Source organism: Mesocricetus auratus, unplaced genomic scaffold (assembly GCF_017639785.1).
Source record: "Mesocricetus auratus isolate SY011 unplaced genomic scaffold, BCM_Maur_2.0 Super-Scaffold_100676, whole genome shotgun sequence".
In the NCBI taxonomy this organism is placed as follows: Eukaryota; Metazoa; Chordata; class Mammalia; order Rodentia; family Cricetidae; genus Mesocricetus; species Mesocricetus auratus.
Window position 1 is genome coordinate 150,404,943 of NW_024429266.1, and position 114,432 is coordinate 150,519,374.

General features: G+C 49.3%; 1 protein-coding gene across 3 annotated transcripts; it reads left to right on the top strand.

Annotated features, from left to right (window-relative positions):
- Positions 1-8,736: 8,736 nt before the first annotated feature.
- On the top strand, positions 8,737-109,911 carry Mgll (monoglyceride lipase). Of its 3 annotated transcripts, none has more exons than XM_040739124.1 (9): positions 8,737-8,894; positions 9,977-10,121; positions 43,885-43,991; positions 88,620-88,756; positions 89,967-90,077; positions 94,995-95,078; positions 98,711-98,800; positions 105,115-105,330; positions 107,251-109,911. In XM_040739124.1, the coding sequence occupies exons 2-9, from the start codon at positions 9,997-9,999 to the stop codon at positions 107,374-107,376; spliced, it is 996 nt and encodes a 331-aa protein (XP_040595058.1). In that variant the 5' UTR covers positions 8,737-8,894; positions 9,977-9,996; the 3' UTR covers positions 107,377-109,911. The 3 variants fall into 3 exon arrangements, with proteins under 3 accessions (XP_040595058.1, XP_040595057.1, XP_040595059.1); XM_040739123.1 differs by lacking the exon at positions 8,737-8,894 and adding an exon at positions 8,985-9,493; XM_040739125.1 differs by lacking the exons at positions 8,737-8,894; positions 94,995-95,078 and adding an exon at positions 8,994-9,493.
- Positions 109,912-114,432: the final 4,521 nt, after the last annotated feature.

A 114,432-nucleotide genomic window follows, 5' to 3' on the forward strand; every position in this document is an offset into this window, starting at 1 on the left:
CCAGCATGCACTACCATGCCTGGCTTTTTAGGTAAGTGGCGGGAATCAAACTCAGGGAGTCACACTTCCTAGCAAGCCCTTTAGCAACTGAGTCCTCTCCTCATCCACAGCCTTGTTATATATGGTCTTTTACTCCCCCTGTGTATGTGTAGTGCTGGATATGAAACCGAGGCTTTGTTCATGCTAAGTAAATGCTTTACCACTTAGGCTACATCCCCAGTCAACAATGTATTTTTAACTGGTATATAAAGACATAAAAGTTGTACATATTGCTAATCGTGGTGGCACATGCCTATAATCAGGAGGGGGAGGCAGGAGGTTTAAGGCCAGTCTGAGCTACAGAACATCTCAAAAGGCAAAACAAAAGAAAACAGGAATAACCAAATTTGCATGTATAAGTAGGGTAGAAGGAAATGTTTCAATCTATGTACTCATTGTATAATGTTTAAATCAGGTAAAAAAAAAAACCTATGATAGGCGGGGCAGTGATGGCACAAGCCTTTAATGTCAGCAGTTGGGAGACAGAGGCAGGTGAGTATGAATTCAAGGCTAGCCTGGTCTACAGGACATCCAGGGCTACACAGAGAAACCCTGTCTTGAAAAACTAAACAAACAAACAAGCAAAGAAACAAGCATGCTTATGGTTGCAAATCTTTATCAGTTCTTTATTATGAGGCTTGCAGAACATTCCCAGTGTTCTTAAGACAGGTACCATACGCATTACTTGGAGTCACCCCACTTCACTGTAGATCACCAGTGTACTTCTTGTTTTCTGACTTTAACAGTACCAGCAGGTCAGGCTTTCCCTGGCACTCCACTATGCCTATAAGCCCAAAGAAGTTCTTTTCCACTCTACCTACCATGTACCAGGCCCTGTGTTCCATTTGGTCCCACAAAACAGACAGAAACCATCTTCATTGTATAGGGACAGGAAGTGGGCCATTCACCTTAGGTGTTGTTGTTTTTAACTCTTTGTGGGTCCACAACCCAGACCCCCCAAAAATACATGGAGACTTATTTTTACTTATGAATGTCTAGCATTAGCTTGGCTTGTTTTTAGCCAGATTTTCTTAAATTATCCTGCTTCTCTTTAACTATGTTTTGCCTCTGGGCTTTTACCTTTCTCTATTATATATACTGTTCTTTCCTTCTTACTCATGGCTAGCTGTGTGGCTGGCCCTTGTCATCTTCCTCTCACTCATTCTCCTTTTCTCTATCTTCATTCTTCTCTTTCTTTTCTTTTCTTTTAGTCTCTCTGCCTGGCAGCCCTGCCTATTTCTCTCTTCTGCCTCACTATTGGCTATTCAGCTCCTCATTAGACCAATCAGGTGTTTCAGGCAGGCAGAGTAACACAGCTTCACAGAGTTAAACAAATGCAATGTAAAAGAATGCAACATATCTTGGCATCATTAAACAAATATTCTATAGCATAAACGAATATAACACATCTTAATCTAATATTATACAATATTCACCTGCTTGTGATCATGGAGTTCCAGGCCAGCAGGCCTAGGATCTTAATCCAAATGACCAGACTCTAGGGCCCACTGCCCTGAGCTGCCTCTTTTTCACAGAAGACTTACTTTCCAATCACTTTGTAAATAATGTACATTCATGTCTCTCTGCATTAACCTGTGAACTGGGTTCTCTACAACCTCACAGTGTCACCTACCCCACTGAGTATCTCTCAATTCTTTTTTGCTTGGCTTCTGGGCACTTTCAGGCTCTTTCTGGGAACGTGCAGTGACTTTGGAATGTGAATCATGCTCTTGTGGTTTCTGATTCCTTTGCTTTTTCAAACTCTTTCCCCTTTCCTTCTCCTTCTCCTAAGAAGTACCCCAGGACCATTTGTCTTTCCAGATCACATTCCCTGTGTAAAGCATGTTCATGACATCATCACTCACAAGTGTCAACTCCTAAACCTTCACCTCTTCAACTCTGACCTACTGTAGCCTTCACTAAGCCTTCCGGATTGGCTTCCCCCAGAGAGACCAACACTGTTTTTCAAAAGTCCACACTGAACTTGACCCTGCTTCCCAAGCTTCCTTCCTTCCTCCATGTAGGTAACTCAGGAAAGCACCACCCAGCCAAACCACCCGGAAATCCAAGTTGGCTATTTTGGAGGTGGGCTGGATGAGGGGTGGGAAGTAGGAAGAGGCTCACACTGCTTGAAATGAGTGGTGGGTGGGCAAGATGTGAGGCCTTTATCTTTAGAGGAAACCCAGGCCAGCATTACTGGGTGAGATGTCATGATTGTTAGACATTGGTTAGCAATGCAAATACTGTAAAAGTGTCCTCAGGCCAAGTCCCCTGTGGACTGGCAGGCCACACCTCTGCTGCCATCTTTCAGTCAAGCATGCTGCTCTCCCAGCCCCAGGGACTGCTTCTGGCCTGACTTCAGCCTCAGTCCCCAACCTGAGCTCACTCCAATTCCAGACCCACTAGCCTGCTGCCATTTTAGTACCTGCTGCCTCAGCAGAGAGAGCCACACCCTCTTACTGTTCAGAGCAGAAAGTTCCCTGTCCCCTCAACATAGTATGTCCCACCTGTCCATAGTAAATCTAGATTTGCAACATGTAATCAACAATTTCTAAAATTCACATTAAAAACTTCATATTCAAAAGCTCCTTTTCTTGTGTCAGGTTTGGCACGGCCAGTTTAGTGGAGCTAAGCCACCAGCACCACAGTCATCATCTTAGCTAGGGTATTCCCCGGTCTCAGGTGAGAAGGCAAGCCTTCGAGGCGAAGAAACTTACCAGGAAGTGACCCCGCTAGCCAGCATTGCTGGGTTGTGAGGCCCAAATTACTCAGCTTTATTTTCCCCTGACTTCACATACCAAGTTTTATGTCCCCCTGTTATTTTCTTTAAGTACAATTTCTATTCCCAACCTCCACTTCCTCCTAACACAAGCCACGTATAATGGGTTTACACCAACCAAAACCCCAAAGACTGTGAGAAGTGCAGTCACTTTCTCTGAAGTTTCCATGAGAGAAGAACCTGGTCTTCTTGCTGCCCCCTAATGGGTTCTTTCCCCTTCTTGGCTGGGATTTCCAGCATGGTCACTCTCCTCAAGCCCCAGTGCACCTCAGGGCACGTAAGAGCTCTTGAGAGGGTAGAAAGATGTAATTTTTCCTTGAATTGTCACCAAGCCAGTTCATCACAGTTGCAGAAGAATCTGTCACTGACCTTTTTTTTTTCGGACCTGGTTGTGTCTGGAGCTGTCATGCTCAACAGTTTCTGAGGGCACAAGGTCGCTAAAGACCTGGTAGTGATTTCTCTGCTGCATGCTGCAAAGATTGGGTGGTGGGGAATATCCTTGCCTCATTCTGTCTGTTAAATAAGAATACCTTGGACCCACCGTGTCTGAAAAACTAACATAAAAGAATTCAAAATGGTGGAGAGAAAAGACTCATGAGACCCTTAAACCCAAGGACAGGTGTTAAGTTTATTCAGTTTTGCTTTTGCTTTATAAATCCCTCGGTGTCAAGGAATCCAGTAACCCAAAAATACAAAAGCCATGGAGAAGAACACAAAAGCTGGCCAAAAGTCAAGACTAAGAAAAGGAAAGCCAAGAAATCTGGAGAAGGGTAAAGAAATAATACTGCTCATGTGAAAATGTTCCAGATTGGTCAACACACATAAACCTTGACTTCTTCAGATTAAAAAAGCTGAAAAACGCCACATAAACTAAACCTGAAGGATTCACACCAAGACACGCAATGAAACTTCTGCAAACTAAAGACACAAAAACATCTTGAAAGTAATGAGAAGGAAGCGATGTTGCCTATGAGAACTGAAGGGAATGGAAGTGGGCGCCATCAGTGGGCACGAACTGTCATCATAAAATCCCATCCTCAGCGAAAACACCCTTCAGGAGGGAAGGGAATCCCAGACCTTCTCAGATGTGTGAGATGAAAACAATGTCTGCAGCTGACCAATCCTTTGCTACTGATTCCCTGCACCAAAGACAAACAGGCAAATCAATAAAATTAAAATAAATAAATACAAATGCAACTACATGTTGTCTGCAAGAAACTCAGTTCAAATATAATAATGGTATATGTAGAAACACCCCAAGGAAGCTATAAATAAAATAAAACAAGACCCGAGCCCTCCTACATTATATCTAATAAATAGGTTGAGCAAGTTTACAGATTACAAGCCCAGGAAACAAAAGTCAATTTCATCACCATAGACTAGAAATTAACCTAGGAACACTGAGGGAAGCAACATATGACATTTACAAATATAAGTATAAATTTAGGAGGGCAGTGGTGGCTTATACCTTTAATTCCAGCACTCAGGAGAGGCTGGCAGATCTCTGAGTTGGAGACTAGCCTGGTCTACAGAGGGAGTTCCAGGACAGCCAGGGCTACACAGAGAAATCCTGTCTTGCAAAGGAAAGAAAGAAAGAAAGGAAAAAAGTATAAATCTAAAATATTTGTGTAAGACTTGTATGCTGTTAAAAGTACTGCCTTGTATTGAAAGAAAGAAGTAGATAGACTTACTAATGTTCATGGTTTGTGAAACTTAACCTTGAAAATGTCAATTCTGGGCAAATTGATATCCATGTTCAATATATTTCCTGTCAAAATCTCAGCACGAATTTTAAATAGGTATAGACAAAAATTATGTGAACAGGTGAAGGAACTAGAATAGCTGAACCAATCTTGTGAAATATGAAGTGAGTATCAATATATAGAATTTATAGGCTTATTAGGGAACTTCAACAATCAAGACCATGGTATTGCCAATGGTATTCCCAGAGAAGCTAGCACAAACCAATGGGGTAAAATGGCGAACCAGAGACAGACTCATACAGAAAAACCAACCGAATTTTGAGAAAAGTGTAAAAACAATTCGTGGGAAGAAAAATTGTCTCTCGGCTAAAGGTGCAGGAGCTACTGATATATGTGGACCAAAACAAACAAACAAACAAAATCAAAACAAAAAACCCCTCTGAACTAAACCTTAAACATAAAATATAAAACAATATAACCCTGACTATGAATGAATACTCTCAAACACAGGACTAAGCAAAGACTTCTCTTAACACCAAACACATGATCCATTAAAGCAAACACTGAAAATTTGTTTGTGACCCAAATTTAAGCTTTTGCTTTGCAAATGACCTTCTGAAGAGGCTTCAGAGGCAGACTATACGTCAGGAGAGAACACTTGCCAATCACACATCTGACACAGGACTGCATCTAGAATACATCCAGAGCACTCAGAACTCAACTGTTTAAACACACAATAAATAAGACAATGGTCAAAGGGCACAATGAGGCATTTCACTAGGATGTAGAGAAGACAGGCACATGGAAAGGCACCTGGCAACATGAGCTATCAGATAAATGCAGATAAAAAACATAAGACGCACAGAGACAGGCTTAAAAAAAATCGGGGAGGAGAGGGTGGAGAGATGGTTCAGCAGTTAAGAGCGCTGGCTGCTTTTGCAGAGGCCCCGGGCTTGGTTCCTAGCACCCAGATGGTAGTTCACAACCATCTATCTATACTCCAGTTCCAGGAGGCCTAATGCCCTTTTCTGACCTACTTGGGCTCCTGCATTCAATGTGATGTACATTACATACACCCAGCCACACATACATAAAATTAAAAAAAATAAACATTACTTTCATGGAAACAACAGTGATAATGTAAATAGATACACCCACTTTGGAAAACATTTTATCAGCTGTTTAGAAAACTAAGCAAGCTATTCTTTTCCTTTCTTGTTTATTTGGGACAAGGTCTAGCTATGCAGACCGGGCTGATCTCGAACTGAAAGTACTCCCGTGTTAGCAATTCTGTACGCTGGGAGGGTGACTGTGCCTAGCCAGCATTCACAGTAGCTTTATTCTGGGTTAGCTGCAAACTGGAAACCACACAAATGAACTGCCCTTAATCAGGTGAACGGTGCAGTACTGTGATTTGTGGACCATGAAGCCAGATTATCCAGACTGTGCTAAATGGCAAAAGTACTAAAAGTTGCCTCTCTACCTCATGATTCCATTTACAAAACAACCTGAGATGACAAATACATTTTAGAAATGGAGAACAAAGCCAAGGCTGCCAGAGGTTGTGGGGAAAGAGGAAAGGGAAGGGAAGGGAGTGTTGCTCTAAAGGTGGTATGGGGGTCTCAGTGGATGGAAACGCTCTTTCTTGACTGCATACATTCAATGCTGTGCAGGCACCACGGGACACATCTTTTATTCCAGCACTTGGGAGCAGAGACAGGTGGATAGCTATGAGTTCCAAGCCATCCAGAGCTACAGAGTGGGACACTATCAAAAACAACAACAAAACAAACTAAACAAAACAAAACAAAAAAACCCTCCACTATCACTGTGCTGTTGCTCTGTAGTTTTGTAAGAAGCTACCATCAGGGGCAACTGGCTTTGTTTCTCCCCTCCTCTCGCTGGGTCCTACTGTGATGGCTAAGGAAGATCCCATTTTGTCCTGTGCACCCATTCTACAGTCCTAAAAGATAAGTTCCCAGGAACCCCGACTCCTTGCCCTCTCCCCAGAACTGTAAAAGTGCTGTGAGATGACTAACCGCTTGCTCTGGTTTTTGTGAACACACTTACCGATGTGTACCAGGGAGTGAGGCAGCTCCTTTGTCGATGTGTACTGCGGGGAGAGAGACAGCTCCCCACAGCCAAGGGGAGTGAAAGCAGCTTCTCACTCAGCTTCAGTCACTGTGGCGCCCACCTTTAAATGCCCTTCCTCTAGCCCCTTTTGTGTGGCATGCCTTCGATTTGGTTTTAAGGCTGTCAGCCTGCTGGCGGTAACTGTAAATTGATTTAATTACAATTTGGTTCAAACCTATGGTCTTTCCCTGGTGGATTTGAACTCCATGACACCACCATTGCTCTGGATGGTGTGGAACTCATATCCTCTATGGATGGCCAGTCCCACTCCCTGAATAACCAGACTACAGGTGCACCACACCACACCCAGGCCCTAAATCTCTTAACTCTCAGTCTGTGACTAGTTGGGAGCAACTCTACATTTAGGAGAAATCCTGCTGACAGTTCCAGTGATCTCTCTTCTCAAAACTTTCAAACCATTGAGAGTCACAAAACACTGGTGTTGGGAACATTCAAAACAGTGGTTGCCGGATCTGGCCACCCTTCCTTTCAGTAAACCACAGTTGAAGTAAACACTGGTATGTAACTAACAGGCCCAGTCCAGCTTTGAGACCTGACTCCCAGCCCCTCCCTGAGCCTGCTGCCTCTAATCCTGGCCTACCAGAAAATACAAAAACAGCCCCAAGAAGTCATTTAGCCACTCCTTCTATGCTATGTCCAAGCCCTGGAGATCTGCCTAAGGCAGAGAGTGAGCATGGCCTGCACCCAGACTGTCTCTCAGATGGCCTCTTATTTTTCAGGTTAGATTGCAGGCTCTGCTGCAGCCTCACTTCTGAGGATGCCCCCACTAGGCAACAACAGTGGCACCATTCAGTACTGCTATTTTGCAAAGTGGTTGGTCAAGAACAAAGTGCAGTTGTCAGGTGTCAGGCGTAAGACACAGTGGACAGGCTGTAAATTTAGGGCCGGATTCCAGACACTCCACAGCTACATAGCCAGCTGTGCTGGTGGGACCAGGCTCCTGGGGTACCCAGGGAAAGTGGTTTCATGTAGTGTGTGTGTGTGTGTGTGTGTGTGTGTGTGTGTGTGTGTGTGTGTGTTACCTGTCTGGGTGTGTGTGGTGTGTTGTTCATCTCTGTTGTGAATGAAAACTCTCCGAAAGAAACTGCATCTGGCTGTGAAGGAAAACTAAAAAGAATCTGTGTCTGCAGAGATGAGTGGATCAGTATTTCAGTACTGAAGAGAGGTTGAAATGTTGCACGTCCCGAGGGGAATTACCTTATCTTGGGCTAAATTCTGGTCTTCCAGAACAGTCATTCCTTCCTTAACCCTCTTTGTACGAACTAACATCTCCTGACAATAGATAAAAAACCTTTTAGAATCTATTGACTTAACAGGACAACTAGCTTCTACCAATCCAAAAGCTAAGAATGCCGTCAGAGAGCATCTTGAACCTGTAAGAAAACTTCCCCTGTCTCACTGTACCTACTTCGCTGGTGTACCCACTAATGTATTTTAAACTTGCCTGGATTTATGACTTTCTCTGTTCTGTAAAACTATAAAAACTTCCTGAAACTGCTTCCATATTGCAACACGGAATTTGGGTAACCTAAGTCTGTGTTCCCAGGCTATGGCCACTCAAAATGGCTCCAAAATAATCTTATTTCCTTTAAGATGAGAGCTGTGGTTTTTGTGTCTACACTGTGCATGTGGTGTATTGTTTTTAATCTATGTGCATAGTATGTAGGAAGTGTGAGTCCATGCTGTTGTGTGTCTAAATTAATGTAGTAACTGTGACATTCATGTGTGCCCCTGTGTGCAGCTAGCATTTGGGGGAAGGATTCTGAGGATGTGTTCTTGTGTCTATTTGGGTGTGCCTGCACCTGTGCTATGTGAATGTGGGTCTCTCTCGAGTGCATTCAGTACCTGTGAGCATGTTTCTGCTCTGGGTACCTGTGTGTGGATCAGTGCTCTCGTCTGTGCTCCTGGGCTGGAGGAGCCCCGTGACAGTCCCCATGTGGCTGCCGCGTAGGGCCGGGGAAGAGCGCGTGGCAGGTCGGCGGGCGGTGCCCCGCTCCTCCCCGGGGGCCGGGCACACGTGGGCCCCCGGCGCCGCCTCCCCGCGCGTCCCCACCCAGCGGGCCGCCCCCGCCGCCGCCGAGCGGCTGGGGATAAAGTGGCGGCGCAGACGCCGCGCCCTATCGCCGCAGCCGGCCACGCGCAGTAGTCTGGCTCTAGCCCTCCGCAGACCCGGACCCGCGTGGTGCTCGGGGGACGTGACAGCGGCGCTCGTGGCCCGGGTAACTGCCTCCCGCCCCTGCCTCAGGATAGGAGCCACCGCCAGGGGTCCCCTGCGCGCGTGTGCGTGCGCACGAGTGTGCGCGCGTGTCAGCGTGAGCGCGCCCCTCGCGCCCTCGCACCAACCCCCAAACCGACTTGTGCCGTCAACTGAATCTTCCCAGCCCGGTGTGGGGACACGGGCCAAGTCCTCGCTGTGTGTGGCGTGCCGATGACAGCCGCGGGGCTTCTTTCCCCAAGCAGTCTCGGGCGGGCAGGAGGCAAAGTTTGTCGGAGAATCGGGGTGACTTTGCTCGGGGACCCGCATCTGCGCGAATGCGCGGTGCCGCGGAGCGCGTCTCGCAGCAGCTCCGGGCTGGGAACCGGCTATCCCTCGCTCCCGGAACCCCTTCAGGGGTGTGTTCTAGAAAAGTGGTGACTTGAACTAGAGCTGGAGCGGCAGGAGGGAGCTGCTCGCACCCCTGCAGCCCAGGCGGGGAGGGCGCAGACCCCGCGGTGCTGCCCTGCGGCCGCGATGAGGGAACAGCCCTCGTTTGCCTGGCGCTGATACTCGAGGCTGTGGCGGTAGTGGAATGTGAAAGCCAGGACGGAATGGAAACAGGTTTGTCATGGCATCTTTGGCATTCAGAAGGGAGAAATCGCTCGGGGCTCATCACTTACTTATTATGGCCCCTAGAATCCACTCAGTGGAGATTTTAGGAGAGATGGGTCCCTGCAGCTGGGGCTTTGTACCCACGGAACTGACTGTAATTTCCGCTTGATTACATACAGCTAAAACAGTCTTTAAGATGAAGTTTCCTGAGATGATTTAAAATAAACACAGATGGGAGGGGGCTGTAATGAGGCACTTAAAAAAAAAAGGACTTAAGGACAAGCATGAGTTTACAGACAAGGAGAGGTTTGCAAGAGATATATGTAATTTTAAATATATATGTCAAATTGAGGTGATTTTTTGTTGTTGTTTTGTTTTTTTAACTGCTTAGAAAAAAAAAGTCACTGTCCTGACCCTGAACAAGGCTTACTTTCCTCCGCAGTGGACATGAGTGAGTTTCTGACTTTAGAATATGTCCACCTTTCTTCCAAGGGCCAGAAGATCTCTTAAGGATGCCTGAGGCAAGTTCTCCCAGGCGAACTCCCCAGAATGTTCCCTACCAGGACCTGCCTCACCTGGTCAACGCAGACGGACAGTACCTCTTTTGTAGGTACTGGAAGCCCACTGGCACACCCAAGTAAGTGCTCTCCCTGTGCCGCCTCCTTCGTGGCACCTGCTTCTCTTCCCCCTGGCACAGTGGTGGTAGCGGAGTTGAGAGGTGTACTTAACACAGGATTTCCTTAAGAATGAGGGATCAAGAGCTCTCTTTTCACTACAACTAGGATAGGGTTTTACTGTCTTTTTAGAGACTCACGTGACTTTTTTCTTTTCTTTTTTCTGGTACCAGAATTAATTTCCTGTTGGAATCATTCATTCAAAAGCAAACTTAACTATTAAAGAAAAAAATGGGCTCAGTTCATAAGAAAACTAAAATCATGTGTGTGTATGTACCTTTTAACCTTTCCTGTCTATTCCTGTTTAACCCTGATGCCCCGCTGCTGGGGTGAGAGGGGTCTGGTGTTTTTTTTTTTTTTTTCTTCTGGCTCCTTGCTAGCTCAATCACCCTGTCCCTTCCCCACCTGAATCTAGAATTTGCCTTGCTGTTAGAAATGGGCTGGGGCTGGGGCTGGGCCTATCCAGACAGCTGCTCTCTTACCATTCTGTTCCCTCTGGGTGAAGAGCGTGCTGGGAGCCCTGCTTGTTGGTGTTATTCAGGGAAGAGAGTATTTGTGGCAGCCTTGGCCTGGTGAAGTCACCGTTCCTGTTCCCTGTCTTAGAGGAGGCTAACCTGTCCCATGGGCCTTTGTCTCCCAGGGTCCTGGTGGGTATGGGTTGTGTTTCCCACTGGGGCTCTGGGGTTACCTAGTTGAGTTGACTTTCTCAACCAGGTGTGTGCAATCCAGCAGGCTTTCTGCTAACAACATGGAGGTAGCGGCTGTTTATACCATAGCTTCGGGGCAGCTGCACCGCTCCTGCTGTCTCCAGTGTGTTACCACAGTGGGCAGTGGTGCACAGGCTGGTGATGCTTCGCCAGTTCTTAAAGATGAGCTGTAGAGGAGTGTGTGCAGGTGTGTGGAGTGTGGAGTGTCGATCCCCTCATTAATCATTAATCCTCACTCTGACTTACCCAGGACTAGCACCGGACATTATTTTTACTTTCTAACAAGTCCTTATACAGTGAGCAGTTTAATCACTACAGGAGGGGAAATGGAATGAAAGTCCGTTGTTGATGTCCAGCCTGAGCCTTTGGAGGCTTTGTTGGTGGAGTAGTGACAGTGCCCTAGTTCACAGTAGAACACAGAGGGCCTGCAGTCTCCATCGGGGGAAGGGAGATGGTGGACTGGGCCAGGAATGGCCAAGTTGGCTGCCCTCGCCTTGGCTGTGGGTGGTTTTCACAATCTCCCAGCTCACTTGCTTTTGCTCTAGTTAGAGACAGCAGCCCAACATCTTGGCTTCAACTGAACTGGCTCTTGGAAGTCAGCATCTGCCTTGTGATAGATGCAATGGGCATAGGAATGGAGCTGGACAGCGGCAGCTGCTGGGCTCAAGATTTGGAAGAAATGTGCGCCCAGAAAAAAACCAAGTTAAAGGGCAGGAGGCATGAACTAGAGAAAGTCGCAGAACCAATAGCATTTGTGGCTTGGCCATTTCCTATACTGTTAGCTCTGTGTTGTAAGAGAGGATAGACAGGTCCCGGGTTCTGCCATGGTTTCAAAAATAAACTAGGTAGTTGTCTCTGGATCCCACTGTCTGCCTGGCCTGCCACCACCTCCCAGAGAGAATCCAGTTGGTAAACTACCTTTGGGATTGGGGACTGCCTCTGATGGAGCCAGTCTTGGGAACATTTCATAACCAGCTCAGACAAATTGAGACAACACTGTCCTGGAAGGCTCATTTGGAGAGAGCTATACATCCTTGTAGTTGATGGGCCTTCGAGAGGTCTTAATGGCTCCTTAGAAAGTGTCCTAGCAGCCATCGTGGTGGAATGGCAGTGGGACTTAGGGCAGGGGACTGTGCCAGCTGGTAGCCAGGGGTCTCCAGGTCTCAATCACAGGAGACAAGCTTTTGTCTCTCATATTCTGAGAGATCCCAAAAATGCCATTGCCCACATAGCGTCGTCCATTTGTTGTCAGGGAGAGAGAGTACCTTTCCTGTCCTCATTGCAAGTTGGGCCTCCCCTTGTATAACATGCCTCCACCCAGTCAGAAAGAAAGAGAAAGACAAGGAGGCCGAACCTTCATGCCTGTCCCACTGACCACATGATGTGCAGCCATTTCTTCGTTACTTTGAGCCTCAGATGCCTGCTCACTGGAACCCTGGGGTCTGTCTCTGTGACTTGTCATTTGTTAGGTTGCTTTTTACGGTCAGCTTGTTGTCCTCCTATCCCCTTCCCAGAGCACCTGAGATCTGGAGGATTGGCTCTGCAGGTGCCCAGGCAACAAAGTTACAGGAGTCTGCTGGTGACAAGCTGGCAAACCAGCCCAACCTGCTTCTGGACGCTGGGTAAAACTCCCTGAGGAACAGGAGAGCTAGCTGCTCTTGAGATAGTTGTATAGCGGAAGCGGAAGGGATTATATCTTTACAAATGGTAAACTCCCCAGACCCTAAGGAAGAAGAGAGCATTCCTGGAATAGCTGTTGCAGTATGAACATGCAAACATACTGTTTTCAATATGGTGGTCTAGAGTCTTGGGTTCAGTTAAGAATTACTCCCTTTGGTCACATCAAGGTAGGTCTTACTCATCCAGATGTATTTACAGTCATGAAAATACTGTGTTACTTACTGTGGATCTTATTTTTGTGGAGGACCTACCTAGTACGGTTCAGAGATTGGTCTAGGCCCTGTCCATACCTGATCTCTTCAATGTCCACACCAATCCAAAGGGAAACAGTGTGGTTGCTACTGTGGCTGCTTTCCCAGGAAGGAGCCAAGATAGAGAGTTATAAAGCATTTAGCAGCCTGGGGAAATGATGCAGTCAATAAAGTGCTTGCTGTGCAATCGTGAGTGAAGATCTGGGTTCTGGGAGCGGTGCTGTGACCATGCAGTTGTATCTCTAGTGCCGGGGAGACAGGCAAGTCAGCCTTGACCTGTGCACCGTGCCGCGGGTCCCAGTGAGAGGCCGTGTCTCAAAAACCAAGATGGACAGCTTCCAAGGCTGACCTCTGTCTTCTACACACACACACACACACACACACACACACACACACACACACACACACACACAGTGCTGTGAATGCCCTTTGCTGGGTTGCTCCAGACTCTTCAGATCCTGTGTCAGTTACTCTCCTAGACCACCATCAGTCATGGCCAACGTTGTCCTTCCAGGTAGTGCTGCCTTAATTAATTCTTACAATTGGGGTTAGGATGAAGATCACTTCATAGATGTAAAGTAATCCACCACCACTATTTACATATCAAAAGTGGAGAAAGAGGAGAAAAAAGCGCTCATGCTGTCCCAGGTGACAAGCTGCCTCACAGCGGACTCCATGCTCTTCAACTTCTGGTTCTTTGGCATGCTTCCTCTGATGGGCAGGTTCATAGACACTGGCCTGAGGATGGGGTCAAGAGGCCATGAGTTCTCCTGAACTAGGCATCTGCGGCTGCTCCATGCCCTGGGGTTACCTTTTTGTTCCTTTCACCAAGTGGTCCTCAGTTCCTACAAAGTTCAACTTTGAATCAGGAGTGAGAGTCACATAGCTGTTCTCCAAGAACAGTGATTGCTCTGGGTGGGGATTCAGTTGTTCTGAGAACAATGCTGATTTGGTGATGGAGAAGCCCCTAAAGTGCCCATCTGCTCCATGTGTCTGAGGCTGGAGTGTACTCTGTAATTACAGGATTACCCAGCTCTGCCCCGGCCTGCTGGCTCCAGGCAGGAGTGCCTCTCTTCACCTGCCTGGAGCAGAGGCTAAGTGGACAGGGCTGAGCCAGGCCCCAGCGCTCTCTTCTCCAGCCTGATGGCCTCCTTGTGTACCATGCACTTGGTCTCTGGGTTTTCTGTGGCCACTGTGACTCTAATTAAGGGAGCCTCTGCATGTGACCACTCTAGCCCCAGATGTCCTGAGGCACATGGATCAGTGGGCTGGCCTGCCTGCGTCTGGCTGGGAAGCCAAACCTTGGATTTTGTAAGAGCTGAATCTTTCTATTGCTATCAGTAGTGGTTGCCCGCGCTTCTCAGACTCCAGGACCCAAGCCTCCCAGTTCCAGTGGCCTTGCTAGATGTGCCCTTCCCCCATGGTGCTTCTCTGGCTTCCCAGTGAGGCCAGGCTCAGACTGTGTGCTACCTGCACCATTGTCTAGATTTTTCTATGTTGAGATGGAGTGTAGGGTGGGTCTGTGAGGGGGTGTGCATGGGTGATGGATGACAAGGGTGATGTTTGTTCATGACCTGTGTTTGTGAGCCATGCTTGTTGCTGGCTCTGTGGTAAGCTGGAGCTCAATTGCTTGCTGTTCTTCTCCAGCTCCCTAGGGTGGGGTTCTACTGAGGGACCTCTGTGCCCCCTTTCCTGGACACCCTGGCTCCTCCTTTATCTGCCTTCCCTCTCCATTTGGAATGTTACCGAGTGCCAACCTGAAACGTTTCCTCCCACTTATGCAAATTTATCTGGAGAAGAAGCCACTTGCTAGAAGCTTGTTCAGATGTCACAGTCCTTCCTCCCGCCTGCCCCATAACACCCTCCTCACACTGGTATGTGGCTATCAAGGATGAGGGTCCCTTCCAGCCATCTGGAGATAGATGGGGAGATGAAGAATTGGAATGACTACACTGTCCACCACTTCTGCCTTGTAGAAATTCTGTTCCCAGAGGTCAGTCTTCTCTCCCTTTGCGGTTTCCAAGCAGGATGTAGGCCAGGTCTTCACCCCTTTCTTGTCTCCCTGTTTTCTTGTTGTGTTCAGGGCATCTGCTGGCAGATGTGTTTAATGTCTTCATCTCCTTGCATCCCTTCTGAACTCAGGCCACCTGGGGCTAGGCATCACCACTCCACCCTCTTTCTTAGCTTACATCTACCTGGGGTGTCTTCACACTGCGAGTCTGTGATACTTTCTGGCGACTTCCATAAGAATCAAGATGGCCAGGTTTCCATAGTTCAGCTCTGGCACGTTAGTTCTGTGATGAACATTAGTTGCTCAGGCTTGCACTGGGCCTTCTCTGCTTTTCTTCTCTGCCTACCAGACTCGCACTAACAGGTCACTTTGCATGGTCATTTCCACTCGCCAGGCATATGAGCAGGTGGGGAGAGGGAGGGCAATGGCACTCTTCAAAGGAAGTGTGTGTGTGTGTGTGTGTGTAGACCTACCATGTGGCAAAGGCTAGGGAGGGATCCTGTGAAGCTACATGGCATGGGTGGCTTCCACCCCAAAGGCTGGTGAGCAGAGTGTGGGCTGGATTTCAGCTCTTGTCCTTTCACCCAGTGCCCTCAGCAGTGTCTGTCTTCCAGAAGGGGAGACAGGACAGAGGTGCCAAACAGAGTTTGGAGCCAAAGGTCTGTGTCTTCACTTCTGTCTGGCTGGAGATGTTGCTAGGGAAATGAGTGAGAAGCAAGGAGGGCCATCCCAGAGGGGATGGAGATAAAGAAGACAGTGACTGTCCCTGCCTAATGACCAGGGGCATGAAGGAGGGAAGGTCATCTACCTCCACTTGACAGAAAGAGCCATACCATGCAAGGGCCCAGGGAGCACAAGTGTTGCCTGGCCACTTAGTCTGCAGTCAGGAAGTGCTGGGGCACTCGCTGGAGCAGATCTGGAATGAGTCACCATGGTTCACACTGTCGCCTCACCACAGAAATGAAGACCTTTTAAGCGCCTTTGATTTAACACCTGTTGCTACCCAACAACCCTGAGATTGTGGGCCCTACTGTGCACATTCCAGCAACACTGCTATTTTTAATCCCTCACCTCCATTTAGAAGCACCTCTCTATTCTTTCACCTATTTTAAGAATTTCCACAAGTCTCTTTCCCTCCAGGAAGCTGTTATTTTCCTGCTGGTGTGTTTGGCTGTGCATTAGCAAACCATCTTGCTTTTAAGTAGGCTGTTCCTTCTGGGCTGTTTTTTAAAGACTCTGGGAATGGCAGAGATTTTTCTGGTGGGAAGAGTAGAGGCTGCTGCTGTTCTGGGGTTGGTTTTCCCAAAGGCTTCGTTAAGGGATAAATTCTCCCAGTTGCTGTAAGAATGTTCTGCAGATACAAATCTGGCTTTGTTTGGAGTCTGAGAGGGCAGATAGCAAAATAAGCCCCTTTGTGAATGGAAGCCTTGTCCTCCATCGCCTATCGGCACCTTTAGGTTCAGATTGCAATCCCAGGAGCACTTTGTCTGTGCCTGTGAGCCAGGCTCTTGATGTCTTTGTGTAAAGGGGGGAAATGGTCTTTAGTGGTGCAAGTTTTCACAGCTGAGATTACAAGATGACCCTTGTCCTATATTTTAGAGTCATGCAAGGTTCCTGTTGGGTGGGAGCTCCTTTCACTTCTCAACCCTGTTACTGCGGGGGTGGGGGTGGGACTACGTAGTAATCATGGGTGAAGCTGGGGTGACTGAACTCTGTGTGTTTGAGGGCATCATAAAGAGCCATGTGCCACAGGCCACTCCACCTGCAACTGTCCTAGGCTGGCATCTCCTGCCATATCTGCCAATCCCTTAGTACTGCTGGCCACCTGGCTCTAGTTTCATTCAACAGATCCTTGTGGGTTCAGTGATGAGAGAGCATGCCTCCCCTTCCCCAATAAGAGACACACTGGGTTCTTTATGGTTGGTCTTAGCATTATCAGCATACCGGAAATAAGGAAGGGGAAGAAAGAGGGAGGGAAGAAAGGATAGGAAGGAGAACGGAAGGAAATACAGAAGAAGGAAGGGGAAAGGAAGAAAGGCAAAGGGGACACAAAATCTGGTAAAACAACAGATTAGAGCACTGAATGTCTTTATCGTCACAGGTTTTCCTTAGCCCTGGGGACTTCCAGAGGCTCCTGGGTAGTCATAGAGTGTGCCGGTTAGTTTGTCAACACAAACTGGGCCATCTGTGAAGAGGGAACCTCACTTGAGAAATGCCTTCATAATATTGGCCTATAAGCAAGTCTGAGGAACATTTCCTTAAGTAGTGATTGATGAGGGCCCAGTCCGTTGTGGGTGGTGCTATCCTCTGGGCAGGTGGTCCTGGAACTTATAACAAGCCAGTAAGCAGCACTTCCCCATGGCCTCTGCTTCAATTTCTGCCTCCAGGTTCCCTACTTCCCTCAGTGATGGAGTGGTAAGATAGGATAAACTCTCCTCCCCAAGCTTCAGGTCATGATGTTTATCCCTGCAGTAGAAAGTGAAGCAGGATAGGGGTTGGAGTTTATGGTGAGGAAAGGGGAGGAAATGAGGAAATGCGTTGTTGGCCACCTGTAACTTCTGACTGAAGTCTCCTTGTCAGAGCAGCTCAGGTTGTCCACACACATCGCCGCCTGTAGACATTTATCCCCCATCATCCTCTGCTTCCCTCATGGCACTGGTCACAGACCTAAGGAGACCACAGACAGTAATGATTATTCTCTTGTGGGTCTTTATTAAATTGTATGCATTAACATGGTTTTAAGGTACTGAAGAACCCTAGTACTCACCTTCCCCCAGTTTCTACCTTCTCCCCATACTCTGCCCCCTTCCTTGATTCTAGAGAGCCCATTCTATGATTTTATGAAATAGGTTTCCTAGCTTCCACATGTGAGGGGGAACATTCAGAACTCGTCTGCCTGTGCCTGGCTTATTTCATCTAACACAGTGTCCCGCATCCACATTGCCCCATTCACATTGCCACGAACGACACAATTTTATCCCTTTTCGTGGCTGAATCATGCTCATATTTTCCTTATCCATCTAGTCTATTCAGTAAACTGGAGCTTGCTGTGAGTCTCTCTTTGCTGTACTTACCCCCCCCCTTTCAGGAATATACCTAGGAGTGGTTTATTAATGGGTCATATGGTAGTTCTATTTCTAGTGTTTTGTGGAAGCCCACAGCATTTTCTGTTGGCCATACTAGTATATTGCCACCAAGAGCATGTGACTAGCATTTGTGTTTTGTTAATTTTTATTCATCCTTGCTATTTGTGAGGTACAATGTGATCATTCTTGCCTGGAAGGACAATGGACAGTGCCAGCGGACTGCACCTAGCAGCCAACTCTTAACTTTAATGAGACTGGTTTTCAGTGGTCCCAGTGTTAAGCACTCTCAGTCTACATATGAGTTTCTCTCCATTATTTCTGAAATGCTTGAGATGCGTGGGGTGAGGCTGTCACTACAGCACCACTTACTGGGTCTCAAGTGGGCTGGGTGTCGGGGAGCGTCTCTGCCAGTGTTCTGCTGCTGTGACTCAGTACATGGTTGGGGGTTGTTGGTTTGTGAGGGCTCCACCTGGCAGGTCTCTGTTGCCCTTGGCTGGATCTTTGGGGTCTGTGGTGGCAGCTAGAGTGTGTGTATGGCAAGCTGGGAGGGTACTTGCTGGTCACAGATGGCTTTACTCACAGGCCCAGCAAGGGGGGCTGTAGTAGGGTCACCCCAGTGCTTCTCCACTTAGCTTTATCCTTCAGATTTTGTGCTTGAAATGGCACTACTTCAGGGTCTGTTAGCCATTTCCTGTTGCCGTGTCAAACATCTGAGGCAAGTAAAATTAAGAGAGGAAAAAGTTTATTCTGGCTTACCCTGGTTTGAATGCAGGACTCCTTGGTCTAGCTGCTGTGGGCCTGTGAGAGCAAAGAGCTTCTCCAGGGAAGAATTCATCTCTCATGTTCTGTTCCATCTTCTCCAGTGTTCCCCCCACTTCTGGAACAAAATAAGACACCGAAGTGTTTGTTACAACTCGTGAGTCTGCCTCCCTGTGCTCTCAGTAGGATGACTAGGGAGGGCAATCCCCAGAGCCTGCAGTGGAGTTGTAAGAAAGAGGACATTATTCTCAGAAGGGCTAGACCATGGGTGCCGTTTCAGGAGTGGGAGCATCTGGAAGAGCCCTGCACCAGGTCACGGTGCTTTGACCGACCTCCTATGACGTGCGTGGGAGGCTGCCTGGGAAGATGCAGAGTGTGGGATTGCAGATGGCAGCTGCTTTGCATTTCATCCTTGGAGCCATATGGATGCCAGGACCTGGGGGTGGACTTTGCTTCCCCGTTTCAATACTCCACAAGTAACTTGCAGGACAGCAGGGGAGGGTCCAGAAACACACCGGACCATCTTTCTTTATGGCACAGCTTTCTCCAGGCACCCCACCTGTGTCTGGTTTCTCTGTGGAGACAGACAGGATATGCCATCTCTGCCTTGAAGATGCCCTGCATGTTGGTCAGGGAGGCAGTGCCAGGCCCCTGGGGAGTCTGCTAGGAAGAGCCAGGAATTCAGGCAGGTTTCTTCTGGGTCATAGAGGTAAAAAGGAACATTCTAGTCAATAGAGAACCACTTTTGTACTGGCATGAAGGTGGGAAAAGATATGGGACCCTCTGAAACTGAAAAGGGCTTTGGGAACACTTCCTAGTACACGGCAGATCAGCATGGAGTGGCTGATTTGGGGGCTCAAATTGGAATGGCTGATGTATTTGTGTGCTTGGATCCCTCTATCGAAATGCCACAGACAGTTGACTTTTAAAAAATTGAAATTGATTTCCTGACAGTTTTGGAGCTTGGCAATTCAAAACAAGGTATGGGTGTGGCTGGCTTCTCCAAGGCCACACACACCCCCACCTACCTCCCCCCCTTGGGTCCCCCCCTACAGAAGGCAGCCTTCTTGCTGTGTCCTCACCCTGCACATTTGGTTAATTCTGATTAACTTTAGTAGCCTATTTAACTTGTGCAATGACTTGGGCCTGGTGTGTGGGCCTTGGTGGAAGCTGTTGGAGTCTCGGGGCATTTGAGGTTGCATGTTGTGGATGGTGTTGTACACCCAAAGCAACTGGGTGGATCTTCCCAGCTCCATATGGCTAAGTTCTTAGACTTGGATGAGCAGTCTGCCTTTCCACATCTGTGCTTCTCTGGGGGGACCCTGGGGAAACCCCAGCCTGTGGGGCTGTCCCTCACTGTGCTGTCTCAGTCCAAAACAAGGACAGCAGCAGACAGAATAGAGAACACTCCAAAAGCCAGTCCTGTCTCTAGACAGCAAAGGCCCTGACTTGGCCTTCTGACTTATTTCAGCCCCAGGGGTGAGCGGGACTCAGGGCTGCTCTTAATGAGGCATAGTTCTCTCCTCTCTTTCCGGTGTCATCTGCAGCCAAGGTTGGTTGTCAGGCTCAATGATAGCTGAAAAGACATAGGAGAACCTTCTGGAGGGTTCCCAGACACACAGCCTTCCTTCTCATCTCTGGGTTGGGCCACACTGTAGCACCCACCCATATGACAGTCAGGAGAGAACAAGACTGATGTGCTGTGTAGAGTTGGAAAGGGTTGGGAATCCTCCGCCTCCATGAACAGACTGACCCACATGAGAGAATCAGCTATGCATCTCAGCCACCACCGGGTTCTGATGCTTTAGGCCAGGAATGGCCAAGCGATGGAGGTGTGGGGAGTGTTTGGGCTGCTGGAGTTTTCAGTGTTTCAGAAGGGTCCTACTGCAGCCAGGAGCATGGGCAAGGAGGGGGAAGGGGACACCTGGCACGTGTTAGAGGCTGAGCACAGATAACCAGGTTGATGCCAGACACTGAGGACATCTTTCTCCCACAGCGGTGCATGACATCGGGAGGGTATCTGTTCTCCACTTCCAGCCTGAGGTGCTTCTGGGGGCCTTCACCCAGCCTGCTCAGAGCTTCATCATGTAGCAAAATTAGCCTTTCCTATTTTTCATTTTCCCAGCCATGGTGATTGGATTGGGGATGGGCAGTCTCACACAGGGCAGTCTCCTGTGTGAGGCAGCCATTGGTGAGACAACCCCATGGCTCCCTGGGAGGGAGAGTCTGCCAGCCTGAGCTCTGAGAAGCCACATTGGGACTAGGGAAGGGAAAGCAGGTCAGAGCTATGTTGCACCTGTGACAGGAATGAGCGAAGAGTTGCATGAGCCACTCGGTGTGGAGAGAGTCATTATGAGGCTGTTGGCTCTGGTAGGCTGGTCGATGCCGAGGAATCTGCAGGGCATTGGAGAGCCACCCTAACGGTTCTGTGTTCCTGTGTTTTCCTTCTCTCTCCTTGTCACTTACAGAGTCTCAAGCCAGAGACTCATGGGGCTGAACTTCTATCTTAAAGACACCGGGCAAAGAGCAAGCCAAACCAAAGGTAGAAGAGGGGGAAACAGTAAGATTGGGTCAGAAAATGATAGAACAGAAGAGAAAGATAGAAAATAAATCCACAGTTGGCTATTTGAAGCCATAAACAAAATTGACAAAAGTTAAATTAAATTGATTGAGAGACAGAGACAGAGAAGACTTAAATAATGGAGTCAGGAATGAGAGAGAGGACATTACTACCAGATTTTCAAAAACAAAGATAATTATAAAAAATAGAACAATAAATTGGATAACTTAGGCAAAAATGGAGAAATTTATAGGAAGATGCAAACTACCAAAGCTGACTCAAAAATACACAGGAAATCTCAGGAGACTTATAACAAATAACAAGTATCTACCTCAAAGAAAAGAGCATGCCCAGATGACTTCACTGTTGAAATCAACAGACAAGTGGAGAAGTAATGCCCGCCCTTCATAAACCTTCCTAAAAAGGAATACTAAGCCACCACCAACAAAGACAGGAGAGGGAATTCTCCTAACTCATTCCCAGGAGCTAGTATTGTCACCAAAGACATCACCTGGGATTAACCTTTCCTATGAAGATAGATGAAGTCCATGATGCAAGCTTGATGACTTGAGTTTGATCCCGAGAACCTATGTAAAAGTGCAAGGAGAGAAGTAATTCTGCAGTTAGTCTTTTGACCTCCATACATGTGCCGTGTTAATACATGCACACACAATTATAATAAATAAAAAATAAACTTTAAAAACCAGCAAACTGAATCCAGTAACATTGGAAAACAATAAGCAGACAAAGATCTTTACACCGAACATGGTATTTCCCAGGAATGCAAAGATGGTTTAATATCTGAAAAAGTACAACTAAACCAATTAATTGAGTGAAACAGAAACTACACATACACAATCATCTTGATGTGGGGAGAGGTATTTGACAGGATCTGATAACTTTTCAATATTTAAAACACCAAATATCTGAGAAAGAAGGGACCTTCTGCAAGCTGATAACAGACAGCACAAAACCCCACTGACGTCAGACCCTCACATGCCTTTCCCCTGAGGTGAGGAGCAAGGAAGGATGACTGCCTCTCCCAACTTGTCAGCATTGCGTCAGCAACAAGGATCCTCCACCCGCTGCCCTGGTGGTGCATCTAAGACAGTAGCTGTGCTTTAAATGCAGGTGGGAAGGGCTGGGAATGTAAAGATGGTCAGCTCGGGGGTGTGGAGGTTTGGTTGGTAATTTTCATCCTAATTTTTAGACTTTTCTGTATTTCTAACATTTTTGCCAAAGGACCACTGTAGGGGAAGGTTTTGAAGGGCAGCATAGGAGAGCCAGTTGTGACGGATGGTGGGGTCAGAGTGAAAGAGGATGTGTGCCCCACTGGGCACTGGACAGCATCAAAAGGCCGGGTGGGGGCAGAAGCAAGGGCCGGAGATAGTGGTGGGCTTTGTGTGCCTTGTGTGGTGTTGGGAAGACCTTGGACACTTCCAGTGGAAGTGATGCAGAGAGAAAAGCCGAGATCCCACTGCCGAGACCACAGGAGATCCAACATACAGAGCATGTGCCAGATAAACCAAACCAGGAGGCAGAGAGGAGTACGGCAGGAAAGAATGTCACTAGGAACCAGGGGGCCATCCAAGCATGGTACCCTGTGGGCCAGCAGCTGGCCTGGCAATGTCCTCTTCTCCTTAGCTACAATGCAGGCAGTGTGGGGAAGATGGCTAGAATGGCTGGTCACACTCCTTTGGGTGACTCTTCCTAGATGAGTTAGGGCTTCTCAGAGGAAAGATAGTGTTGGGTGTCAATAGCCTTTTCCCGCACCTGATCCCTGAACAGCGACTCCTGGATGCCCTGCCATCTCTTCCTAGGAAGAGGCACAGGTGGTTGCCAGCGTTGGTCTGCACATGTACCACCCACCCTCAGCCCATCCTGCAGCCCGTTTGTCTGTCTGAGACAGACGAACCTACCTAACCCTCCCCAAGGGTATTTGCTTATGAGTAAAGCATCGTTAAATGCTGTCCAAATTTGTTAAGGCTAATCATTAGCCACTGCGATAAGCATTCCTTTCATATTTGTGTTTTCTTTAAGCGAAGATGTTGGCAGCTGACAGAATTAGACTCCATAATTGATGATTGTTAGACTCGTATCTGATGCCCAGAGGCCTCAGCTGGAACACCGTCAGCAGATAGTGGGGAGCCATTTGTATGGCTGTGGTGTCAGCCGGCCCTCTGCCTTCTCTCTACTTCTGCCATTCTTGATTGCTTTAGCTGTTTCTATCGTTTCTGACCCAACTGCTCTCTGGAACCCTCCAGACACCCTCTCACTACTGTTGCCTCTGCTGCTACAGCTTAGCCCTTTGAGGAAGCGACACAGCGACCACAGCTGCCTAAGCACAACTCTGGCTCTAGAAGGCCTGAGACATTTTCCCCATGGCCAGCCCCAGTGAACTCCAGAAGCCATTTTAATGTAGGCCACAGGTAGGTGGACATATATGTTTGTCACCAACAAATTCACCTGGGTCATATTTCTTGATGATCCACTGTATGGCAAACCTTGTCCTGGGGCTTAGGGATGTAGAAACCTTGCCAGGTGGTGGTGGCGCACACCTTTAATCCCAGCACTTGGGAGGCAGAGGCAGGTGGATCTCTGTGAGTTTGAGGCCAGCCTGGTTTACAAAGCTACACAGAGAAACCCTGTCTCAAAAAAACAAAAGTAAAGAAACCTTAAAGGTCAAAGGCCTGCCTTCCAAGAGCCCTCAGCTAGGAGGAAGGCAGATAGAGAAGCCACTGGTGCCGGTGCCAGGATCTGTCCTGAGAGGCTGGAGAGCATCGCAGAGGAGGGTTCTTGGCAGCCTCTCTCTCATACCCTGTCTGCCTATCTGGTACATAGCTCACCAAAAGCGAGCGTGGCTGAGCTCTCTCCACTGACATAACAACTTTAGAGAGCCTCCCCAGTTCACATTGAATACATGTCTGTCTTAGGCTCCTTCTGTATCGGTTTTTGTTTAAACCTGTGTTAGCCTTGGCAGAGGGACACAAGCTAGGCAGAAGCCAGCATGTGCTGTGCCGCTGGATGTTTCTTGGGTCTTGTGGCTCTGGCTCTTGCACTGCCTGTCTGGTGATTAGCATAATTCTTCTATTTTATTGCTGTAGGAAGTAAGTCTCAGGCACACGCTACCAAGTGGCAGCAATACAACCTGAGCCCATAGCTACCAGCTTTAGAAGACGTGCTCTCTCTCCAACACCAGGCTGTATGTGTGACCCACAGTGGGCCATAGTCTTCTCAAGATGGGAAACGGGCACTACAGTCTCATTTAAGATTCTTATCTTTTTATGTGTGTTAGATGTTTTGCCTGCCTATATATGTGTGTGTACCACTTGTGTGCAATGCCTGCAGAGGCTAGAAGATGGTATCAGATCCCCTGGGACTGGAGTTACAGATGGCCGTGAGCCACCTTGGGAGTGCTGGAAATCAAACCTGGGTCCTCTGGGAGAGCAGAACCTGGGTCCTCTGGGAGAGCAGAACCTGGGTCCTCTGGGAGAGCAGAACCTGGGTCCTCTGGGAGAGCAGAACCTGGGTCCTCTGGGAAAGCAGCCAGTGCTCTTATTTGCTAAGCTATCTCTCTAGTTGTGGTCCTCCAGTCCTATTTGATAGAAGACTGGAGCTTGCAAAGGCTTGGTGGCTGAGATCCCACACTTAGGGATGGCAGGTTTGGACAACCTGTTGTCCACACTGTCCACCCTGCATGAGTGTCCAAATCCAGCATCTGCTCTCTTGAGGCCAGCCTAATACAGCTGCCCATTTAGGCCACAGCTGAGCTTAGAGGCTCCATCACATGTCTAGATGAGGACATTTTCCCCACCTCTCTGCATGCTCCATAAATTCCTAATTGCTCGCTGCCATCCGCTTGGCATTTCACCACCCAGAACTTGGAGCCATCTGCAGCCTTGGGGAGTTCATGCTGTTTTCCTTCCAGGAAGAAAAAAAAGATTACATAAGATAAAGCCCATCGCCTTCTTATAGGATGGCAGGGAGCCTCCTGCTGAAGCTATCAGGCTACCTGCTTTCCTATTATCTTGGTTCTGAGTTGCACTGCTTCTGTGATCTGGGCCCATCTCCCCAGCAGAAGCTTCAGGAAGCATCTGTGTACTGTGGCTGTGTGACACAGACCCACCCTCACCAGTGTTCTTCTGAGCTCTGTGTTGCATGTTTTGTCCTCCCTGGGGGTGGGGATACCCTCCGGGGCCAATATACCCAGGGATTCCAACCTCCTTGAGGATGACTTGGCCCAACTGGTGCCCCATCTCCCTCTTCCAGAGGCCCTTCCTCCACCTGCCATCTTTTCTCTGCTGCTGCCAATGAAACCACCTCTCTATTTTACGAACATTTTCATTACAAACCCTTGATAAATGGGTAGACTTAAAACTGGCTCCAGCAATGATTGCTAACGCCCCACACTCTGAGAAGTTGGGCAGCTATCCTAAAATGAACTAGTTCAATCCATAGCGGGGGAGCGGTGCAATGAGGAAGCCTGGAGACACATACAGGTGACGCTGGCAGGGGAAGGGAATTGTTCCCAGGGGGGTGGCAGTTGGCAAGCGAGAGAGTGGCTTTGAGAATAGAAGTCAGGGAGCAGAGGGAGAGAGGGTCAGCTGGCAACCATGGTAGCCAGGTCAACTTTGAGCAGAAGTGACATTTGAGCTGGCCCTGGCTGGGAACCTGCTGGCCAGAGCTGAGCTAGGCCCTGAGACTTTGCAGGCTTTAAAGTCCATTGGCAATGAGGCTTTCTGGCTCCTCATCCACCGAGGTCACTGAGGCTACTTTGTAGACTTGACTCCCGTCCAGCTACTTAGTGCCATCATTGTGTCACATGGCTCCACGTGGATTTTGCCCTGACCTCAGCATTCACCTGCCTGTTTGTGACTTTCGTAGAAGCTGCTTTGATTCAGTGCTATTCGTCTTTGCTTGCTTTTTATACTTCTGTCTCCCCTCTTTAAATGTACCCTTTAAAGAACTTATGTGGCTGGAGCGCGTCTTAGTGGTGGGAGCACTTGCTGAAGAACAGGGTTCAGTTCCCAGCACTCACACTAGGCGGTACACAACCACCTGTATCTTTAGCTTTGGGGGCTCTCATGTCCTCTGCAGATGCTGTGCTGGCATACGCATAATCCCCACACATACACATAATTTAAATTACTAAAAATAAGTCTTGAAAGTAAACCGTATTCTAATGCAGGATGTGAGAGAGCTGCCATAAATAGGTGACCACAGGAACAAAGGAAACCATGGCGTTGGCTTCCAGCTCTGCATAGGGACTTGTCTTGTGTGAGACTCCCGCAAGCCCAAGGCCTCTCATCCGGAAAGTGGACAGACTGGTGGTTGGCATCACCTGCCGCCACGCCCTCGCACTAAGAGCCTAGGCATTGAATGAGCCTGGCCATAAACAGCATTCCCGTGCTGTGTTGCAATGTCATTAAATGCCACACTGTGGGCATCTTAGAGGCTGAGAGACGGTGTTCCGCACACATGGCTTTATCACATGGGCTGGACAAAATAAAGAGCTCAGGGGCCCTCCAAGTGATTGAGCCTCCAGCGCTCCTCAAATTTCTTTTTGCCCTGCCTCCGTTCAAAAACTGCCCTGTGTGTGAATGCAGTGTTCTCTTCCCATGTAGTTCATACAGGGTTGAAGTGTTTCAGATGCATCACACATCAGCTGTGGTTTGCTGTAAGGTTGGCCAGTGTCTGGGGAAAGTGAGGTACAGCTGGGCCAGAGCTCCCCTTGTTCCTAGCCTGGAGAGGGCCAGCTACCATTAGAAGCAAGAGCTAGGACAGCCCCTTTTCCTCCCGCCAATCAGCAAGGACACTTGGCTTGGGAAGGAGCTGTAAGAGCATTGAAGCCAATCAGGCCCAGCGACACCTGGCCTCTGGCTATCCTTTTTTTTTCCGGGATCCTCGGACAGCTGTGAAGCTCTTCATTAATGCATCACGCGCTTTCCCACAGCCCATTAGTGATTTCCCAGAAGGTCAGTTCCCGATATTGATCTGGACGCCGCTCCGAGGAGCCCTTTGGCATCGGATCCTTTCTGGAGCCAGCCAGGGCCCTGGCGAGCCCTCTGAAGAGATTCCACACGCTAACGAGGGGTCTGGTCTCCCAGCCCCAATCAGTGCAGAGCCACTTTCTCTGAAGACAGATCTCTTCCAGAGGTTGTATCCCCAAAACACACCAAAGGGGTTTGAGGCAGGAGACATCTGATACTGGTAGAGTGATCATCTTCAGAGAAGTTTCTAAGCTGGTTTATGGAAGGCAATTACCCTTCCCCTTCACTGGAACTGACATGTTTTCTGCACCTCTCAGAGATTACGATAGGAAAGAAATGTGGAGAGGATAATTAAGCTTAATGAGGGAACCCGGATGTCAGTTCCTCTCAGTATTGTAGCACTGGGGGCCCCAGCTCTCAGGCAGCTCATTGCCTTTTGCATTTTACTACAGTGACCAGGTAAACTGAAGGGAGAGAAATGCCTGACTAAACTCTTAGAGCTGATGCAGTGGTGCAGTCATGTGCTGCTTAGCAAAGAGAGCCAGCTCTGAGCAGTACCTGTTAGCTGGTTTCATCTTGTAATCGTCATGTGTACTTTCACAAAAGAGAAATGGCTACAATGGCACTGAGTGATGCCATCCTAAGGACACCATCATGTTATGTGATGTGTCTTACACTGACTTCTTGTAAAATGACACATGGCAGGATCTCTTAATTTTTTCTGTTTTTATTTTCTAAATTTTAAAGCACTAAGGAAATTAAAACTATGGTTATTTATGGGATGTCATGTGGTGCAGGGGTGTGTTGTATGGCATTCATTCAAGGTGGGGACATCCTCTCCTAAAACATTTAAAAGTTCTTTGTGAGGAAATGCATTTAGTCCCCGCCCCTTCCCCTTTTGAAGTGGACAACCCTTCACTGCCACAGAACTGACTTCTGTGTCTTGGCACCCACTGTGTCACTTTAAATTTAAACTCTAGTGTCTTTGCTACTCTAGGAAGCAATTCCGTGTCCTGAGGCACAGGACATAATGTCCTTGTATCCTAATACACTCAGCTCGGAAGCTCGCCTCTCACTTGCTGCCATGTCCCACATAGAAAGATCTGTATCTCATTCAAACGTGTTCTCAGAGCCTAAGGTAGTTCCTGATCAGACAAAGTTCTCAGTGGCTCTTTTTCCCCTCGTTCAGTCATAGAGATGGAAGCCAGGCCTCAAGCATGCTAGGCAAAGGCTCTACCACAAGCCACATCCCTAGCCCTTCAGCCCAGGTTTTATTAACAAAGAAATAAAGGACTAACAGCTGGAGGGCTCAGGCTTGTGACATGTATGGGTTCTCCTGTGTCAGACTGCAGTTGTAGCCAGAGCAGCCTTCTGGTCACTTGCCTGAGGTGTTGTTTCCACTAGGAGAAAAAAATATATATATTTATACATAATTGAAAAATGCATTTGCCATATTATAATGTATATTGTACTTAAGACATATTGTGTATGTATATGTTTTTATTTTTTAAGAGGACATAGTTGCTTCAGGAAACCTCATCTGCGCTTGAACCTTACTCTGAAGCATCACCCTTTTTAGTTAACTGCAGTAGTCTGTGGCTATGGCTAATCCTGTAGTACTGCATGCTGCAAACCTTACTAAACAGGACGTTTGTCTTAGCTCATGGCTCCAGTTCAAGGGTCCAGGGCTGCATCTACTGCTGGCTTTGGGTCAGATCCAGGGATCACCCGTGTCTGTGGCCTCTCCTTACAAGGTCTCCAAGCTTCAGGCATCCCACCCCATTGGCCTAGTGACCTAATGGCCCCTTCCTCTAACTGAACACCAGAATTGCGCTGTGTCCACCCTCCCAGTTAGTACCTCACCATGGAGATAAAACTGCCACACTATTGTTCCTGGGGAGACACAGCACATGTCTACTCCCTCCAGATTGGAAGGTCATGACAGACCAAAGTAGGGATCCCATGACAGACCAAAGTATAGATACCACTGAAGTCCAATTTGGTGAACCAGTGAGTTCTGTTGGGCGGAGTTGCTTACAGGAATATAGGTGAGGGGTCACTTATAGCAGCAGCAATGACTCAAAGACAGCTGCATCACCAAAGCCCAACCCAGTATGATGACAGCTCACGAAGCTGGAGAATACTGTACAGCCCGCTGGTGGCTTGGAGAGTGTCGTAGGTTCCTTGGTTGGCCTAAACCTCTTCCAGGCAGCTTAGCTAGTTTCTGCTTCTTCCAGGCAGCTGGCCTGGTCTCAGGTATCTTTGCAGCTTCCGAGAGCCTTCAGTGCAGCTCAGCTTCCTTCTGTCTGAGAGGTACTCTTAGCTTTTATTGCCTGCTCTGACAGGGAGGAGCCTAGTGAATCTGGTCAGTTTCAGGGACTTCCTGAAGCTATTTTGAGTTGTTTACCATCTTACTCAAGGAACTTACTGCAGGGTAGAATTTTACACACAAGATTCAGGGAGACAAAGCTGGTTCCGAGCATAGTACCAGCGTCCCTCCCTGGCCCCTATCTTCCCTCTCCTATGCTCACCTCTCTCCTCTTCATCAACTGAGACCAACTAGGGTCTGATGAGCTCCAGTTTCTTGGGGCTGTCTTATCAGCTACAGTGCTCAGGCCCCTCAGGGTGAAGCCAAGCTCTCGCTGGCTCCCAGACCCATCTGTGGGTAGCCTCCACTTCCACACTTGAGAGTGGTTCCCACTGGAACAGAAAAAGGGATGCTCAGGTCAGTTGTGCAGGAAGACATGCTACTCACCACGTGTGACCAGCACGAGAGCTGTTTCCTCTGGCTCAGGAAGACGAGCAGATGGGGCCAGGGCTTCATCAACAGGGACACAGCGGTTGCCGGCTTCACTGTGTGCCTCCTGTCTTGGAGCTCTCAATGCAGCGTCTGCTGTCATCCTTGTTGAACAAAGAGTTGCTAGGCAAACATCCTTGAAGGACTCCCTTTTGTATGAGGCTGCTCAGTCCACTGTGCAAGCTTGTGGCTCTGGCAGAGTCTTTTGAGATGGTCCTTACCAGGCAAGGTGTTAAGAAGCCCGCTTTCATGACTTCCTACCTTCGCCCTCTCATTTTTAACACATGCAAGCTCCTTCATTCTGATCCTTTCATGTTACGAATGTCCCAGCCTTGCCTCCATCACCAGGATGCACAGAGATGTCTAGATGGGACCTGTAGCACACCCAGCTGGACATGGTCCATGTGTCCCGAGAGGGGAGGATGGATACTGCCTCGTGTTTAAAATGTATACACAGCATCCCAAAGCATGTTAAAAGGAAGCTGGCTTCAACGGCCCTTATGATAAGTCTCTGTATACGGGTGGCCCTGAACATGTTATTATTCACCTATATGCATAGGGGAGACTTTGAAGAAAAGCAGGAAAATGGTTAATTGTCACAGAAGATGGACCCTGGCTGCCCCAGCTGGAGACAAAGAGGCACCTATGTGCATGGGCCTGTATCATTCCCCAGCTGACGTGGAGGGTGGTATTCACTGCACTGCGTCATAGTCATTCAAGCAGGGTAGCTGGACTGTTTGTACTTTTTGATATTCATGGCTGTTTCACATTGAGAAATCACACAAGCCTGCCAGTCTGTGTGGCACTGACCTGTGTGTAGTTGGAGATAAGGCTTGGGAACATGTTGACTCTCCTAGCTATATTAGGAGTTTGGAGTTGGGCCTGGTGGTTACCCGGGAGGCTCAGGCAGGAGGATCATGAGGTCAAGATCTGATTGGGCCATGGAGTGAGTTCAAGGCCAGCCTGGCCAGCTTAGTCTCAAAAAGTAAATAGAGAGCTGGAGAGGTAGCTTAGTGGCAGAGCCTGTACCTGGCGTATGTAAGAGCCTGTGTTTTTCTTCTTGGCTGTCAGGGGGGAAAATAATTTTGATACCCTAACGTTGTTTTTCCTGATTTGAAATGCTCTAGAGTGTTTGTCAAATTTTAGGCATGTAAATAAGGAATTACAGCTTTAAGAAAAGCACTGTGCTTGATCTGCATCTTTTTAAAAAATGCTTTATTTAATGGGTATGAGTGTTTGCCTATATGTATGTGTGTACTACATGTGTGTGGTGCCTGCAGAGGCCAGAAGAAGATTATCAGATCCTCTAGAGCTGGAGTGACAGATGATTGTGAGCCACCAGGTAGGTGCTGGGAACCAAACCTGTGTCCTCTGCAAGAGCAGTCAGTGCTCTTAACCACTGAGCTGTCTCTGCAGCCCCTAAAACTCCATCTTTTTGCCCTAGGATTTTGCCCCTGTCTTAATTCCAAAGATTCAGTGATAGACTCAAATCATCATGACCAAATTAATTAAAGCAAGCTTTCTTATTTGTGTGCAAGGGCTGCCCCCCCTAAGGAGGTGGTGTTTAAGAGGTCAGCATTGCATGTGAGGAAGACAGAGTAGTCATAACAACAAATGGTTATAATAACCTTTGAAGCAAAGGCAGGGTTGCAAGATGGTTATAACAACTTTTGAAACAAAGACGGGGTTGCCGTTTCCTGGAATAGGCAGTACAGAACCATTTGTAGTTAAGGTTACAGCTGCGGCATAGCACAGTCCTTGAGGAACAGATTTAATAATAAACAGGAATGAACCTAGTTTGTCTTCACTATAAGATGGCTTTCAATCAAGCCTAAAATGGAGGCAGGCTAATCCATGACCTACTCGAAACTTTTCAGCTCCGGAAGCACGCTGTGTGCAGAATGATCCTGGGTTGAGCGTGGGACAGTCAAGATAAAATACTACTTGGGAGACACGGTACTCTTGGGCATGTTGGGGATTTCCTTTGCTTGCAGATAGCCAGACTGGAGGCTGTAGCTGGGTCTTCCCCCGGACAGCCAAGTGCAATGGAGTAACCTAGGAGGAGGCTCATCCGGGATCAGGATGATTTTCCCGAGATCCTAGTGGGGAGCCACCCTGAAACTGGTGCTCCACAAGGAAGCAGGGACCAGACCAATGTGGATGGGGAGATGCGATGATGTTGATAGGTCCCACAGCCAAAGGTGGCAGGAATGGCCCAGCATGCCTCCCGTGCCTGGGGACTGTATGGTCTGCTGTGGTCTCTGCTACCTACCCTGCTTGCAGGCATACCAATTGACTGCAGGCCTCCTGGGGCTAGTTTGAAGAGCTGGGGGTGGGAGCACCAGCTTGGCAGAACCTGCAGGCTCAGCAGGCTAGATTGGGCAGGCAAACCATGGTGGGGGAGTGAGCTAAATGTTCATTGAGAGATGCTGGCAGCATGCTAGGTCATGTGGTAAAATGCATGGAGCTGCTGAGCACCCCAGACTGCTGGATGCTGAATTTTCCTTTGCTCGCTCATATGGAAGCACGTCCTTGCAGTGGCTTGTAATTTTCTAGCTGAATGACTTCAGGGTGGGCTCACTTTTGAATGTAATTACCCGAGTGCTGGAAGCTCTACTGAAGTCCATGCTCAGAGGAATGGACAATGCCAGACATGGCGACAGTCACCACAGGGCTCATTACCTGCAGCCTGCAGTTGTTTTGAATGTAATATGATGGCATTCTTATGTCCCAAAGGCCTAGGAATTGGGAGGGACTGGTCCCAAATGAAAGAGTGCCCTGCTGCCAGTCATGCAGGAGGGACGAGTCTTGTCCACTGGATACCACAAGACCCTGACTTCAATGGCCCTAACCCATTGTCCCATGTAGCTTTTTAGTGAAGGTCCAAGCAAAATACAAAAGACCTGACCATGGATTTATTGTGTGCTAGAAGTGGATGATCTAAGCAATGATAACTTAGGGGAGATTGTAAATTGGAGCTGCTTAAAAGTGGCCTTTTCAAAGATGGACCCGCACAGGAGTACAACATGTGGCTGTCTAGAGCACAGGGCTGAAAAAGGCTCCTAGACTGTCTGGAAAGGGAGCTGCGGTTGCCTACTGATATTTGCTCTGGATTTAGGAGCCTGTGAGTGATTAGTGATGTCTGGTCTAAGCTTAGGAGCCTGTGAGTGATTAGTGATGTCTGCTCTGAGTTCAAGAGGCTGTGGTTAGTGATGTCTGCTCTGGTGGCTCAAGTGTTCCATCTCAGTAATCTGGCTGTTTTCTAGGCCTCCCAAGTCCCTAATGCTGGGGCTAGGGGCTTTCTCTGATGTTCTCTCCGTTGTCCCCAGAGGCAGCAACTCTTGAAATGTTCATGGAACGATATGAAGGAATTGAAAGCAGGAGCCAAAAATGAAACACACAATGTAATTACAATTAATTACATGGTGATTTCTACTTACGACTGTGTAATTGAATCATAAAAATATAAACAAATTTAAATATATACATATATATTTATTTATCAAGAAAGAAACTGGAAGAAAGTAGAAAGAAAGTAGATCTTGATGCTCACAGTGGGTAGATTTTCTTTTCTTTATGCTTGTCTCTAATTTTCTGCAGTGACCCACATTCCTTTTTCAAGCATACATAAATTGTGAGTGGGTGTGTGCATTTAAAAAACATATTACGTATTTGGGGGATCTGGTGGCATGCTTTTTTTACTTCATGCATTCATAGGAGACATTAATTACTCCTTCTGACTTAAATTTGGAATAGCTGTTGAGGGCTGCTCCCAACTGCTGCTTTATCTGGGGCTGAGAGATTTGGACAGCAGCCTTTGCCATCGCCTCCTCCAGTTCCAATGCCTTGACCTCAGAGAGTGAGCAAAAGGTGAGAGTTCACTGGCAATCCAAGGCACCTGCTATGTTTTGATAAATGTCCTCCACCTTCCTCGGGCCCCTCTAGGGGAGCTGCTGGGATTGGTGGTGAGAGTTCTTCTGGACTGAGGGCATGTCCTTGAAGGGAGCTACTGAGATTCTGGCTCTCCATTTTCCATGTTTGTACCACGGCCATGAGGTAAATAAATGCCTTTGCTCCATTTTGCCTTCCGCCCATGATGTGTTGTCACTGACTGAAAGCAGCGGGGCCCACAGTCTGTGGACAGAAACTTACAAAATGGTGAGCCAGAATGAACCTTTTTTCCTTGTTACAGTACCAGGAGACTTACTCAACATCAGAACCTCAAAGAGGGCTCTGGGCTGAAGAACTGCAGTGTTTGCTTATGAAATAATCTCATTTGAAGACATTTAGAAACTTCCCAGTAACTTGACAACTCAGAGGGCGTGGCTTTCACGGACTAGGAACACGCTGTCAGGAAGCAGGGAAAGAACACCTGACACCTCAAGGACCCCATGGTCCTTAGTATGTTTCCTGTTGCTGTGGCAGAATACAGAAGACTGGACATTTTGTAGTAGAAGGAGGTTTGTTTCAGCCCGTAGTTGCAGGGATCCAGGAGCACAGTACTGACATGCCCTTGGCACTGTGGCCTCAGAGGAATTGTGGCTCCTCTGGAGTTTTAGACGCTCCAACTTTATTTATTTAAAGTATATTCAAGCAGGCTGGAGAGATGGCTCAGCGGTTAAGGGTATTGACTGTTCTTCCAGAGGACCCTTGTTTAATCCCAGCACCCACATGACAGCTCACAGCTGTCTGTAACTCTAGTTCCTGGGGACCCCGGCACCCATGGCAAAACACCAATGCATATAAAATAAAAATTAATAAAGTATATTCAAGCATATAAGATTCCTAATAGGGAAATGAACTGTGCCCATGGAGGTCCTACCCCAGTAGCTGGTATATGCATAAGCATTTAACACAGTATCATTTTAAAACTGGAATTGTATTTGTTATAACACACACACATATATACACACATCTGGATTTCCAGGGTTTTGTTTTTTGCTTTTTGTTTTTGTTTTTCGAGACAGGGTTTCTCTGTGTAGCTTTGGAGCCTATCCTGGCACTCACTCTGTAGACGAAGCTGGCCTCGAACTCACAGAGATTTGCCTGCCTCTGCCTCCCCAGTACTAGAATTAAAGACATGCACCACCAACGCCCAGCCAGATTTCCAGTGTTTTAATAAGTGTAGTGTAGTAAGAGCCAAGCCTCCTGCATTTTCTAATCACCCCCTTGGTGCCACCATGCCTAGTCTGGTCGCCCTGTGCCTCCCCAGACACTACAGGGTACAGATGGTGGCTTAGGTAGCACTGAGGGCAGCTGGGCATTGAGTCAGGTGGAGGTCACCTGACGCATTAATTGCCTTGTTTCTTATATGGGAGCCACCAGAGCTAGTGTGTTGCAGAGTCCCACCTGGCTCACATCACAGCCCACATAAGGGTCTAAAGCCAGGCTGACAGGTATAGATTTCTAGGAGAGAAAGCTAGATGCATGGATGGGGATTTAGTGAGAGGCTTCCCGGGCCTGATATAGCAAGGATGAGGGATGCGTGCTCTTCTTGGCAAAAGCAGACCAGTTGCAGCATAGAGCATTTCTCCAAAAAGGAAGGAAGGAGACTCTACTAGTCTGGTGAGTTTCAAGTTGACCCAAGTAGGTAAGTGTCCTGGTCTTAAGATGGGTGGTATTATTCATCACACGAGCATCCATCAAGACACCTCACCCATGTGCCAGAGCACCCCTTGCTGCATGTAGAAACAGTCAAGTGGCTCAGGAGCTTCCAGTATCAACACAAAGCCAGCCACCCGAGGCCATGCGGACTCACAGGAGGATGGAGTGTGAACTGCAACTAGCTGGCAGATCATCCTGGAGGCTGTGGCTTCTTCTAGAGTATTGGACAAAGGGGAAAGAGGGCAGAGAAGAGGCAGGCATTCTCTGGCACCCTAGTACCATAGACTCTTCTAGAATGTCGGAAGCTCATGATAATCGGTCCAGCCCAGAAGGCAGTGTGCATGTCAGCCTCCCCTTCTTTCTGGGAGCACTTTGGTGAGACAGTGTGTGCGTATCTCAGGGAGAAGGGGGCTTCACTAGTTGCTGGGCCGTGCACTGCTGACTTGCTGGACACTTTGGGCAGATGGCTGGAGGTACACAGGGACCTCAGCTGCACTCTTCAGTGGACAAGAGACAACCTCACACCGCTGTGGCTGGGAACCCTAAGGTCACTATCAATGCAGATGTAGGTGGAGGGGGGCAGTGTATATGGCCAGCAGGATGCCGCCTGCTAGCACCATTGTCAGGGTGACTGTTCAGTGTCTTCCTTAAAGACCTTTGCTGACTTCCCTGCCTTGGACCCTCCTCAGCCTTCTGTTTCGGTGTCTGGTGACAGTTGAGAGTGCACAACTTGGGTGGACAGGAGGGATATTAGAGGCAGAATCCTCGAGGTCAGGCTGCTGCAGATTTCAAGTGCTCTGTTTTGAAAGTGTATTAAGTGGTGGAATGCTTTCAGAAAACTGGCTGTGGTTTTGCTATCATTGCAATCTTGTTTTCTTCTTGAAAAACCGCCTCTGCCTTTTAGTAAGAAATGAAGGTTGGGTTTCAATCAGATGATTCATGTAATTCCTGTCGTGTTTGCAAAATCTCAGGCCTCCCTGCCAGTCCTTAAGGCCTCTGCCTTTCTTTGTTCCAGCCCCCATCTCTGCACAGCTCCACACTTGCCTTGAATGCCGCAATGCCTGTGGTCCCCGCCTGCTTGCTTTTTCTGTTCAATTTCTCTAAAGATGTGTTTGTCTATGTGGTAAACAGGGTCATCTGTGTGTGACAGGTGGCATTTTGAATAAATGGGTGGAAGGGAATTGGGTGCTTGTTTGCATAGTTGAGTAAATAGCAGTAGGACAGGCCTCCAGGACCCTATGGGTGGTCTGAGAGTTCTAGCCATCCATCCATCCATCCATTCTTATATCCTTATATCATCCATCCATCCATCCATCTGTCCTTATATCCTTATATCATCCATCCATCCATCCTTATATCCTTATATCATCCATCCATCCTTATATCCTTATATCCATCCATCCATCTATTCATCTATATGACCATCATCCGTCCCTCCTTTTATCCATCTGTTCATCAAAATCCATCCATCCATCATCCATCCATCCATCCATCATCCATCCATCCATCATCCATCCATCCATCCATTATCCATCCATCTAGCCATCCTTCTATCCATCTGTTCATCTATATAGCATCATCCATCCATCCTTCCTTCCAACTGTCCTTTTGCTCATATCTGGTCATCCATCCATCTGTTCTCCCATCCATCTATCCATCTACCCACATGGCATTCATGGTTCAGAGGATATGCCCCTGGGCATGGGATACCAAGATGAATCTGTAGTGTGGTCTTTCTCAAGGAACAAAGGATCTACTTATACCAGGTCCTGACAGATACTGGGTGAACCAAATAAAGACAGGGGTTCCAGGACCCCTGAAGAGAGTGGTCAGCTAGTGTGGGAAGCTGCTGAGGATGTCAGTGTTCATAGGGTTGGAGGCCAGCTCATAGCAGGTTGGAGGACACAGAGGTGGTGCACTGAAGAACTGATGTATGTCTTGTGTGGTTGGAGGACAGGGTGGGAAAGGAGAGAGCAGGAACAGGAGGCCAGAGGAGAGGTCAGGCTGGAGTGGGGAGGGGTTTGTAGCCCGACCTGGCCACCCACCGTGACATGACCATGTGTGTGGTATCTTCTTGTGATTCATTTACATTGTGGTCAGAAGGGCAGACTTGCAAGCCTCTTTGGGTTCAAAGCTTATTGGCTGTGTGAGCTCAGGCAAGCTGGTTAGACCTCCAAACCCCACTTCCCTCATCTACAGAATAGAGACCAAAACCTCATGTGGTTTGTTTGCGGGCTCAATGAATAACTTGTAATGATAGTCTTAGATCAGCACCCAGACAGACAGACATCCATCCATGTTTTACTGGCCCATCCCTCAGCTTTAGCCATCATGCTGGGCTTTTCTCCACAACTCCTCCATCAGTGGTCCCACACCTCAGTGAGATCGGTGTTACTGATCCATGTAGCAGAGGACAAGTTTATTTCTATTTCCTCTAGACTGAGTGGCTCTTGGCAGGTGAGGACTGTCCTTATGCCCTGCCCTGTTCCTACTGGGAAGCCCTTCCAGAGGCAGGGAGGATCCCAGGCCTCTTGGATCCCCAAGGAGGGGATAGGATTTAAATTTGGGTTTCAACAGAGCCCAGAAGGGGTCCAGCTCACTCTCACAGTCCCACCTGAGGGCTAGCAGATACAGCTTTGACATGTTTCACAGCCATACGATTGGGCAGCTGCAGTCTAAGAGGTGAATGCTGAAGCAAGCATTTAAGTGAGTGGGGTGCTAGGGAGCATCCAAGAAGGAAGAGTACACAGCACCCCTCCTCGGGGGAAGCCGGGGTGTGGGGGCACTGTGGCTGGTATTCACTTCCCCAGCCTGAGTGGTTCTCAAGGGTAGGAGTGAATGCTGTATCCCTCTGCCTGCCCATCCTCCTATAGCTGCTGGTTCATCTGCCCTGATAAATGAGCAGAGCATCTCTTCCACCCTCCTGTTCCTCCCCTTGATGTCCTGGAACACACGTGTGGGAAGGAGGGAGCCAAGTCTCCCCACCTAGTGCTCAGAGGCATCAGGCCTTGCTCCGCAGGGCCCACCAAGTCCAGAGTCCTGTAGGGAACAAAGGGGAGTCCTGCTCCTCTCAGTCCTGGGCTCTGTGTCCCTAAGTGGCTGTGGTTTCTGTCTGTTGCCTGCCTATCTCCTCAGGGCTCTTGCTGGGCCTCCAAGAGCAGCTTGCTGTTGAGACAGGATAAGAATGTGACAGGTGTCTATGTGTCTATGGTCACAGGTTACCACACAGGAGGGAGCCAAGCCTCCTTACCTAGGCAAGACAGAGGAGACACTTCAAAGGCAGAGAGGGTACTCAGAGCCTTTGGGCACACTTCTGGGCCTGTCTTAATTAGAGTTACCACTACTGTGACAAAACACCAAGATCAAAAGCAGCTTGGAGAGGAAAGGGTTTATAAAGACAGACATACATCCCGAATCGCACAGTCCATTGAGGGAAGCCAGGGCAGGAACTCACAGTGGGTGGGGACCTGGAAAGAAGAGCTGAAGCAGAAGCCATGGAAAAGTGCTGCTTACTGGCTTGCTCATTATGGCTGGCTCAGCCTGCTTTCTTATGAACCTAAGATCACCGCCTGGGCTGGCTCCACCCACCATGGTCTGGGCCTTTCTACATCACTGAGAAAATGCCCTACAGGCTTGCCCACATCCTACGCTTATGGAGGCAATTTCTCAACTGAGGCTCTCTCCCCTTGTATCAAGTTGACAAAAAACAAATGAACAACAACAAAACACAACTAGTCAGCTCAAGGCCCTTATCTCCTTCCATCTCAAAGAATTCTGGCATTCCTATTTCACAGGTGTAGAAGTCAAGGTCTGTGGCAGTCTAGGCATCTGCTGTGGAGAGCACTGAACTTGAACCTAGGCTTCCATGCTACATATGGGCTGCAAGCTACGTCTTATTTACTGGCAGTGCCATCTGAAGCGTGGTGGACTCACCTCTAGTTCACAAGCTGGCAAACTGAGGCTCAGCAAGACTAGACCACCTGAACTGTCAGGGAAGGGCAAGTTCATTTTTCTTGGGAGGAAGAGCCATGCCACCCAGTGAGGGCTCATTCATTCTGAAAAGCTTTGAGCCTCTGGCTCCTTTATCTCAGGTTCCAAATGGTTTCTAGGGTGGCCCCTCCTCTCGGGGCTGGGTGCCAGGCAGGCCATCTGCTTCTGGGGCCGGCTGCCCCTCCCACAGCCACTGCCTTCCCCCTGAACGCCTGGCTCCCGTCTGGCTGCATCAGTAGGGAAGTTCCAGGGAAAAGATCTGTGCAGCCTCTTCTGCAACCTAAATTTTGTTGCTGTGGGTCCTGCCTTGTCTGCACAAACAGCTCTGCTGATGCTCAGCTGTGGTCCTTTGTTGAGGATATGGGATGCCAGGGGAGGAGGGACGGCACTGGACCGCTTCCCTTGGCACCTGTTCAGGGCTTGGCTGCATCAGCTCTCTGACAAGCATCCTCTTGCCTCCTGGCTCCATGATGCATAGTGGCCCTGGGAGCTCAGCACAGAAGTCATATCAGGTCACCACCCTGCTTGGTATCATTTCTCTTAGAGAAACTTCCCAGCTCCCCCATGTTGCCCACACCTTGGAGCGCCTCCTTTCTCCATCACTACCACCAAGTAATGTCTGGCTGCTGCTGGTCCTTCTTCCTATGCCTGGACTTGGTGCACCTGTCCCCATAACCAGGGAGTGCTCATCAGGCCTGGGCTCCTCAGATACTCTGCCCAAGGCCAGTCCACCAAGACCAAGTAGGCCTCTCGTGCCTGTTTCCTCTTTGTACGCATATGGATGCCCCCTCTTACTGAGCAGCTTTCCTGCTAGACTAAGAAGCTGTGTACAGGCAGGGGCAACACAACAGTGTGCTTTTATCTCAGAGTCCCCGGAGTCTGGCTCTAACAAGCTCCCAGCCATACTTCTGGGCCATATTTGGTACCACGGTGCTTCTGTCTTGTGAGGCAAGAGTCTCTTCCTTTCTCTGTCCATGCTGAGGGTTACCAACAACCAAGCCAAGCTTGACTTTTCTTGGGGAGATGTGAACAAATGTCTAAACAGGGTGTATGGTGTCCCCCTGCCCTTCAGTTAATGTTCTGCCTCTACTCTGGCACTTCCTGAGATCATGTATAGGTGGGGCAGAATTGTATGGCGCTGTGTGGGCATAGCTGCAAGGTTCTAGGCTCTTGGGTGAGGGTCTGATGACCCTTCTTTCTTCTCTGAGGAAATGGTCATAGGCCTGGTCTTGTGAGGGCACCTTTCAGGTAATGACAGCTTCTCTGACCTCAGCACCGTGACTGTCTTATGGGTCCAGAGGGCATTGCTCCGCGTTACCGGGCTGCTCTTACTCCACCAGCCTCCCAGCCTCTGTATGTCTCAACTTCTCAAGCTCTGTCACAGACTCCTTGAAGCAGAAGTTTAATTCCAATGTTCTGTGAACCCCCAGTGGAGATGCTTGCAAGTGGTAGCGGCTTCCAGGGGTGACTGTGGATGTGCCATTAGCAATCCTGGAACTAGGGGCTGGCCCTTCACTTTAAACGAGCATACAAAAAGCAGAAACATGGGCCAGGGGCACACAACCTCAGGGCTTAGTGGGGCATACAGAGGGAGTTCTGGAGCAGCTGTTGGTGTATGTGTGGAAGGGCAGTGCCCCGGGAGAGCCAGGTGGCAGGGAGCCGCAAGTGCAGCCAGTGGCTAACTTAGAGGGTTCTGGAAGGTCCTGCTTTATCCTCCATTCTAAACAGGAGACTGGCATGACAGGAATCCAGGCCAGGTATGCTGGAGGAGTCCTCTTGCAAGGTGTCAGGTCCCCACTCTGCTGCCTTGGACATTGACATCTCAGTTGGGAAGATGACAGTAGAAAGACAGACAGGACCTTTGTGCCCAGAACTGACTGAGGAGACAAAAGAAAATAAGTGACAAATGGTGGTGACAAGTACTGGCGGGGTTCTCAGGATTCAGAGACCCCAGGGCAGAGGACGCTGAGAGGTGAAGACTGAGAGGCAAGCAGGAAATCTCAGCAGGCAGTGGTGCAGGTGGGGATGCATACTGTAAGAATGCACTCAAGCCAGCTCAGACCTGTCTGGGAGAGGGACCTGGGGGTTATCTCCTGAACTGAGTGTCTAGGGACACCCATTAATAGCTGGACACCACCAGCCATGGAGAAATGGCCGGACATGAGGCTTCCCCAGGTAAGCATTTGGTAGTGTGCCATGATTGGCATGTCTGGGAACAGGAAGGAAGCTAAAGGCTCCTGAGCGGTAAAGGAGAGGAGGAAGGTGATGGTGCTTCTGATGCTTTGTTTTGCCTCAGAGAAGATCTCCAAAGAGCTTTAAGCAGGGCAGTCTGACTTAATTTCACTTAACCAGACAGACTTAGACCCAGTGAACATAGAACATGTGTGTGTGCATGCATGCATGCAGTGTGTGTGTGTGTGTGTGTGTGTGTGTGTGTGTGCAGGTATGCAGGTATGCATGTATGCATGCTGACATCAAAATGGGATCCATGCCAGATCTGAAACCTGGAGCTATGAATATCCCATTTCGTATCCCAGAGTGAGGCTGAGCGTGTCCACGGGGTGAGTCTGAGTATGCCCACTGGGGGGGCTGCACTGGAACTGGTTGGGGCAGAGAAGTCATCGACCCTGCTCCCATTGGGCAGCCATGCGGTCAGTTTCTTCCCAGTAGGTGACAGCAGTAAGCTCCTGAAGGCTTCATGCCTTTGTGGACAGAAGCCATGGGCTCAACCAGCATGCACCCTGTGGATGCTATGACTTAGAAGTGGCTGTCCATGGTGGCTGCATTTTTACCTCTATGGAGTCCTCTGAGCAACATCTTGACCATTGGCCAGAGCAGGCATTTCTTAGCCATGAGGAGCCTCTCCAGCTCCAGACTAATTGAACCTGGAGTTTCTGGTGCGGAACCCACATGCCAGTGGTTCCAGATGCTCCCCAGTGATCCTCAGATAGGGCTGAAGTCAGGAGTGGCTGGAGAGACAGGAGTGTACAGAAGTGTCTAAGCCACTGTCACAGGTTGACCAGGGAATAGATGCTAACACAGGCATGGAAATGGTACCTGTACTGTTGTTTTAGATCCCCAAAGGACCCCTCTGAAGTCCTCTGCTGTGGGCCATGGTAAGGAGTTGAAACATTTGTGAAATCCTGCTTGACCACTTTTCTGTTAGTAACCATGGGCTGAGTCGCCACAGACGCCCATCGTCCCAAGGATGGGCAACCCTGAGCCATCCCTTGGGAAGTGAAATCCTTGTGAAGGTGGAGGATGTTGGGGTCGCAGGCACACTCCCCAGCAGCTGAAAGAACTATGGAAGACACGTGTCTGCTTACCCCAGGAATGTCAAGCAGGCAGGTGTCATTGCCCATCGATGTCCAAGTAAATACAGTTTACCTATCTGAGGAGCACAACAGGTTGGAGAATCAGGTCTCATGTCTTTAGGAAGAGGCAGGAAACACAAATGCCAAAGGTGGTTTTCTCAAAAATTAAAATGTGAAGCAGGGTGAGACAGACCCACACTGCTAGCAGCCTGCAGGGCTTGGCTTGGAGGGATTGTGGAAAGAACACAGCTTTTGAGTGGGTTAGTCGCTTATCCAGCTTGTGTGTAGGGGCTGGCCCGGGATGCGGGGCTGGTCCAGGGTACAAGGCTGTGGTAGCTCTGCTGGCAGGGAAGCCAGGAAACAATGCTGCCATGCCCTGTGATGAATGATGGGGACTAGGCTGGGCAGAAGGGCCTGGAAAGGGGTTTTGTATTGAGTCCTGTGACAGTACCCTGGAGACCTTAAAGCCAGGAGGTGACATATTCTGACAGGTATCTTACTAACCTGCTGTGCCGATTAGACACTTAACTTCTCTGAATTCTGCTGTCATCTGTAGAGACAGAAACACAGAAAATGACAACAGAGGATTGCAGTCCTTTCATATTCAGTTATCAGAGGGCCTGGCAGGTACGAAGGCTGGGGAAAATGGCGGCTATGGCTGTTATCCTGTCATCATTATGGGCAGGAACTCCTCACCCGAAGAGGACTCTCACTCTCCACTCTGGGTTTTCTGCGTGAATGCTGTGTTTATTTCAGGATCCACATGCCCTGTGCTGTCACCCAGAAACAAACAATCCTGGTGAGGGTGTCGCCCACTAGGTTCTAGCTCTGTGCCTGACCCTGACATAGCTCCCATGACCTCTCAGGCACTGACTTTCCGGGTAAAGAGGGGACACCTGGTGGGACACTGCTGAGGGCACATCCCACCTGCTCCAGTGGTCTTATCTGTTCCTAACTGTTCCCTTCTTATCCTCCAGGGCCCTCATCTTTGTGTCCCATGGCGCTGGGGAGCACTGCGGCCGTTATGATGAGCTGGCTCAGATGCTAAAGGGGCTGGACATGATGGTATTTGCCCATGACCATGGTGAGTACCTCTGGTGTGTCACAAAGACTGGTAGAAAGACTCCTGCTACTCTGTCCTGTGCCCCCCACCTTAACCCCCACCCCCGTCATTTTGTCTGATTCTGTTCTCTGGGTCAAAACTTTCATGTGGTTATATAAGTGGGACAGTGTGTCTGGCCAGCAGTCACTGTCAAATGAGTTTTCACGAAGGCTTATTGGAAGCTTGGCTGAGAAATCAAAGCTGGGCCTGTTTATCTGGGAGCCTGCCTGGGCCAAGGAGTCCTACGGTACATCCATAGTCCATAAAGTGCTTTCTCTCGAAGTGGACACTGGTTCTCCCCCCAAAGGACTTCAGGTGGATGAAGGGAATCCGATTAAGTCAAATTCCAATCTCATATGAACCACCAAAGGTTTATGGAGCTGGGGCACACTGGAAAAATCTTAAATATGTGTGCACATGCGTATATATATATATATATATATATATATATATACACACACACACACACGTGTATGCACTGCTGCACATACGTGGCACTGATAGAGATTAGGAGGAACAATTTATTTGGCCTCATGGTTTCAGAGGTTTTGGTCCATCATGGTGTTACAGAACAGAGCAGCTCACTGCAGCCAGGAAGCAGAGAGCAAGTCTTCACTAAGGGCCTTCCTTTTCCTCCCCTTCCACTCTGCCAGGTTCCCAGTCTAAGGGATGGCACCGCCCACATTCTAGTGGTATCTCCCCACTTAACTCATCCTCTTCTGAAATGCCCTCAGACATACCCAGAGTTGTACTGTAATAATCTGAGACATTTCTCAAGCCAGTCGAGTTGACTATGAAGATTAATGGCCACAAATGGGTGTGCACATGTAAACACATCTGCACAATGCACACTTATACCCATATGTGTGGGAGTGTTGATGTACAAGCACACATGGGTATTGCGGTGCCCACGCCACAAGCAAGTCCAAGGTATCAGGAAAAGAAAGACAAGACGTCCAGCTGTTTGTACTGAGAGAATGCATGTGTTGCCTTTATTGCCAGGAGAGAGAGAGAGAGAGAGAGAGAGAGAGAGAGAGAGAGTGTGTGTGTGTGTGTGTGTGTGTGTCAGTGTCTGTGTCTTTATTGCAAGTGCTAAGAGGTCTCTCTCTTGTAGGAGGGAGCAGCCTTATATACAGGCTTACAGCACAGTGGAAAAAAAAACCCAGGAGGTAGAGAGCATGTTTTCCTTCTGCTAAATGTTGATGTCAGAGGGTCAAGGCCAGGGCAGTAAGCCAGGACTAGAAAACAAGAAGCACTTGTAGGCTGACCAGCAACTCAGAGAGACCCCATGGGGGCTGGGGCCCAACACATGGGTACACACATGCATGCATTCACATTCACATGTGCACACACATGTGTACAGGTTATGCGCTTACACACCTCCAGGTTAAATAAATGTTCTTTTTTTCCCCATGAGACAAAAAAAAAAAAAACCCCAATGCCAACAGTGCTGGGCCTCATTGCCCAAGTCAGTATGCAACTTCCAGTCCTTCTTGTACTAGAATTTGAACTCAGAGTGTCAAATAGGCTGGGCAAGCACTCCATGGCTGAGCTATACCCCCAACCCAGGATGCAGCCCTTGAGTTATTTTGGTGGTATTCCTGTGGCTGAAAAGTCACCAGATTTGGTTCTCTGTCTGTCTCTGAAGCTGGGCTCCCAGTGACAGTGTGGTCATTTCCCCACAGCCCAGTGAAGTTCTCTTCCTTTCCGCCCAGATCCAGAAATGCCACTTTGTCTATCTGATATGAGAGTAGAAAATTAAGTGATGCCGTTGGAAGCAGGGACAGGGGAACCATGGCAGTCTCCTAGGAGTGAGAGCTGCAGCCACACACAGGGAAGCTCATGTGAGACAGACAGCCTGCTAGGTGATTTTTGTCCACAAAGATCTGTGAATCTGATTTGCTGGGAGCCCCTTTTAAGCTAGATGTATGTGTGTGTCCCAGTAATTGAGATTATTAACTAAATTCTTCCCTATTACGGCTGTGATGTTCTCTGATCCTCTGCAGTCAGCCCTAGTTATTGGTGAGACTGTTGTTTGGGAGATAATCAGGGTTACCCCCGAGGCTTTTGCTGTGGGGACTCTCATTATTAAGCCCAGAACTCTGCTCACTAGAAAATCCCAGGACAGGACTGCATTGTCCTACTGCATTCGTCTCCATTAAAATCAGCTGTGGTTGTGGTGTGCTGGGGACATCTTGAGAGAATTGTTGCACTGAGCACCCTGAATCTCAGGCATCTGTCGTACAGCTCAGCAGCGGCTGCTTATCAGATGAACTAGGCCAGATGAAGTCAGTGCGAAGCTTTGTTTATATTGCCTGTGGTGCTTAGAAAAACCATTTTTAAAGGATTCTTTTTTCAGAGTCTAGGGAGAAAAGAAGCAGCCCACTTTTTGATGTTGCCAGCAAAACTAAATAAATAAATCTGAAGTTGAGGCGGGGCTAGCTCTCTGTGATGTTCTAAGTGGAGGGGAGGGATGGCTGTGTTTACCTATTCCCAGAATGACACATTGGAAACACCTCTGCATGTACCAAAGGGAGGAGTTCAATTTAAAAAAAAAAAAAGGAACCCAACAGCATGTGTGTATGTACATGCATGTGCTTTCTCTCCAAACACAGGGGCATAGCCCCACACACAGTGGGTCCAAGACCCCACTTGATGGTGAGTCCATGTCATCAAACTTGGACTTTATTGAACCACCCCCAACCTTCATTTTTCTCTCTTCCATGTGGGCCATGATACCTTGTCAGATTGCTGAGACAGCATAGAAGGGTATAGCTGGGGGCCAGGGGGAACCTTCCCTCCAGGACTCTTTTTTTTTTTTTCTTTTAATTTATTATGAATACACCTTGTCTCCATGTATGTCTGCCTGCATGCCAGAAGAGGGCACCAGATCTCATTACGGATGGTTGTGAGCCACCATGTGGTTGCTGGGAATTGAACTCAGGACCTCTGGAAGAGCAGTCAGTGCTCTTAACCTCTGAGCCATCTCTCCAGCCCCCCCTCCAGGACTCTTTTAAAGTTGCAGGGCACACCAGCTGCTGTACTGTGTTCCCAAATGGGCATGTCTCCAAGGCTCTGAATTGGGACCGGTCAGCTGGGGATGGGAGGTTCTTATCCTGGCATTGCTGCCTTCAGCTGGGTCATCTCAGACCTGAAGAGGCCATGAGGAGATTAAAGCGAAGGCATAGACAGGAGACATTGGATGTAGCAGCTGGACAGACAACCCACAGCAGCTTCAGTGCTGCGGTTCTCTCTGCTCAGCCACCTGCTGGCTTCTCATTAGGTGCATTCCCCACCCCCACCCCCTGCCGTGCTACCGCCATCTATCTGTCCATGTTTCTCAGCTTGCCTGCAAACAGAAACTTAGCTTTGCTTTCTATTTTATCCTTTGCTCTGGAGTTTCCCTGAATGACCTCATGGGTTTGGACAGATTACCAAAAGGGAAACCATGATGTTGTCCATCACTGAGTGCTGCCTGCCAGCCCTAGCACTTTCCCTATATTATTTAAAATTCCTCCTAAAGATTACGTTCTCCATCTCATAGGCGGGGGGATTCTAAAGTAGGATAGCCAGGATGCTATTCTCTTTGCACTAGAGCCATATATGGGTCACTGTGTGAGACAGAAACCCCATGGCAGCCTAAAGGATTCTGTTTTCTCCCATGCCACAGAGCCAGGCAGGGCAAGAATGGGCAAGGCACTGTCAACACCCCAGACTTGATCCAGAGGTTTGCCCCACAGATGATACAGATGTTACATGTCTGTAGTATCCACCCCTGTGAGCCCTGTTTCAGCCACATGTTCTCCCTCAAGGAGTACTGAGCAGGAAGCAAGGAGGAGAGAGGGGCCAAGCTCAGATCTTCCTCAGAGATCTGAAACAGGTCCCAGGTGGATCCCACTGCCCAGAACTGCTTCCATGGTGGTAGCTGGCTGTAAGAGAGGCAAGAAAATGAAATTGTCAACTGCTGATCCAGTCAATGTAGGGATCCTGAGAAAGAAAGAGGGAGAGAATAGTCCTGACTGGCGGTCCTCTGTGCCATACCACACTTACAGGCATTTCTACTGTGGGTGCGTTCTGGGTGCTCTAAGTCACAAGGGCATCTTTCATGTCATCCATCCACATACATTTCCGTAAGGTCTGAGTTGACAGCTGTTACACACATTGATAGTAATATGGGTCCAAGCTCCTAACTGATTTGCTCTGGATTGTGCAAAGACAGGCAGGTACACTGGCACAGTAACTTATACTCAGCCTGCCCCTCAGTCCATCAGCCCTTCTCCAAAAGCATGTGGTACTTGTCATGCTGGAAGTGATGGGTTCCCTCAGTTGAGGCAAGTACAGTCCTGTTCATTGGTCTCTCTCTCAACCACAGGATCTCCCAATCATCTACACATAGCCCAGGTACTGTAAGTGTCACTGGTGTTTGTTGAGTGGATGGAAGAATGTGTAACTCACATTAAATGAAACAGAGATGTTTCAGATCTGAGTTGTAGGCTTCCATGCTGAGTATCCAAAGGCGTGGTACTGATCTCTGTCGGGACCCATCACTGTGCAATGGCTCTGGTGGCTACCGGGCTCCTGAGTCTGGTGGCTAGGGGACTGGGGAACTTGTAAATGACATGAATGTGTGTCCTGAACAGGGGAGCCACAGGTCTGATACTTGGATGCCAAGGAAATGATCTGTGTCTCTGAGGTACACAGGTAGTCCAGGTCTGGCAGAGTAGAAGGGTCATACCACATGAATAGGATCTTACTGGAAAAGGAAGCTGTCCTAGTTGGGGTTACTATTGCTGTGATGAAACACTATGACCAAAAGCAAGTTGGGGAAGAAAGAATTTAATTGATTTGTACTTCTAAGCACAATCCATCTCTGAAGGAAGTCAAGTCTGGAACTCAAACAGGGTGGAACCTGGAGGCAGGAGCTGATGCAGAGGCCATGGAGGGGTGTTGCTTACTGGCTTGCTCCCCATGGCTTGCTCAGTGTGCTTTCTTATAGAACCCAGGTCCACCAGCCCAGGAGTGCCCCCCACAATGGGTGGGCCCTACCCACATGAATCCCTAACTAAGAAGATGCCCTACAGACATGCCTGTATCCTGATCTCATGGAGGCGTTTTCCTACTTGAGGTTCCCTCCTCTCAGATGATTCTATGGACTGTGCCATGTTAACATAAAACTAGCTGGCACATAAGGACACTGACCACAGGGAACCCTGCTTCTGCCTTGGCTATCACGGAAACCCCTGGGGAGCCTGGATGGAGAGTGCTATCTGCCTCCCTCATCCTCAGACCCTGTCTTTGGTGTTCGGTGCAGCCCAGACACTGCAGTTCTTAGTTACCCCAGGCAACTAGGTTGAAAGCTAAGGCAGTGGGGGCAACAGAGCCCCTCTGATCTGTACTGTCATGCATCTTCTGATTTAGCCAGACCCCAAAGTCTATGCAGAGAGGAGCAGGAAGGAGACAGGAGCCCTGGACTGCTGAGCTCAGGCCTACAAGGAGTTCTTGTGGAGCAATAAGCAGAGAGGACTGACTGCTCGTGGCTGGGAAGAACTCTGAGCCTGGAAGCCAGGCTCCAGAGGAGAAGGGATCACAACAAGGCCCAGAAAGAAACAGTGTAGGCAGGCAGAGGCAAGGGGGATGCCAGCCACATGTGCACAGGTAGAGACACCAGAAGGGAGTTTCCTGTGACTTTCTAAACACAACAAACGAAAGTCATAGTGGGTGTGCGTGCAGTCACTGGGTCTGCAGCTGCTCCTGCGGCTCACTCGAAACCCCTCTGTCCACACAGGCAGGCTGGCCAGCTAGACTGCGGGGGGGGGGGGGGGGGTGAAGCTCCTGCCATAGAGGGGCCGCAGGAATCTACCACCCATGGCACCCTAGAACGTGGTCATCGTGTCTCACTCCTGAGGCATTTTGCCTTTCCCAGCAAGTGTCCTTCTCTCTGTCCAACAGGGCTTATTAAAAACAACATTATTGCCAGAGTGTCGCTCAGTATCGGAGCACCTGCTCACTGTGTATAAGGCCCTAGGTTCCGTCCTAGCCACACCAGAAAGAAAGGAAGGAGGGGGGAAGGGAGGGAGGAAAGGAGGTGGGAAGGGAGAGAGGGAGGAGGAGGGGGAGGCGGGGAAAGAGAAGGAAGGAGGTGGCAAGGAAGAAAGAAAGAAGGAACGGAGGAAGAAAGGAGAGAAAGAAGGAAGGAATCTTAAGAGAATTTGCTGGGCCCAACTTTCTATTTACAAAATATAAAGAAAGCATCCTTGGCAAATTAACAGTGAATTAATTATCTGCAAATATTTGAGGGAAAGTGCTAAAGGAAGATTTTAAAAAAACACACACAAAACCCAAAAACTGAACCCTCAGCTAGGGTGTGAGAAAAGAGGAAGCTTAGAGGGAGTGACCGTGGGTGCGGGTGATGTGATTCTACTCAGGGGTGGGCCCCATGTGAATATAAACAGTACTGAGAAAATTCAGGGGCAAGCCCAAAGGTGACCTGTGGTGGTTTCCACGCAGGAGTCAGAGCTGGTTCAGGGCCCTGTGCGAGGTACTCAGTTAATAAAGGAGATGGCCACCAGCTGCAAGTCATGCATGTCTGTCAGCAATGCTTGAAAATGTGTTGACACCATTTCTCGCCTTAGTAAATACAGGAGTGAAAATAACAGGGACTTGCTGGCTGACGCTCTAGAGGCCCAGCCGGTGGGGAACAGAATGAGGTGCAGGGAGCCTGATCCTGCTGCCCTCAGAGCACTGGAACCTGCAGCCCCTGGCGTCCTACCCTTCCTGCCAGCCCCGTTCATGTCAATCCGCAGTATTCAATTGCACATACATATCCAGACCCTGAGTTTTTGTGTGAATCTCTGATGTGAATTTGTGCCAACATTCAGTTATTTGCCTCGTCCCTGGTTGAGATGAAACTCCTGCCATCCTGAGTTGGCTCATCCCTAAGATGAGGGCAACCACAAGAAGAAAAATCACCAGTGATGAGTTTGTGTGGAAATGGGGTGAGGCCAGCTCTGCAGTGGGGCACCAGCACTCCCGGATTCTCAGATTCAGCTGGCCTGTCAGGAACTGGGCACATGCATGCCAACGGACATAGGCTGCCATGATGCCAGTGCATCATGCCCTGGATCCACTGTGGGAACCAATGAGCCCCTGAGCTCATACAAGGACATCTTGTGTCTATGAGGAAGCTGACTGGGGGAAGCAGGGGCAGGAAGGGGCCACAGAGAAGAGTTTGGGGCAGGATTTCAAAGGATGCCTCATGGAGGAGGTGAGGCTGTGGGTTAGTGGGGCCCAGCTGCATGCCCAGAAACAAGTTACTGGAACATGCTAAACCTCAGTTTCCTCCTTAGAGAATGGAATATTGAAATGCCTTTGTCTTGAGTTAGGATGTTGACTAAGTTGTCACAAAAATGGAAGGGGTGCTTGCTGTGGAATAATCCTCCCGTACACTGTGAAGATGCGTTGCTCTCATTATTAATAAAAAGCTGACTGGCTGATGGCCAGGCAGGATTTGGGGGACAGAGAGAAGTTTGGAGAGAAGGGTGGAGTCAGAGGAGACACCATGAGATGTAGATTGAGCAGGACGGGAAGTGCATATATGAGGTAACCAAGCCTCAAGGCAGCGCATAGCTTGATAGAAATGGGTTAAATTTAGTTATGAGAGCTAGCTAAAAAAACAAGCCTGAGCTACTGGCTGAACATTTATAATTATAATACGTCTCAGTGTGGCTATGTGGGCAGCGGCTGGCGGGATAGAGCTGATCAGCAGTCTAGACAGAAAACTCCATCTACGGGTGCTGTTGCTTTTATTTCTCCATATATAGTATCATCTGGCCTTGAATTCACAATCCTCCTGCCTCAGCCTCCAGAGTGCTGGGCTCTATCTCCATTCTTAGTGCAGGTGGAATTGTTACCAAAGATTCTGGTACAGTATTCACTGTTGTTTGGTTCCAGGGTGTCCTCAAAGGCCCATGTGTTGAAGGCTTGGTCCTCAGCCTGGGGGTAGGCAGGGGTCTTAAAAGGTGAGGCCTAGTGGGAGGTCATGGGTGGAGGACAAGGGTTGCCTCTCTTTAGTTGTCTTGCTCTGCCCCATCACACACTGTCACCATGATGTGCTACCTCCCATGGGACAAAAACAAAGCCAAATAACCAGAGACTGACTGAACCCTCCATAACCATGAACCAAAATAAGCCTCTTTGTAAGTTGATAAGCTCACGCATTTAGCTACAGTGACACAGGACTCAAGCATTAGATGCTATTGGTAGCCTCAATTACTTTCCAATTGACAAATATTCAACATTGTAGTTTATGTGGGTTTTCTGAGTCAGAGTCTTGCTATGTAGCCCAGGCTGGCCAGAAGTCAGTATCTCCCTGCCTTGGCATTCATTACCACATCCAGCATCAAATTCCATTTCTTAACAACTGAGACTTGCCTGAGCTCTTATGTTAGTTACAAATTGCTGATGTTGGCTCTGTTTCTACAGCTAAACTGAGTGGCCACAGTTCATTCCAGAATCTCTTTAGTCAGTTGGTGTGCCCCATGAAGTGCTTTCCGTGAGGGCCAGTGAGGGCTCCATTCCCATGTGTTTCGGAACGTTCCATCCTGGCTGTCAGCCATGAAATGTAGGAATTGTGTGGCTGCTATCTGGTTCATGAACTGCTCACTGCCCCTGTGACCTTGACCTTGACCTTAGGAAGATATCAGAGCCTCCCTGCTTTATCTCATAAGACGGGAGCTTCACAGAGGGCAGCATGACTGTTATAGTGGTGGTGAAGGAAGAAGCCCTGGAGGCAGACAGTCCCTGGCCCTACAAATAAAGCAAGCAAGGCTCTGTATCAGAAAGAAAGGGACTCTTTCCAAAAGTCTCACCACAAAGAATGCCATGCTCTGGGAGGGGTGGTGCACACCTTTAATCCTAGCAGAGGTAAGTGGAACTCTGTGAGTTCAAGGCCAGCCTGGTCTACGTAGCAAGTTCCAGGCAACCCTGGGTTACACAGTAAGACTTTACCTAAAAAACTATCATGCATTGTTACTGCAGCCCAGCTGACTTCCAGAACCTTCCCTAGGGAGTCCACAGAATCACTGCTCCATCTTGTCTATCAGGATGAGCAAGAAGAGATCAAGATGGGCAGCTGGAGAGAGCCAGAAGGAAGGCTGTTGGGAGGGGAAGATCTGGCAGGTTCCAACACCCAGAGGCTGGCTAGGTCTCCATAGGAGGCCTTGTGTAGATTGTTCAGTGAGTGGGAGTGTCCCTGACCGGCAGGGTGTGAGACCCCAAAGCATCAGTGTGACAGAGGGGGCAGACAGACTTCAGGAGAGTTAGTGACAGGGCTTGTGTTGGGCTGTGGCTAACAAAAGCATGGAATGTCTAAGCACAGAGGAGTCCATGCTGGGAAATTGCAGGAATCATAATGCATGATGATGGTGACCTCACAGACCCTCTGTTTCCCTACTGAAGTACTTGGGTGTCCCTGTGAGGAATAAGTGAATGATTAGCAGCTAGCAGAGGACTTGTCCTTTGCTCTTTTCCCCAACCACAGATCCCTTCTTTTTATCAGACTTTAGGCACTGCCTTTACACAAAGAAACTATTTTTCTTTTTGCAGCCTCCTGAAATTGACAGTTTCTGTCATTTCTAAACGGAAACCTTTCTTGTGTATTTTAAAAGTGGGAAAGCTGCTTAAGCCTCATGCTTTTTCTGATTTGGAAAATGATGTAGCCCACCAGGGGACCAATTCTTCAAGGCTTCCACTGCTGCTCTCTTCATCCCTGTCCTGCCTCTTGTCGACAACTCCATCCTTCTTTGTCATGGTGGTGTTTGACCTAGGACTCACCATGTAGACCTTCTTGACCTCAAATTTTCAACCGAGACCCTAGGATTGCAGGTGCGTGCCACTATGCCTGGCACAAACGTTATTGTTACATTTGTTTGTGCCGATGTCGACACGCACTCATGCCAGAGCACACGCATGCCACGGCATTCACGTGGAGGTCAGAGGACAGCTTTGGGAGTCAGTTCTCTCTTCCCACCACTTAGTTCCCAGGGCTGGGACTTAGGTGCATCTCAAGGCTCCCACTGTGCCTTTCCTCAGAGTCACTTGCTGCTTGTGTGTACATGAACAGAGTTGGTGTGGCCAGATGCACATGAGTCAGGAACCCTGTTGCTCGGCTACATGGGAGTGACAGGAACCTGCAGGGTGTGTCTGATGGCAGCGATTTGGGGCTCTGACAGTTGGAGCTTGGAGTTGGGGGGGGAGCAGGCCCTCTTCCCTGGAGGCTGTGAGAGCTGTTGAGTGATTTTTCTGTCTGGTAGTGTTTCAAGAAGAGGAATTTACCCTGAAGGCATAGTCACTGGTCCAGAATTACTCATGTGGTCCCTCAGATGAAAATATTTAAGGTTTCCTGGAGAAAAGAAAACAGAATCACTCTGGGACTCTAGAAGAGGCCGTTTCTGAAGTGTTTAAATGAGTCACTTGTTGAAGGAGGGGAAAAAAGCCAGATTACACGTGATTCTGTGTTAAAAAGCAAGATTGAGTAGGGAGGAGTGTCTTTTCCAGAGATGTTTTCTCTTTGGTTCTGAACTGAGAAAGATTCACCTGTTACAACCCACAGTACTTTTATATGTCATGGGTTATAACCAGGTGTATTCTGAGGACTAGAAGACCCAGGGTGGGTTCCCTTAAACTCCTGGCTTTGTGACCCTGGGTAGATCACCTAACCTCTCTGAGACCATTCTCTCATCTATGCAGCAGAGGACTCCAAGTCTCTTTCAGTCTCTTGGGGTCAGTAGCCAGTTCACTAATTCACAGAGCATGCCCGACACCCAGGAGACCCTTCTGATATGGCAGTGACTAGTGGTTCCTTAGGAGGCTTGGAAAAGTCAGACCCCCACATGTCCCTTTTCTGGAAACCATGTGTGTCAGGTCCAGAGGAAAGTCCATTTCCGCAGTTAGACAAAAGCCAACATTCCTAAGGAATTTGGGAAGCAGCTTTTCCTCCATCAAAGGAGCCATTTCCCTCATCACTGGCAGAAGGGACAAAAGTCTCTCTGCGTACCAAAGCACACACTGGCCTCCAGGCTCCCTCGGTAGCCGCTACGCATTTCTGAGTTCATGTTGGCATGCTTGCTCTTCCCAGCTCTTCTTGCCTTCCCCGCCGCCCTAAACTTCTCTAGCTCACAGGCTCTCCCCACTTGCCATTCTCCATAGAGCCCCGCTATTTCAGCCAGGCTCCTCCTGGCCTTCTCTTTTGCCCTCACTCTCTGTCTTCCCCATGCTCCTCCCGTCACCTCCCCCCCCGCCCCATGCTCATTCTTTCTGCTCTGCTCCTGCTTCAGAGGATGCAGGATGATGTTCAGTCTACTACTTTCTCTCTCTGCTCTGGATTCTTCCAAATGCCTCTGCCTGTTTCTCCCTCAAATCTGCAATTAAAAAAACAAAACAAAACATCATCTTAACCATGCCATTGTCATGTCATCAGTTTATAGTGTCAGCCCTTATGGCGTGTGCCCTTTCGGTCTGGGCAGGTTGCTTACCATCGCGGTACTTACGCTGGGTGCTATTGCGGTACTTATGAGATTCCTCGGCTGGGTGCTGTGCTCTACCCACCCCAGGATGCAGAGACTTGAACCCTGGAGTTCGCGTTTTAATTAAAAATAAGACCTGTCATAGCACAAGATGATTTTTCTTTTTTAATGGAATTTATTTTTATACTCACTGGTGTTTTGCCTGCATGTATATCTGTGTGAGGGTGTCAAAAGCTCTTGAAATGAAGTTATAGACAGGTGTGAGCTGCCGTGTGGGTTCCGGGAATTGAACCCAGGTCCTGTGGAAGAGCAGCCAGTGCTCCTAACCACTGAGCCATCTCTCCAGCCCCAGATGATCTTTCTTATTGTTATTTACTCCTGACTATCTTGGCAAGGAGCCTTTCAAACCTTGCTCGATGTGACTTATGACAGTGCTGGAGAAGGTCCAGTTACTGTGGCAGAGGGACACACAGCCATGAAATACTGGCCTGCATGCCACGCAGCAGTGCTCAGCACTTACCTATGGTCTGGTGCGGCCCAAGCTCTCCCAGAACTTCCCATCCTTCAACCCATGTACTCTGCATGTCAGACCTGTGGCTAAGACACCCAGTGGCCAATTGTGCACCACAGGGAGCCATCACACAGGTGGTGGAGGAGACTGGGAGAAGCCATCTGCTGCCCCTTTGCCCCTGCCTGCGCAGCTCCTCTGCTCCCTGTCCCCTAGGCCCTTAGCTTTACAGAGCACAAAGGAGCTGCAGCATGCCATCCATCCATAAAGAAAAGCGTGCTCTCTCCCCCAGGGCGGCATATCAAAGGTGGGTTTCTGCACTGAGTACAGAGAGGCCTCCTGGGGAGGGGTTAGTAACCTCAACTCCAGGGCTGTCTGGAAGACTCACTGGGTACTGGAAAGTCACAGCTGAACACTGTAAAAATGTGAGGAGCTTCAGGGAGAGCGGTAACAGGTCCTCAGAAAGACAGCATGAGGCCTCTCAGCCCAAAGAGGGCCCAGAGCTAGTAACAGTGCAGCAACCTAAACACCCTGGGCATATGCTCCCATTCAAAAGTGGGAAAATTGAGCTTGGAAGAGACAAGGCCAGGTCAAAGCCCCATGGTTAGGTGGGATCCTTTTCCTAAGGACACCTGGGATGGAGGCCGCTACAGGGGTGACATGCAGGAGCGTGGGCTTGACAACAGGTGTGGAAGAAGTTTGGAGATGCCTAAACCAGCCCAGGTGGAAGAGGATGGTGCTAATGCCAACAGCTTGCCCAACTCCGGCCACTGTCCCCCTCAGGATGCTCCAGAGAAGGGCTTTTGTGAGAATACTGGCTGCTGTACCAGCCGTGGATTCCTATTTCCACCTTACCGGTGGTGGCTGGGGTACCTGGTCAGGGTGCCCCAGCTCTTTCCCAAAACACAGATTTGTGCAAGTGTCAGAACTTCTGTGAGTTAAGCACTGGCTGTGGCTGGGCAGCAGTCTCTCCAATGACCCAGCTACCCTGAAACGTCCATGCTCTGGCCAGCATAGTGGGGTCCAGCTCACACGGCTCTCGATACCCCTCCACCACACACACCTGCTCCAGACTCCTATATCCATGGTTTGCTCTAGGGTGGCATTTACCGAAGGGGTGTATTTTTAGTGTCCTGGTCATATGTTTGTTTCCCAGCTAAAGTTGGCTCCTCCGGTGTCGGACCTGATTCTCTTTTTAACTTTCAGTCTCCCTCCCTCACCACTGAGATTATGGCCACCGAGGCCAGGTGTGACAGTGGCATCTGTGACATGAAGAAGTCAATTTCCTCCCTGGGGAACATTGTCCTCGTGTCAGCCTCATTCTGGGGTCTCCCACAGTGGGGGTTCCACTTCTGGATGAGTTTGAGAGTGGGGGAACAATAGGAGAGAAGGGACAGCAGGTACAGGGAGGATTTGGGGGGTTGAGCTCAGAGCGAGGCTGAGTGGACGCCGTGAGAGTCATGCAGCTGGACACGTATAGGCAGGTGCTGCGTCCACCTGAGACACAGGATGCCACTGGATCAAAGTCAGATGAAGATGCCTTTATTGTCAGCGGCTGAGAGAGCCGGCTTATACTAGAAAGAGCTCTATCTACCCAGGAGAGGGCAGGTAGGGTTTATAAAGCCAACACCATAATTACATCACATCAGAGGCAGGCCAGGGGCAGAAGTTTTAGTTGAGTTGATTAAAACATTTTATGTTATAAAACAGTGGACCTCCCAAGGCTGCAGGTGCTGCTGCATGAGAATGTTCTCCTCTGCAGGAGTGCTTAGCGGGGACTGGGAAACAGTTGTGTGAGCAGGAGATGGAGTTGGCTAGAACTAGGGCAAAATGGAGTCACTCTGGGCAGTTCGTTCCCCACTGGTCTCAGGGAAAATCAAATCATTGGCTCATTATGCAAGAAGTTACATTAGGCCCTTAGGTGTGTTAATTCAACAAATGCTGCTCGTTGTTTGACAAAGTTTAGCAGTCAATTAAATAAGGAGGGACCGATCATTAGACCTAGGGGAGAAGGACAAGAGAACATGGGAGGCCAGTGTGTAAGGTGGTCAGCCATGATGCCAATCAAGCCAGCTTTAGAATCAGCAATGGCTAGCCTCTGCTCAGCAGCGAGCAGATTCAAGCCTTTTGCAGAGTTGTAAGGCTGTATTTATTTTTAGAAAAATATTTATATCATCTACAAAGACCAACTGTTATTTGGATGCATAGCCAGGCATAACTCATTAAAGAAATTAGTTTTGCTTTTTTTTAATAGAACTATTACTCTCAGACACAGCAGAGCTAGCAACAGTTCTTTGGGTCAGAGTCCGGGCCTCGGGAGCTGGTGTGACTAACCTAACCCTACTGCAAGCATTATCAGACTTCAGCCATGCATAGACCTGTTGGCTTTCAGGTTTGCAAGGAAAGCAGGGCTGAAGAGCCAGTCCCTGGGGTCTTTGAAAACTGACTTGGAGAGGCTTGTCTGGATGGACTTTCACAGTCCAGGCCTCTTCCTCAGATGGTATCGCTCTACTAGGATGTGGTGAATCCACAGGATGACAACGGTAGTGTTTAAGTGGGTGCTGACTGGCCCTGTGGCAGAGCCTCTGTCTTTTATTTTTAAACTCCCCTGGGGACTCCTTACAAAATCATGTGTTGACTTTTCAGCCCTGGGATTAGCTTTGCTAAGAATTGAAGGCAGGGTAAAGGGCATGGCTAACTGAACTATAGTATGTCCTTCAGCAGTTGGGTGGCCGGCTTGGGCACAAGGTTCCCCATTCACAGCAACCTCAGTTGAGGAGATGGTGAATGAAGAATGACTGCTGTTTGCCTCCCTGTTGCTTGAGACATTTAGGGTGTAGGTGCAGGACCTCCGCTGGATGGGAGAATTCCTCCCCCACTTCACCTCCACCCCGCCCATGCCGTGGGAGACGTGGGCAGTGATTTATATTCCCTGTAGATGAGGAGAAGGATTTCCTAGCCAGGCCTACACAGCCAGAGACAGCAGATTTTGGCAAGTCTTATTTCCCCATGCCTCCCTGTCCTGAAAAGAGGCTAGCATGCAATTTACTCTGGTGGGGCCTGTGTCCCAAACAAGGAAAATGGCACTTCTTGAGCCTGGGGATGGCCTATTGTGTAAGTGCACTATAAAATCTACCCATCTTACTCACACATTAAAATGTCCATAACCAGTCCTTAAAATACACCAGAATTTAAATATTATTTTATATTAAACTAAGTTTTCTTTTAAACTTATTTTGAGTTACCTGCTTTAGGCTTAACTTTGATAGCATATGCAGAAGACATATAATGGGAGATATAAATTAGTGTCTCCCCTCAATTTTGTCCCTGTAAATCAATTACATGTGTACTTTGGGTGACTACAAACATAGTTCTAGGCCTATAAAGGGCATTTAGTCATTTATAGGGTGAGTGAAAATTAACATTTTTTGTTTTTTTAATGGTTTATAATAAATTAATAACTCTCACAGGATTGGATTTTTACACTAAGGTAAGTTATCCCTTTTAACATTTTTCAGTCTTGAAAGTTACAGATTTTGAACTGATGCTCTTTTTAGTACCAAAACAAACTTTAAAACAAAAATACAGTTCGTGGAAAAACTGGGAACTTCATTTCCCTGATCCTTTCATAGTGAATTTTTACAAAATTTAAATCAGTTTATTAGATCTTTAATATTAAGTAGGTTGCTTTATCACAGAGGATGTAATTACAGGAGAGAGCAGGAAGGTTGGTTTTCATAAGGAAACATTTATGAGAATAAAAAAGTGCACAGTTAACCACAGTTGCCATTATGACTCAGCATCTCCAAATGGTTAAAGTTTAACAAAGTTAGCAAAGACAGAAATGACCAGGTATTTTCAAGTCAGTTTTTATTACATAAATAGGTCACTACAACCCTGGGAACATTAGCATATTTTTAACCATAAAGCATTTTAACTTTAAATCTCATCTCCCATAAGTCCTGTGCAACATATTCATACCTTTTGCAACTTGGCTTGAAGCTTTTATGGTTTTGTCTCTATCTTTATTTATACAATTTTTCCTTCCTAAAATAATTTAACTTATTTCTATGGTCTCACTGATCCTGAGAGAGAAAGTTTACATCTCAGCAAGAGATTTAGCAATATCAATGACCTCGAATGAGAGAATGCTTTTGTAAACAAGAACCAAGAAGGGAACTGGGGTTATCCAAAGAGTTAAACATCAGTAATTACGTCTTAACCTTTACGTATGAAGCCCCCTTATTAAGCAATTACAATAAATAAATACTATGAGGCATAATAACATTAACAGTTACCATTTGCTCTAAGATATTTTCCTTGAAGTGGGGAGGGATTTAGGCAATACCTGTTTTTGAGGCCTTTACCCAGTATGTATAGCAGCTGTTCCACAATTGCATAGGTGAACTCACCACTTCTGTTCTTACTTTTCTAGCTCATATACCCTACTTTCTCCAGAAAATCTTGAGGCTGTCTGCAGCCAGGGCCAAATTGCATGTAAGTTGCTGGGAGATGTGACAGTACACTCAGGTGAGGGTCCAGTGACCTTGCCTATCTCCTCCTCTCCTGAAGGAATATTAACATTTAATAAGCCCAGATGTGATTATTTTGGGCAGGCACAGCTGGAGTTATAAAGATAGCGGTTGTGCAGCTTAGAAGTTTCTAAGCAACATCGTCTTAATGATAAAAAGCTGAATCCAGATTCAGCATATAGGGGAATGCAATAAATTAGACTTACCTATGCATGTACTGTTAGACCATTGGGCCTTGTAAGTTTCTGGGTAGACCTTATAGAAACATAAGACAGGCCTTATGGCTGACGCAGCATGTGATTATTTATCACAGTCATCATCCAATTGATGTTTACAGCATCTCACAGAATTTGGCTGACTATGATGCTGGTATTATAATTGAGAGATTTTAGACATGGGATCCCCTTCATCCTTTCTATGTATGATCATCTCATTAGCTGATTTTATTATAGGCATCGTTATACCGTGAGGTAAGCAATAGTAGCCTCATAGCTGTTCTCAAAGGCACAATGCATTTTTTCTTGTTCTCCTTTTTCCCATCGCAGAGTTGGGGGGGCCAATAGGAAAGAGCCTTTGAAGGAAACCAAGACAAGCATACTTGGTCTAAAGTAGGCAGGAATAAATCCTATGTGCAGAGCCAACTTCTCAGTGAGTCAAATCAGCATGCGACAGTTTTTCAATATTATCCACACCTGAAAGGCATTTATTTCTCTGTAAGACTAAACCCAGTGATCTATATATCCATAACCAATTTTATGTGTGTCTGCAGATGGGGCCAGATAATCTGAAAAGTTTAATATTTTCCCCTGTTAAAAGGATATCAAATTGCAGGATAATATAATGATTCTATAAAGCAGGGAGATCTTGGCTCTTTTGTGGGTCAAACCATATGTATGAAAAGCAAACATCTAAAGAACCCAGAAAGTGGTAGAAACAAAAGCAAGAGTATCCAGGCTTGATGGGGCGGAAACAAAGGCAGACAGAAAGCAGAGGGCAAGTGCCCTACCTCAAAGGAAGCTGGGTTGGAGACCCAGGAGAAGGGACTCGGCTTAGCTTTTCTCTCCAGTCTCCTGCCAAAGCCGTGCAGCCAAGGGACTCTCCCCAACAGAAAAACTGGCCCTTTGGCCACTCTGAAGTGGGGCCCTGTACTCAAGGCCGGCAAGACTCCCCAGTGGTAAAGAAAGGGGAGAGGGCTGCTTAGTGGCTGTCTTCCCTGTAACACCTGCCCCAGGACCTTCAGCAGCCACCATGTGCCCTGCACGCCAGCTGTCCTGCCCTGGCTGGGCCCTTACCATGCAGGCTCAGCCTCAAAGACTGTATGGCCCACCCTCAGGTGTCTGGAGGAGCCCTTGGGAGAAGAGGGCAGGAGTTGACTAGATTCAGGTTCTAGGCACAGCTGTAAGCTGGAGCTGAGTGGCAGGAATGAGAGGGGTTGAGATCAGAGAGGCGTGGACAATGAAAAGGAGGAGGAGCCAAGAGAGAAGTGGGCAGAGGGGGAGTCTTGAAGTTTACAGACTCACTAATATGTCAGAAGAGAGGTTGGCACCACTCATGGAGCATAGGCCGCAAGGGCAGAGGAACTCTCCCCAAAAGAAAAGGGAAGTCCCTGGGTCAGCTTCTGGTTGCCTTTACGCCAAAGTGAACTCAGAGAGTGAGCTGGTTCTCTGGTCCCCAAGGGAAATCAGGGAAGGCGCTGTGGTGGCTATTCTTGGTTGTAAAGTTGATTACATCTGGAATTAACTAAAACTCAAATTGTAATGGGAGACTTTTCTCTGTCTAGTCTGGGTCCTAGTGGACCCTTTTCTCTCTGCTCACTGAGTCCCCGCAGCTGCTATGAAATAACCACTCAGAAACTTAATGTATATTTATAATTGTTTGGCCATTGACTTAGGCTTCTCACTGGCTCACTCTCTCTTAACTATTAGCCCATTTCTTTTAATCTGTATATCACCACGTGGCCTTACTTAGGTGATGCCCTGGCATCCTGCCTCCCCAGAAGCTACATGGCATCTGTATCTCTGTCCTCCTCCCTGCCTCTGCTCAGATTTCCAGCCTAGCTAAATTCTGCCTGTCCATTGGCCAAAATAGCTTTATTCATCAACCACTAAGAGAAACACCTAGTAACAGTTTACAGAGGAAATTCTCCGTCATCAAATGACTGGGCACATCTGTGAGCATTTTTTTTTCCTTAATTAAATCATTTGAAGTAGGAAGATCCAATCTGGATCTTTGAAGTGGGAAGACCCACCTTTAATCCAGATGTTTTGAGGTGAAAAGATCCGCCTTTAATCTGGCCCACACCTTCTCCTGGCAGCCCATACACAGGACAGGGAAGAAGGGAGCTTGCTGTCTCTGCCTGCTAGCAAGTCCATCCCTTCACTAGCATTAGAGTGGTATTCCAGCATATACTGAAGACCAGCTGGACAATCCAGCCTTGTAGACTGAACAACACTGGATTCTTGGACCTTACATTCATAAGCAGCCATTGTTGGATTAGCTGGTCCACAGCTTGTAAACCATTCTAATAAATCCCATATGTGTGTGTTTACACACACACACACACACACACACACACACACACACACAGGAGATGTAAATGTGTGTATATATGTGGGATTTACAGAGAAAGATTTGTTCCTCTAGAAAACACTGACATAATACAAGAACAAAAGGAAAGGCATAGAACAGTAGCTGAGAGAGAAGAGAGTAAAGAACCTGGACTGTGCAGTCACCCACTCAGCATCCACAGAGAAGATGTAAGACAAGGATTTGACTTGCTCCATTTCCGACCTTGACCGGTTCACCCCTCCTTAGGCAACCTGGTGGTCCCCCACTCCCAGGAGGTCACCATATTAATGCCAGACTTAGTGTGGACACCCAATTGGAATAGCGCCCTACAGCCCAGAACTCCTGGACTCAAGCCATTCTCCTGTCTCAGCCTCCCAAGTAGCTGGGACTAAGGTGTGTGCCACCGTGCCCTGCGTAATACAAGGATTTAAGCAAAAGTTTGCAGCCAGAACTTCCTCAGTGTCTTGACTCCCAGAGGAAGGTGCTGGGGAGGGGGTCCCATGTTAGAGACTAGCCCAGACAAAAAAAAATGTCATTCTGGAATTCTCTGACCTTGGTGTGAGAGTTACAGGGACCCGGAATGTCTCAGGGGTCACCTCCCTTGTAACATTTCACCAAGCCAAAGAGACGCAGAGTGAGGCCTAGCCCCTTGAGTGGCAGAAATCTCACTTGGGTCTCCAAATGTGTCCACACAAGACACAGAAAATGCCTCTGCATAAAGGCGGGTAGAGAGAAGAGGATTATCCCAGAAAGACCTGTTACCTCCAGAGATGGAGAGCTAAAACCACAGCTGTGTACATTACACCAGAGGCTGGGGGCAGAAGTTTCAAAGGTTTCCGTTGAGTTGACTAAAACCATTTATGTTGTAAAACAATGGGTCTCTTAAAAACTTCAAGTGCAGATGTACGACAATGTTCTGCTCAATGGGATGTGGTCAGCAGGAACTGGAGAGCAATTGGCAAAGCACAAGATGAAATTAGCTAAAGCTTGGACAAAATGGAGTCACTCTGGCAGTCCATAGGTCTCCAGAGGAGACCTGAGCCATCAGACAGTAACTACTCGGAGTCTTAGGAAGCAGATGTTACATTCTTGGGTGTGTCTCTGTGGCTACCAGCTCTGACTAGGTCTCAGCTGACCATGTCCTGGCCAGTTCTGACCAGGTCTCAGCTGACCTTGTCCTGGAGGAGGCTGGGCAGCCATAGCAGTGGGAACACTGGCCAGGTGTGTTAGCTTCGAGTTGAAGGGGTGAGGTGGTGTAGTGTGGAGCTGCGCTTCAGCTTTCTTGTAGTGGCCTGGTGGAACCCCAGTACTCAGGAAGCCAAAGCAAGGGGATCGGGAATTCATAGCCAGCCTGGTCTAGTCCACAGAGTGAGACCATATCTTAAAATACAAGTTAACAACAGGTAAAACATATGCTCTGGAGGCACTGTGCCCCCATGGAGCCGTTTCCTGTAGTCCCCTGCTGTCCCCTGGCTGTTGGGACTGCTCAGAAGATCCTCTGGGTGTGTCTACACGTGTACCAAGGCAGCTCCCCAGAGCCGGCTCCACGCTGTGCACAGACAGCGTCTAAATATAAATCCTCTGCATCCTGGTTAGGTAACAAGGACCTGGACTCTCTGCTGCTTCTTTCTAAATTCTGAATATTTTCCTAAAGACAGTCACAGAAGGTGGAGCATGTGTCTGTCCCCAGTCACCAATCAGGGGGACACAATGTGGTCTTATAGCACTACTGAGGAGGAGGCAGGGGGAGGGAAGCTGCTGAGATGAGGGGGGAGTGGAGGGGGGCAGCTTCCCAGTCCAAAACGGGGGTAAATCCCACTGTTCCTGTCAGTAGTCTGGGGCCTGGCTCTGTGTCCCTACTTCCTGTACGTCAGGGGGACTTTTCGTTCTGTATTCTGCTCCCTCTGCAGAGTGGATCTGCAAGGAGGCCCCTCCCCTTCTCCTCCTATGAAGTCAGGATGGTCAAGTCCCAACAACCGAAGCCACAGGTTTGGCCCTGGGTATGAGCACCAGGCCCCTTGCTTTGCAACAGCTGGCTTCCCCTTTGGTAAGTGAAGGTTTAGCAAAACGACTGCAGATGGCCCTGAGCTCCCCAAAGGGACTTTGAAAGAGCACTCTGAGGCTGGCTCTGGAGGAGCCCACATGGTTGTGTGGGGTGCACACTGAAGACCTGCTAGGGAGATAGGGTGTTTTTCCGAGCTAAGCCTTGCTGTGTGCGGCAGGGCTCAGACTGTAACATGTGACCAGGAAGTGGCCAGCCCATCAATAACTAAAAATAAGTGGTTGGGCCTCTGCCAGCACTCAGGACAAGCAGGAGCGAGTGGAGGGCTGGAGAGAGGGGGTGGGGTGGTACCCAGCTGGTTCTGAAGTAGAATAACCCGGCATCTGAGTGGGCAGGATGCTTCCTAGCCTCTGGCGATAATGTCACCAACTTGGAGTAGCACTGTTGTGGCATGTGCTCTGCAGGTCTTCGTAGCTTTCGTTTGGTTTCCGCTCTGCAAGTTGACTGGGGGTCAGCGGAGGATCCTCATCTCTGAGAGGAGAGAAGAGCCAGAAGGTGGGGGCGGGGCCAGCGCTCATAGAGTGCAGCTGCATTCTTTTTATTTTATTTTATTTATTTATTCATTTTATTTAAATTAGGAACAAGCCTGCTTCATATGTCAATTCCAGCTCCCTCTCCATCCGTTCCTCCTCTGCCCCCCACCATCTTCCCTTGGCTCCCCAGGGAGAGTGAAGCACTCCATGGGGGATCCCCAGAGCCTGTCATATCATCCCGGGCAGGGCCCAGGCCCTCCCCCACGTGTCCAGGCGGAGAGCACATCCCTCCACCTGGAGTGGGCTCCCCGAGTCCATTTGTACACCCGTGCCGTTGTAGTATTCCTAGGCCGCATTTATTGCTCCCATTGTGATGAGAGGACCCTAGCCTCATGTGTGACACTCTGTGGTGCCAAGAGCCCTTAGTGCCCGACTGAACATCTGAGAGAGAAGCTGCATATATGGATTTCACTCAAGGCCCTGCCAGAGATGTGTGTGAGAAGGACACACAGAGACCATGGAAAGAACAGGCCTGCATGAGCCGCCTCTCTCTGCTCAGTATGAATACAGACACACTAAGGCGTGCCTGTAGAGGGTTTGAGAAGCAGTTTGGTACCTCTGACCTGAGCCCATCAGCTTAGAGGTTGCTGCCCAAACAACCTGAGTGGCCGATGTCCTCAGGGCTTCACAACTCCCTGTGGGCTCTGGCACCATAGAGGATGGTACAGCAGAAGCCTGGAGAGACCCTCTCCCCACTACAAGCACCCCACCCCCAACTCAGGCCAGCACCCCTTTCGCTGCTCTGGGAGATAGAGCTGTGGGAGAAGCCAGCTGCCCAGTGGGCTCAGCATAGCCTGGCAGTCAGCCACCAGCCTCCAGGGTGCCTCCCACGTGTAGCTGCTGTGTCTCAGTGTCATTGGGCCTCAGAGTCACCTCCTCCACTTGCAACCACACCACCGAGCGGACGCTGGGAACAGTGACCAAGGCCTGCTGGCCTCTGCCTTCCTGGCACCCAGCACTAGTAGGTATTTAGTAACTGCTGTTAAATTACAGGAGTTGTTGGAACTGAGGGTTCTCCCAGGCTGTGGTGAAGGTCAAACTTGTAAACCAAACACCTCTGAGTATAAATTGGGGCCAGAGATGGCCTGTGTTTAAACAAAACCAAACAGCTATTTCCTGACTGGAAATTCCATCGTCTGGTACAAGTAACTTTTCCCACAAATCAGCCTGTTTATTCCTTCAGTGTCCCTATTCAAGAAGCACGTTCAGAGACATTGAATAACTTGTCCCGAGAGACACAGCCATAGTGTGGTAAAGCCAGATTCTCCACACTGCTTCACTTGGCTATAATTAATTTTAGGAAGCTGCTTTGTGGTGTTGCTGCCGCAACTTCCCCCGGGGCTTGCCTCTGAGAAGCCTGGCTTGGGTACAGTCCCCAAGCAAGTGGCCTTGGGTTTCTGCACCATGTGACAGGAGAACTCCAGGAATAGCTGGTGAGGTGTGGTACCAGATTCCAATCTCCTGCCAAGGCTCTGTAGATGTTCTAGCATCCCGAGGTGGCCCCTGAGCCCAGCTGGGGGCCAGAGACAGAGGCAGGGCCAATCTCCAGAATGATAGGCTAGTCCTCTACCCAAATCCGCAGCGCCTGTGTGTCCCATGGCAGTTGCAATGCCTGTGCCCCAGAGGGACCAGTTGTCTGTTGACACGAAGGCTCTCAGGATTCTGGTTCTGCTGATGGGGGAGGATGGGGGAGGGGGCACCAGGGCCTCTGTGCCTTAGTGACCCGTTTGTGTGACAGATCTGACACTTCCTCCTGAGACTCTCTCCACAGCACAACACAAACCCAGCAGGACGGATGTGAATTCTGCCAGGGACTCTGCCTTACTCTTCTTTGCTGCCAAAACCCATATCCCGGCTTGGCTGTGGCCTTCAGGCATGACCCAGTCAGTGTCTAGGGTGAGGCCTGCCACAGTGTGCCACAGAGGTGATCAACTCCTTGGTCCCCACCAGAGAGACACAGGGTCACTTAGCACAGTTCTAGCAATTACTTGTCTGTGCAGATTGGGAGAACTTAAGGCTGTTTATTCAGTAAAAACTTTCTTTACCAAAAAAGGAGAGGAATCCCATGCTGTGTTTTCTCAGGAGGCAGAGAGAGAGATTCTGCAGCCCTGAGTCAAATGGGCAGGATGAGCTACAGAGTCTGTGGGATCCTCAGTCAGCACAGATTGATGCTCCCTGCCCACCCAGAACCAAAGGTCACCAGCCCCCGGGAGTGAAGCCTATCTGTGGAGAGGAGCTGTTTCCATGTCCTCAATTATTCCTGGGAGCATCACCCCTCCCAGCCAGCAGGGAGCCCTGGGTGCCAGTGACAATCTCTTATGCCCGTGGCACATGGTCCAGAAGGAGGCACACCAGCTCTGCAGAGGACCACGTGGCACACAGTCTAGGAGCTTTGAACAAATCTGTGTGGGGCAAGGGACTGAGTGAGAGATGTGGATGGTTCTGGGTGTGAATCGCTGCCTGGGGAGTTGAGGGCTGAGCTCCCCCAGACACTGCATCCTGGGACCACAAACAGGGCTGGGTTCATTACAGTGGGAGTTGTTAAAAGCCTCAAGGACTACTTCCCAAACCCCCAGAGTGATGTGGCCCTCCCGGCCAGAGCATTTTTTGCACTTTTTCAAACAAATGCTTGTCATTGACTTGACATGGCAGGTTGACTGATTCTCCCATTGTTTTGCTATAATATATATCTGATTTTTTTTTGATGAAGGTCTTTTGAAAGAGCAAGAGAGAAAATTGTAGGTAACTCCCCCATCCTCCTCGCTCCCTACAACGGAGCTATTAAGATGAGATTGACACTATGTCTCTCAGCACTAACAGCTCAGAGCGCCAGCAGAGAGAGAGAGAAGCTCTCTGCTAGTTAATTACAGGTGCAGGCAGGCTGCTGCCGGAGGCTGAGCCCACAGACTCTGCCTCACACCAAACAGGGCTAGCTGTGACCCTGCAGGTTCCTGCACATCTCCAAGCCTCGTTTTTTCATTCTCCAATTTACTGGGCACCTGCCATGGCTGCACTCAGCCTTCAGCTCCATATCAGGCTTCTCCTGTCTCCGGACAAGAGCGAAACCCAGCCCTCGCCAGACAGTAACCCGAAAGATGTGACTTCGGAGTCCTTCCCACTGAAATAAGTGCCATGAAGAAAAATAGCATGACTGGATGACAAGCCTTGGGGGTGCCGTTCTTACGTCCTGGCCGTTCTGAGAAAGGTCTTAAACAAAGACCCGAAGGAGATGAGCGGAGCCCGACAGCCAGTGGTCCTGAGGTTGGGGGGTGCCTGGCTCGTGAAAGGAACAATCCACATGTTGCAGATGCAGTGAGAAAAGGTGAAAGTGGTAGGAGATGGGATGGGGTGATGGGAAACTGAAACACCCCGGGTCCAGTGAACCTCTTTTCTCTCATCTATAAAGTAGGAACAAAGACCTCAGGCCAGTGGTCACACAAACTGACTAACACATGCCAGGTACATGCGTGTGTGGGTGGTGCTCAGCCAGCCCTCTGCTGACACAGCTTAATTGGGTGACATTGCACGTAGACTCAGGTCTACCCTAGCTCCACCAGAGAATGCTTTGGATAGAGGTGACCCAAGAGTGCTCCGAAGCCAAGACACAAACGCCTCGGAGAAGGGGTCTGTCTGATGGTCCTGTTTCTGTATCTGTGGGTGTCTGTGTCGCAGATGCTCCCCAACTTACAGTGGTTCTGCTTGAGGGCTTGTGAGCTCTGTGATGAGGGTGGGTAGGCAGCATGCATCGAATAGGAACTATAGTTCCAATTGTGGATCGTGATTTTTGTGTCAGATAAATGGCAGGGCTGAGGGAGGAGCTTCAGCCCCAGGGAGGCCCCTAGGTTGCTGCTCTGGATGCACGGTGACACTGTGCATGCAGTAAGGAGAGGCTGGGACTTGCCTAGCAGTCTGCTCAAGGTAAATAATGAAGCCATTAGAGATCGATCAGTCAGTATCTGTTGATTGCTTTATGTTGACTGACTCAGTCGGTTATGACCAGGATGACTCTGTGTAGCAAATTCCCCTTATAACAACAGGTATGTCTTCTCTGTCTTACTGACTTAGTGACCTGGGCTCAACTCCCAGCCTTGGCTGGTCCTGCTTGCTCTGTGTCTCATACTTACCTTGAACCAATGGTGGCTTGGGTTGTTTTCTTTCCGGGACAATGGCAAAAGCCACCGAGGGTGGTAGAGTCAAGTGGTGCTTCTCAGAGCCGAGGATGGGGCTACCTTGTTCCTGCTCACATCAAGGCACATGACCATGAGCCACATTAATGGGACAGGGGCAGGGAGGACCTGTGGGGACAGGCGAGAGGGTCCATGAAGAAGACCCTAGGGCCTTTCCTGCTACTGACCTTTGCCTCTGTCGTCATCAAGGATGGTGTATTGGTTACTTTTTGTTGCTGTAAACTCACACCCCCCCCACCCCGTTGGAGTGATGGACTTCCTCCAGCAAGCCTGGCTTCCTGAAGGTTCCATGACCTCCACAAACAGCATCACCAACCAACCGAGGACCATGTATTCAAATATGGGAGCCTGTGGAGATCATTTTTATTTAGACCACTTTAGGTAGCATCCTGGTGGCAGTAGCTCCTGCACAGACCGCTGCTCCTGCATGTGACTGTGAGTTGAACCAGGAGAAAGTTCGTTTCTCAGACTGGAGAGGATCCAGGAGCATGGTTGGTTAGATGTGGCAAGGTCAGGGGGCCAGAGTCGAGTACAGAGCAGGGCAGTTTGTTACACATGGTTCCCTAGAGGAGGGGCGTGTTACACGGGACCTCAGAGAGCACTGGGTGGATCAGGGGTCAGAGGGACAGAGGACGCTTATGCAAGAGTCTCTAAGTGACCTTCGTGAGAGGGGCTGAAGGAGCAGGGCCAGCAGGCATGGGCTCTGGGGCCTGGGGCTTTCTGTAGTGACATTCAGTGACTAGACGTTAAAAAGATACTAAAAAGACGCGTGTCAGCCAGCCTGGAACGATGCCTCCAGAGTGTGATCATGGAAATAGCCTCTTCCTTATGCTCGGCCGCCTGAGAGCATCCAGCCCCCTGTTTCCATATTAGCCAAAGACAGTACAGGAGTTAAGGCCATTAAGTCACCTTCATTTTTCAAACTAAATATGACGTCTCCCTGCTTACTTAAGAAGCTCTTCTGGGAGTTTCCTCTGTTGGCATGGTGTCCTGGTGACCTTGTGTACAGGGTGGTGTGGACACACCCTACCCACACAGCTAGGCCTCCAGGTACACGGCCGTGCCTCTTCCCTTGTAGCTGAACGCCCACACCCACGGTTGGACAGCCTGACCTTGTGGCCATGCCTCCGCCTACATATATTCCAAAGCAGCTGTTGTGCTTTAGAGCTTGTTCAAAATCCTGGTATCAGCTGTTGTGGTAACATAATACAGGCCTTTAGTCCCAGCACTAGGGAGGCAGAGGCAGGTGAATTTCTGTGAGTTTGATGCCAGCTTCATCTACATAGGGCATTCTAGGTCATCTATGGCTACGTATGAGACCCTATCTCAAAACCGACAAACAAAAAACCATATAGCATAAACCTAGCATTCCCTGTCCCTCCTGACCATGGGAGGCCTTCAAGTGTGTTGGTGAGAAAGAAGTGTCTGCCCTGCTCTTTGGAGAGCTATGAATGCGTTCTGAAAGCTTCCCTCTACACCCTCTCCCTGTCAAAGATACCGTGCAGTCTGTCTGGACCTACCCTGGATGGTTTGAGTCTGGTTGTTTTTCTTTTCCTTCTCTTTTTCTCTCTGAGGTTGTGCACTGCTGGTAACTGTAAACTAATTCTTCCCTAAGGCCTGGGGTAGCCTAAGTGCAGAAAATGTAGCAGGGAGGGACTGGGGAGGCAGAAGAGATGGCTCAGATGTTAGAGGCTTGCTTGGCAAGCCTGAGAACCTGAGTCCAAGCGACCACATGAAAAGTCAGGCATGGTGATGATGCTTATAAACCTGGCACTGCAGAGGCAGACACAGCAGACCCCTGGGTCTCACTAGCCTACCCTGCCATGTCTTCCATAAATAGAGGCAGATCCCATGCAATGTGGGAACTCAGGTCCTAGGTCACCTTGTGGAGAGGCTGCAGCTCCACAGTGTTCTAAGAGAATGTGAAGTGAAGGAATCATAGCCTGGAACCACCAGTGGTGACACAGTGCCCTCCATCTTCAGTGCCTCAAGACTCTGGCCTGCCCTAAATATGTGTCATTATCCAAACGTGGAGCAGAGGACTCCCCTGTCCTCTATGTGACACCTGAACACATACGTAGATCTGTAGATCTGTGTCCTAGCTACTTTTCAGTTTCTGTGGAGACCAAAAGCAATTTAGGGAGTTTGTTTCAGCTTGCCAGTAACAGTCTACCCTTGAGGGATGCCAGGGCAGGAGTTCAAGGCAGGAACCTCGAGGTAGAACCAAAGCAGAGACCATCAGGGAATGCTGAATTTCTGACTTGCTTTATCTGGCTTATGCTCAGTTACTTTTCTATAAATAGAGGCAGTTCAGACCCACCAGCCTAGAGTATGGAACTGCCTGTGGTAGACTGGACCCTTTTACACCAATTAGCAATTATGCACCACAGGCATGATGCCCACAGGCCAGTCTGATGGAGACAGTTCCTCTTCCAGGGTGTGTGACAACTAAGATCAGCCATCTTAGTTGCTCTATGGTTCCCTCCTCTACTTTTTTCTTTGGGGCCCCTCTTTTTTTTCCTACTCCCTGAGTGTTTGCTTCCTTTTTTGTTGCTATCACTCCCTCATCTTCCTCCCACAGGAACCTGTTGTTCACTGTGTAGCACATCAGTGAAAATTTCTGTCCTTTTTCAATGCAAGAGCCTTGGGTCAAAAACAAAAACAAAAACAAAAACAAACAAGTCCGCCATGGACAGAACAAGCAAAGAGCAGCTCTTGATCCCAGGCGCGGTGGTGCCCACCTGTGATCCCAGCACTCAGGAGGTGGAGGCTGCAGGACTTCAGTGAGCTCAAATGCCAGCCTCCAGGCCGGGTCGGTGGGCTCCGTAGGTAAAGGTGCTTGCTGTGGAGACCTAAATTCAATCTCAAATTCATGTGAAAATGAAAAGAGGAAAACAGGTTCCACAGAGTTGTCCTCTGTCCTGCACATATATGACATATGTCCCCTCCCCCCCCCACAGCACACATATAATTAAACAAACAAGGAAAAAGGTAGCCATGGGGCTGTGTGTTCCTCTCAGATTAAATCTCTCTCTCTCTCTCTCTCTCTCTCTCTCTCTCTCTCTCTCTCTCTCTCTCTCTCTCTCTCTCTCTCTCTCTCTCTCTCTCTCTCTCAAGCCATGCTACCAGAGGCTGGTTAGTGGTAGGGGCAGAAAGACAGGATGAGCCCAGAGGGAAGTGGGAGTCAAGAGACAAACCCATTAAACACGAATATTCAGTAGGTTTGGGGTGGGGGCCTCTATTCATGGATCCATGCATTTGGGAAAGACATGCCTGTTAGACTCCTTTCAAAACATCCCTGGCCACTGATGTCTCTTCTCCAGTTATGATCTGGAGAACCACCTTGTAACTGAACCTCTGGAAATGGCTCACACCCTGATGAGCCCAGGAACCCAGCCACACCAAGACAAGCTCACATCTCCCCACAATTCCAAACAAGGAGTTAAGACAGGGTCTTCCCGTGGAACTCCAGCTGACCTCAAACTCACAGCAGTTCCCCTGCTTCTGCCACCTGAGGGCTGGGATTACAGGTGTACACCACCACGCCTGTCTCAGTTGTGATTTGGCTATAAAAAGGTGTCTAAGACATATGACTAAGGGGGGAAATAGATATGCTTATGGGAGGCAGCAGAAGACCACTTAGCAGAATAACATGCAGGCCAGAGATGGGTGTGAGTGTGTACAGAAACATCTGGGAAAGTGACAGGGTCAGTCACCAGAGAAATAGCCAGGTTCTATCCAGGTATTTTGTCTATTAAAAGGCATACCAACTTCATATCATGAAAGGCTTCCTGAAGATCAGAAACTCCAGACAGACAATCATCACAGGAGGGTAGTCTGTTGTGCAGACCTCCACGTTCTAGAATGAAATTCTCCAGAATGAGATGTGGCACAGTACATTTGTGCGACAGTAAGCTAATGAGTTAGTTAGCTGTGTAACATACTACCCCTAAAGCTGAGTAGCTGGAGTCAGTAACTAGTTATCTAGCCCTTGATGCCATGAGTGAGTGAGTGTATCAGGACTTGGATGGATAACTTTGGGATCAGTTGCAGCTGGGCGGGGCAGCTCTGTGTCCTGGGGTATCTAGATTTGCTGTCAGGGCAATGCCAGCGGGGGCACCTGTGATCACCAGAAAGGTCCTGGGCTGGCATACTCCATGGCTGTAAGGAAATAACAAGTTTCAAGTCCTTTCCAGTTGAGGTTTGAACATGCTACATTCCCAGTGGTTCTCAACCTGTGGGTCCCATCCCCTTTGGGGGCATGACCCTTTCATGGGGGTCACCTAAGGCCATCCTGCATATCAGATACATATATTATGATTCATAAAAGTAGCAAAATTACAGTTGTGGAGTAGCGACAAAAATAATTTGTGGTTGGGGTTATTACAACATGAGGAATTATATTAAAGGATCGGGTCTTAGCATTAGGAAGGTTGAGAACCACTGGCTTAGGCTAAAGTTGAGGATGCCCATCTAGCCTTGCTGGAGAGGCTGGGGACACATTGCAGAGAAGTGTGTATAGGGGTCAAAGCCTGAGCTGCTTCTGCAGTCAGCGTACCAAATGCCCGATGATGCGTTTGCCAGGGTGGCTGAGATCACAAGAGGTGTCTCTTGAAACTCTCCCTGATAATTGCCTCTTCTGTCCCAGGCATGCCTCTGTGGCAGTTAGGGAATTGTCTTGATGGCTGCAATCCAGGCCAGCAGAAGCATCCTGCCTCTCTTAAGGGGCTCTTGACGCTGATTGCCACTTCCCCTGCTCTCCCTCCCATCGCATACACTTAGCTGGCTCATTTTCATATGCTCAATACCTCACCACAGCCTCGGTACAACGCACAAATGACAGCCACCCAGCAGCTCTGACTGCAGGCTGATGTCCCCTCAGTTCGTGCCCTGTCGCTGCGCACACACACCCCCTTTAATGAGGAACTACCACTTCATTTTAGAAAAATATGGGGAAAAATAATGACCAAAAAATAAAATAGTTTTAATCGTCCAGTTGGCCATGGTGTGTGTGTGTGTATGTGAGTGAGAGAGAGAGAGAGAGAGGGAGGGAGAGAGAGAGAGAGAGAGAGGGAGAGAGAATGAGTTTTGTCAGCATAATATGGACAGATGGCCCCTTATGAGGCCCTGGGGTCCAGCCTCTGCTTACTGTTTAGGGCATTCTCCTTCATGTTTGCATTACCTCTAGATTTTTTTAAATGTTCTAAAATGAGAAAATATACTGCAGCTTGATGGGAGTGGTATGAAGACTGACTGCTTACAGAGAAAACTGAAGCAGGGACTCTGCTGCCCTCGGGACCCCCACCCAGTGTGAATTTGTCTCAGATTGCTCCTGACACTTGTCATGGACAGCAGCGCTTCTGTGTTTGATCTCCAGCATAGAGGGAAAACAAAACCCAGAGCACCGAGGACACCCTGCCTGTTCTTGCTGGTTACTTTTAACTCTACTCAAGTGGTTGACCCAGGGCCCCTCCCCTGTGGAGTTCAAGTGTCTACAAGATAAGAGCTCCAGCTGGTTGTAAGGATCAGGTCCCAGGGCTCCAGGGTTGTGACCAAACCCTTGTTTGTTTGGGTTCAGTTGGCTCAGCTGCCCAGGGACCACAGAGAGTGCCTCCTGATGCAGTCTCTAGAGTCTCCAGTAAGACAGGATGGAGCTGGATGGGGTGCATGGGGGAGAGCCTGGACATCCTTTCTCCAGTCTTAGGACAGCCACCTGGTGGAACTGTCTGTTCTGGGGCTTTGGGCTGGACTTGAGACCCTTAGCTCCTGGAATGAACCTCTTGTCTAGTGACCACTGCCTCATTTTCCTTAATTCCTGAAAATCTGCCATAGCCTGATACTTTCTACAGACTGGGAATAATTAAGTGTGATGATGTGGTGTCCTGGAGCTGGAGCGAATGGGTCCATAGGTGGAGGCGGTGTCGTGCTGTGGTAGGTGACATTAACAAGTGATTTCATTAACACAATATGCAAAAGTTTAAATTTCCCACCTAGTCTTGTAAGGGGTTAGAGCACACCCCTCCCCTGCCTTCTTCCATCCTCCCTTGCTCTGCCTGTGCCTGCACACAGGGTGGGTTGCCATAGAAACGGTGCCCTGAGGCTGGGCTTTGCTCTGGGTCCAGACCTCATTGAAAGTGTGGCTTGGTCCAAGCGGTGAGATTGCATTTTGGGTTATGTATGCCCCCACTCCATACCTAAGAAGTAAACACAGGTAGGTGAGGGGAGATTCCCAGGGTGCTCTGTGGATGGCACTTTCTCATTTAACCCTTTGAACAATCTGTCAAACAAGTATACAGTCACCTCTGGTGTCAGTTGTCACTGGTGGGAAGAAATAGCAAGAGTCTTTGTGGCTAAGAGATGTGTCAGGTAACACAGCTAAAAAGCGGCCTTGCTAATGGAAGCCAATACCAAACCCTGTATTCTTTCTGCTGCCTTCCAGAAACTACCAGTCAGTGGCTTCACAGCATAGGGGCAAATATTCAAAACATAGTGTCTAGCTGCTCTCCTGACACAAATAATGGTCATCAAGAAACCACTTTAAAAGAAGCACCCTGGGGGCTGGAGAGACAGCTCAGCTGTTAAAGCTTAGGCTCACAACCAAAGAGAAGCACCCTGAAAACGGGGGTCACCTCTGGGTCATACTAAGTTGCCTGTCTCTGTGACACCCCCACTCGGTTCTGTCTGTGAGATATATATATATATTATATATCTGTATATAATATAGACAGATATCCCTGAATTTTTAAAAAGCGGTTGGAATTGCTCACAGTAAATGCTACAGTTGGCCTCCAGCCCCACTTGAGATTTTCAGGCATCCTGTTATTTTGTTGCAGACTCCATTTCTTGGTGTGCCACATCCTGGAAGTTTCTAGTGGTACACGCCTCTCCACCTCCCAGCTGCTGCTGGCTCAGAAGCCAGAGCCACTCCCATCGAGAGATGTGAGCCAAAGGGATAGCTTTCTGGGGGTGACTCCGGCCAGCCCACACAGTTTCCCAGAGCCTCACCATTTCGTGAAAGAGAAACCTAATGGGAGAGAGTCCTGGGCATGCACAGCACATGGGGATGTGATGGCCCATCCCACAGATCCTGCCTCCCTTGTTCTCCAAACCGTCATCCTATTGCACGACACAAAAGGAAGCTGGTCCCGCTAGACACCAAGCATGGCAGTTATGACGCTTTTTGTCATGTTGTTTCCTCTTATTTATACAGTGGAGTGTAGGATGTTTTCAAATAAATCCACTAAATAAGAAATTCTGAGAATGCATGACTCTGAAAATGCGCACCGATAACAGCCTTTTAGTTGGTTACATTGTAAAGCATGTTGTAACAGCTTAAAAAAAAAAATCTGAGTCGAGATGTGTTTCCATAGCCCATATGCTGAATTCTGGCATCTTTATACCTTTCCCAAGCTGTTGTCAATTAGTAAAGAAATTAATTTCTGCCTTGATCTCTGTTGTAAATCGGAGCTTGTGTTGGGATGTTTCGGGGAGCTGCCCCGGGCGACGGTTTGCTTCCAGCAAAGGTACCTCAGTGGTTGTGCTGAGTGCCCTAGGGCAGAAACTTGGATCATCAGCAGACAGAGAGGAGGAAATGGCTTTTGTTGAGGGAAACAAATCCTTTTCCAGGCCGACAAGCTGTGGCCTTGGTCTTTCTGCCATCTGTGTGTTTTTCAGCAAGAGAGAGAGAGAGAGAGAGAGAGAGAGAGAGAGAGAAGCAACCTGCCTGCTTGTGTGACATCCCTTGCCATGGCAAGAAGGATGACCACACAATGGGCATGCAGTTCTCGCCTTTAGTCTACCAACCCCCTTCTCCTGTCCCATTGACCTGTGATTTTTGAGTCACTCCTTACTCTTGTGGTTGTAGTATTGTTTGAATGGGTCCTGTGATGGCTGACTTTTTTTGTTGTTTGTTTTTGGTGACAAAAAAAATGAATATATGGTGCTTTGGCATTTTGATTTGCTACTGGTCTTAGTGGCTCATATATTGGTGTGTAACCCCCTGTGCTCCTGGGACCTCTGCTTTTGAATGTTTTGGAAGATCAGAAGACACCCAAACCTTAATAAAATACTTAGTTGGAAACTGTGACGTCTGATGTTTTGCAAGCTTAGTCAAGTCATCACAGAAAGAAGGACACACAGGATGTGTCCTTGTTCCTATAAAGCACTGAGATTAAGACTGGAATCAGAAATCAAAACAGTTGCAGGGCTGTGGCTGGAGCTGGAAGACTTCTCCTGGTGTGTAGGCAGGAGTTTCTATCAAAACACTCTTGTGGGCATTTGATATGGCCCAGGTAGTCTTATGCGTCTGCCTGTGTTGGGACTTCAGGTCAGATGGTCCAAAGCTGGGGTATTCTATGACCCATTTTTGGCGTCATATTTATTTATTCTATGGCTCTCTCTCCACACACCAATGGCAAAGAAATAGGTTGCCTTAAAGAAGAGGAGGGCTTGGGCTGTGACTCAGTGGCTTGCTTAGCATGTGTGTGGCTTCACAAAGAGAGGAAAAGGGGAAGGAGGAGGCATGGAGCGGCAGACCCGGAAGTGTACAGCTGTCACCCCAGCACTCAGGAGGCTGGAACAGGAGAGCCACAACTTCAAGGCCTGCCTAGGCTACAGAGTGACTTCAAGGCCAAGCTGGGCAATTAATTGAGATTCTGTCTCAAAATAAACAGTTGGTTTGTGTTGTTTGTTTATACCTGGGATATATCCCAGGGGTAGAGCACTTGCCTCGAGTATTCGAGGTCCTAGGCTTACTCTCTAGTACCAAAATGAGGGTGGAGGGGTCACCTCTATGACCACTGAGAACATATACAATATATATGAGCCCACTGAAAATGGATGGGTGGTTCCCCCCGCCCCCTGTGGGTTTTAAAAGCATAAATAGTCAGATGTCAATCAACTGGAGCTCCTTCCTCCCACAGTGGAGACCTGCCCAGGCCATGGATGTCACCCAGCCTTGTGGAGGCAGGAGTATTAAGTTTTAGTTTTCGTTTTAGTTTACTACAGAATACTCAGGGCTTGCCTGAGCGCCACGTCTTCACAGGAGCCCATAGGAGGGTGACGACTGTACTGAGCGTTCACCGTAACGACCACCTCACAGCTTGTAAATCTCACAGCATCCACGACATGGACTTTGTGAGTCATCTGCCCAAGGCCACATAGAGATCTCTACCCTTGACCGCAGTCCTCTGTTTCCCATCATGCCCTGGCTTTGGCCTCCTTGCCTTTCACGTGGAAGTCCTTTGACACTCTGTGACTGAGAAAAGGGCAGCCCTGATGTCACTGGGTTTAGCTGCCAGCATCTCCTAGGCCTTCTGTAAGTTCTACTAAATTGTTAAAACCATGATGTCTCCCATCCTGGACTGCTGGATCAAATCTGCATTTCTTCCTAAAGCAATATCTCTGCTGTGTGAGATCTCCCTTGTCCCACCCACCCTTTTGTTTTTTTTAAGTAGTTACTTTACAGAAGTCAGAAGTCATATATCTTTTTTGGAAGTGAACTTGGTTAATAGGATTAGTAGAAGTAGTATTTTGTGATGCTGGAGATGAAGCCCAGGGCCTCACACTTTCAAGGAAAGTGCTCTACTGCGAAATACATGCCCTTTGTTAATATATGTTTAAATAATTATTCTGTGTTCCGTTGTGTGTGTGTGTGTGTCACCGTGTGAAGATATGCACCTGTGTGAATGCAGGTGAGCTTGGAGGCCAGAATAAGCCATCAGATCCCTAGAAGCTGGAGTCACAGGCAGTTGTGAGCAGTACACACATGTAACTGCTGAGGCATCTCTCCAGCTCCATCCTTTAGTAATAATCTTAGTTAGCATGTAGCAGTTGTTCATAGTGGTGCAGATTATGGATACAGTGCATAATAATCAGAGTAGAAACACTTGTACCTCAGACAAATAGAGTTTCTTTGTGTTGGGAACATTCACGTTTGCCTTATTTTTTCAAATGCCACACTTACTACAGTTTCAGCAGGGGTTAAACTTGGGTTTCTGTACTTTTATTTACTTGTTTGTTTGAGACAAGGTCTCACATTGTAGCTCAGGCTGACTTGAATTCACAGAAACCATCCTGTCTCTACCTCCAAGTGCTGTGATTACTAAAGGTGTTCAACACTATACCCAGTCCCAGTTGCTATTCATTTATTTATTTATTTATTTATTTATTTATTTATTTATTTATTTGACAGCAGGATTTCACTATGTAGACCCGGCTGGCTTGAAACTCATTGTGTAGACCATTCTGGCCTTGAACTCATAGGGATCTGCCTTCCTCTGTTTCCCCAGTACTGGGAACAAAGGTGCGCTAATATGTCCTGCTCCAGCTTCTGTATTCTTATTTTCTCATTTGTGTATTCATGTTTTACCAATCCTAAGCCTAAATCACATTAGCACTAGTTGGGAATTTCTGCAGTCTCATGGACAATACAACTGATCTTGTAATATTTATGAAGAAAAACCCCACAAAGGTCTGTTCTGTGATCAGTGCAGGCACTTTTCTTTTGAGGGAACTGAGTTAGCTCATCAGGGGATCTGAGAAGGCTGCAAGGGTGACTGAGGACGCTGGCGGGGACCTTCTCTCTCTCTCTCTCTTCTCTTTGGAGAGCTGAGCAAGTGGAAAATACTTTATGTGTTTGAAATGCAAGCCAGAGGAAGGAGACTATTGACAAGGGAGAAGGCTGTCCACTAACATGACGCATGAATGGAACCAGTGTGAAGGGGCCAAAAGCTGTCGCTGCTGGAGATCTGCTCAATGCCAGCCAGGCTGGGCACCTTCACTTCCTGCCTTTGCTTATATGTAGCCCAGGCTAGCCTCAGACCCACTATGCTGAGAGCATGGCTGTGTACCACCATGCCTTGCTCCCCAGTGAGTCTACATGTGTCATAGAGACAGGGGAATGTGCTGGATAGTTTTTTTTTATCAACTTGACACAAGCTTTGGTCATCTAGGGTCTTGCCTCCATCAGGTTGAACCATAGGCAAGTCTGTGGGGCATCTCCTTGATACTGATGTGGGAAGGTCCAGCCTATTGTGGGTGGTACCAGCCCTGGGCAGGTGGTTCGGGGTTGTATAAGAAAGCAGGCTGAGCAAGCTAGTGAGAAGTGCTACTCCATGGCCTCTGCTTCAGCTCCTCCTTGAATTCCACCTCTGACTTCTCTTCAGAGTTGACTATAAGCTGTAAACCCCTTTTTCTCCCTAAGTCCCATTTGATCATGGTTTTCATACCAATAATAGAAAACAGACAAATACAGGAAGTGACCAGAAGTTCAGAGGCCTCACTTTAGCTTCTCTAGCATGGTGAACTACATCTGCAGGGTTTTTTTTCTGTGGTGGCTTTTCCCCTGCTTACATTTTGTTTCTGAGATTGTCCCACACATCTTTCCTTTATCTTTCCTGGCGGTCGTCTAGTTACCATTTTGCTGTGGCATCTAAATGCCCCAGTGGCAACTGCAGCCTGTGAGTTATTCTCACTCCTAGTCAATGCCCAGGAAGTTCTCTTGGATGAATATCTCGGGGCAGGGGATTGCCAGGCTGAAACATCAAGCTTACAAGACACCGTGCATTTGTGGAGTAGGTGAATCCCTGGGACATTCATGAGTCTGTGGCAACCCTTAGCTTAAGAAGTGGGTACACACTCAAGTCTTCACCCTATGCTCCTCAAACATTGTGATATTCATAGACAAAGGTCCTCACTGTCTTTTGGGGTTGAGGGAGTCAGGACTCCCATACCCACCTCTTCCAGGTCCACCCTGCAGTTCTCGGGACCAGTTTTCTGGCCTGATCTTATGTCCTACAGTTTCCCATCCTCTGGTGCCTGCTATTCTTGTGGGCTGTCTGGGAATGCAGACTGTAGGGACAGGAAATGCCTGTCATCTTGACAACCAGATGGTCTCTGGAAGCCAAGGCCAGCTAGCTAGAGTATAATGTTGACCCAGCCCTGTGGACTTCATCAAAATAAACCCAGACAGGAGGCCTGAGCCTGGGTGAAGTGCACAGACATGACAGCCTGGTAAGGGAGCCCGTGGCACATGGCTCTCTCCATCCTGAGTTGTTCAGCTGGGACAAGGCCAAGCCCAGAGCCTGTTCCGCCATCAGCCCTTCCATCTGTCCATGGTGCTGGCTGTAGTGGCAGATGGAGACAGGCCACTTTGCAGAGTCCAGGGGGACCTGAAGAAGAACAGAGGTGAGAGATGAGACTCTAGTTCATTCAGATGCCTGGTGAGATAAGGAGACACTTTGGCTTGTGCAGATACCCAGCAGAGGACCTGTGGGTTTGGAGTCAGGGACAGGAGGTGACTCCACTGCAGAGTCCTAGAGACAGAGAGAAGATGAGACCTTCACTGTGAAGATGGCAGAGTTTAAGTGAGGTATTCTGACACCTAGGAGGCTCTCTCCGTGCTCCAGTCTTGCCTTTTGGGCATCTGCCGGTTTGGGGTGGGTGGGGGGACTAGAATGCCTCCATTTTCTGTCAAGCGCGCACACACACACACACACACACACACACACACACACACACACACACACACACACACCTTTGTTCTGACTTGTATATGTAAGGCAACATCAAAGTTGGTTTAGGGAAGCAGCAGCAAAGCCTCAGAGCAACCAGCAAGTCCACAGTCAAGCAGCCAACTGCAGAGATCTAGTGTAGGGTCTGGAAAACACAGGGAGGCCTCACACAGGTATTTCAGTTATTGCAAGTATGTCTGGCCTCTGTCTCCCTTCTCTCCCATCTTTCTTGTCTGTCATCTCTCCACCACTCACGGTGGAGGTCAGTGACCTTACCACAGTCTACTGCCATGACCTGCCACCAGGAACTCCATCCACACTTTCCCATAATATTCTTCCTCACCCTCCTCCCACCAAACAGTCCTCCAGCTCAATCAGACATCTGAAACCTCTGATACCCTGTTGCTCTGTCCTCAAGTTTCCATACATGCCCCTGGGGTACTTGGCCAGCAGCTTAGAGCCTCAGTGCTTACCAACAGTAGGTCTCCATTGAGTCTCTGTTGTCATTTGCTCTAGTTCATTCCAGTATCCATCTCTACTCATCCCCTCTGCCCTCATGGTGACCCATAGAAATGAGTCCCAAAGGCCTCCCTGTCTGCACATCTGCAGGCTCTGGAGAGCAAGACCACGCGGGCAGTACCAGGAACTGTACAGGCTAGCTACCTTGCGTGATGTAACCTCCAGCCTGTACAGTTCCAGGTACTGCCCAATGATTGGGGACTGGGCCATAGGTATGCATGCTTCCTCAGCAGATTTTTCCTGTTAAGACTTTGTTATTGATGAGGAGGAGGAAGAAGAGGAGGAGAAGGGGGAGAAGGAGGAGGAGCCTGGCTGGTTTGTCCCAGCTCCTCAGGAGCTGAGCCAAGAGGACAGAAAGTTCGAGGTCACCTGGGCAATGGAGTAATTTTTCAATTTCATGGTCTAGTCCATGCCTAGCTTGTGCAAGGTCCTGGGTTCCTTCTGAAATGCTGTCAATCTCCTAGTTTCTTGCTTCCTGCCTGGTTTGGCCCCGAGCTGTGACAGTAGGGACACTGGCTTGAGAGACCAAAGCCTGCGTACAGACAGGCTCCTGCCAGCCAATAACTAGAGCTCCATACTGAGCCTTACCAGGGCCAGTTTTCTCAGCTGCCAAACGTAAGGATCCCTGACATACAAGCTTACGAGGACTGAGCAGCATGAACTCTGAGAAAACTGAATCCTAGACTCCCCGACAAATCTCAGGTGCTTCTGGGGTGTTGGGTCTTCCCTCCCACGCTGGGGCTGTCTTCACCAGGTTTTCCTTCTGGGAGAAATGGCATGCTAGGTAGAACCTGTTCTCTGAAAAGACAGAGTTGCGGCGTTGTCTTCCCTACTCTGGCACTGACAGGGTGATTGGCTTTCTGGTCAGGGCTTGAGCTGGTGAGCTTTGTTTGCACACAAGCATATGGAAAGTAGTTCACAATCCCTCCCAGCACACAGGCCTAACACCCATGTGTGCCATGTAGGGTCCCACAGGAAGCCAGATGGCAGAGGGAGCCAGGGGAAACCACAGGGAGCTCCCTCTGTGGCCTCCACAGAGTGGGCTGGACCAGGGTGCGCAGGGTTCGGATGGGCTGACTGGGATAACTTCAAGGCTGCTGGGTGGGGGGCTGTCCCTAACTGACTCCTTGCTGACAGATGACTAGAGGGAGGGTGGTGGTGGCTGTGGGTGTGGTTTCCTGCAGGCCGGTGCATTTTAAAGGCTAGCTCACAAGCAATTGGTTACCTTTCCAGCAACAGCCAGTCCTGGAAGGGACAGGGCCAAGCCCTCCAGGATAAGCAAAGCCTGCAAATACATAAATGATAAAGGAAAATGACAAGCATAGTTGAGCTGGGTGTGGTGGCTGCATCTGTGATCCTGGAGGATGGCTGAAGCTCAGGCTAGGAGTCCTTATTGCAGCAGTGCAGAGCCGGCTGCCCAGAAGGATCTGTTCACAGGGCAGTTAAGGGAGACGCATTAGCGGAATCTCTCTGGCAAGGAGCCATTACTGCTCTCTTCCTACAGTGCTTCGAATGTCCATCACATACCTGTCCACTGCCAGGGCTGTGCAGACCCTGAGCAGTGGATGGGTGGGCAGTGTTTGCTCTTTCTTCTTAAGAAGGGTGCCAGCAAATATAACCTCAAAGAGCTTAGTCTCTGGCCTGGATGACAAGACCAGTGGGTGGCCTGACCAGAGGGGGGTGGGGCAGGAAAGTGTGGGCATGTCTCGGGACTGTAGGCAGGTGGCTTGGAATGTGCTGGCTAGCAGGACATAGGGCCAGTGGGAGCCATCAGCAGAGTCAAGAATGCTGTTCTGGAACATGAGGAGCGTGTTCTGAGGGGAAGGGAGACGTGAGAGCACAGGAGGCACCCCTCATTGAAGCTGGTTGAGAAATGGAGGGAACAGACACAGGTAGCTTAGAGCAAGAAACACATCCTTGCTCTCAACCCTGCAAGTCACATGGAGGCTGACTTGGGAGACTGGAGTCCAGTAACCAGAGGGTTGGGGAAGGTGGGATGGACGGGAGCACAAAGCTAAAGCCAGCCTTGTTGGGAGACGGGATGACTTAGAGGGACCGCGGGATGTGAGCTCTGCTGGGTGGAGGACGGAGATAACAGTGACAGAGTAGCTTATGAGCACATCAGGGGAACTGAGCGAAATCCAGAAGCCGCGTGCACACTGAGTGTGGTGGTGCAGGCTTGCAGTCCCGACTGCTGGGGAGGATAAAGCGGAGGGACCGAGTTCAAGTCCAGCCTGAGCATCTTAGTGAGGGTTGTCTTTAAAAAAAGATTTAAGCAGTGGGGGAAGTGTGGGGAGATGACTCAGCAGTTAAGAGGACCTTGCTGAGGACCTTGGTTCTATTCCCAGAACCCACATGATGGTCACAATCACCTGTAATCGAAGTTCCAGGAATACGATGCCGTCTTCTGGCCTCCACTGGCACCAGGCACTTACTAGGTGCACAGACATACACACAGGCAAATGCTCATGTGTGCAAAAATAAAAACTAATAATAAATTTAAATCTTTAAAAACATTTTAAAGGGGAGTGGGGGTGCTGGAGAGGCAGTTTCTTGCAGAAGGCCTGGGTTCAGTTCCTAGCCCCCATGTCAAACAGTTCACAACTGCCCATGGCTCAAGTTCCAGGGGATCTGATGCATCTAACCTCTTCAGGCGCCCGTATTCACGTGCACAAACCCCACCAATCTGTAAAATAAATGTAAGTAGGGCATTGAGTGTGGACCTGTAGGAGAGCAATGCCCTTCTGGGTTCAGCTCTCAATACTGAAAACAAATAAAATCAAGAAATAGGCTGGCTTAAAATGGAACAAGAACATCAAGGTGACATCACAATCTAGGAAGGGAGAGAAGTCTCTCTTGTGCCTTCTTCTGGGATGACTGAGAAGGGGGTGTTGGGACTAAGAGTTGTTGATTGTACCCTGTAGAGTATTGCATTTTTGTAAACGTTGCTGAGCCACTGGGCTTCACGTGGGTGGATTCATGTGGAAGGAATACAAACCCAGATATGAAAGACAAAAAGCCTGAAGGTTCGAGGCTAGGTCTGGAGGTCAAAGGTGTTGACGTCATTATCCAGATTTCCCAGCTGTTAAAATCTGTAACTTAGTTTTGAACGACCCAACCATCTTTCATTTGTAAGTTTGTGCCTAAGCTTCTTTTCCTGTTTCTCTGATAAAACACTCTGGGGGGACAGTTCCAGGTGGCAGTTCCTTGTGGGGGGAGGGGCAAGGAAGCAGGAAGCTGACACCGCTGGCCTCGACACATCTGCCTCCCGAAGCTGAGAGCAGTGGACATGTTCGTCTGCTGCTCAGCTTGCTTTCGCCATTTGATTCGGCCCAGGATCCCATGCCTAGGGAATACCTCACCCAGAGTTAAGATGGGACCTATGAATGTAACCAAGACAACCAACCCCCCACAGTCACACCCCAGGCCCATCTCCACAGTGGTTCTAAATTGACAGTAGTGTTAATCGTCGTCGCATGTATGTAGACAGAAAGTAAAATGACGACAACTTCTGGGTAAAGATTGTGGAAATGTGAATATTTATGGAAATATTCTTCTGAAGTTTTTATACATTTGAACTTTGACATTTGACAGAAAAGTTGAGGAAAGGGTTGGGTAGGAGCATCACCTCAAGACTAGCTTTCTTTGGAAAGCTGCAGGTGGTTTCCTGGGGCTCCCCCTGTGAAGAACGAGGGCTTTAGACAGCACTTGCGTCTGCAGAGGGACAGAAGTGCTAAAGTTTAGGGGAAGATGGTGGGGCTGAGAGGAGCCTGTTCCATGTTCACCACTTCGTGTAGCTTTAATTTGTGAATCACGAGACTGATCTTTTGAAGGGCGACTGTTTGCCTTAAAAATGAATGTGAGTGAATGGAGTACATTATTTAAGGCCTGGACATAGAAAACACAGCAAAGACTGGACTAGGAGGTTCATGCCCCTATTTCCAGCTGCTTGGAAGGGCAAGGCAGGAAAATCACATGTTCAAGGACTGTTTAGGCCATAGAGTGGGTTCAAAGCCAGCAGTTTGGTGAGACCCTGCCTCAAAATAAAAACTAAGGGAGCTGGAGAGGTGGCTCAGTGATTGACAACGCTGGCTGTTCTTGCAGAGGACCTAGGTTTAGGTAGCAGCGCCCTTGTTGGGCGGGTCACAACTGCCTGTAACTCCAACTCTAAGGTGATCTGATGCCCCCTTCTGAACTGCAAGGCATCTGCATGCAAGTGTGCAACAGAGAGAGAGAGAGAGAGAGAGAGAGAGAGAGAGAGAGAGAGAGAGAGAGAGAGAGGAGAGAATGAATCAAATAAAATCTTGGGAAGGCCTTACCCCCTCTGAGGAGTGGATAGGGTGGGGAGGGGAGGGAGGGGGAACTGGGGTTGGTATGTAAAATGAAAAATGTCTTGAAAACTAGAAAAAGAAATCCAAGGTGACGGCATGGCCTCTCCCGGGGCCTTCCTTCTCAGCTTGCAGGCACCGTCTCGCTGTCATGATTGCCCCTCCGTGTGTCGACATTTCCTCTTATGAGGACATCAGTCACGCCATTTTAACTTGATCACCTTTTAAAGCTCTCATCTGCAAACATAGGACCGCTCTTAGAGTTAGGCCTTCAGCGAGGGAAGGGAGGGACGCTGGAGGCCATACAAAGGCCATTAGAAAGATGGCAGTGCCCTGGTGGTAAATAGTGGCTCAGAATGCTATGAACACCCTCAATGCCACTGAGCCGGTGAGAGATGGTTGGTGTGGTGCAACTTCCGTGACACACACTCACCGCAGATGTAATGCATTTTTAAAAGGGGGCAGCCTAGACAGGCATGGGACTTGGAAGCCTTCCTCTGAAGATGTCAAGACTGTTTGTTGTCCAGGCACACTGGCAGAAAAGCAGCTGGGAAGGTAGGGACATCAGTGGCCGATAGGAGTCTGACCTGACCGTAGCAGAGTCTCTGTGTGGGGGCCTGAACAGCCTCTCCCCACTTGTGCTGTGGAAAGAGTGGTTTTGTCCCACAGTTGCAAAGTCCCTTTGAAGAGGTGGCCCCGGCTCTGTGAGCAACACTGCCAGCTCCTGGCAGCCTGATGCAGCCAGGGGCCTCCTGTGCTGGCGCCTTCTCTGGAAGCTGGTTCATTTTACAGTTTCCAAACTTTCCCCACAGCTGCCAGCAGCCGTTTCTATAGCAACAGATGCCCTTCCCCACCAGGGAAAGATGCAGACCCTAAATAGAGAGGAAAGGGGAGATGCAGTGCACAGATAGGTGACGGGTTGACAAACCCAAAAGGGAGGGGATGGGCTCTGGCTTTATCGCTGTTGAGATCCTTGTCAAGTCCCCTTGACCATCTTGTTTGATTTGATGTGTGGTCTCCTGATGCTGCAGAGAGGAGACAGAACACACCTGGTCATAGGTCACCAGTGAGGCACGGCTCAATCGTCAAGGAGCTGGGGACGCAGGAAAATAGCTGAGCCTCATTAAGGTACGCTCTGTGTGCCTCCTGCCCCGTCCTCCTTCCTTGGAAAACTGTCTCCAAGGAATGGTGGTAGCTGGCGTTCCTAGCTGTGCGCTATGAGGCAAGTTCCTTAAGCTCTCTGTGCTTACAGGGAGCGGAGTGATTAGACAGGATTAGATTGTGATGTGCGTGTGGCATTCTAGGGTGACACTAAAACTCGCTTCCTGTTTCTCTCCAGTTGGCCATGGGCAGAGTGAAGGAGAGAGGATGGTGGTATCGGACTTCCAGGTTTTTGTAAGAGATGTACTGCAGCATGTGGACACCATTCAGAAGGACTACCCTGAGGTCCCTGTCTTCCTCCTGGGCCACTCCATGGTAAGCAGGCCACAGAGAGGAGTTCAAAGCAAGCCGTGTCCCCAGAAGACCGCCTGACCTCCTGTGCCTCTGCCTCTAGCTTCTACATGGATGGAGTCACACACCCTGTCTGTGGAGTCCCCCGCACCCCCAGCACTTAGGAGTTAACTAGGTCCTGGAGTCCATACCTCATGCTCAGGGCTGGAGAGATGGCAGCGAATGGGAACATCTCATGAAACAGCCCTGAAAGCAGTTTAAGTCCCTTTCCCTGTGAGAACTCTCAGCTCCAGAAACCGAGTTTAATCTCAGATGACCCCTCCCCAGCAACCACAGGCCATTCCTTCCAGCGGGAAAGCCAGCTGGCTAACAGCAGAGGGCTGAGACCTGCTTGGACCCAGGGAGGGTCCCAGGACTGGGTCCCAGGACACCTCCTCACTGCCTGGCTCTACCTTTCTCTTGCCTGCCTGGTCCCTGTAAATGCTAGAGATTGCAAGTCTTGCTGTCAGTTTCCTCTGGGCTTCAGATGGACAAGACTGCCTCTGCTACTCCTTCCTCCTCTCCTCCTGCTCCATCCACGTTCACTCAGTACTGATTATTATTCCTGGGACTTAAAGTTTGGAATCATTACTAAACACACACATATACACACACATCTATTACTATAATTGAACTCTCCCCTAAAGAAAGGAAACAACTCATTTGAAGCTTGTCAGAATAGATGAAGTGTGGGTCTGCTAACTTTGGGTTTAAGACTAGAAAGCAATGTGTTGTTACATTTGTGACCCACAAGCCAGAACCTTCTTCGTATCTGTCTGAAATGTTTGCCCTTGAAAAACCCAGAGAGGAGAAATGTGCAATAAAAACCCTACAGAGCCAGGCCCGGTGGCTCACTCCTGTAATCTTAGTGCTCAGGGAGCTGAGACACAATTGTCATGATTCTCTGGCTGTCCTGGGCTGTGGAGTAAGACTCTGTCTCAATAAAATAAAATAAAGGGAGGGGGAAGGGACAGGGAGAGAGGAGAGGAGAGGAAGGAGTGGAGAAAGGGGAAGGCAGGAAAGGAAGAAGCGAGGGAGAGAGACAGGAAGGAAAAGAGGAAAGAAGGGTGATCTACCAGTGGATAGAGTCTGTCCCGGGTCCCCACGTGGGCTCTTGGCCAGCATGGGAACAGGTGAGGGAGTCGGGTCACTCTGGCTGGAAGCCGGTGCCACTCTTGTCTGTTTTGCCTTGCAGGGCGGTGCCATCTCCATCCTCGCAGCTGCGGAGAGACCAACCCACTTCTCTGGCATGGTCCTGATCTCACCTCTGGTTCTTGCCAATCCGGAATCTGCATCGACTTTCAAGGTAAGAGGGCGCCGCAGTCTGTCTGGACGCCGAAGCTTCAGGAGCGTGACTTGTCCCTTTACAGCTTGGTGTGTGTGTCAGAGGGCCCACTGCCGGTCCTGAACTTCAAACACTATTGTGTGAGGCTTTGACGTCAGATAGTCAACTGGGGCTTAAGTTGAAGTCAGGTGTGTCTCTCCCCCAAACACAAAAGAAGAGGTTTCCTGTTTATGCATGTTGTCCTGGCCAAAGTTAAGAGGAGGAAAGGTTACAGGAGTTACCGTGCTGGCAAACTCATGTGTGCTGACAAGTCCCACGCGAGCGTGAGTTTCTGTCACTGAGCATTTGTCAGCCGCAGCAGAAAGCAGACTCGGAGTGGAGCTGCAGCTGCAGACCCCGTTCCAGGCTGCTCCATTCCATCCTTGAGTTCTTCCAGCCTCGGCCCTGACAGATGGATGCATCAATTTGGAGTGTGGGTTTAATGCGCTGTATGACCAGTGTTTGCTGTTGCTGCCAGAGCGTTGACTCCCTTTGACAAGGTGAACAAGGCAACGAGGCACCTAGTACTGAATCTGCCCCCACCCCAATAAATAGTCAAAGCCAGTATCCCTGGGGGACCATTGATCTGGCCATAGTGCAGATCTGTCCTTAGGAGGCATGAGAACCCCAAAGAGACTGAAGCACCCAAGGAGTGCCCCAGCCCTGGCAGAGGCTGCTGTGGCCTGAGCCAGCTCTCCGGATGCTTGGAGGGGAGTAAAGGTGCGTTGGTGAGGCCTGGGTCCAGGTGCTGCGGGCAGCCTATACTTTTACCACCGAATGATGGCAGAGGGTTATTTAAATACCAGTGTGGCCTCTTAGTCCCCTACCGCTTGGGGCCCAGTCAGTAGAACCTAGCACTAGTCTGTGGTCCCAGGCAACACGTAAGGCACTGAGTACAATGGCATCGTGGAAAGGTGTAAAGCCCTGCTGTGATTTCATGGGGGCACAAGACCAAGTTTCAAGGCGCTTTTCCCAATAGAGTATGTAAGACAGAGGCTAGAGGGAAAGGCTCTACCATGTTCAAATGGCTTCGTTCCAGAGACCTGTGGTCAGTGCATCAGGGAGTCTCCAGCTGTGTCAGAAATTGCCAAGTGGGAGCTGTGTGTTCACCCACAGAGTCCTGGATCAGGGAAGAGGCAAGGGTAGGGACACTGAAGCTTGGGAAGGAGTAGTTCAGCCAGGCTTAGCCATCGAGTGGCGGATGTGAGCCCCAGTGGGGCTACCCCTCACAGAGAAGAAAATGGATGTTTTCCCCTTAGAGACAATCCATGGAGCCTTTTAGATAAAGTGCACCACCGCAGCTGTGCCCAGAGGAGGGCTGCCAAGGTTTCCTCCCAGGGTCCTCTGGGGCTCCGTCTAGGACCAGCAGTGACCGCACTTCTGAGCTGGTGACCTTTCAGGCTTGGTACTAATAGATCACCTTGTCAAATCAGGAGCCAGGGTCTCTAGGGAGACACAGGTCTCCTCTGATTAACCAAGACAAATTAGATTTCCCTTGGCCTGCCGAGGGCCAACCCCACCCACGTCTGTTGCTGCCTCCAGGCTTCAGCCTGTGTTGTCTTTGACTGTCACAGTCCAAGTGTGACTCCTTGGTTCACCTGCTGGGGGCTTGTGGCTGCTCTCTACACATGGCCTTGTCCTCAGACTCCCTGAGAGACAATCACCACGTCTTTCTCCCAGAGTAATTTTAAATAGTGAAGAGTCACTCAAAGAGCTCAAATGCTAAAAGATGGGAAGGGGCATGGAGAAAATGCAGCCTGGGGGAGCAGGTCAGCAGTCGGAATGGCAGAGCTGGCTCTCGGAGTATAGCTGGTGTGCAGACATGCCGTTTGTTCTTTCTGCAGGTGAGGGCGTGTTCCTCTTATCTTGGGGAATGTTATCACGTGTTACTTTGGTTGATCTGCTTGTTCTTTGAGGGGTTTGGTTTTGCCATTTTTATTGTATGTCTTGGTGGCCTTCCCCTATCAAAACCTGAACAGGGTCTACCAGGGACAGATCCTGGCTCAGAGCTCCCATTTCCAGTCCTTGCTCCTGTGAGCCTCATAGATGGGCTGGCCACTCACCACCTTGTGAGGGGCGGAGGAGGCAGGGACTTGGGGTTGAAGGGTGGGGTGGAGGGGAGCTTCCCCACGATGTCCTGTGAATGTTCCCAGGACCACGTGGATCCCTGAGTTCATTTAATGGCACTGGCGTGCAACTTGATGGCGGGTGCTGGCCTCCATCCAGTCTGTGACTGGTGGGACCCAACACAGGAAGAAAAAACCCTATGTCCTCAGACTACATCCTCCAGCCAGCCAGTAGCCTAACCTCAGCTGGTCCCTAGATAGTATGTCAGTCTTGACATGTGTGTGTGAAGGTGACCAGCTTCACCCCTGGGGTGGGAGGGTGCCCAGTCACCACCATCTGCTTTTTACACTGAGGCTCTGTTCGGATTAGCTCGGATATATTTAGCCTGAGGAAGAGACTGAGGACAAAGACATCAGCGCCCAGAACTCTCTGCTGAGGAAGTGGTTTCACAGGGAAAACGGTAGCAGCAGAAATTTAGAGACCAAAATTGCAGAGAACAAGTTTCAGCTGCTGCTGCCCGGGCTGTCTCCTCAAACAGTCTCATGTGTCTTCTAGGATCCCTTTTCTTACTGGGAGCTTCAAGGAAGGCAAACCGCCTAGGCAGGGCCGGGCTGGCTGGATTGTCATCAGTGGGAACCATTCTCCTTGCCTGAGGTCCCTGGAGTCCTGAACAGGGCTTTGGGGTACCGCCATTTCCAGCTCCTCAGGCTAGTAGTATGGAGAGGGACTGTCTCCAGGAGACCTGTCCCTCTGGAAGCACTGTTTCTCCCACACCACCCGCAAGGACAGGAAATGACTCCTGAGTCACAGCAAGGGAAGTGAGGCCATTGTCTTCCTGAAGGTCAGCTTGATTGGTGCTGGGCCAAGGAGTCCCTTCCATCCTGAAGCATGATCGAGGTCATCTTCCTGTGCCTGGATCCTACACTTCCCATCTGAACACACCAAGCCTGTTTTTTGTCACTGGACTCCAGTACGCTGGAAGGAATATGGAGTATGGTGAGGGGTGGGGGCTGCAGGGCCAGTGGGGCAGCCACCATCAGCTCTAGGTGTGACCCCCCCCCAGTCCCACAGGCAACCTGCTTTCGAAGTTGGGGGCTCAGCTTTCCAGACCTGTGTCTTGAAAAGCAAGCTCTCTACCCTGGAGTCACCAGAGCGGGCTCTGAGTCACTGGAAAAGCATAAGACGTTTACATTTCTACTGCACGACTTCCTAGAGAGATGTGTCCCTTCGCAGAATGATCTGAAGTGACCCTAGAGAGCCCCGCCAGATCACAGATGTTGCCGTCCCCTAGCCTTCTGAATGCAGGACAGCTTTCGGGAACCACGGCAGAACGAAGGGGCAGTAATTACCTCTCACAGCAAGTTCTTCACAGGCAGAAGCTTAAAAATGATCGCAGGAGCTGTTAAGACCTTTCAGATCAATAAAGGCATTTATGCATGTCTCTACTATTTACCGTGATGGGCACTGCAGTTGATTCAGAACTGTCCCCAGGGTGTGACAGGGACTCAGCCCTCCTCCCCCTTCCAGGGTTTGCTCAGTCAGGAGAGAGCCGCCTCAGTCTTGAGAGCAGCGTTCCTGTTTATAGGGGTGCACCATGGGTTGCAGAGCTTCAGCCACAGAGCTAGTTGTGGGAGTCCACACCTGCCATCCCAGTTCTCCAAAAGTGGTGACAGAAGATTGTGAGTTCAAGGCTAGCCTGAGCTACCTTGTGATAGCCTGTCTCAAAAAAAGAGCACCAAAGTTGCAGGTCACACACTTCTCCAGTCTCCACTAGGATAGGGGTGCTGTTTGCATCTCATTCAAGTGACTAGCAAGGACCAAGGGACAGGCTCTGCAGGGGTCAGTCTTGGCAAACACCCCAGGAATCCTTACTGTCCCCATCTGACAAATGAAGAAGCTGCTACCACGTGACCCAGACATCACCCCTCCTGGGAACTTCCCAAAGGAATCCAAGTCAGCTTATCAGAGACATCTGCCCACTCAGGTTCACCACGGCAGTCTACAGTGGCCAAGATAATGGACCAGCCTAGATGCCCAATTGGCAGATGACTAGAAAAAGGAAATGTGGTGTGTTCACACAGCGGCGTTCTTCTCGGCCACAAAGAACAAAATTATGTCACTCACAGGAAAATGAACCTGTAAATCATTAGTAAAATGAAATAAACTTGACCCAGAAAGACAAGCATCACATTGCCTCTCACATATGAGAACTGTGTCACCTGCACACAACCATACAGGTAGAGGTGGCACCGCCTTTAATCCCAGCACTCGGGAGGCAGAGGCAGATCTCTGTGAGTTCGAGGCCAGCCTGGTCTACCAAGTGAGTTCCAGGACAGCCAGGACTACACAGAGAAACCCTGTCTCAAAAACAATTCTCATACATCTATGCACATACACATTGCAATGCAAACACACATGCACATACATATATGCACATATGTGTGCACACATATAGGCATGCATGTACTGCACATACACATGTATGTGCAGACACAAAAAATGTGAAAGTGGAAAGCGCACTACTGGGGAAAAGGAATGGGCTCAGCAAGAAAAGGGAATGTTGCGGGGGCAGGAGAGGAAAATGGGGTAAAACATGGGAAAAAATACATAGTAAACCCGAATGAAATGTTTGCAAAACCCACAAGTTGTATAATGACTGTTAATATATGCTAATAAAAGTTGTTGAAAAGACTTTCTCAAGAATTCAGTCCCAGAGTCTACACCTAAGTTGACCAAGTTGGGTCTGTCCTGCCTCTTGGAATTGTGGGGAGGATGGACAGCTTGTAGTCTCCTCTTCCTGAGCTAGGCCCACGGCTGTCTCCATGCCTGCAGGACAACTTGAAGGTCATGAAGACCACTATTGAAAAGGCAACTGAAGTGACGATGGCTTGGATACCATATGCATTCCAACTGTGGGTGAGCATGACCCCACCCTCCCTCTCCTGGGGGAATCAGGAGCAGGGCCTGCTACTGTAGCCAAGGCTTGGGGATATGATCACAGCTGCTTCTAGGAGTCATCTGACATCCTTGACCCCTTGCTCCTCTGGTTGTGGGCTCTGCTGCGGTGCCTTCTTTCTTGATACCTCCTCCTCCTCATTCAGACCGTCTGCTGCTCAGCCGTCCTGTCCTTCATCCAGTCAGCCCCCTTCTACTGCAGAGCCCCCCCATCCTCCATCCCTGCCTCGTGCAGTCAACCCCCCTTAAAAGAACGGTGGGAAAGGGCCTCTTACACATGCCCTGTGGTCTCATGAACATCCCTCTGCCTGCCTTGATTTCTTGGTGGAAGCAGCTACTAAAGTGTCTACATCTCTTTAAGCTAGGCGGTGGTTGTTGTCCAAAGATGCTCTCCCCTCTGAATGGGTTCTGTTAGAAGCATTCCTTAGAACTTACTATGCAGGGTTAGAAAGCTGATGACCAGAGCCAGGCAAGTATCAGCCTGTCCAGCAGCAAGGGCTGCAAAGTGACTACTACTCTGCCTGCACACTGAGGTCAGTGAGGAGAGTTCAGGAGATTGAGGCAGGATCTGTTGGGCCCTACCTGGGACCAGAGAGGTCAGAAACCTTGGGCTGGCCTGGGTATCTGTGGACAGTGGTACTCAGGTATCACCACCCTTCATTTCTTGTTTTTTTGTTTTGTTTTCTTGTTTTGTTTTTCGAGACAGGGTTTCTCTGTAATTGTTTTGGAGGCTGTCCTGGAACTCACTCTGTAGACCAGGCTGGTCTCAAACTCAGAGATCTGCCTGCCTCTGCCTTGAGAATGCTGGGATTAAAGGCATGCGCCACCAACACCCAGCGCCCTTCATTTCTTTTTCTGTTGCTGTGGTAAAATATCTTGGCAAAAGCAACTTACGGGATGGGGGTTTATTTAGCTCAGTCCACTGTGGAGGGGAAGGCTCGATAGCAGATTTTAAAGGAGCTGGCTACACGTATCATCTGTAGTCAAGCGGGGAATGTCAAGTGGAACCTGACTGCTTGAGCTCTGCTTCCTCTCTCCATTTTATGCAGTTCCTGGATCCTCGAAAGGGAATGGCCCCACCCGCAGTAGGCAGGTCTTCCCCCCTCAGTTACACCAGGACAGTCCCTGTCGGATACCCCTTGGGGGCCCTCTCATGGGCGATTCTAGATTCTGTCAAATCGACAGCTAACACTGTCACATCACCACACATGCGAACCCCTCTTTCATAGTCTTCCCTTCCATGCTTGTCCCGGAATGGGGCATCTGCCCTGGGCATCGCGTTCCCTCTCCAGGGTTGGCTTGTACCCAGATCTCCCACAGCCACCAATATACTGAGACACCTCTGTTCTCTGGGTGGCATCCTGTGGGGCAGACCCTGACAAAGGCTGCAGCCCTGCAGGCGATGGCCCTCATCCATGTCTGTGAGTGGGTAGCCAGTCCTGTTGCTAGGACACCAGCATCTTCATCTACACAGCCAGCACCGGACATCCATTGTTAGGAGCTGGTGCTTAAGCAGTGCGCTCCCCCATCCTGAGGGCTAGCACAGAAACTCCAGGGGGCAGGAGCGACTGTGTTTGAGCGGCCACTATAGCACCCCCTCCCCCATACAGGCCTGGTGTGTTCCCACCACATCTCCCCACCGGGCTTTAGGCTGCCTCTATACTGGGAGGAGAGGTGAGGCCCCAGCCCACTGTTCATCTCTGTGGGGGGACAGCCCGTTTTAAAGCAACACATCTCATAGTAGTGACCTTTCCCCAGCCCCTCAGTCTTCCCTAAGAGCTTCCTTTAGCTGCCCAAATGTTCCTCGTTAATGGAGGAAGACGGCTGCTGACTGGCAAGAGGAGACAGAGTTGTTTTCACCGTAATTCTCCCCTGGAGGCAGATTCCCTGGCACCAGAGTCCCTGCCCCGCAGCCCCTTGTGGAACTAGAAATGGCTGCAGCCGTCCCAATCCTTGTCTCCATCTTGAGCCTCAGTGTCTGCCTGAGAGCTGGGGTGGAGGCCTCAGCACCTCAGAGCATCAATGCTTTGGTTTGGGAGGGGCCCGCATCGGGTTGGCGCGCCTCTGTGCGATGAGCAATTCTGAACTGGACTGGCTCCTCTGTGCCCAGGGCCACATGGAATCAGGCGACTTGGCGGCAAGCGAGGGATCTGGCGGTGGATCTGTCGAAAGGGAACAGGCACTGTGCAGTCTTCCTCTGTTGCAGGGCCAGTACTGAGGCAGTCTCTGTCCCCTCTTAACTGGCCCTCTCTCACGGTCTCCCCCCGAATGCCGCTAAGATCACGAACCTGTACCATAAGTCAACAACTGCAACCACGAACGCTCCCTGTGGTGACACGGTGGACGATCAAGAGATCTATCAATTGATCCATCCATTCTGCGGGAAGGATTTTGCAGTGGGTAGCCAGCTGTTCCCTGGCTTGTGGCTGTGGCATTGAGGATGAGCAAAGAGTCAGTCGGACCAAGCAGAAGGGGACAGTGCCTGAGATAGTGGCAGAGCACTCTTGTCTTCCTGTTGCCTGGGACTTTGCTGCAACCTCTGAGAATATCAGGGATAGAATGGGCCAGCCATCAGCCCTCACGTGGATTCAGGGAGCTGGGGTAGAAGTCATGGAGAACAGCCGGATGTCTAGAAGTCAGTTCGGGGAAACTTTGATAGTGTGAAGATTTCTCCAGTGCTGCAGGCGGCCACAGGCAGTTCCTCCACCACCAAGGGACCCACCTGTGTGCCAGGCGCCCTCCACACTTCCTAAGAACTCACCCCTTTGCCAGCTCCCGTGGTTCTAATTTCAGCGTTTCACAGCTCACTTTTGAAATAGCTTCTTTCGCCCCAAGTGTCTGCACTCATTGCAGACGTGAAATTAAACAGTCGCTCTCAGAAGGCAGCCGTGCAAGATTGGGTTTTCTGCCTTCCTGGGAATATCTGCCATCCAAGAGGGGGGCTGGGCTGAGACCCATCAGGCTCATCATGTTCACTGGGCATGTATAGAATGCCAGGCTTTATCACATGGTGTTATTAACCTTCCCTGTGGTCCATTTTGGGGGGAATGGCAGGGTCCCCATCAGCAGCCATGCCAACAGAGATTAGTATTGAGGTCCCAGCCTGTGTTCCTGGCTCTCAGAGCTGGGAACCAGACAGGGGGCTCCTCCCCTCTGCCACAGGACTTCCTGTTCAGACTGGTGATGGTTCGTTTCCACGTGGTGGAATATGGCATGCAAGTGATTCTCTCTGATCCAAGCTGTCCTGCTTCCTTCACTCGCTGACAACTGATCCAATGATTCTGACTATGCTGTGTCGGTTTTGGTGCCTTGGGGGAGGGCACAGGCTTATCGGTGGCTCTTAAAAGCAATTCACATTACATCTGATGTGTGGTTATATCTGCACAGAACCCAGGACAAGAAAACAGACCTGGTGGTCACGCCAGCAGGAGAGCGGCCCTATGTCGGGGCCCTGCATCGAGCAGCATCCCCGAGTCCTGAGCATCAAAGGCCACTGCGCTCAGCTTGGGTGTCAGCTCCTTGCCCAGGTGGTCCTCTAGCCCTCCAGCAAGGGTGGCCTGCACTCATGACTCTCATTTTGCCTCCTTGCCCAGGTCCTTGCTGCCAAAGTGCTCAACCTTGTCCTGCCAAACATGTCCTTGGGGCGCATCGACTCCAGCGTGCTGTCTCGGAACAAGTCGGAGGTGAGTGTGAGTGGACATGGGGTGTTGGGAACAGTAAGCTGGTGAAGGTGGGGCCCGGTGAGCTGTGACCTGGGCTCTCTCCTCATCACTTTGCTGCCATTTCGGGGTGGTGGGGTGATGGGGACACAATGGAGTGAGAAGTTTTGTCCTTGCCTTAGGGGTTAGGGGAAAGCAGAGAGTCTGATCTCTACCCCAGACGAGCAGAGAGCTTGATGGAGGACAGACATGCTTTATGGTTAGGTCTCTCTTGGTCGCAAGTGACAGAAACGTAAGTCAAAGTGATTCAAGGGACCAGAGGATGGCCCAACAATTATGAGAGCTTTCTGCTCTTGTGGAGGACCCCGGTGAGGTTCCCAGGACCCCACACTGGTGGCTCACTCCAGGGTATCTGACACCCTCTCTGGCCTTCACCAGCGCCCCCACACACACATAGGATGTACACATAAAAAATTAAAAAATAAAGTGCTTTAAGCACAAGCGGGCATTTATTGGTAACAGGAACTAAAGGCTTCGGGCAGAGTTAGATCGGGGATCAAAGTCTCTGTAAGAACCTGTCGTTTCAGTTTCTCCCTGACCAGTACCTCTACTTGGTTTTGTCCCCAGCCAGGCTGTCCCCAAGTAAAGGCAAAGAAACCATGAGCTAATTGGCCTTAATAATAAAAACCTGGAGTCAGATATTAGGGGGGTGAAAGCTGAACGATGAGAAAAGCAGAGCAGTCAGCCAGTAGAGTTCTTAGGAATCTCCAGACTGAAAAGAGACCGAGCTCCTGTCTGCTCCCACCTATATCCTCTCTCCACCCAGCCATCTCACTTCCTGTCTGTCTGTACAGACCTCCAGACCTCTATGGTTAGCTAGTGGCTCCTCTGCCCTCTGATCTTCAGGCAAGCTTTATTTGTTGAGAGTATAAACAAGATACCACATTCCCCACTTTTGTGTCTAAAAGTAGTCATAACTAATGTAAGAAAAACTATATACAGTAAGTATAATAACTATATACAATATATACAGGCAATTAGTACATCAACAATGTCTAGCCCACTAACAGATGACAAATTCAGAGAAAATACTCAGTATCTATCCTATCTTAGTGAGTCCAAAAGGTTATACCTAATTCACTTTCTAACTTGCATTACCAAAACTATCTCAACCTTACACACTTTACATTTTTTTAGTGAATTTATTTTCTGAATCTGGCAACAAGGAAAACTATAGCTATAAAGTCTTCAACTCCACTAGAGACCCGAGTAAGCAGGAAGTGCAAGAGAGCGAGTTCCAAAAACTGTGAGAAATGAGAGAAACAGCTGGCTGCCTGGATAGTCACCCAAGGTTTCTCTGCAACACTGGTGCACACATCTTCGGCCTAAAGGCCTAGCATATCTGACAGACTTTTCTGTGAAGCAGGATATTCTAAAGTGCTGTCCTACTTTGTCCTGGCAAAGTTCAGCAGTCCTTTCTTTTGTGTCCTGCTTGTCCAATTTGGACAGCATACTGTCAAGCAGTCGAGGCAATGGCACTTTCTTGCCCAGTGACTAACTTTTGCCACAAAGAAAGTGAACTCCATATGAAGATTCTTTGATGCCCATGTTTTCTGAAGTAGACTGGTGCTGCCAGGAGCAGACAATCCTCATTGTCAAAAAAAGAACCTGTTTTTAAAACATCTTAAATGCCATATTCTGCAGATCTCCGAAGTGTTTGAAGATGACCTGTCTCTATCTAAAATGTATCTGTTTGGCCTTGAAAACATACATACCTAATATGACTGCAAGTTTGATTGTAATAAGTGACCAATTGCTAACCTGCATTTCCTTATTATCCTAAATCGTTGGTAATAATAACTGGTGGGCTAGTCTGAGAACCTGCTGGGAGTTCCCACTGGTGGATTGAGCCTGAAAACCTGAAGGCTTGAAGGAGCAACCTTGGACATGTGGAAGATACTAGAATTACCCTAACAACAAAACAAGCTGGGTGCCACTCTTCTGCCTTGGTCTCCTTCCTTGTTTTAGGAGCTTGAATTCCACGCTCCCAAAAACCTTGAGTGCCTACCCTAGGATAGGACTCTGACAACCCAATGGCCTAGCCTGCTTTCCTGGGCAGTCAGACTCTGGCTTCCTGGTCAGGTTCTACCCTGGGACACATGAAAGCCTGGGGGCAGAGAATGCCCCTATGGGAAGGTAGAGAGGCCCCAGGCTGTGGGGTCGGCTGTGTAAGAGACAGGTGTTGCTCAGTGTGGAGAGCTTGTCTACCTGCAAGAAATCCTGGGCTCTATCCTCAGCTCAAGGAAAATTAAAAATCTAGGCAGGACACTCCAGGAAGGTTGAGGACCTCAGACTCAGGGAGCTGTCCATCTTCCCTTAAATTATTTTGTTTTGTTTGAAGACAGGGATTTTATTTTGTTAGAAGACATCTTTGCACCCAAATTGTTCTCTGGACCCTGCGAACAAGATAGCAGTGAGCAAAGTCCAAGGCAGGGATGGATATCCAGTTCCTTTGCCATTACAGAGCTCTTCCATTCACCACAGATCAGAAAACCTTGACACTGGTCTAAGGTGGCAGATTTGGAGGTAGCATTTTGTAGAGTGTGTGTCTCTTGTAAAATTCCTCATATTGCTTGGGACACATTCAGGACACACACTGGGGTTGGGAAAACAGGCTAGTAATAGGAAGAGAGGCGTCATCCTTTTGGGACTGTCTGGAACCCAGATATGACCTGGGCTCATCTGCAGGCAAACCCAACCTGTCTTATCTCTGGGGAGCAGTCTGCCATGGACAACACAGCACTGCATCCAGGGGCTGGAGGCAGAAAGGACTTTGGAGGGAAGAGGTGGGTGATTCGCAGCCCTAGGCAGACCCACTCTCATTGACCTGCATCTCAAATAATGGGTCCATCTTGGACAGGTGCTGGCTGGTGAGCCCAGTCAAAGAGAAAGGCAAAGAGGGGCTTCCCCTGGGAAGCTGCCACATGCAACAGCCAGGTTGTCTATCTTCCTAACGAAAGGCAGCGACAAAGAAAGGAAAGTGAATTCATTCCAGCCCCCTCTCTCGAGAAACAGCTCATCATGTCTGGGGTCTCATGGGGAATGAGAGGGTACCATGAAGGACTGCTCTCAGGTTCCACAACTCCCAATTGCCACCTGCATCCTTTGGGCCAGCCAGAGAGCTGAAGATGTCTCCCCCGTGGGGGACATAGAACTGTAAGTGCTGGCAGCCCGAGGATCTCAGCCTTCAAGTGGCTAGAGCCACCCCCGTTGCTCAGTAGAGTGTCTGCCTCCCTGCTGCCTTTGAACCTGTGCTGAGCATTAAAAATAGCCTCTCCACCCACCCAGGGGAAATGGCCAGAAGAGGCACCACCCAGCAGCACACAACATTGCCCATGGTGCCCTACCGCTAGGAAAGCCTCAAAACCCCCAAACAACTGGCCAGCGCAGGATGGTGGGGAACTGGAGAACTTTGCCGCCAGGCTCTAGAGGCTGGTACAGGTGGGAAGGCCAGAAGGTGGGGGAAGCAGGTGGCTTCCTTGGCTGGATGGCATCAGATGTTTGCTTGGGTTTGTTGTAGCACAATCCTGTAGCTCACCAAATGCTGTTAGTGCCACTTTACAATGGTCAGCCCTGAGTCTTGCTCTCTATGGAGTTTCTTGAGCTATAATCTTATTTCTACACCTTCTGGACACCATAGCCCCTTCTGTCCCCCTGTAACCTTGGAAGCTTGGATCAAAAGAGAGCAAATCACTCACCCAATGGCACAGTTAGTAAAGTCAGGATGTGAGCCCAGGTTCATCTCTAGGCCAAATGCAATTGACATTAACACATTGGAAACAAAAACATAGCTGTCAACATACATACACAGATACACACACACTTTACTGTGAGCTGCACCCAGCTATGAAAGACACACAGTTCATGTGTCCATCACCCTGCTTCCCACAACAGGAAGATATCCAGCCAGGTGTTGATCCTGTATAGCTAGTCACTCTCCACCCATGCTCCTCTCATCCTTAGCCCTGACAACCATGAATATTTCCAAAATGCTAGCCAGATTGACTCAGTGCAGCTCTTTCTAAACATCCCTGAAGTACTGACTTAGAGTCACAAGAGAGAAAAGCACACAGTGATCAGACCAAAGGATTTGGAGCCTCCCTTGATTTCCCTGAAAGGCACATTATGTACCTCTCTCCCTCCTATCCTAACTATAGTTCTATCTGGGATCTACCTTCCCTTGACACTGCTGGTGCTCCTTCCCCAGAAGGTGCCATTATATAAACAATGTCTGTGTGGCCAAGAAATAGAAACAAAGCCACGATCAGGAAGTAGCTGGGGCCATGAAGCAGTTAAACTCAGGAGTGAACTCCTCTGGGACCTAGCATATTGGCACACTCTAGGAAGCAGGATGAAGCCTCTGGAAGGATGTTAACAGGGGACTTTGGGCAGTAGGCAGGCTAGAGCCCGCCAGGCTGTCATCCCCAGATCCTGGAGGAGACTAGCATAGGTGCAGCATGGACACATTCGGAAGCAGCAGTGTGGTAGGCAGGAGCTGGTTCCTTCCTCTGCCTCATGTCTACTTCTCAGAGACAAGACACTCTTTCCATTGCTGAACACCCCTAGGGGTGACCCTTGCCTTAGTAGTTCTTCTCCTTAGAGAATAAAGCAAGCCCTTGACCCAAGCACATGGCCAGTTCCTTTACTTGCTTCTTATTGGCCAGAATATGGTCACATGACCATACCAGCTGCAGTGTGATGTGTACTCGCTGTCTGGAAAGTTCTGTACCCTGCCCGATGCCAGGAGAACAGGAGTTGAGGCACCAATGGGCTGCTAAACACTCCCCACCCCCCACCCCCGCTCAGCGCCTGAGTTTCGTCTCCTATGTCATATGAGCAATAAGAGCCTTGATTCCATTGTGAGGCTGTACCTGTAGCAGCTCAGATGGCAACTGCTGTTCTACTACACAGTGGGGTCCCTGAATGGTGCCCCTGACACCAGGTTATGCCCAAGGTATGTTTCTGATACATGGTACAGCCATTTCTGCCACTCTTACTATTACCATCAAGACTCGGCCAACCTCAGGCTTAGGGCTCTTTTGGGGGCCCCATAGCTCTCCTCTAAGTAGGGCTCCTTCAAGACCCTGAAAGAGACCTGTGGTGGCCTGGGTCCATGGCCAGCTCTCCCCACACTGTCCCTGAACTGCTCTGTCAGACTCCAGTCCTATCTTAGCCTGCTGAACAGATGGTCTGGCTCTGTGGGGTTCTTTGCCAGCTCAGCTGCAAGAAGTGTTTAATCCATCCCGTGCAGCTCATCACAAATGGTCAGCTTGGTGGGGCTCAAATCCAGGCTGTCAGGGTGACTGCGGGACAGCCTGTCCCTTCTTCCATGGGTCTGGAGTTCTGGCCAGGCCTTTGGAGGGGTGGCAACAGAAGCAGATGACCTTAAGTCAGGGCTCAGAGGCCCCTGCCATATCAGGCCCAGCAGCCTTCAGTCCCTCTCACCTTGGTCCTACCATCTGGCTGTCCCAAACCAACTCAGAGTCTGTCTGCAAGGAGGCGGGGAGGCAGCGGGTGTCACGGCTTGAGAGCTGTTCTTGAACACCTAGGAGACTTCCTGTTCCAACCCATGCTTTCCAGCCCTTTTGTGTGCACGGCCGTCGCCCCACCTAGAAGCAGCTTAGGGAATGAGGACGAGCAAGCCTGCTGTAACACCTCAGTGCCCTCAGAGCCAGTAACTGAGTAGATGGCATGGGATATTTTGTTTCTGATATATATATTTTCAAGGTCAATCTAACCTTGAACTTAAACTCCTCCTGCTTTGGCTTCCCAAGAGCTGGGGTTTTACAAGCATGTGTCACCATGCATGGCTATGTTGCTTCCTTATATGTGTAAAAATCCACCTTAGTACCTTAGTGTTGGAAATTTTCTACAGATGTTTTATGTAGACAGCCAGCCCTCCATCATGTCCTTGGACTCCTCATGGGAGAATCCAAACAGCCCAGCGTTTCTATAGCACTGACCTTGGCCTATATCTGATAAGCATTCTAGAGATGACTGAAGCTTGGAGAAGGGTGTGTGGAGGCTCTACTCAAACAATACATCAACCTACATGAGAAACCTGCGCATCTCAGACTTGGGGCGTTCTGGACCTACTCCCCAATGTAAGATGAGTCAGAGCTGTGTGAAACAAGCTCAGGTCCCAGCACAGAGATGCTGAGCACAGTTCAGACCTGAGTTCTGCAGAACTGAACACATTGCCAGTCTCCAGAACCCTTGGGCAGGCAGAAGGACACCCTCTAGGGAGCCCATGAGCTGACTGAATCTCCTCCTCTCAGGTGGACATATACGACTCCGACCCACTCATCTGCCGCGCGGGGGTGAAGGTGTGCTTTGGCATACAGCTGCTGAACGCCGTTTCGAGGGTAGAGCGTGCGATGCCCAAGCTGACGCTGCCATTCCTGCTGCTGCAGGGCTCTGCTGACCGACTGTGTGACAGCAAAGGTGCCTACCTGCTCATGGAATCATCCCGGAGTCAGGACAAGACACTCAAGGTAAGAGACAGGAGGGGGTCAGCCTGGCTGGGGAGTAATGGTGAGGGGTTACAGGCAAATGAACTTTGTGACAATACGTGGGTCCCCAGCCCTTGGCTTCACAAGAATGAGCCTCACACAGAAGAGACTAATCCATGGTGTGTGCAAGAAAAAAAGCCTGCAGCTGGGCACAGGAGACAATGTTTCACCCCAGCTGCAAGGCTCCCTGCAGTTCCCAGTGTTACAAAGACAGTTAGGTGATTCTTCAAAAGTGATAGAGTCAGTGTCAGTATTTGAACTGAAGTTCTTGGGCTTGAGTCCTCAATCCCTCCAAACCCTGTACCATTCTGGCAGAGACTCATATCTTTGCAAATTGTCAAGGACCTGTCTGTGATGGAGCTCTTCCCTCATTCAGGGGGGCCCAGGGTTCCATCCCCGCTCCAAGCTCCCAGATAATTAGCTCTTCGCCTACTCAGCAGTCTTCTGTTGCTTCTGCAACTCCTGTTTATTGAGTTCTGACTTTGTGGAGGTCCTGCAGACATCTGATCTGCACCCCAGTAGGTAAACAAAGAGAAAATGGGTGCTCAAATTGGCTGTAGACAGGGGTCAGAGTCTGCAGGATAGAGGGATGCTGGGACACTCCCCTCCTATGAAGCAGGCAACCCAAAAACCTACAGGGAGAATAGCCATGGAAGAACATTCCAGACCAAGCAGGGGAAGTGGGGGGGAGGGGACTTGGTTTTGGCGTAGGGAGCACCAGGAGAACGAGGCTGGCACAGGGGGAGGATCTCATGAGAAACACTGTTCACAGCTGAGGTAAGAAACAAGCACGTCGCCCTCAGACGGGAGATGCCTGTGCCTGTTAGAGCACAAGCTCATCTGAAGAGCAAATGCCTGTACCACATGGAAGCTTTTGGAGGATGGTAAATGTATTGAAAAGCAAAATGAGCCAGGCTCAGAAAGCCAAGAGTGGCATGCTCTCACTGTAAATATTTAAATTATGATTCCCAAGGTTAGGAGAGTGAGGAGGGAGAGACAAGAGGACCAGGTAGGTTAGGGGCAAATGCAGTCATGTGTCCTGTAGCTCACTGAACAGTTGAAAATAGAAGAAGCATGTTGAGTGCTCTTAGCACAGAGAAGGGATCAGGGCCAATGGATGAGGTGATTGGTCCACACAGTATTGAAGGATGCTCCTGGGGTTTAGGCCTGTGAAGGCAAGGAGACTACAGTGTCCCTGAGACGGTGACCCCAGCAGACAGCAGAGAGAAATCTTAAGGCAAATGGCTAAATAGAAGGTGGCTAACCAGAGGGACATCTTAGTCAGCTGTGTGGTATGAGTTTCTAAGCCATGAGTGGCTACCAGACTGCTGGGGCTGTAGGAGCCACCAGCAAGGGAGGGAGCTGACAGGGACAGAACAGCTGCTCTGCCTCTGGACATGGCTGGTAAGTCCAGAGTCATCCAGGCTTCAAAAGTGACTGGGTAGGGCAAATTAGATTCCTGGAGACCTTGCCAAGGGCCACTGCTATGCGTTGGGAGGAGAGAACCGGGGGAAATGATGAAAGGTAGGGGTATGAAGATGGACAGAGCTTCCTGGCAGAAAGGTTCTGGGGATCTAAGCCGTACCAGCAGCTGGAGAGCCCTGGGAACAGCGTGGGATGTCCAGATTGTTGCAAAATTGTCATTTGTGATTAGAAGGTGCTGGCTAGAGCAGAACAGAGGAGATCATACCTGCCTTCTCAGCTACCGGGAGCCTGAGGTAGGAAGATGACTAGACATGTGAGGCTAGCCTAAGCAACGTGGCAGCAGCATCCCATCTGAAAATGAACTGGGGGGGACACTGGGAATGATCGCCAAGTGAGCGCGTAAGTGTGACGTTGTGCACCCCTGTGCCCTGCCTGACCCACACACCAGGTCTAATTCCCTGGTCCTTCTGATTACAGATGTATGAAGGTGCCTACCACGTTCTCCACAAGGAGCTTCCAGAAGTGACCAAGTCCGTCCTCCATGAAATAAATATGTGGGTCTCTCACAGGACAGCAACAACAGGAGCTGGGTGCCCACCCTGAATGCACTAGCCAGGCAACCAGCTCATGGTCTGGGGGAAGCAGGCAGAGGAAGGGCAGTGCTGACTGGCTTGAAAAAAACAATTGGAGGGAACCCTAGTGCAATTTACTCTGAAGAAAAAAAAGATAATTTGTCATATATAAGGCTATTGGCCACTGACTCTACCACCCTTGGAGGAAGGCACTTTATGAAAGAGGAAGTATATTTTCCACACACAGACTGTGTTGGAATATCCTTTGATTAAAAAATTCAGCCTCTGCCCACCTCTCCCAGCTCCCGTGGGGTTCAGGGACTCTCACAGTCCCATGTCCCAGTCTGCAATAATCAGAGGTCTCTTTCCTCCTGTCCAAGCCTTCTCTGACTGGCTGTTCTCTGGCATGTGATGAGGTGGCCTGTGTCCCCAGAGCTAGCTCCTTAGTAGGCTCATGTGCCCATCCGAGTCGCTGCCTCAAAATGGGCAGCCACCCTATGACCTGGTCAGCAGCTTCTCAGATGGAAGCCAGGCTGTGGGGAGGGAGGGTGGCCCAGAAGCTCTTCTCCCCACACAGCCCTTCCCCCCTACTGGGAGTTTGGTTACCCAGAGCATGTTGTATGCATTGAGAAAGGCCCTTTTTCTCAGGTTACTAAGTACTCCGTGCTGAGGAGGGTGACTTTGAAGATAAGTGTTTAATATATATGGTATATTCTAAAGACTATATGGGTGGGGTGGGTGGGTGTAGCCTAAACAGCTTTGAAAGAACTGGTACCCACAGGGCCAGTCTGCTGAAGGTCCCAGTCCCCTAACTGAGGAAAAAAAACAGAATGGAGGACTGTGGCCTGGTCCCTGTGTGCAGTCACCAGGAGTGGCTTGCCTTAGCGCAGCTACCTCTGGTGGCAAGGGAGACTCTCATGAAGCCATGGTGCTGCCCAGGGCAGCCAGAGCACTCAGTGGCCACCCGCAGACAAGGACCACAGCTGTCTGTACCCCATCACAGGCTGCAGCAGGATGGCCCAGCCAGGCCTCATAGAGGCTGCCCTGGAGCAGTGACGTCCAAGCCCCCTGTCCTCTCAGGTGCCCGCCCAGAGGCCTGCCCAGGCCTCACTTAGTGCCAGCAATAACTGGGGCTCACTGCCCCCTTGAGCACTTTCATCTTTACAGAGGGGCTTGCTGTTACCTCAGGAGTCTTGTTAGTGCACATAGGACCCTGGGAAGGGGTGCTCCTGCCAGGGACAACTGCTTGCCTGCAGGGAGGGGTGAGTAGACCCTTGATCCTCCAGGAAGCTGCAATTCAGGGCCCTATTGTCTTGAAAGAGGCACCTGTCAACCTAGGCCCTGTCATTTCTGGAGTTTATTCTAAGTCCTTGGGCTCTGCCCTCTCTGGTGGCCCTGACCATGCATGGCAGTCAGAAGCAGGCCACTACTACAGGCCATAGGACACTGTGTCCCTCAGCAGGGCCAAGCACTGCATGCAGGGAAGGCAGTGTCCAGGAGCTGTCCAGAGCCCTCTCTTAGTTCTGTGTCTCTTTAGAAAATAAGGACAAAGTATGCTAAGAGGGGCAGTCAGCACCCCCAGCTGCTCAGGGAGCCCTGGACAGCAGCAGACAGGCATGGGATGTTTCTGTTCTCCATGAAAAACAAAAGACCCCAATTCCAGACTACTGTGCTTCAGGGCCCAGATCCGTGATTCTTCCCAGGAGCTACCCAGGCTGCTCCCAGAAGCACATGCTGACAGTGCCACTTTGCAGACCACATGCTCATCCCTGGGCTGGTGGCTTTCATGCAAGACTTCATTTATAGAGATGCATGAGCATCTGGTTAAAGAATAGATAACACTAAAAGAGGGAAGTGACCTGAAATTGGGACTCTCTTGTGAAACCTGGAACAGGGGACAGGGACATAAATGCATCATGTCCTACATGACAAGATCTGTCTGTAGAGGCCTGGGCCAGCCTTGTGCAGACTCTGCCCTTGGCACTGGAGGAAGCCTGACAAGCTGGGCCTCATAGTCACCCCATCACCAGGATGCAGAGGGATTGGGGTGTGGGAGGAATGCTAATAAGGTAGGAGCCAGCAAGGGGCCATGAGAGCCCTGCCCAGGTGAAGGGGAGGGGAGCCAGACCCAAGCGCCTGTAACAACACAGCACCTTCTCCAACAAGGATGGACTTAGTGCCTGAAAAGCTAGTTAGGAAAGGGCGCCACCTGCGGGTAGTAGGGCGTCTCAACCACTAAGCACCAGTTCCTTGGTAGTGATAGGGAAACAGCCTCCCTCCACCATGGCCCCCTCAGCTTCTGGGTGTTCTGGGACCATCATGAGAGCAGTTGGGGTGCTCTGATACCACAGGGCTCTGCTCAGGTCCCACCCCAGGCCACCTCACACTTCCCTTTCTCTTCTGATTGCTAATGTAACTTTCTAGGGATCACAGTGGCTCACTGGTCTGTTACTGTCACCGCGCGTGCTCCCCGTGTGTACTCTTAGTGGGGAACCTGCACCGGCTTAGAACTAAAGAAACCGATGTGCACTACAGCTCACCATAATAAACCACGTGCTTTTGGAGAGTCCCGTGTCTGTCTGTCTGGCCTCTTGTTCTTGGTGTCAACCCTTTTGCTAAGAGACCCACAGGCCTGTGCTGGAAGCAGTGAAGCATCCCATGCCGGTCTCCTGATGTCAACTCAGCAGCCCTTCCAGGGCCAAATGCCAACCGGACAAATGGATTGTATCTTCTCCCATCCGTTCTTGGGGAGGCCATGCTGAAGCATAGATTCACCCGTCTCCAGTGCTCAGGCAGCCTTAACAGCTTTGCTTCTCTGTTGCTGTCATGTTGGATGCCCAGCATGGCCAAGCCCCATCTTCTCCCACGCCTGCTCCCTGACCGAGGGTAATCCAGGACATCTGTCATCTGTTGCTGGTGTCTTGATCACCTCCTCTGGCTCCCCATAGTCTCCTGAACCAACAGCTCTGCGTTCAGAGTGTTGTCCCCAGAACTATCGCTATAACTGCTAGGGAACAGCAGGGGTGGCGGCCAAGTCAGAAGTGAGCCTCCTGTATGCAAAGGCCTTGTGTGACCCCAGCTCACTAAAGGCTGAGGCCCCTACTGAGAGTGGTTTCTTACCTTCGTCACTAATAGCCTCACCATGCCCTGTCCCTATTGGATAGGATACACTTTTTGTCCTCTGGGCAGCCCTGTCTCTTACTTGGGTTGTGAGATGAAAAGTACATGTTCCAACTATTGTCCAGAGGGACCCCAGAAATACTTTGTCATGGGGAGGGAGGGAGGGAGGGAATGGATGGGAGGAGGGACAGAGGGAAAGGACGTTACTAAATGAGCACGGGGGTGAGAATGAATGAAGGGGCTGTGAAGGAATGCATGAAGGTGAACAAGGGAGGAAAGAAAGAATGTCAAAATAAAAAATAAGACAGTTCCAACCTCAAAGGATATGAGAGAATACATGTATATATGAGTGATGATGGCCTGGGAACACGGTTCAGATCACTCCAAAATTCTGTTCCAATGTCCAAGTTACATGAAATTCTTAGTTACTGAGCTAAGTCATGAACCAAGGTACTTCTCAAGTACATTGATGGCAACATCAGTTCCACAGGTGTTAGTTGTATAAGAGATGTCCCCTATAAGCTCTGGTATGTAAATAACTGGTTCCTCTTGGTGGTGGTGTTTAGAGAGGCTACGGAACTTTAGGAGTGGAGTCTTGCTGGAGGAAGTACATCACTGTGAATGGACTAAGTCACTCCAGCTCATGGTGCTTTGTCACAGCAACAAAATGTAACAGCAAATTGAAGAAAATCAGGAAGTCTCTGCTGTACTCTTAACTCTTTGGGGGCCTGCCACCCAGCTCCCAAATTAATACAAGGAGACTTTTTCTTACAAATGCACAGCCTTAGCTTTTCTATTTAGCTTTTCCTAAATTATCCCGTCTACCTTTGCCTCTGGGTTCTTACCGTTCTCTATTCTATATAGCTTTCTTTCCTTCTTACTCCACAGCTGGTTGTGTGGCTGGTGGCTGACCCCTGGTGGTGTCCTCCTCCGCCTCTCCTCCTCCTTTTATCTCTCTGCCTGGCAACCCCGCCCATCTTCTCTCCTGCCTTGCTATTGGTCATTCAGCTCTTTATTAGCCCAATCGGGTGTTTTAGGCAGACAAAATAACACAGCTTTACAAGAGTTAAACAAATGAAACATAAAAGAATGCAACACATCTTTGCATCATTAAATATTCAACAGTATAAACAAATGTAACACATCTTAATGTTCCACAACACCCTGCTATAGACCACAGATGCTAACTGGTGACACTCTTAGCTCTTGATTGATGAAAGCTGATAGTCTGTTAGGTTAACACATTTCAGAGGGTTTTGCCTATTAATCACAAGGACGTTTGGTCAGACACAGAGGTGGGTAAGGAATGGTTCTTAAAGAGACTGAAGATAAATAGTCATTAGGCTCTGGATATACATACTGCTTCAGCCTTCCTACAGCCTTTGAAATTCTAATCAGTCCTACAGAAGGTTCAGTGGCAGGTACAGCTTCTTTCCAGGAACTTTGGTTCACAGGAATGAACGAGCCACTAGGGAAGGAGCAGTAGGCATGCACCTTTCAAAGAATAGAATAGAAATTAGAAATTGCATCTGGTAATTCTTTACATTAGAACTGACTTGCCTGTGACATGGCCACAGCTGCGGTGGCATCAGTCAGTGAGGAGGAAGGGGGCAGGACTCAAGGCACAGGACATGGTGGGTTATTGCCAGATGAACCTGCCCCATGGAGACCTGCAAAGAGACAATATGGGAGCATTGGGAGAGGACAGAACAGCGGGGCAGAGCCCAGCCATCAGAGTCTTGACAGATGGGACAGGTGGCAGGTGTGTCAGGGGCCAGGAGAGAAGAGAACAGCCACTCCTCTGGCCACTGGAGGAAGGAGACTGCCTGTCAGCCCATGATACTCACTGCACTTTCTGGAGTTCTGGTTCTGCTTCCCAGGTGGCGCCCGGTCGTGGTCCCAGGGGTGGTGGGCTTCTGTGGCTGGTTGGAAACCCAAGGATGCTGTAGTGTGATGGGTTACTCTTTTGGCTTTTTGGAGGACCGTCATCCATATAAATCACACATGGAGGCTTATTCTTAGGAATGCCCGGCCTTAGCATGGCTTGTTTCTTGCCAGCTTTTCTTAAATTATCCTGTGAACCTTTTCCCTCTGGGCTTTTATCTTTTGTATTTCTGTATATCTTCCATTTCCTTCTTACTCTGTGGCTGGCTGGCCCCTGATGTCCTGCTCTTCTTTTTCTCTTGCTCCTCATTTCTCCTTCTATTTAATATGCTCTCTGCCTGCCAGCCCCGCCTACCCTTGCTCCTGCCTCACTATTGGCCGTTCAGCTCCTTATTAGGACCACCAGGTGTTTTAGACAGGCACAGTAACACAGCTTCACACAGCTAAACAAATGCAGTGCAAACAAAAGTCACACATCTTTACATCATTAAACGAATGTTCCAGAGCATAAACAAATGTAGCACACCTTAAAGTAATATTCTACAAGTGCAGTGATTTGCTACAACCACAACTGAGGTAGAGCCACACCCCTCTGCCCTACAGTATAAGGCCTAAAGACCAACATCATGAAAAACTACTGAGGCCTGAGGACTTCCACCCCTGTCTCCCAGATCTGGACAGATGTCCCCTTCCCGAGGACCCAAGAAAACCCACCATAGGTACTCTAGCAGTGTACCCACAAATCCTACAGAGGGGTGACCTGCACAGCCAGTCAACTTGGTTCAGAGGCCCATTCATGTCCGACCAGAGAAACCTGCCACTTTCCCCAGACGGACAGGTCTTAAAACTGTTCAGTACATAACCAAAGGGTTAGGGTATGGCTTGGGAGAGGAGAGTAGGCCCTGGATTTCAACACACTGAAATATAAAATGAGAGACAAGTGTTTTCTTCATTCTAACACCCCAATATATTTGCTATACTGACCCATCCTCTCGGATCCTCAGAGAGATCTTTAGAAACTGCTTTTGCCAAAAAGCTCTGGCTTCTCGTTTGGTCCCACAAAGAAACAGCAGGGCGACAGTCTGGCATCTCTGCCTTTGTTTTGTGACCGTTCTCCTTTGGGTCAGTTGCTCACCTGATGTTAATCACATCCCACTTCAAGTTCAAAGGCACAGAAACAGTCATTGCCCTAAAACTGCACTGACTTTGGAATCTAGGAACTGTAGAGCCCAGAAGGACAGAATGCCCCTCCATGGCAGGCCAACCCTCAGGACAGGACACCATCCCTCAGATGAAGGCAGTTGTTCTTGGTTGGAGAAACTGCACCCTGAAGCAAAAGTATTTGTCCTATAGAACCAGAATCAGAGCTGAGACCGTACCTTGACCAGGGCTGCTGAATGGTAGGTACACCATCATCTGAGACCTCCAAGGCTGCTGCTCAGCTGATTACACTGCAAATGAACCTCAGGAGATCACAGGCATGCCCCCTGGTGGCTGACAGGAAGTTGGGATTGACTTAAATGGAATTCTTCACCCAGATAAAGGATGGCCAGAGCGTGGCCCTGAGAGTTGCAAGAGGGGTCTATAAACAGGGACGCACATTGTTCTTGGAGTGGCGTTGAGTTTACAAGGCCTCAGACTCTGGGCCTGAGCCATGGCACTAGCTGTGGAGCTAAGCTCCCCACTCAGGAGATGCAGCCCTGGGACCCACCTCTTCCTGGAACAGTGGGTAGCTGTTAAAACTGCCAGGCATGCTGCTGTGTGCTTCTGATCCTGGCACTTGGGAGGTTGAAGCAGGAGAATCAGAAGTTCAGGGCTGTTCTAGGCTACATGGCCAATGTCACTCTGGGGTTCCTGTCCCAGTCTCAAAAGAAACCAATCTTTTTTTAAAACAAAATCACCATTATTGATGAAAAGTTCTCATGTTCGTTTTCCTATAAACAAAACCTAAAGACGCTTTGAGATGGAAGCAGTGTGGTGACGCCCTAACTAGCTAGTTTGCTTTTGAAGTACGCCTGGCTGTTCAGAACAAAAGAACTGTTGTCTCTACTACCTTCTGCCGGCACTGGCCACCTGGAACATT

Bases quoted from the DNA above. Each gene is read 5' to 3' on its own strand.
- Mgll (XM_040739123.1), top strand. The intron at 10,122-43,884 runs GTAAGTGCTCTC...CTTATCCTCCAG, and splicing joins AAGCCCACTGGCACACCCAA to GGCCCTCATCTTTGTGTCCC. The intron at 105,331-107,250 runs GTAAGAGACAGG...TTCTGATTACAG, and splicing joins GTCAGGACAAGACACTCAAG to ATGTATGAAGGTGCCTACCA.